The 121,309-nt window shown below is 27.8% G+C and overlaps 6 protein-coding genes and 2 long non-coding RNA genes across 9 annotated transcripts; 4 read left to right on the top strand and 4 right to left on the bottom strand.

Annotated features, from left to right (window-relative positions):
• Window positions 1-40,860: 40,860 nt before the first annotated feature.
• On the top strand, window positions 40,861-48,306 carry LOC122721137. The gene is made up of 10 exons (XM_043948448.1): window positions 40,861-41,356; window positions 41,467-41,831; window positions 41,991-42,210; window positions 42,285-42,504; window positions 42,910-43,195; window positions 44,965-45,457; window positions 46,003-46,373; window positions 46,934-47,153; window positions 47,242-47,461; window positions 47,989-48,306. Exons 1-10 carry the CDS (start codon window positions 40,876-40,878, stop codon window positions 48,272-48,274), a joined length of 3,162 nt encoding a protein of 1,053 aa, XP_043804383.1. The 5' UTR covers window positions 40,861-40,875; the 3' UTR covers window positions 48,275-48,306.
• A 2,963-nt stretch (window positions 48,307-51,269) lies between these two features.
• LOC122721143 (myrosinase 1) lies at window positions 51,270-56,051 on the bottom strand. Its single transcript, XM_043948453.1, has 7 exons — window positions 55,870-56,051; window positions 55,260-55,378; window positions 55,047-55,180; window positions 53,323-53,999; window positions 52,581-52,731; window positions 51,854-52,095; window positions 51,270-51,536 (listed from the first exon to the last, which is right to left on the bottom strand). The coding sequence occupies exons 1-7, from the start codon at window positions 55,917-55,919 to the stop codon at window positions 51,419-51,421; spliced, it is 1,491 nt and encodes a 496-aa protein (XP_043804388.1). The 5' UTR covers window positions 55,920-56,051; the 3' UTR covers window positions 51,270-51,418.
• A 14,458-nt stretch (window positions 56,052-70,509) lies between these two features.
• Window positions 70,510-77,160, bottom strand: LOC122721150 (UDP-glycosyltransferase UGT5-like). The gene is made up of 6 exons (XM_043948468.1): window positions 77,029-77,160; window positions 73,266-73,793; window positions 72,809-73,176; window positions 72,104-72,323; window positions 71,796-72,015; window positions 70,510-71,102 (listed from the first exon to the last, which is right to left on the bottom strand). The coding sequence occupies exons 2-6, from the start codon at window positions 73,744-73,746 to the stop codon at window positions 70,808-70,810; spliced, it is 1,584 nt and encodes a 527-aa protein (XP_043804403.1). The 5' UTR covers window positions 73,747-73,793; window positions 77,029-77,160; the 3' UTR covers window positions 70,510-70,807.
• Window positions 77,161-77,172: 12 nt separating this feature from the next.
• LOC122721151 lies at window positions 77,173-79,233 on the top strand. Of its 2 annotated transcripts, none has more exons than XR_006347873.1 (3): window positions 77,173-77,307; window positions 78,317-78,597; window positions 78,698-79,231. It is a non-coding gene; the product is annotated as an uncharacterized LOC122721151 (long non-coding RNA). The 2 variants fall into 2 exon arrangements; XR_006347872.1 differs by having other exon boundaries at window positions 77,216-77,354; window positions 78,698-79,233.
• Window positions 79,234-86,534: 7,301 nt separating this feature from the next.
• Window positions 86,535-88,453, bottom strand: LOC122721133 (charged multivesicular body protein 7). Its single transcript, XM_043948444.1, has 5 exons — window positions 88,315-88,453; window positions 87,851-88,194; window positions 86,991-87,762; window positions 86,713-86,908; window positions 86,535-86,608 (listed from the first exon to the last, which is right to left on the bottom strand). The coding sequence occupies exons 2-5, from the start codon at window positions 88,138-88,140 to the stop codon at window positions 86,535-86,537; spliced, it is 1,332 nt and encodes a 443-aa protein (XP_043804379.1). The 5' UTR covers window positions 88,141-88,194; window positions 88,315-88,453.
• Window positions 88,454-88,968: 515 nt separating this feature from the next.
• Window positions 88,969-89,950, top strand: LOC122721127 (protein LLP homolog). The gene is made up of 3 exons (XM_043948434.1): window positions 88,969-89,144; window positions 89,370-89,541; window positions 89,637-89,950. Exons 2-3 carry the CDS (start codon window positions 89,385-89,387, stop codon window positions 89,900-89,902), a joined length of 423 nt encoding a protein of 140 aa, XP_043804369.1. The 5' UTR covers window positions 88,969-89,144; window positions 89,370-89,384; the 3' UTR covers window positions 89,903-89,950.
• Window positions 89,951-90,087: 137 nt separating this feature from the next.
• LOC122721126 lies at window positions 90,088-115,904 on the bottom strand. The gene is made up of 9 exons (XM_043948433.1): window positions 115,307-115,904; window positions 94,592-94,651; window positions 94,192-94,286; window positions 93,902-93,997; window positions 91,946-92,071; window positions 90,991-91,080; window positions 90,823-90,902; window positions 90,398-90,505; window positions 90,088-90,323 (listed from the first exon to the last, which is right to left on the bottom strand). The coding sequence occupies exons 1-9, from the start codon at window positions 115,783-115,785 to the stop codon at window positions 90,162-90,164; spliced, it is 1,296 nt and encodes a 431-aa protein (XP_043804368.1). The 5' UTR covers window positions 115,786-115,904; the 3' UTR covers window positions 90,088-90,161.
• Window positions 93,604-97,226, top strand: LOC122721128. Its single transcript, XR_006347866.1, has 3 exons — window positions 93,604-94,004; window positions 96,177-96,619; window positions 96,939-97,226. It is a non-coding gene; the product is annotated as an uncharacterized LOC122721128 (long non-coding RNA).
• Window positions 115,905-121,309: the final 5,405 nt, after the last annotated feature.

Here is a 121,309-nt window from a genome sequence, read left to right as displayed (position 1 = left end):
CTACGTAATTGGTATTCTTGACGCAGAAATTCATTTACGGAGTCAACGAGCGTGAAAGGGAGTACGGAAAGATATTTTTAATAAAAGAATCCCTGCTCGGCGCTGTGCAAACGATAAATTTCTCGTCGCCCCTTTTTCCTCCCATTTCATCCCCTTTCTTCTTCGTTTTTTTTCCCCTTTCCTCCCCTCCCTTTGTTTTTATTTTAAATACTCCGCCAACACGTTCGTTCCACATTCGCATCCCGCGAATTTCACCGATCGTGAAAGAGTAATTCAACCGAACGTGCAGAAATTTGCACGCGCGGGAAATCTGCCCGGTTCTTCGCGTAATTACGTTATTCGAAAAGTTCGTATCCGAGTGAAATAAGGATCCACTGCAAATTTGCCCACCGCTCGAGGGTTCCGCTTCACTTTCCCAGTTTGCTTTCCCGCTGGTTGCACTCAAAATAATTTTTAGAAGTGAGGAAAATAAGTGAGGAGGGAGAAGGAGAGGAATACGGTTACCGCTCTCCGGGAATCAAATTGTTTCCTTTGTTCTGCTTTCCACGTAATATGGAAGCAGCAGAATGGAAGAAGGATATTTTTATAGGCGGGGTGTGATCGTTATTGCGAAATTAATTGAAATTTCGAGATGATTGTTTGCGGCTGGAAAATAATTGATTTAGAAGAGTATAAAAAATACTAATGTTTCTCATGGATATCCGTTTATATATTATATAAAATAGTGAAATGGTAGTGATATGGTGAAGAGGATCTGCGGATCTATTGTATCTATAGATCAGTATTAATTTTATTGATCGCTTCTAAGCTGTTCTCTAACGTGTCATCTGTCTGTACGTTAATAGGTTTAAAAATTTCTGATAACACTATTTCTAAAACTAAACGAACTAACGCACACGATATAGGTAGCTATAACTCATCAACCACGTCAGATTAGATAAACTGAACTGAATTTATTCAAAGTTTCTTCGTGACGTTTATGCATGGCTGTCATTCTAAATCTTTCGTTATACGTATAAAACTCGGATATAATGTTAGAATAAAAATCTGTATCTATTTGTCACAAAAGTTTTATAAAGTACGCACTATTTTTTTAACTATATAAATAAACGATATCGAATTGTTGTAAGGATTACAGATTTTTTAAACACTTTAACAATTTATATTCAAACAGAAAAATAGTTGAACATCATTTGACAAATGTTCAATGACTAAATTAATTCAAAACCGCCATTTTTTTTTTATCAGGCGATTAAAAAATTATTCAAAAAATGAAACGTAGCTCTAGTTTATATATATTCATCATAGATCAAAGAATAATTAAAACAAAAATTTCAGCAAGAAATTTGGTAGAATCTTAAATGATATGTTCTCCAATTTTGGAACGTAAGGAAATCCAAAGTGGTTGAACTAATGACTAATGACGAATTTGCTCACCACTTCAACGAGATGGAGCCTGGGTTTCCCGCCATTTTTCCGCTCGAGTTCACTCTCGGATCGGCGGAATGCGCCGACAAATGGGTATAATTACAGTTGATATGGGATTTATCTTTGCCTACGCTAATGTAACGGCAAATATTTACGAGTCGTCGGGATTTAGGATGAATGTTCTTCCGTGGAAGATGCAGAGGGTCTGTCTACGCTTTCTCAAGGCCTATTTATGCACCTTCTCGTTACAGTAGTATATTTTAATGAAAATTCCCTGAACTTGTTCGCCCGCCGCAAAAACCGCACTCCATTTATTTTCGCGGCTTTTCCACATCTATTTTTATTCGTTCCTTTGCTTTTGTGTTTGTGCCTCTTCTCGTTCGCATCACCCCGCGAAAAGAGTGAAGGAAAACCGGGGAAGAAACGCGAAGGTTTATTTATCTTTTTCATCCCCTACCATATTTGCCTTCTTCTCTTCATTTTGATCTCCAAACCTTCGCCTTGAATTTGTTCAAGGATAATAACACCGCACTGTGTATTTATATAAGGTGTTTCACTTAAATCGACTCACCTAAGTATCTAAACTATTGATGATATTAAATCGTTTAGAGATACAGTTTATTTATAGAAAAGAATAGATAATATCTTTGTCTTTTTTTTTTAAACATCGTATACATATCATATGAATCACTTTTCCTAAAAACTGTCAGTTTACAAATTATTTTAATATTTTAATTTTGTAAAAATCCATTTCCAATCATTCATGCACAAAGATAAATTTCACAAAGTAAAAATACCCATGAATATTTCTCCAGATATTCATACATATATATATTTGAATAGAACATTCTGGCGGATAATTCTACTCACTGTTGCCTACGTGGAATCGCAATTGTTCGTGCTACACAGGGCAGAAGCGTTTGCGTCTTGGAAATAAGTTGGAATAAATCACGTAGGGAGGATGGAAGGGTATAGGGGAGGGAAGATACGAGGGTTGGGTTAAAAATCTCGCGATCTCGCTTCGCCGACTTGCAAAGGGTGCTTTATAGTCGGCGGAAGGTAAGGGTAAATTTATAGCGCTGTCTACGTAAACCGGCGCGCCACGTTGCTGTAACACGTGTCGAATTTTCAGGGAGGTCACGGGTGTCGGCGCGTTGATAACGGGCGCCGGCTGGTCCCGTAATTTTCAACAGGTCGCCGATAATGCTGCTATTTAGAACGGTGCGATGTACGTACCCGTTTTAATTTTAAATTCGACGCGGTGCGAAAGCTATTAATCTGGCTTTTTCATTATCTGGATAAATTCTTTCGATTTAATGAAAATTATTAATGAGTAGATAAGCACGAGAATATCCAAATTCACTTCTGTTCTTCTTCCATTCTTATCTCATCGTTATTCATTGAACGAATTCGAATATTCAATCATTTTCACTTGTGTTCTCTCCCTCTATATTCATATTCTATTTCTTTCTTTTCTTGTACAACGCGATAATGATTACGCGGTAGAGATTCATCTGACTGATTGGAAAGTTTGGCGTTCATCCTCTTCGCTGAATAGTATGCGAACGCGTAATCAAGAATCCTTTCACGTGAATTGATATAGAGTACTAGGTATTCGATGTTCGTGTTGTATGCAAATCCACCATTGATTATTTCAATTCATCGATTCATGGATTCTCCTTTGCTCGATGACAAATAGAATCTGGGAAGAAGCTCGTAATTTATACACGAGCGTGTTCCTCGAATCGAATTATTTGTTATAGATTTCGTAGAAAGTCCATAGAGCGTACAGAATTGACAGAATTGCTTGTATAATCTCTGATAATTGGCCTAATCTAATTACAATCACATTTCCAAAAGAATATATGTATATTCCAAATCGATCGTGCGAAACAAAAATTGTAACAATTCCACAATATTGGTAGAAATTACGGGATATATACCTATTAATCTTGACGGGGTTAAATTAGCTCCTAAACCTGATTGCTTGTTATCAAGGGAGCATCAAACGGACGATCGTGGAGGTATCGTGATTCGAGTCGTCCTGTTTATCCATGGAAATTGTAAATTGCACCGTTCCGGGAGAATACGGCGCAGATTGGCCGAAGAAGATGGTAATGCACCCGGTGAATTTCCATCGTAGAAGATGAACGTGGATATCTGCGCTAGGAGTGGTCCGTGTGCGTTTCCAACTGGACGTCCATTTCAATTTGACGGCATATTCAGCGAGCTAGTGCTGGGCAAATGGATCGTTTCCTTTATAGTATCACGCGACTCCGATTCCGCAATTTTCAGTCGGTTTAGCAGAATCTCGTCTCTAACTGCAAATAGATTCTACATGATTTGTCTCGACGTGTTGTTGGATTCGATGTCTTGTAAATTTTTTTAAAGGATTTAACGAAACTGTCAAAGAATTGGAAATTTATTGAACAACGAAGGAGGGATATCTGTATTTTCTTTTCAATTTTTATTGGATTGATAATTATGTTGTTTAACTTTATTAAGCGTTTATTAAGAGGAACGAGTATTGCTTGTTGAAAATTGTTATGAAACATTTAAGTTCGAAGATACGAATATGAAAAAAAAAAGTAAAGCTAGAAAGTTACCAGCAACGGTTATCTAAATAATCATCTTTGATCAATATTATTTTAATCGAAACTTCGAAGATCCCAAGTTTCCATTAAGAAATCAGCAGCCATTTCACTTGCAACAATCTAATAAACTTCAAACAAAGTATAGAAGAACTTTCGAATAAAAAATTTTACTAACTCTTAAGTTAACACGAACAACTTTCCAATATTAAAATCCACAAAGATAGAACAAAAGGTTAAGAGCAACTACACAACTTAACAGTTAAACGTTTCCAAAGTTTCCATCCCGTAGTCTTCGTATCCCAAGAAAAATCAACCTCGCCACTCGCTAGTTTCCCCTAGGTTTTACATTACCATAGATCCGTAGTGAAGGCAAGTGATTTTAAATCAACCGGTATATACTCGGTCGGTAATACACCGGTTGCAGCCTCTCCTGGCGTGCACTTTATCAAATTCTATAGCGTTATAAGCCACGCGGTACACAGCTATGCGTCCTTGGGGAAATAAACTTGGCTCCCCATGAAAGTTCTGCTTTCGGTGGAGAAGAATCTCGAGTTTTAAATAAATTAAGCCTTCGTTTCCAAGGGTTGGACGAGACCGGGACTCGGTTGTTTCAGCCGAGAACCAAGAACCGGACTGAATAATATATGCCGCGAGGCAGCCGAAGGGAGGAAAGCTGGATTGCCAGTAGTGGAATATCATGACGGGCGAACATCGAACGAAAAGAAAAAGAAAGAAGAAAAAAAAAAGAGCAGTTAAATGCACTCTTGATAAACGTGCACCGTTCCTCTACTGCCCTTTCATCACTCTCGAACGTCACGAATCAGACGTTTAGACAAGTTGAGTGGCGGAGAGAAAGCCTCACGGGCGGCAAGAAGAAGGAAAAAGGGCGTACGAAACGGAAGAGAAAGCGGACAAGAAGCAAGGATCCAAGCTGTGACGAGGAGGAGAACTCTCTGAACTTTCTCAATTAAAAGTTAATTACCTTTCGGCTAAGACCACAGAATTTCAATCGGTAGGAGAATAATTGTTCCCCGCGTTTGAACTACTACCGAAGTAATTAACAATGTAAACATTTACTTTTGATTCGCGTCCCTTTTTCGTTTTCTTCTTTTTATTTTATTAATTCTTTTCGTTTCTTTCTTCTCTGTCTCTCTCTCTCTCTCTCAAGAGAAAGCCGTGTCCTTAGAAAAGAAAAAATTTTGATGGACGATTTGTACCAAAGATATTTATATCATCTCTGACATTTCAATCAATATTTAATTCGATATTCGTTTCTTCGAATAATTTCGCTGAATTATTGAAAAATCGAAATCAATCAGAAGCATATTTTTAATGGAATAAAAGTACAGAAGATCTCGCAATGATCATAATATGAAATTCTCTATGAAAAAATTTAAATCGGAGCACATACACAGATAAATTGACCATTCCACATTGGTCGTCTACGGTCGACCACAAAGCCTCTTTTGGATTGAACGCGGTGTACGGGATGTAATTCGGGGACAGACGGTTCTACCAGCGATCATTTTGATGGGGGACATTTAATTAATAGCCACGGGATTCTGAACACCTTAATTATAACGCGATTAATTATGTAATCGTTGGAAAGCGAGGCTGATTCACGCTGGAATTAATCTCCCGTGTAACCCGACCTTGCCTTCTTCGTCTCCCCTTTTATCCTCTTCCACCTCTATTCGTCTCGATTCCCTTTCCCTTCTTTTTCTTTTTTTCTTTGCTTTCTTCTTCTTTTTTTTTTTTTTTTTTTTTTTCGTCAGACGAAAATGGGTCTCTCGAGGGGAAACGAGCCCTTTACATTTCTCATTCGACGAGATTTTTCGACCACGGCCCAAGTTTGTGCCAGGGGATGACTGGTCGGACATAAAAAAAAAAAAGATTGGAAAGATTGCGAAATCACGAGGTGCCAGCCGCCACGTTGGTTAGATTCCGCGTTCGTATACTTTTCTATGCTTTTCTATATATCCCATCCCTTATTCTTCCACCCCATTTCTGTCACTTGCATCGCGATTCGATGTTGAACGAATATTTGCAAAGCTTCGCCAAGTGAAATTCTATCTGGGCGAGGACGGGTTTAAGGACACGTCTCGTCTGTAATTTTCTGAGAACCGTGTGTGTACGGAATTCCGTATGAGAGTGTAACGCGTGCCACGCTCGTTCCCTTCCGCGATATCCATCCCTCTTTACATCGCCAAGATTTAAGATCTATGGATTCTATGCTACGTTTTCAAAGCGGTTCCGTGTTCTGCATCGTTATTTGCGAAAGGCTCTCGCGAATGACACGAGTCATTTTTGTGAACCGTCATGAAAAAGTAGTAAAATCGAAGTTTGTTTCTAATTCTAAGCGAGAATTTTATTGTATATTATGGATAACATGGAATAGATGTTATAATTATGAAATCTGATTCTAGGATGGGTTATAAAGCAAATTTCCATCGATCCAATGACAACTAAAACCGGTATGGACACACGGTGCTGCTCTAACGAACCGCATGAATCATAAAAAAAAATCTTGGTAAAAAGCAAAATTGTTGAGGCGTAAGTTTTATAAGTCACCATTTCCTGTCAAGATTCCAAATCGAACAGTGAGGGTGGCGAAGAAAGTTCGATACAGACGGGGAGGGTGAGGCGCCAACAATGGAAAGCTGGGTACACAGACGAGGAAGAAACTGGGTAGGGGAGGTGGAGGAAAAGGGGGAACAGGGGGGAAAAGTCGTAGAGGAAGGCGAGAACGAAGGTTTAAGTAGGATTCTTACGTCAGTCGGATTCCACTTGAAGTAGCAAAGAGAAAAGGTCGAATGGAATCGAGCGGATCGGTGCGGGGAACGACAGAGGGGTGGTTCAGATCCGGTGGGCGGTTAGAGGAAGAGCAAACAAATCGACGTGCAACTGCGTTTCTTGATTTCATCCCGGCTCTTCTCATTGTTGCCCGTCATTCTGTCATCCTCCTTGTCCGCACTGGTTTCAAGACTGGATTCATAATACGTTCTTATTACAGATTTTTTCCCAAGGAATGTCGTGATCGCGTTCTTATATAACGTAGGCCTTCATTAATGTTGGTAGTAATGGTGTACGAAGAACCATTTATGAATTATAAATTTTGCATAAAATTGGAAGAAAATTCAGGATTCAAATATAAAAAAAAAAATTGAAATCCAATAAGTTAAATTATAAATATAAAAGAATATAATTTATTATTGTTTATCTGATTCTGGATATATTAATATTTAAACTTCTTATGAATGAAGATTAATAAAGATTCTTTTTTATAAAGAATTATCAAAATGGATTAAGATAATACATGATTTTATTTTAAAATACTTGATCTTCATATATTCTCATTCAATTACGGAATTGTTTTATGTCAAATTATTATCACTTTGAAACTAATTAATATTTATTATTTTCTTTTATATTTATAATTTAAATCATAAAGGAAAATATATTCTTTCATCAAATTTTATTCACATCAATATTTATTTTAATTATTACAAAAAGAATCTTTAGAGTGTGATATGTAATTAAATATAAAGATACATTTATCAATGAAAATTAAAAATATTAAAAACTCAGGAATTAAAAATTTGTTTTAAAATTCACAAGTAAATTTTCCTAAATTAAACTTTTAAAGCAAAGAGTACCAATGAAGATTTAATTTTCTCATAAATTGTCAAGCTTCAAATAAAACAGTTAAAAGAGTGACTGCTCATCTGGTGCACTGATTGTTTCCAAATTATTCGTCAACATGATTAAATGCAAGGTTGTCGTGTACTTGCGCATTATCAATTCGTCAGCGTCTCCAGCATTTTGATCCACACATGTATATCACATATGTACACATGTGTATCGTAAAAATTGACCTTTCACCTGTCGCTTAAAAATTTCAACCTGCAGAAGCGTGAACATTGAAAGAGGAAAGTTTAATTTTGGAACAATTTACAGGTAGAAAGAGAGAAGGTTCTGACATTTTTTTTTTTTTTATTTATTATTTTTTCTGTTGCAAGTTCTCCATCTGGAAAATTTACCGGATTTGATGTACAATCGACTTTTATTTAAAAAAGGAATCAATGTTTGATATATATTCCGTGCTAGCAAAATTTTAATTAACAAATTTAATAATGATTTTCAAAAAAAGAATTGATTTTCAAGGAGAAATTAAATTCATGAATTTAATTAAAAATATTTGATCGCTAAAATGAAATAAGAATGCAAAATAAGAAATTTTAAGTATTGAATGACAATCTTATAATTAAAACAACTGAAATTATTTAAATATCGATTAATACACGTGTAAATTATATTTAATTAAATTGGATATTAAATATCTATATAATAATATTAATAATTGATTATTAAAATAACTATTAAACTATTAACTATTTAAAACTAGAAACAATCTTTTATATTTACATAATAGTTTAATAGTATTATTATTTGTTCTATTGTTTTTAAAATTATTTTCCCATGTAATATTTTAGCATCATCATTATTATTATACATAATGTATGAATAGAATAAAAAAGTTGCTTAATCTCGTTTCAATGTCAATCACATTTTGTAATTGGAATTACATAAATGATCATAAACAAATATTGATTTTCGAGGCATTATCTAAAAATTACACGTGGAAAAACTTATCATCTAATACATGATCTAGAGAAAATATTTAATTTCTTTCAACTTATTTATCAATTTCATTATCTCTTAAACATAATACAGATAAACATAATCGTTATCTTGAAGTAATACAAATAATTTCAGTCGATTGTCATTCCATACGAAATCAATAATTGATAATACTTATAGTTATAAATCTCATTAACAAATACTTTTTTTCTTAACATTCCCAGCCCCAAAATTATAATCTTTATTTCTCACGAACAAGCAAAATTTTAATTATCACGGATTAACGATCGAAGACTGTAATAATATAGATATTCAACGAGCGCCGTTCCAAGAGCAATGAACGTTCGAGATTAGCCATAGAAAAATATGTCGGAGTATGAAAAACAAAATGGAAATAATAAAAGACAAAAAAAAATCGGTAGAAGGCAAATCTAGAGAGACTACTCGTAGGTACTATATTCTCACAATTATTCTCCGGTGGTCGGTGAAAATGAGAAAGAAAAAAGGTAAAAATAAGGCAGGTGGGTGGAGAGTAGGGATAAAACTCTATAGGAGAATTCGAAGAGAAACTCCCACTCCCAAGGGGGTGGCCGGTGAATTGGGGTGGCGGCGCGGCTCATGGTGAGCACTTTTGTTAATTAAATGCCGTTGTTCGGTTCAGACCGGCTCTTTTAATCGAGTTATCGTTTAAACAGCGCTCACCGGGCAAAAGAGTCCCTTAAGCGGGTCGTGTTTAAAAAGCAGCCCTTGCGTAAACATATCAAGCTACTGCCGTCTACTCTTAATTAGAGCCAATTCCTTCCGCTATGAAACATCGTTGTTTCGCGTTCGAGGAATTTATATGTTTGTGTTAGAGGTGTACCAATAGAAAACGTCAGTATTTGAGGAAATAAATGATTGAAATAAGGAATATTGTATCAGCGATAAATGTGTTTGAACGAAAATTCTTTTTACATTTGATATGCCTTATTTACGCTTCAAAAATATCCGTCAAACACGAATATCGAGTTATCTTTAGATATTGTATTTCTTGCACTTTGAGATTGGTTTTTTAACGTTATATCAATATTAATTTTTACGTATTATGAAATAAGTAAAAATATTTTAATAGATTAAAATAAAATGAAATGTAAATATATCTTATTCTTTTTTATCTCAATTGTTTAAAAAAAAATTAAATTAAAATCAAATAATATTATATCATTAATCAAATATTACAAATCTAAATATGAATTCTTAATTAACAGTGAGTATAATTAGTTTGTAGATGGCTGCAACGGTAGAATTGGGATGAATCATTGATCAATGTTACTGATTTTATAATGACCATCAGGAACAAATATCATAAACGAATATCAGAAACTTTCCATGATATGTAATCACTTGTTAATTAGTTTTCTATAAATTAAAATTTGTTGTAGGAAATTAATTTCATGGTCTAGAGGAAGATAAATTATTATTGCAATCTGTCCATTCATATCGAAAGAGTATGTATTATAATTTGAAAATTTATATTTTATTTGCAGTAATTATTTGACAATATTTTGAGAATATTCTGTTACAAATATTTTAAATTAATCTGTCATTTCATTACTTCTCCAATCATTTATTTTTCAAAAATTCAAGCTTTATATCTTTCCTTTCTTTTTTAATATTCCAGCTTATAATCTGTAGATTACGAATATAAATCTCAATAACCAATGCTTAATCAAAATTGTTTCACAAAGTTTCGTAAGTCATTTTCCTCGGTTTATTCTTTTAAATTAAAAATAATATTGTTTTTCTCTTTTTATCTTTTTATCTATCACATTGTTTTTTCATGAACGATAACGATCGAGAGAAATATAATGATTCTTAATCAGTAGCAATAAATTATGCTGAAACAACAGAAATATTATCTGAGTCTAATTATTATTATTCAGTGAAAAAAAACAAAGTACATTGTTTAATAATTAAAATAAAATATATCATGCTATTGGAATAATATTATAGAATGTTATAGTATACACAATATTGTCAATCAAAATTAATAATAATATTAAAAACACTCTATTTTTCTATATAAATCTCCAAACAGAAAAATTAATCGAACTTTTCTTACTTTTATTTAATATGGTGAACATTAAAATCAAAATTCACAAAAATAATAAACATTTCTCATATTTTCCGATAACAAATCGAATTAATCTGCATTAAAGTTTCTCTTACTTCTTGAAACAACGAAGAAATATCAAGCTGCGAAAATTTTATCTTCTCAATTGGAACGATTATCACGTGGAATTTTAATTAATAATTACAAACCGTTCGCGTGCTTCGAGGCCGCGTTTCTCTTCTAACTATCCCGCCAAGTATTTAGCGATAGAGAGATGTACACCGGTGAATCGCGAACTTCGTGTTTGGAATTTAATTCCGCGACGATTCATTGTGTTTGCTCGAAACGTGTCGCATTATTTATGATATAAAGATGACTCTGCGAAAACCATGAATATACGATGTGAAATTTATGAACACTAAAATAATAACACGAGATAATATCGTTAATTTATGCAGCTTTTAGTAGATTCGAGGATAATCCTTTTTATAGGAAATACGAGTGTATGATAATTAATTTTATTTTTCAAATATTTGTGATTATATAACACAATCTTTTTCTTAGATAATACAGTAATAACAAATAAATATAGGAAAAAAAAATATAAGAACGAACGATAATAATCTTCTTCTTCGAATGTGTTTAAAAAAAAATATAAAGAAATTCACAAATTTATTTCCTAATTATTATTAATAAATCATAAATTCTGACATCCCACATTTTATCCATTACTTTATACTTAACTGATCTTAAGCTACACCGTTGTCCATATTTTCTAACAGTTTCTATCTTCTGTTACAGATGGAATCTCAAAACTTTTCTCATTAGGATGTATATACCGACGAAACTGCGAATTACACGTAGAATCGAATCTCGTGTCAGGTTATCACCGCTAACCTGATTCGACGCTCGGATTAATACCCCCTGTCGCTCGATGAATTTCGACTTCCGAACAAAAACAGAGGGACGATGCCTCGAACGTCGTCCAACATCCCGCTCTCCCTTTAGTCGTGTCGTAACTAACACGGGAACATCTTGGAAGATGGAAACCGATGCGCTATACAACCTCGGCGAGACCAATGCTGTCCCACGTGCGAACTAGGTCAGTACCGACACCTTGAAAGCATTTAAACTTGCTCCTAACAAGGTCTCTCGAGGATCGCCTCCCTCCTCCAACCCACTTGTCCTATATGTCTGATTCGAGAAACTTCGGCCAAGGTGGATACAGGATACCAGACAACGGAACGATGTTTCGAACTGATTGCAAACTAATATCCCGTTCGATTCTGGCAGGGCGTGCGCTACATTGATACGAGGTAACGGACCTGGTGCTATCTAATTTCAACGGCGGCACGCCTGGTCATGCTGAAATATCGAGTATTGGAGTTGTATTGCATTGGAGTTGTTCCTCCCTTTATTCCGTCTGTTTTTCCTTTATCGAACCGTGTCTTCGTGGCGATTTAAAGGACAGAATATTGTAAACTATTTGTCTTTGATTCTTTTCTTTTCTTCTCTTTTTATTTATATAATTTCAGGTAGGGAAGAGGCGATTTGTATTGTCTTCTTGAATTTGATAATTCTTCTTACAATTCTGCTTTTGATGAGAGGGAAGGGGCATCGAAAGGATTAATTTAAAATTATTTGAAGAATAGTCATAATACTCTAGTTGTTTTTATAGTATGATATATTTTCAACTTGCTGCAAAAAGAGTTTAAGATTTCGCGTATTATTAACTGTTTAAAAGTATATATTTGAGAAATATTTTACAAAATTCTCTAATACGCAACGTGTTAACAAGAAATATTTTTACAGAATTGATTCTAGATTTCAAAACAAAAAATATTGATATACAAAAATGTTCTTCAATTGCTTATAACTCGATAAATAAGCCTCATTCGACAATTTTCGTGTACCAACTTTTGTGTTTTCTCTAAAATCTCTAGAATCCACTTCCCATAGCTAATAAATTAACATTAACACCCCTGTTAATTAACACGAACACGACTATCGAGTGAAAGAAAAAGTCAGAAAATAAATGAAACTCCTACTATACGAATAATATAATTACTTGTCTCCCAATTTCTCAACGGATTTCAATTTCCACCGTATCCATCGATAACTTATTGAAGAAAATTCCTCCACTTTAACACAATTCAACTCGATTCTCACCAGGGCGGAAAGTTGGCACTCGACGAGCTCGAAAAATCGGCGGGCCGCTCCCGTTACCGTTAAAAACCAGGCTTTTCTCATTCGGCCACTCGAAGTGAACAATTTGGACGGTTGTAAACGGGCCGCATTCATCGAAAGAAGAACGAAACTCCGTTAACTCGAGCGAATCAACTCGAGCCTCTTAAACTTTGCGCCGGTTTGCCGCGAGATCTCCGTGAAATTACCAGGCCACCGATATTTCTCCCAGGAGAATTTTCCTCAGTGGCTGAAATTGAAGGACCGAGCCAGAGAATCGACCAACCGGTTATGGAGACTGTTCGTCCGTTGATAATCCATATTTATCGGTCTGCGCCGGATCGGACATTGTTACCGCGATACTTGATCGAGAGGCTAATTATGGTTTCCTCTATGAGGGAGATAAACCTTTTAAATCTTGCGATGTCGTTTGACAAAAAACGCGAAGGAGAGAATTAAAGAGGAAATATTCATGCAGGATAAAAAAGATATTCCTTATGTAATTTTTTCCGAATTAATATACTTAAACAATAGGATTATTACGTTGATTGAAAAATTTTAAAAAATTAATTTATAATAATGATATAGAGCAAGTAAAAATAATAAATATGAATAGTTTAGTCTTTTGTAAATAGAATATTATTTGTTTATGTAATATGAAAGATAGTGATTTCAGTATATTACTTGGTAAAATAAGATTAGAAAATAAAATTAAGAAAAAAGTATAAGGATAAATCTGTAACATTTAATAGCATTATAGATAATATTCTTTTATAGAAAGAAAATAATAGAAAATAATATATCTCTCAATCTATTGAGAGATAATATCTTAAAAGTTACATTTCTTCATTCCATTTAATTTTTTTCTTGAATCAAGCTCAAAATATAATCCATTTAAGTGATTCACCGTATACAATTTTCTAAATATTTCATTATAGCTATCCAACAGGGAGCACAAGTATAATTATTAAGCTTGCAAAATAACATTTGCAAGAGGCAGAAAGAAATAGAAGGAGGATTCTATCCTTGAATTGTATCGCAAGTCTTGGCACGACCTCCCTCTCATCCCTTTTTTATCTCGTTTACGTTACTTTCTATTCCAGAGGAAGGCAGAAACCTCGAGTTTTCATTTCTCTTCTCTCGACTTTTTGCTCTTTCTTTTAAGACCTATCCCACGCGCAGTCTTTCGCGTTTAATAGCGCGCACACAGTCACAAAATTCCTAGCTAGATCCATAACATGTGTGTATGTGTATGTGTGCGTGTCTGTGCACTACTAGATCACAGAAGCCGGCCGAGGCTATTAATTCGATTGCCAATCGACTCGGTCTTGCTTGCCTCTACGAAGAGGGGGGCACACGTCCGGTTCGAGTGGATTTTTCATTTACCAGCACTACTTGCTGGCCACGATGCACCTGCATAATTAATCACCCTGACCGAAGAAGAAACGTCCCCCCCCCCTGCCCTGAAGGAAACCACGTGCACAGATGTTACGACGAGATTCTGACGTCGTGACATATCGATCCCGGTTAATTACATTCTTCCGAGCTAAGGTAACCAATGAATCCGAGAAATTTGTTTTTTGGTCGTACCATGTAGGAGGATACATCTGCAGATTGAAATTCTAAGAGTGGATTTCAATAGATGCTTTTTGTTCGTAGAAAAGAGGATAGATTGGATGGTTTTCGAAGACTTATCGTTTTTCAATTAATTTGTACAAAGGGATATAAACTTTTATGTTATATTGTCTATTTGGCCTATAATTGTATCATTAAAGATCGGAAGTAATTTTTTAAGAATTTTTATCAGATTGAGAAAGTTACACAAAAATTAATCAAAAAGTTTTTAGTTAACGATAAATTATTAAAATAATGGAAATTAACAAAAGATTCTGTATTCGATGAAGAATCAAGGTTCATTTAATTTTTTAAAATTGTAGATATTCTTTTTAAAAAACAATATGAAAAATCTTATGTGAAAAATTAATTAAGGAATAAAAAGTTCCCAAATACTCTTTCTTTAGATCTCTAGATAGATAGATTGAATAAATCTATATTTAATAAAACAAATAAAGTAAATTTCAAAAGAAAATTGGATATGGATATATTCGTGCCTTTATTAATAAAATTTAAATCGAATTCTGACTAATGAAAACGTTTTCACATGTAAGGCTATACATGGAAAAATATCAGTCGTTAATATTACAGAAGGGAATACGTTCGAACACAAGGCAATAAAGAATCATGTGTTATAGCGGGCCAGTGTTACTTACTTAATGGGTTGTGTGTTAACGAACGTGCCTTCTGTCCAGTGCAAAACCGAATCCGCTTTTCCAGATAATAAATCACCAGAATCGCGGACTGTGGCCGCTACTTGCGCCAACAACGCTAAAACGAATGGCGTCCTTTAATAAAGGGAACAACGCTAACATTCAGGGAAGGCAAATGATAACGTTCTGCATGATTTGTATCCAGACCTTCTAAACTTTCGCCCTTTGGCGCAATTGTTTGAAATCGAGTCCACCAGAAAACTCCACCGTTCTATAGATCATGCACTATCGCTGGAAAAAAAAAAAGTGGAAAAATACGGAAATATTATTCAAAAATACGAATTTCAGAATATAGGGATTACAAATTATAGTTCTCTTAAGATCTTTTTTATTATGATTGTAAATTTTATAGCCATTTTAAAAATTCAAACGAAATATTGCAATGAATTTTTCAAAATCAATTTTTGAAAATTTATAAAAATGTGAAAAATCTGTACATTTTTTATTCAATATACAAAGTATTCCAAATTTTTTTCTACATCAGTTTTAATTAAAAATACATTTTTAATAAATCAAAATAAATTGTACGATTGATTTTCGAATTGTTTGAATATAAATATTTTATTTATAAAAATACAATAGTGAATCTAAAATAATATAAAAAAAGATGTATTAAAATATTTATATTAATATGTAATTATTTTTTAGTTTTCACAGCTTAATCGAAATTCACAATATAAGTATCTATCAAGAAGCAAAAAAGATTTCAATTTCTCTTAAAGCTTAAAGCAAATGTTTAAATAATGAAAAATAATAAGATATTGATAAAATGATTTCACACCTCTTTAACACAAATAACTTAACATACTATAATAATAACTGCTCGAGTTAAATAATTCGATTAATCTAAACAAGGCTTTATGATCAAGAGTTACTTGTTTAATCAACAACAAAACAACATTCAATGAACAGTATTAATTTGTTCCAAACACTCTCTACACGCATACACATCAACTTAATCACACACAATCGAATTTCACGAAGCACAAACACGTACCCCCCCCGAGAGAATGGCAACTCTCAGTAGCATTGAAACGGATGCAAATGAGAAAGTTCGTATCTTTAATTATTAAGAACTTTAGGATAAGCGTGGACAAATACTCGTGCACGGATTTTTTTCTTCCGGAAATTTCTTTCCACGCGAACGTTTCCGCGAACTTTCATAATCAGATCGGGGAACTTTGCCGAGAAGTTGAAAACGGCATAGACGGACGAGCTTCTTGTCGAACTCCCTTTATCGTCGTGGATGGAAAACGAATTCGTGGATTCTTCTCTACGATGATTCTTCACCTTTCCACCGTTCTATCCCTTCATTTCCTACACACCCGCTACGTGTACACACGTGTGTATATATTTCGTATACCGTTGCTCGTTTCAATACCAGCACGCAGCGCACGCAGAGGAACTAATGCCGGCAGCGAAACGCATACTTCCTCCCGCTTTGAAGTTAGATTACGCGTTGCTCGTGGCAAGGTTAACCCGTTTGATCTCGCGAGAACGTAGAATTGCAGCTAATATACAAAAGAGGCAGAAACGATTCCCCGGTAACCATTGCGAGAGGTTCTCTCACCGGTGCCCATACCCTTTTCCTCTTTTATTACGTATTCACCGATGCGTTTCGTAATTTTTCGAACACTGGGTACCATGCTGTCGAATGACGTGATATCCACAGTGGCTTTAAAATGTATTGGCCCATTCTTTAAAGCGCGGTAACTTTTTCGAGCCCTCTCGAAAAGATTTGAGTCGTTAAATCCAATTTCGAAAAAAAGTTATCGTGTTTTTTATATGGATACGCCGATATCTTTTTGGAGCCATTGTATTTGTATTCTCATACAGATTGTGAGACGGAGACAAAGAAAAAATGGTGAATGAGAAATAAATGTGTGGAAATATTATCATATAAATATGGAAGGAGTTGATACGTTCTTTAATAAAAATACGTAAATATTTTTAAGATATACTTAATTGAATTTCTTATGGATTGTAATGAAAAAGAATCTGTTATTCTTTTTTCCAACTGTCTCCTTGTGCACGTATTTACGGTATAAAATATAATTTTTTTATCAAAATAGACGAAAGTGACTTTACGAAATCTTTTGAAATTCTTGAAAATCGACTTATAGGAATTTTATTTGTAACGGATTTTTAATACAAATGTATATATTTTTTAAGAAATGGAACATGAAAAATTTCAACGCAAAAAAGAAGAAAAATATACGTTAAATGAATAATACATAAATATATAACTTGTACAAAGTTTGTTCGACGAATCGTAAAATAACGAGTTTCGAAAGTACATCAAAGGAACACGGAAATCGGTCTTTTCGAATGACCTTTAAATTGCATTTCTTCCTAGGTAACTCACATAAAAGGTAGCTTCGAAACTTTGCGACTTCTTTGCTTGGCCTTTTTATCCAGGCATTTCGAAAGAACTATCCCTTTGCAATTTCTACGCACGACTTTCGCATTAATTCTGGCTGTGTCGAAGTTTATACCGTTGGCCATTCATTTTGTAGATCGATAATCGGCACATAAATGTTCATCAAGTAACCATCGGCCATTTTTCATTTACAAAATGGCTTCTTTTTTAATTCGAAAAAATATGTACAAATATTCCATAAGTATTCATGAAAAAATTAATTAAAATTATTTCATTAAATATTATCTTTATTTTTCTCAGTCTACAAGTAAAGTATCTTTATTTTGAGATAATGTACCACCAAGCTGTTTGAACGCTATTTATATAAAAATTCATCTAATCTGAAAATTTTAATTTTAATAATTCTTCTTTTAAAAGAGTATTTCTTTTTCGACAGAAAAATCTCTTTAACAGGATGAAACTCTTAAAGTTTCAGTAACTTTTTAAAAGTTTGAATGCAATTCCTTCTGAAAATATTTTGTACAACAGGATTATAGTAAAATTTGTTTTATATTTCATATTTTTTAAATAATTTTACGCTGCACTTGTTTATATTTTCAAGTAGAAAAGTAATAGTTAATTTCAACTTCTCAAACTGATATTTTATTAAAGAAATTAAACATTTCTGTATACTATAATCTCGATATATTATATATTATGATACGTATATCTACCGCAATAATATTTTCATAAATTTCGCGATCCACTGCAATTATTTCGTAATCTCTCCTCATCGTTTCGAATTTCTTATCACTCCTTATGCAACAATTACAAAGACATTACGACGCCACTCTCTCTAAATTTCAACAACAGGTTTAATCCACGCTAACTTCCTTAGAATTATTTAAAAAAAAAAATACGAAACGATGCTGTCACTCGAGAAAAATAGGAGATTAAATTAAACCGGAGAACAAATAAGAGCAGGGGGAGGGAGAATGAGAGAAAGAAGCTCGAGAAAATTTCACAGAGAAATGAAGACTTGAATCCTGACGTTACAACCCCGTTCCAAGAAACGAATTAAACTCGAAGATTTACCCGGTCGACACTCTTTACCCTTCGCGACCACCTTAACTCCGAGACTCTAGGACCCCCTCTTCTTCTTTTTCTCGAGCGGAAACATCAGTTGGGGAGGCGAAACGTGACAGAAAGGGGCGTTTTATGCGTTCATTAGTCACACGGGGCCAGATTGAATTCCTCGTCAGCCTTTCTTACGAGCTTGAATCGTGGTGCACGCTTAAGGGAAGTTTTTCCATCTGGCGAATTTTTACGACAGGATATCCTTAACGTCTGATATTCTACTCGAAGAGGATTTCAGATCGGTTAGGCTGACCGTGGAGGATCGAACAATGACGAGGTTATCGCGGACAACGCTCGGAGATCATCCATTATCCCGGTCGAGGGTGTGCAACGGCCAGGTTAGAATGAACGAGCGCCGATGGAGAGATAATTTGTCAGTTTAAAGATCTAATTTGTAGCTGGGGTTGGTTTATGAGCTGATTCGGTTCGTGCTGCGCTCAACGTGGCTGACACGAACGTTTTCATTGACGTGGGTGGTGAGGGAATGTTTTCATTCAACATTCCCCGTTTTGAGAATGAAAATTGAAAAGAATTTTGAACGATGGATATTTGTTTTCGAGCAATGGTAAATTAGAGAAAAGTAAGTGGTTTTTAGATATATTAAATTTGGTGATTTAATTCTCAAATAAGACATTTACTATTTGAAAATTGATGTAAATTCAATTTTTTTGTGTCCAGATATTTATACATTCATATTTCTGATTTTCAAGTATATCGATAATAGTAATTATCCATGTTTCTATGAATTTAAATACACGCAAATTCATTATACAAATGAATGAGAATTAATTATATTTATAAAACTGGCTTTGTATCGATCAAACAATATGATCATTTACAAATAAAAACCGATTTCATTATTGAATTACGTTTACCTTTACCATCGCAATAAACAATTCGAATATACAAAATGTATGAAAACAACAAAAAAAAAACGGTATTTTCACGAGAACTCGGTTTAACATCAGTATAACGTTTCATCGCGGTATAACTTTTTAACACGAGGAGGGGGGAAAAAAGAACGCGTAGCTTCAATTTTCTCTAGAATTCGTAAATATCAAGTTTCGAAGCTGTGTAGCCGAGCGGTGCATGCGAAACGAATCGCGTGCGCCGGGTGATTTTTTTTTAATTAAATTCGTTACAAGGCCAGCACGCGGCTACCAGCGTGCGAGGGAAAATTTTTCATCGCGTCACGACGTTCATAAATCATCGGCCGGACGCGTCGACGTGCGATTGTGAAAGGTTAAAATATGTATCGGTGCATACACAGGAATCTTAAATTGTTCCATACGCAATGACGTCCCCGACTGAATTCTCTGTCGGTGCTGTACCGCGGCCATGATTTATTATCAAAGCGTACTCCGGGTACTCCGCGTAATTTATGCACGCTGTCCAACCACCACCACTGCCACAGCCCATTCGTTTCACAAATCTACCCAGCAATTTCACGGAACAGTTCGACGCCGACTTGCAAAACGATCGCCCTCTGGGCCTAAAGGAAGCATTCAACTTTCAATCCGCGCGGTTCCGGAAACCACGTGCTCCGCTAATTGATTCGTACATCTCTAGTGGATGCATTTTGATCGTTGTTACTTCTACATATATATATATATATATATATTAGATGTGGACTATTCATTTATCATACTTCATTATTTGATACTTCATTATTGGATATTTAACGGAGAGCATTTTCATGGTTGATAAGATTGTAATACTGTATAATATGGATCGTTCATAAGTGCGAAATGAAAATTTATTATACGTATTCTGTTTATATTTATTATCTTTTTGTTTACAAGATTTGGCGATTAATAATGGAGGTAATCAAGGTGTAATCAAGGTAAGTTTGATTGCAAAACTTCTATATACTGTAGAATTCAGTGTACAAATATCAATAATAATTACAAGAGATACAAATATTTGATTGTTCGAAATATAAGAGATATGAATCTTTGGATAAAGGAATTTTCACATAATAATTTTTAACATTTTTTAACATTAAATAAAAAATTGAATCTTTAAATCATTAATGATTTTTTTAATGTTTGTATTAAAGAATTATATTGCTTTTTCTTATCTTGTATTCTCTTTAATTAATTAAAAGAAAGAAAATAAGGCAGAAAAAATACATATATGAGTTTTATATAAATTAGTATTGGTTTTAAACTATTTTTAAAATAGAGAAAAAATAGAGAAAATTACAAAAGTTAAAAAAAAAATCAAAGTAAATAATAGAAGTGACATAATTGTCATAACAAATATTTGCATATTTTATACATTCCATGTATCTAAATATTTCATTTTTTTTCTTATATTTTGACATATCTTTGACACATTTACATTTCTAATTACTCATTAATATGTAATCATGCGTCAAATTATTTCTTTTAATATTCATAAATCTAAGAGAGACTGAGATTAAACAAATAATTTAAGGTTTTTAAAAATTTATATCCGATTTTATTAAACATTTGATATTATTAATTACGAATCTAATCTTATAAGAATAAAAAAAATCAGTTAAACTAGAATATCAAAGAAAGCGAGGAAGACATATATATATAAATATCTCTTTCACTTTTTTTTTTCATTTATCCCATTATCAATTTCGTTATCAACTTTAATTTCTCGATATAACTCTTTCAATTCTTCATTCATTCCACTAATCTTCGAGAGAAAAACAATATTGCGCAGCATCTTCTCAAATCTCTTTAATTCAAGGCAAACATTCTTAAAACTCTTCACAGATAACAAATCGCCCCTCCCCCCTCCTGCCCCGCTCTGCGAAGCACAAAACTAAGAATCAACTCCGAAGAGAGGGGACATTTCGCCTCTTTGCAAATTACCATTCCCCCTTGTGTGCCGTGGGGGAAGCTGGTCCGCCCTTTTGTTAAGGATTACAAGCTTTTTGTCCGCGAAAGGAATCCTCTTTCCCAAATTAACTTCTTCGTCTGGGAGGGCCATTATCGTCGCGGGACTCTGTCTCCTTTATGTCTGCGCGCTCCCTTTCTTTCACCCGGTGGTTTTGGCAACAACCTCGCCGTAAATTCACCGTATAATTCTTCCAGACTCGGCGTTAACCTATATAACGCACGATTTATTATGGCGTGTAACGGAGTGTCCTCCGACATTTCGCATGAATTCACCAGTGTGCGTTCTCCAAGGAATCTATTCTCTTGCCAAGTGCGAATTCGGGCTGGAAATTCCAGCAGAGTAGGGGTGGGTAAAAGGTTGGTGCACGCAATGATTCGTAATGGTGTAATGGAAGGTATTATCCTTTGTGATCGGCTATTCGTTATTAGCCGCAGTTTGGCGTTCAATGTATACGCATCTATTCCACTGGATAGATTTGTATCGACTTGTTATCGAAAGGAAGTTCGAGAATAAGAAATAAATTTCTGCTTCGTATGTTATAATTAATTTTAAAAATGTCAAAGCTGATTGTGTGTCTAAATTAATTATGTATATTGGATTTTGGGATTTTTGAATGTTAAAAATAAAAATTTAAACATATCGCTGATAAAAGAAAGCGGTAATGTTATTATAATGTTGTTTGGAATATCAGAGAAACAGATTGGAATAAATATTTCAATATATTACATAAATGGACACGATCAATTTTAATATATATATACCTGTCACGTATAAATTAAAATGAAATATATGATTGAAATATTTTCTATATAACCGTAATATGTATTAAAATTTAATAAAGCGCCATGAACCACTCAAAAAACTATTTTTACGAATTTTTCAATAAATATTTTAATACAGAGATATTACAGTATTCAAATATAAAACGCATCCAGCATCACATGACGAACGTAAAGTTAACATCCATGACACAAATTTCGAAATATCAAATGATTAAAAAAAAAGAACCGCAATTTATTTCCTGCCCATTAATAATAATACAATTTATCTTAGCTTTTGGGGCTTAATATTTGCGCAATATTCACCGCATGATGATGATTATTTATCCGCGTACATAATTTGAGCACGGTAATGAAATTTTTTTAAAAACGGTCAAGGATAGAGGGGCACGGTCATCGCAACGTTCACACGGCGAAATATAAATCGCGTGAAATTATCACGAATTCCCTGCCCTGTGTAAATTTCGGCCGGCCAAATAACAGGAAACATTAACGGAAATTTATCCATTCATTTACACTCGACGTAACTCATCGACAATTTAAGAGGTCGTTACGGTTTCACCCTCTTTCGGCCCCGACACCGGTGGAAATAAACTAAATGTAGCTTAAACAAACGAACGTGGCCGCGATAAAGCTTGCCGCCCTGTAAAAGCGCGATGTGAAACGAGAAGTTGTCGGTTTTTTCCCTTAATTCTGTCTACCAGAGGGGAGAGGTTTTCGCGTATTTATCGCGGTTCACCCTCGTTCACCGTCAAATGCACACACGGGCGGATAGCCGACGACGAGCGACGAGAAACGGCCGACGACGATATATTTTTGACACTGTCGGCCATTTACCAGTTGTACCACCCCGTATCTCGATTAACAACGGCCGCACACCCCTCGAAAAAGCACCGTGTTCCTTCTGCGTGGGTGTCGCGAAATTTATCGCGTTAGCTGGTGTTAATTTTGACCCGTGTTTCGTTAGATTTTGTTTTTTTTTTTTTTTCTTCCTTCGATTTGGGAAGAATAAAAGGGTGGGGCGTGGATCGATTGGAACGGTGATCACTTTGGAACGAAACGATTGGATAGGAGGTGAATCGAGATACGTGAATTGGAATACAGATAGAATGAGTATTTTGCTTATAGTGTGTGGCCAATGGAAGAATGGAAAAAAGTAGCAGTGGAGATCTGTAGTTATTATATTATTACTTTCTCTCGTTATTTCAAGTTATTATCAGAGTTTTCGTGGCAAGTTCTTGGATAAGTTGAAACGAATGTAGTCATTTTTAATAAAATAGTAGATAAAATTGATTGGAAGTTTCGTTTTTAAAAAGAATATGATAACGTTATTCTGTGACAATATAAAGATTTATCAAGAAGCAAGATGTTACTTTTATATTCTATAAATGATCCATCTCGATCATCTATGATTATATTACTGATAAGAGGACGAATATTATTTTTTAGTTGTTTTATAAAAATTTATAGGTATAAATTATTACGGAAAACATTGTTCCATAATACTTGAATATGTTAATTATTTTTGTCCGAGGAATTCAATGTGCTCTTTGTTATTTCTTGTGCAAAAAATTTGTATATAAGATTAATGTTTCTATTCAGAATTGGAACAAAATTTTCTTTGTATTCCTCGTATAAATTACTAAAACCGTTGATAAGAATACGTTGCAGTGAATTTGTCGACATTCGGTGGAAACTTGAAGATTCTGGTCAGGTTCGTTTCCCTGATTTGATTTGAAATGCAAATGACAGTAAAACGACGGGTCTCTCATTAGAAGCCTGTACTTTTTTCTTCTTGCCGTGGCAGCGTTTTTCTCAACATGCAGAGGCCACGTTTTCAAGCAAAGGAAAATAGTATACATTGAGTTTTCTCAAATTTCGCTGACGAAGGATGTCTCATTAAGGTTGATCGGTAAAATCAAAGTGCGCCATGCATATATCAGCGAGAATAAATATACGCGGGGTAAATATTGAAATCACGATGAATTAATAAAAAGTCGAATTAAAAGCATATGAAAAAAAAAAATAGAACATTTTAAATGTTTTTTTCTATCAGAAATCGAAAAATATTTTAATCGTTGCTGTATTTTAAACATTAAAAGAGGTTGTGGCAAAATAATATGTTATATCTTCTCTCTCTTTTTTTTTTAATAATTTAATTCAAATAAATTAATTTCATTTCATAATAAAAATTTATACATCTGATTATAAATTACTTTCTATACATAATTCGTAAATTGAAAGTTCTTCTGCAAATTTAAAATTTCATCATTCAATTACATTAATTCGATAATTATTATTTCATACCGATGTTATTATTAATTATTAGAATAATCTATTGTCAAAATACAGAGAGTTTTTATTTTTAACGGGTGATTCGATTAAAGTTTCATTAATTAGCGTTGCTATTCGACCAAGAGTTCGTTCCTCTCTTGATTTACGTATAATTCAATTTTACAATGAGACATGGACGAGGAATTCGCGAACACGTTCCTCATTAGGCGATCTCCGACCGAATTCTTTGAAGGATTTTTCTTTCTCCCACGAAAATTCGCGAAATTAATTCTTTTTCGTATCTATCGATGTAATTTTCTCACAAATGGATAGATTGCACAAACATTCCATTAATTCCATATTTTTCGTGCAATGGAATGATTAGCATAATAAAAAATATCCATTATTATAAGATTTAAAAGGTTTAAAATAAAAATTTTACAATTTTCTTACATATTATTCGACTGAAGAAATTTTATGAAGCTTAAAAATATGTTGAATTGCGAATATTCTAACATTCAAGTTCTGATGAATATTGACAAAAAATTAATTCGATAAATTATAAAATATGTCTTACTCTTAAATCTTGCATCAATATCTTTTCTACAAGATCATCGAATCAAGATGAAAGTTCAAAAATTTGATATATCGAAAATTGAGGAACAAACTTATCCATGAAAATGCGAACATACACAGTGTCTAAAATTCATGAAGTCCTCTTGATACAAGTCCCTCGCAACATCATAGACTATCCAGACTTGTGCCTTAATACGTTCGATCGTGCTTTTCGCGTGAATTTCAACGAAAATCAATCTCGAAGAACACTCGACGTAGATGGGAGAAGATCGAATTCAGTCCCGGGATGATCGCTTTTGTTCCGAGCACCGAAATCCTATTTGAGTACGATCTCCTTAATCCGGAATCTCTCGAAAGAGATTACAGGGATAATTTTGTCGAATTGATCTTAATCAGCTTTTCCTCCGTTGCAAACCGATGTCGAGAAACTCGAGGAACCGTCTAACCCCTTCTGGTACGCGTGTCAAGAGATAGACACATTCCTAATAAAACGTTCCATCTCGTTCGTGGTTTCGCAACCGATCGTTTCTTCTCCAACTTTCGTCCAGAGGGCACCAGTTTCGAGCTTCTGTTTGAACAACAGTAGATAAAAGTAAATCGGAGATTCGTGAAATAGGTAAAAATAGATCGCGTCGATTCTCTGATCTTGAAATTTTCTCGAAATCCCATTCTCGCGATGTTTAACGATGAAAAATCGTAGGGATATGTTAAAAAATCGAGTCGTGTTCAGAATGTGATAGTTTGACGGCAATGGTGGATAATATGCTGCGATTTAATATTTATACAAGTGAAATTAATCAAAAATGAAATGATTAAATCTTTAATGAAAGAATTTTTAATATTTTTAGATTAATTGAAAATATTATTGATATTAATCAATATAGATGAAAATATGATTTATTACATTTGATATTCTGTAATAGTTGTAAGAAAAAAAAAGAAAGTAAGATGAGAGGATAAAAAGAACGTTTATCATTAGAATTTAAGTGGACAATCATATAAAAATGATTATTTTATTTGATTATTTTTGAATAAAAATTTATTAATATTCTGTTCATTACGTTCATTGCAAAAATAATATTTGAATTAAGTATCGCCATAACTTTTATAGTGGCATAACTCTTAAATTCCCTTGATAACTAAATTTTACCAGGTTTTCAAACTTCCTTGGCCTTTCATCCGTAATCTACATTCCTCTTAAAATATATTTCATTTAGAAAATATTTTACAAAGACAAGATTTCCGTTTCACAAACGAGATTTCTCGTTCATGAAATCATGGTTATACTGAATTATTTCAATTTCTTTAAATTCAATGATAAATTAAGAAAAATTGATTATATTCATCTTTTTCATTTCATTTTTCTCTATTTTTCATACAATTTTATCGATTATTTATCTAAAAAAACTTAAGAAAACAAAGCTGACTTATATTCTCTCTATATCAATAATATCAAACTACATTCGTCTACATATCTTGCAATTATTATTATTCATTTCTTTTTTCACAGAAAATATATAATTTATATATATATTTTGAACCATCTAAATTGACACGAAAATTTTTATTAAAATTATAAATAGTCTTCGAAAATTCTATTATCTATGAATCATTATTACAATTACAATTAGATAAAATTTATTTAAATATTGTTTAGTTATCAAAATAATGAAAATTTCTCATAATATTCTCGAATTCCACCTAATCGAAATGATTCTCTCCAAAAAGGTATCGATTTTTGCGTTTTTCTTTTCAACTCTACGATCAATCACTATCGCATAGTCCACTGAAAACAGTATCCACAAACGATACTGTTCCTGAAACCAACTCAATTCTACGTTTCGGCGAATCATCGATTCCGTTCGTTCACGGTAGACGAGCTGATCGAGATTAATCGTATCCCACCGATCTGGATAACCATTCCTTCTCTGATTGACGATACCGATTAATGCAGAAGATCGTCAAATGCTTACAATAAATTGGCTTCGATGCATTCGTATATATGCATCCACGTTCTCGTTCATATTCTTATTAATTGATAAAATGATATATTGACATATCGTTCTCTTATCGGTCCTGTGTATCGTCTAATTTGAAATTATGTCGAAAATCTTTGGAATTTCTCAAAAGATCTTCTGGAATAGTGTTATTAATTATAAAATTTCACATAACGATTCAATGCAATAATGATCGATTTAAAAATAATTGGAAAACTGTTCTAAAGCGAATAGTATCTCTATTATGGATTACGTTTTTCTGAATTTTCTTTTGTGGCCATCTGTCACAAAAGTACATGAGCAAGCACCGTGAAACGTACAAATGTCCAGCGTATTATTTTAATTACATCCATAGTATTAATAATAGCCAGACCGGATAAAAGAATATTTCACACGGTAATGGTCCAACTACGCGTTTACAGATATCATTAAATTTTCATTAACGATTAATGATTCGTGGCACATCTCGTCGTATTCAATTACAAGGGAGTTTTATTCGCGGGATATTATATATCTTTTGGACGCTGACATCGCGGACGAACATTCGACGACGATGCTCCTCACTTAAACGTCCCTGTAATGTCTCGATATTTTCCAGACCAGGGAATTTCCCTCGTGAATTTTATTAAAAAACGTTCGTTACGCGAGTGGAAGGTAAACGTTCCTCGTGGAATTCTACGTGGAATGCGATGGAAAATTCTATACTTTTAAAGAGCAAAAGCTGATGCTGGCGACTCCACTATGGATAATTTCTGAATCCTTGTAACGAGATGATACAAATACGAGGAATATTGTATGTGTTTGTTATTTCGATAATTTCATTCCTGGAGAACGAATGAATATTTAAAATTTAAAACATGATATTAATATTTAAAAATGCACATGATATATAAAAAAATATTCAGAGTACGATTCGCTTTATATAAAAAATGAAACAAATTTCTATTTAAACTGCATTTTTTTATCATGTTTATTATAAATTTTATTTTGTATAAATATCTATAATCTATTAAAAATCACAGTTTATTAAAAAACTTTTTTCCAATCCTTAAAAAATATCATCAAAAAAGAATCATGTTGAAACAAAATTTTTATAGGATTGAAATTTTATTTATTAGTTTTGAAAAAATTTTAAAAACTAAAAAAATATGTTATTATTATTATTTGTTCAAAATCATATTTAGATTTCAGTTGCTTTAGTTAATAAATAATGTTGATTTTTAATTTTTAAAATATTTCGATTTTTATTATCAAAGTATACTTATAATTATGATATTAATATTTTTAATTTCGAACACAAAATTTGCAATATTTCTTTAAATATTTAGTAATATTAATTTACTTATATAAAGGATTATTCCTGTTTTTGTAGAATTTTTCTTTCTCTCTCTTTGTCTTTTTCACTCACATTCTCCACATCCTTATTTCATCTTCTAATTCTCTTCTTTACAATGCTTTAAATTTAATCATACGATTATGTAGGATGTACCACCAGATCTCAGTTATTTGTAACGATGCAGAAAGAAAAAAATATTATAAAAAAGAAAGACAGAAATATTGCGCAAAAAGGATATATTTATTAGCATTATTCTTTCTGAAATATTTAAAATAATTGTTACTTTTTTTGTAAAAAATTTTTTCTATTATTCCCTATAATAAATATTAAAATGTAATTAAATATATTATATTTAAATTATTTAATAAAGTGGTTTATTTATTTATTTTTAAAATACAATAATAAACAAAAGTTAACACTTGTTTTATAAAAAATACAATTATAATTAATAATTTCAATTATTTTTATAAAAATTTTGATCAGTATTTTGATTTTTATTTGATTATTAATATAATTATAAATTAAATCTATAAAAATAAATTGTCATAATATTATATATAAATTATCATATATATATAAAATAATATTTTATTGTAAAATGTTTTTATTGTAAAATTATTGTAAAACATATTTTCTCAATTTTTCAAGTTAGAAAATTAAAATAAAATCTCAAAGAAACGCAAAAAAAAAAAAAAAAAAAATCGAAGAAAAAAGAAACGATTATTTTTTTTGTTTAATAATATATATCATTACATGAAATTGCAAGTGTAATATGAGTCACTAGTGAAGATAAGGAAAATTTACAAACATCGAACTTTTAAAAAGAATGATCGCTAATTATTTCTGATAAGGAAAAAATATATTTTTCGTATATTTTATTTACATATTCATTTATAAAGTTCATAATGCGAAATTTTACATCAAAAATAGAAATAAAAATAAGAATTGATAAATTTATGATTATTTAAAAAAATATAAAACTAAAAAAAAATGTATATATTTGAAATAATATTTTACTGTTATTTTTAAAAATATTCTAGATTTGGCTTGTAATTATAAAATATATTATATTTTAATAATTATAATTATAATTAATTGTAATTATTATAATTATAATTATAATATAATTAAAATTTTTATAATTAAAATAACTAAAATTATTAATTATTATCTTTAGTTTTCTTAAGATAAGCGCTAGATTACATTTAAGTTTACACTTACTAGTTTACATTTCTACTTATCATTGTAATTAATTCTTAAGTTTCATAATATTCTATTTCATTCAACATGTTCTGGTTGTATGAGTATTTATCGCTTATTATAATTATTAATAAATATTTAATATTTTTCAATATTTATTGGTTACGAAATTAATTATTTTTACTTTTAATTATTTTTTTCACATTCATTTTTTTCACATCATTTTATGATTATCTTTAAAAAAAGATTATACATTTAAAAAAAAATTCATAATTTTCATTAATAAATATTTAATAAAAAATTGATAAAATTGACTTTATAAATCATATTAAATTTTTAAATATCGATACAACGATGATTATTATATTTATACATTCGTTACTTTATCTATCTGTATCTCTCGTGAAAACATATTACAGAAGCTCGCATTTTACCATGAAAATATTATTATTTTTCTACGTCTCGCGACGACGCGACGGTTTTACATAACTTCCCAGAATTGCCATCAACTCTGCCACGAACGAGTGTCTCGTTTTTACGTTCTTCGTGTACATTTTATGGAGCGACATACCAAGCAAATTAAATTTTTCGGATGCTCCTCGGCATTTTACATTCGACAGTTCTTGACTTCTTATCTTATTTTTTTTGCTACGGTTTTTCTTATAATGAGGGAAATAATAATTGCTAAAGTCATTGTAAAAATTATATTTTTACACACAGAATTAAAATATTTTATAAACATGAATATTAATAATTTATTTTAAAGTATGTTCTTTTCCATGAAATCTTTATATACGTTAAAATATTGTATCATCATGCTCTCTTTATGAGAAATGTTAATACCATGATAATGAGAGATACTAAAATTTTTGTCAGCTTTTTTCTTTTTATATATAAAAATTCCTATTAAATTTTATATTTTTTCTGATATTAATATTCCTCTCAAATTGTACATTTTTTCTTGTATTAACATTTCTGTCAAATTATAAAAATTTTGATGGATTTAAAATGTGTTATAAAAGACTATATCTTCAACTACTTTTTACTATTTATTTTACATATAATATATGTAAAATAATCGTTAGTTTTCGAGATATTTGTAAAAAACTTTTAATATTATTGTTATTGAAATCTATCTATACAAGCAAAAACCATTATTGTCACTTATCAACAATCTAAATATCAGAATAGCTCATAATATAAGAATGAACTGAACAACGGAGAAAATTGTATTATAATTTCGCTCGGCCAAGAGTCGCTTTATATTTTATTCTCTCATTTCATTTCACAGAATCCACATCGATATATTTTTCCATAAGATATTTCAAGCCCATCGAATCAACGAAAGTAGCGTATCGACAAAGAAAAAAAGACAATGGAGAAAGAAAAGGACATAAGACAAAGATAGAAAAGGAAACAAGAATGGAAAAAAATTTTAACTCCATTGAATTGTTTTCAGAAATCGTTGCGTCAGCTATCTGAATGTCCGATTTTAATCCGTTAGATGCCATTTCCTTGTACTCACGTCAACTGTGGACCAATGAGCTTTGGATAAATGTTCGCCACTCGGGGCGCCATTCACCGCCACCGGCTAGGCATCTTCAAGGGCCGTCTTAGCCCTATTCCGGATTCCATCGAGATTCCTGGTGTGCGTATATACATAGTGACGCGTGTTCCATCCGCGTATTCGATAAACGACACGCCAGAAGCGGTCGATCCGCCGGCCAGATTGCAGTGAATTCCGGCTTCGCGTGATTCGCATTGATTTATATTCCGTCCTCGTAGATCTCGAAGTTTATCCCTGAAAAAAAAAAAAGAAAAATAGAAATAGAGTGGAAGAGGCGAGGAGAAGATGAGAGAAGAAAGGGATAAAGTGGAAATTCTCAGGGGGGCTGACGGCTCCGTGAAAATGGTGGCCGTTCGAGTGTGCATACAACGTGTACATGGGTTCCAACGGCAAGTCGCGCATGAAAATTTCAACGGCGACAATCACCAAGCAAAGCGGCGAAGCACGCTGTCCCCGATCCCCGATAATACACACTTCCGTGCGTATCTCATTAAAGTTGGCGGTGTGAAACACGCGCAGCAGAAAGGAAAAACAGGAATCGAGGCGGGCAACCGTGAAACGCACCGTTGTTGGTCCGACGACGATGCGTAATCGAATTTTTTCTACGCTCTTCTCTTATTTTATTATTTTCTTTCTCTCTTTCTCTCTTTCTTTTGTAATTTTCGTATTTTCTTTCTTTCATTTCTGGATACCGTTGTCCTTGGTAATATTTCTTTTGTTCAAAGGTCGAGACTATCTTATAAAGAATTGGCTTCTAATGGGTTGAAAATTAAAATTTGTGAGTTATATTAAATAATAACTTCGTTTAAAATGCTCGAATAACATTTATTCGTGATTATTATAGTTGGCTCGGAATAATCTTGGCTTTAAATTATTAATGAATTATTCGAGTAGCTTATTGAAGTAATTTTATTCCTAGATTCAACCATTAAAATTTTGTCCATCTCTGCTCTATTATCCTCGATCCTCATTAAAAGATTAAAAATTTCGTTGAAGAAATTTTGATTCTGATCAATTTTGGATTTAATAAACGATGTATTATAAAGATGGAAAGAAATTATAAATCAAAATGAAGAAGGCATAACAAAATCTTCATAAAATACTTCATTTTTTAAAAAAAGAAATGGTTTTTATTGATCAAAATTATATTATATAAAGATGAACTATGATTTATTCTATTATGTTTCAGAATTCATTTTTGCTCATGAAATTATTGCAATTTAATTTATTGTAATTAATTTTTTTGAATGAATTGTAGAAAATTTGTATAAGAAAATATAAACGATACTCAATGCAAATAGTTGATAACAATGTATAAAGCCTTAATAAATATTCGCTTGAACTTCTCATTTTCATAATTTTTTCAAATAAATGTAAATTAATGTATAAGATTAGGATAATCGAGACTGTAATTTATTCCGCGTCATTGCTATGTCTTCCATTCGTTCAAAAATTATTCATTCATCGCACAAAATATCTTTTCGTGTTGGAAACACAGATCGACAAATCGACGTACATCTGATCCCTCTCGAATAATTTCGTATTCAACTCTCATATATCGATTTTAACCTTGTACAACGCGAAACAAACGCAATCGAACTTCGCGTATCGGGACAACCAAATTTCAATACGAGTTGCACGAAATCACGTTTGATATAGGACGAGAAAGTTTTTACACGGGCACACAGTTTGTCAATACAAATCGCAGTGTAAATTTGACATACGATTTATGACAAACAGAGAAACGTGAATACATTGTTTCACCGTAGCAAATTTGCGATGGATTACCGTCACAGACTATTGTTCCCTTTGTTATAAACTCGATACAATATATCGAATCGTTTTAAACCTTCGATTTTCTATCTAGTATCTTGATATATCGATTAATCAGTAGCTAAGCAATTATAATCAATTTTTGGTCTCGATTTAATTCAACGTATAGACTTTATGTTATTAAAATCATTATATGATAAATGTTTTTTATTGTTATTATATGACAAGAGGATTAATAGAACTAAATTGATATTTGGAAAAAATTATTTACAATTAAATGAATATATCATTAGTAAATATTTCAGAAAGGTTTTGCATTTTTTATTTTATATTTCCTCAATTTTTTTCCCCTTAAATTTAAAAAGAGATGATAATTACGTTCATTTTTATATTTGATTAATTAAACTTAATTAATTAAACTTGATTAACTGGAAAATTTAAGTCTTTAAAAAAAATTAATAATTATATAGATATAAATGTCTTAAAAAACTTTAAAAGTTAAAACTTCTAAGAGATAAACTCGTAAATAATCTAAATAGTAAAATTTAATTTACAATAACTTTTTTTCATAAAATTTATTTTATTTTAAATTGTTTTAACGTTGAAAAATATTATAAAATAAATATTATAGCATGTAATAAAATAATAAAATTAATTTATATTGATATTAGTTATAAATTTTGTATAATCCTAGAAAAATTCAGTTCTTAAAAATTTGTTTAGAAAGTGCTAATTTTATAATAAACATTCATTTGTATTATTTTATTTTTACGTTTATTGACAAAAACTTTTATCATTTTATCAATTTGTCTAATTTTAATTTTATGTATTTAATTGATTTACGTAATTCTTTTCGGTTGTCAATTAACAAGTGATATTGATTTTTTATATGTTTTGACATGACTCTTCGATATTTCATCAATCTGTGCAATTTTATTTTCGCGTTTTATATGTTTTCATATATAAATATAAATTTTCTAAATATTGTTGATGATTAACTGACTATCTAATATAATTTGAACATATATGAAATATGAAATATGAAACTGTTACTATTTGGTAATTGTGATGAATGGTTTATCGAAATATTAAAGAAATAATATTGAGATTGATAATTAAAAATGAAAATGTTGAATATACCATCATCATTCTATCTAAATAATCGATAAAATCTAACATAATCATATCTAATACATGATTTTGAAATGAAAATATTTTATAATGTTATTTTTATCGGATTTATATCATTTTATTTCAATTGAATAATAATTGTAATGAAGAGAAGATAAAAACATATATAATTTATAATTAAATTTAATATTTAAATTTATCACAATAATCTTTCTCAGTAAATGTCATTTTATTTAAATAAATACAAATATCAATATGATATGAGTTAATTTCATAACAATTGAATTAATTATATTAATATGTATAATAAATATGTGCCAATGTATTTTACAACAATTAAATTATAAATTGATGATATAATGTACGGTAATATATAATTGATCTTATTTATTCTCTTATTTTTCGTTTTTACACTCGAGTCACACACTATTGATCACCAATCAAATACCCTTTCCAATTAAACATGATCTATCAGATATGTTTTGTAATACTAAAAATAAAAAATAAAAAAAATCAATCATCAAACTATTTATATTAATTCCTTTTATTTAGTATTATATAATTCATATTTCAAGCAATACAGTGATTACGATATCTTATTTCTATTTGTATAACGATGATTATGTAACCAAAAGTGTTGTGAATATTATGACTGGCTTATTAATTGATAATGTCAATATTTAATTGATACACACACACACACACACACACACACACACACACACACACACACACACACATCCAAATATTTATTAAAATGAAATTTAAAATTTATTACTTTTCAATTAAAAGATTTTCAAATTCATTAGATAAGAAAATTGCATTGCATTTAATGATAAAATTAGAATTATTTTATTTCTCATTTAATATAAGAAGATTATTGAAATCAAAAATCGAATGATGATGAAAATTCAGATATAAGGATTAACTTGATTGTACAAGAGAAAAAAATCTTCACGACTATCGATGTCGATAATATTTATACAAAGATAGTTTGCATGTCTGGAAATAAGAGTACCAGGCAGTACCGTGATCGAAGCATGTTTAAGTCAACAGAGTCGAATGTTTTTCTTAATTATGGTATCTGCACGAGACAACATGACGGTTATCAGCTCAAGAACAAGTTATGAATTTGTAAAAGAATTCCATTCATGATATATTCTCCTTGAATTCGCATATCTCTAGATTTAATATTCCTTGATATTATTTATTTTTTTCATTTAGATATTGGAGATAACACATATATATTGTGAGAATTCAAAAATACGAAAATTTATGTTTCAATAATGATATAAATAAAATATAACAAATAATTTTATTATTTTTGTGAAAAAATTATTGTTATTATCTTCTTATTTTCATATTATCATGCACCTTGAGCTGAGAATATTGACGTTAAAAATTTTTAATTACCAAATCATATTTTATGAATGAATTATTGAATATTTTACATAACTAAATAAAAATAGTTCATTTGATTTGGTAATTATTTGAGATAAAAATGACCTTACTCGATATCTATGAAATAATCATTGATTTTTAAATAGTTGCAAGGAAAAATAATTAAAAAAAATGAAACTTTAATTACAATTGTTTATTTCTCTTATTATATAATTCTTTTTTTTTTGTAAGGCAATTTGAACTTTGTTTTTAAAATTTAAAAAAAATTTATAATTAATGATTAAGTTGTAATGAAATTTATGCTATATATAATTATCAAGACATCAATATAAATATTATGTCATTTATTTTTTTTTTATAATTTTATCCTAAATATTTCAAATATCCAGAAATATAAATATCTCTATGCAATATATCTACAAAATAATACACAATTTATTAAAAACATTTGTTTAAAATTACAGATAATATTACAAAAAAATATTAGCATGAGATTTGAAGAAATTTCACGGATAATTCATTAATTTATCCGATGAAAGAGGAATCATGTTGTGCCAATCGAGAAAATATCTTTGACAGAATAGCTTTCATACATATTTGAATTGTAATTTCGTGTCGTTTCGTGTTGAAGATACCGAAGATAAAGTCTATACGTCCATCTGGTCGCGTTTACCAATTGTTCCTGTTGATTCGTGAGAGTCACGCAGCTGGCAGTGCCGTCGTGGTACTATCATTTTTATTGCAACGACTGATAACTTCACCGATATACACTTTAATAAGAAAAGGATTAGAGAGTTCAAGCAATTTCAGAAAACTTTCCTCCAATATTCGACAAGTACAACAATGATAATATCCTTTGCATAACTAAGAAGAAAATAACATTTTATTAAAATCTTCCTCCAAATCTTTCTCAAAAAATTTCAAGTCTGAGAATTAAAATCCCGCTTTCCAGGAATAATTATCTAAGAACTGTTTACTTTTTATTACGAAACTTTGTATGATCGTAAAATTATTCGCCACAAAATTAAACGTATCCGTGTTCATTTCGTGTTCTCGATTTTATTTTCGTGACAAGCTTCTTATTCCTTAGGGAGGATTTACCCAAGAACAACAAAGACACAAGAAATATCGAACGCGTACGATTTCTCGTAGCAGAGCATCGTATGCATCGTTCGTGTGTACTTCACAGTATACGCGCAAACGTGCAATTTCTTCGACGAGATGGAAGAAATCGATGGCACTTTGGCAACCCAGTCGAGCATTGTGCGATCGTGCAAGACAGGCTTAGCGATCCATTGCACATCTCACGTGTTCACGGATGTATGTGCGTACATAGGAAACGTATACGCAATTTCCTAGCCCTGAATTCAGCCAACTGTTTAACAATTCCGCCAAGCGAAAAGAGGTCGTATCAGTTTGAGTTCATTGTTATTAAATGTTTATCTTCGAAGGATTCGTTCCACTCGATTGTACGACTATGCATTTCTGATACAAATTTGCTGATTGACGTGTTCCTTTTCCTAAATCATTATCTTTGGATTAATTTATATTTTGTTTTAATATTTCTATATATATATTTATACATATACATGTTATTTCTATAAGAAATAATATTAAATAGATTTATAAAGTTTCTTTTTCCTTTTATTTTATTATACGTGCATTAAATGTTTCTGAGTCTTTTCTTTAAAGTATTCAAAAAGCAAGCAAATAGGAAAGTAATTGAATAGAATCACAGACGAGATATCTTTTTTTGAATAGAATCTGTTCATGAATTGAATCTGAAACGAGATATAAACCTCAATAGCTGCGATCATTAAGAGATATTAAATGATTGATGTCGTTCGTCACGCATATACAGGATATCCGTTTCAACCACAATTTTTCAAAGTTTTCCATTAATCTTATAAGAAAGTTTGTCCCAAAAAAAAAAATGTCAATTTGCAACAATCTTAAATTATAAAAACGTGAAAAAATCAACAACAAACGATATATGTATCGGTAAAAGTAACCAAACCTTTCATTTCTTTCATTTCGCAACGATAGTTAACGATAACCATCGAGGTCCAAGCTAAGAATCGTCGTGGAACTTTCTAGAAACTTGCCGATCGCGAATCGTTTTGCTAAAAAGAATCCAATTTTGGTGTTCCCGCGTGAAAAGCTGTCGAGGTTTCTCGGTCTCTTTCGCGAACTTTGAAGGAAATTGAATTCCAATCCGTGATAGCCCGGCTGCTGGGCAATTATCGATGATTTAACCAGAGGCGAGCTGTGCGCCCATGGGGCCGATTAAAGAAACTTGACAAACGTGGACGCAGAAAATTGTTCCGCTTCGAGTTACGTTGCGACAGGCCGTCGTGGGATTTCACACTTTCCTGGTTTTGCGGTGAAACGAAAACCGCCGTTCTGCGGCCTCGTGACCGAGGAAACGGAGGAGAACCGCGTTGAAAAAATAGTAATCGGTGGTTATTTGCCGTTGATGAACGTTTTTCGTCCGAAACGGTTCATTGCTTGCCACGCGACATTGGTGACTCTTACTTTCGAACGAATTTCACTGTTCCATTGATGGAAAACGACGAAGAAGATAAAATCGAGTAAAATTTATTATTTAGTCTCGAGGGGAATGTCTTATGATGAATATGAATTTGATTTAGATAGACTACGTAATTAGATTACGTGACTACGTAATTTCAATGTGATCTTTATAAAATTATATGCAAAGTATATTTAAATGTAATATATGTCTTAAGCTAATTTAACTTAATCCAATTAGAATCGAACAAACGTAAAAATTTATATCGATGAGTAAATTAGAATGAATTTATAAAAGGAATGTTGTAGTTTTATTTATTGTTTGTACCTCTTGGATATAAATATTCATATAATTTCAGAGCAATATTGGATTATATTTTATTTTAATTGTGTTTCAATTTAAAGTCAAATAAAAATTCAATTGTTAGATATCGAATTAAAGTAACACATGTGTGTCTCATTCTATCTAAATTTATTTCAAACTCAAGACAATCTAAATCTAATTCTTTATTTTAGACATAGATCTAGATTCTATTCTCTACAACTATCTTAAACAAAAGTATCCAAATCTTAAATTTTAAAAATACGAAATATAATGTTGAAAATATTTTTTGTGATATCTATAAAATTATCTTCACGTACTATAATTCCTTGTAATTTTTTTTAAAAATTTCGTATGTTTTATGTTAAAAACAAAGGTCATATATATTATAATAATTATTGTCATTATTTTATAATAATTATTTACGCCCATGATAAGTTGAATTTCATTTTCTCAACAACCTCGACATTCTTAGTAGTTTTTTTTAATGGATTTTCAATAATTTATGAACAAATATTGATAACACTTTCCAATAATGAACTAAGTAAAATAATTACATATAAATAATTATATCAATTTAAATCTTAAATATGAATCAATATCGTTTCGTTATCAATATTTCACGTAAATTAGTGATAAAATTATGATATTCTGTATATAATTTCTTCGGGAAGCGATTTTATTTAATTAATATTTTCGATATCAATGATAAATATATTTATATTTATAATAGATAAATATGCATATCTCATAAATATTTCTATATACAAGAATATTTTTGAATAATTAATTTTACAGGACAAATAAAAAATGACAATTGATTCTTATTTATTAAAATATAAATGATTTATATTTGTTTTAGATGAAACGAGATGAAAACAGAGCAAAATAACAATGGTATGACAAAAATAAAATTCACAAACTTTAAATTTCAATTGTTCATAATTTAATTGATAATCTAATCAATTTTGTTCACTAATTTTTATTTGTAATCTATCCATTATAAACATATTCCATATCTTTTTTTTTTTAGACAATTATTCAGAATAATGCAACTCTTACCTATGATTTTTGGATTTATTGTAAAAATTTTTTATAAAATATTCGAAAAATATTCTCAAATATTTAAATTAATATATGAAATATTTTACATTATGATTCATCAAAAAAAACAGAATTCAATAACTTAACCTTTATATCATTCTTTTTAAGTGTTGCTATTAGGTGATTACATTAAAAAAACGATAAGCACTAATCGCATGCTTTAACGCAGATATTTAAGCGGATATATATATGTACATATACATATATATATAAGAGAAATTCTATATATAAGAATTATTTTTTTGAAATATCTCGAAAAGTAAGACAATAGCATGCAAAGAATAATATTATTCTTATTATCCTTTATAATAAATTTAAAAATTATCAAAATGAGAATTATTCTGAATAATTACTGGAAAAAAAAAAAGGAAGATACATATATAATAGATAGATATATTCGAGGTATCTACATACCAGTGCCAATGAATGCTATTTTTTCTTGCAACTGATCGAAGAATGTAAATAAATAATAAAAAAAATTTGAAAATTAATGGAACTTTAATAATTACAAATGTTGATAATTACAGTATGAAATTCATGACCAGAAAGTGACGACGATCATTTTATAAATATAAATATATTTATAGAATATTATACATATTATAAATATTAAATTATTATATTTATAATAAGAATGTGCGAAATATATATAATAAAATCAATTAAAAAAGACGATAGAATTAATAGTAAGATCAAGAAAAAATGAGTAATATTTAGTTTTCTAATATCTGTTAAAACATATAAAATTTTTCATTCAAAGTTTAATTTTATTTAATTTAATTTTAATTTACTATTATCTACTAGATTATTATCAAATATATATCAATTGATATTGTATTTGTCACATTAACATATTCGTTCGCTTTATATAAATTTTCAGAAACCGTAAATATTTATTATATATCTTCATTAAAAACAATGTAGATGAAATTTTATTACATAGAATGAATTAATATATTAATAAATGCAGTATATTAATAAACTGAAATGAAAATATTTATTTACTTATTTATTTTTTTAGTTTTTCTTCACGTATATAAATAAAATAGTTAAATATATTAATAAATAATAAATGATAATTTTATCCTATAATGTAATTAACGATAATAAGTATGATTTTAACTGTAAAACCAGTAATGCATATCAATGTTATCAACAATTAGTATTAGTAGATATATGCTTTAATATGCTTTGTAATATATAGTCCATATCCAATACTTGAGACAGTTTACCTCAAAACAAAAAGCATGATACGTAACAACGTAAGTCTGTTTTTCGTTCTATGCATTTTGTGTATAGTAAATCATTCGCAATGTTACAAAATTTTGGCCCTCATTTCGACATCATCCTACAGCCATCAGATTCCATATCGACCATTATGGCTTGAATTGCATGCGCGAGGTCACGAGATTGTATTGGTCACCACGAATCCTATACCGAATATCAACTTACCAAATTTTACTCAGATCGATATAAGTCAAATTCATACTAATTTAAAAGTCATAGATTTCGTCAAGTTACGAATTGAAAAATTGGATTGGATAAAAGTTGTGAACGATTATTTAATGCCTATATTCGATAACCAGATATTTGAGATATTCGAATCCTCAGAAATGAAAAAGCTATATGCTCCGAATAGTAATGTAACATTCGATGTCTTTTTAACAGAGTTTATTTATGTGTCACCCATGTATGCTTTTGCGCATAGATTTAACGCTTCTCTAATAGGTATTTATTTAATATCTTAATTATTTATAATAAATATAAAAATAATTCGAAAGCTAAAAATAAAACAATGGTATAACGATTTCGATTGATCACGTCTTGCATGATTGTAGGATTATGTTCGTTAGGATTACATAGCTTTAATGAAATAATACTTGGAGGACTGATTTTTCCTTCTCATGAATATACTTGGGAAATGGAAGAAGACACGGGAATAAATTTGCCGTTCTTCAAACGATTGTACAATTTTGTAAAAATGTGGTATTTCCAGTATTATATAACTACCAAAATATCTAAATATCAAAAAATAGCGGAGAAATATCTTGGACCATTACCACCTTTGTTGGACATTATGAGCAACACTAGTATGATTTTTATTAATCAGGCTGATGTTATAACACCAGGACGACCGAAACTTCCAAATATGATCACTTTCAATTCTTTTCACATAATTAAGGATCTACCTCCTTTGTCAAAGGTACGTCTTCAATAGAAATTTTATTTTATTATATTTGTATAATTAATAGGTTTAGAGGATTCATGAAATATATAGATTGGAAATATCAAAATTATAGAATTATCGTATATTACATATTCTGTGCTAAACAAATGTGCTAAAACTTACTTATTTTTGTAGGATATACAAAAATTTCTAGACGAAGCGAAACAAGGATTCATCTATTTTAGTCTCGGTTCCAACATAAACAGTTCAATATTGCCAGAAGAAATTAAATGCATATTTCTCGACGTTTTTCGTAAACTGCCGTACAAAATTATATGGAAGCATGAACAGAATTTAAACGAGAAATTCAAAAACATTTACACAGGGGAGTGGTTACCTCAGCAAACGATTCTTGGTATAATCCTATCTTTATTAAATAAAAAATATTTCTTAGACGTATCTAATATAATTGTACATATTATTTCGCAGCTCATCCGAATATTAAATTGTTCATTTATCAAGGAGGTGTACAAAGTACTGAGGAAGCTATTGAATACGGAGTGCCAGTTATTGGTTTCCCAATATTGGCGGATCAAATTTATCAAATAAAAAGAATGGAAACTCTTGGCATTGGAAAATATTTAAAAATTGCAACTTTCACGAGAGAACAACTTGAAAACACTATTAATGAAATCATAATTAATAAAGAGTAAGTATACATTAAATTTATGCAAATATATTTGCAAAAGTGATTTGAAAAACTTGAGAGATGATATTAATCGAAAAGGAAGTCGATTAATAATGACATAGTTCAATGATGAAATTACAATTTAGCTAGACGTAACACATGTTGTGGTGAAATAATAATGTCAATGATGGAATGATGAAGATGATAAAGAGATAAAAAAAATCTTAGAGCAAGTGTCGAAAATTTTACTTTTAAATGTATAATATTCGTAGCCTAAGATCAAGCTACATCTAAATCATCAGAAAAGTTTAAACTACAAGATAATTATTATATTGAATATCATTTAGTTATGTAAAAATCCATTGAAATTATTTCCTGTGATATAAAATAATTCCGCTTTCATAACGTTGTTATATTTCTTTCCAGATATAAAGAGAGAATACTTAATATTCGAAATCAAATTAGGGATATACCTTATGATGGTGTGAAACATCTCGCTTGGTGGACAGAATATGTAGTAAGAACGAAAGGCGCCCCACATCTTCGTTCTACATTAATTCTAGAACCTTGGTATCAACGATTTGACATAGATGTTATAATATTTTTGACAATAATAACATTTATTATCGTTTTAAACGTTTTTTATATAATTGTTAAGTGTTTTATATATTTGTGCAAAATGCTGCAAATTTCTATAAATCAAAAACAGAAAATTAATTAATCAAATATAAAATATTTGTTAAATAAATTAATTTTATTATTAGTTCAATCATTATGAATTATTATAAATCATTTTGATGATGAGATTTTTCTTCTAATTCTAATTTATAAATTACAAATAAATTTATTAATTTATCTCTGAAAAAAGGCAACTCATCAAGCGATTCGTAATAATATTATCTATATCATCTATAATATATTATCTATATCATCAAAGATTAAAGATTTTTAGTTATTTTAATCATAAACATCTAATGTATTAAAAATATATTAAAAATATATTAAAAATGTATTGAATCGATGATATTAATTCAATAACATATGAAATGTTATTTTTTTCTTTGAGATTTATCTTTGATTGATCTATTATTTTGTCATATAAAAGATATATCGGATAATATTATATTCAAAACATGAAAAAATGAAATTTCGGAAATTGATTTCATCTCTTCGAAAAGATTTCCAATCACTGAAGAAATGTTTTATGTAATAATATATAACTCATTATACTCTATATGCAAACAAACTTTCATTAAAATCAGAATTATCAGATTAAATTAAATTTAACTGATTTTAATAAAAGTTTGTGTGCATATAGAGTATAATGGGTGATACATATATTATTAAATTTCTTTGTAATATAATATATAATTAATTTCATGAATTATGTATTGTTTATTTCTTGCAACAATGATATAATTTAAAAAGCACAATGTTAGAAAAAACAATTTTAAATTATAATAAATATAATAATTTTAAGATAATATAAAAACATTACATCAAAATATTAGATTGAAATTTTACAATTTGTAAACTCATTTATAAAATTTTTGCTTTTTTTTTAGTTAAAAGTTAAAATTATTATTTAGAAACTTAAATTCTTAAATTATATCGTGCAGCAAATAAATTATTATGCTATATTATTATGCTACATATTATGCTAGAAATAAATGATTATGCTAGATATTTAATTGGATAAATAAAAAAATATTAATTCAAAATAAATTAATAAATTGATAAATAATAAAAAATAAATCTTTAGAAAACTAACCATAAATCTAAATATTTATTTATAAGTGAAGAAATAACAATGAAAGTAAGAAAAATCCAACAATAAATTTTCTAATAAAGAAATTTCTTACAAAATATATAAAATATGTTAAAGTTTAATAATTTCCTAGAATTGGGTAAACAATAGATATACTTATCAAATGACATACGTTCTATTTGCAGAATTGTTGATAAAAACATCTACGAACGATAACATAGTTTTAGTTTAATTTTTAAATTTGAAAGCGAATAATGTACATACATCACATTGTATTTTAATAATTTTTAACTTTAAGTTTAAGTGTATTGTGTATATATGTTTTGTACATTATTATTTGTCGATTATATCTATTTTATAATTTTTTATTTGTAAATAAAATTTTGATCAAATTATATGTGCAACATAATAAACAAATAAAAAATCAATTTTTTCAACAAAAGAAAACTTTTGTTGAAATATGCTGAATATGTAGCAAGTTATATAAATTCTGTACGATTTTGTACATGAAACTAACTGCTCATAGCATGTAGATTTAAAAATTAAAATTCATATTGAATTTATGCAGCTAATTATATAAATGAATCCATTTTTAAATAAATTTTAAAATGGTTAGATAACATATCTAAATAGTCGTTATGTTATTTTAAACCTATTTTAAATCTATTTTAAATTTAAATATAATGTAATGCTTAATTTTTTTCTTTATGTAGTTAGTTTGTTTTAAATCGTCCAACATGAAGTACGGGATCATAATATTCACGTTGTGTTTCATAAATATTATAGATCAGTTAAGTGGTGCCAGAATCTTAGCTATATTACATGTACCATTATACAGTCATCATGTTCCATTTCAACCATTATGGAAAGAATTGATCAAACGTGGCCACGAATTGGTGCTTGTAACGAGTAAACCTATTTCCACTATAAACTCAACGAATTTTAAACAGATTAAATTTAATTTCGATCTCAAAAACCTACCAAATTATGCCGAACTACGTTTGAATCGCAAATCTTTTATATCATTTATGAAAGATGATGTGTTTACCACATTTTTACATATATCAAATAGAATATTTGAAGATGCAGAAGTTAAAAAACTTTACGCTCCAGATAGTAAAGAAAAGTTCGATTTAATAATGATACAGATGCTTTGCGCGCCAGCTTTATATGCGTTTGCTGAGAGATTTAATGCTCCTATTATAGGTAATTCTTTTACATATTATTATTTATTAAGGTTATTATTAATGAATTGTCTAATAAGATTTGATAAATTTCATTTAATATAATTATTATAGGAAAATTTAAAAAATAAACGCAAAAATTAATATATAAAAATGTCACATTTACAAATAAAATCATATAATTCTTATCGGTATATCGGTGAACAAAAGTATTTCTTTGACAAATAAATTGTTATCGGTAAATAATACATAGTTTTTATATGTATAAAAAATTTATGAAAATAAAGCTTGTTTTAATGCTTGTTTAAATGAAACCCAATCTAATTACAAAAAAAAAACTGTTCATCTAATTTCAATCATATCTCGCTTCAACTGCTATTTGAAATATTTTCCATTAAAATTATTATTTAATCGAAGTGGTTTCATTTTTTTTTTCTTATTTTATATCTCGAATTTGCTGTCTTTAATTAATAAATCTTTAATCATAATTAATAATAATCTTTTTAAATTTGATAAGTAATATTAAAGAATATAATATCAAAGAACATAAATTTCGCATAATTGTAGGATTAAGCGCATTTAGATTGATGACGATTGAGAGTTATATGTTAGGAAATTTTGTGTTACCCTCTCATGAGAACACATGGGAAATGGAATCGAACACAGGAACTAATTTGTCATTTTGGCAGAGATTGAACAATTTTTATATCATGTGGAATTTTATTTACACAGTGAATTATAAATTTTTCCCTTATCATCAACAATTAGCCGAAAAGTACTTTGGCTCATCTTTATCTCCGATTAAAGACATTATGAGAAACATCAGTCTCGTGTTTGTTAACGAAAATCAAATTATATCGTATGCACGACCAGAACTACCGAACATAATCAAGTTTCACTCAATCCATGTTGCTGATTGTTCGGAACCTTTGCCACAGGTATGATCAATTATTCATTATGATTTCTTATAACTTGAAATTGGAAATATATTTATAAAAATTACAATTAAAATGTATAATTAGTTAAAAGAGTATTCAATCATTCCTATTTCTTTATAATTGATTGATTCCTATTTCTAAAAACGAAATTATTATGCATTATTATTATTTGTATTTTATCTAAAATATCAGTATAAATATGTATTAAAAACAGAATTTGCAACCAAATTATTTAGATAGTAATAAAAAAATTAAAAATTTTAATAATAGGTATAATGTAGTATTTTATACTTTTTTTATATCATGTTCATAATATTCATATGTAATGTTATATATCATTTTTACAATAATTATAATGCATTTGATTTCCAATTTTTTTTATTGTATTCACATTACTGAATTTTATTTTAAATAATTTCAAAAATCTTCTTGCGTCTTCTTTAAGTCGATATCATTTAAATATGTTATTTCATGGTTCTTTAATGATTTATCAATGCCACATTGATTTATATTATTACATTCATTTATTTTATTACAAACAGTTGATCTTTTGTGTACAGGATCTAAAAGAATTTGTGGATAATGCAACAAATGGCTTCATTTATTTTTCAATGGGTCACACTGTGAATTTTTCAATTATTTCAAACAATATTCAAGAAATCTTTTACGATGTATTTGAAAAATTGCCTTACAAGATCGTATGGAAATATGAGAAAGAACCATTACGAAAAATTAAAAATGCTTATATTACAAAATGGTTGCCTCAAAAAAGTGTACTCGGTATAATATCCTTTATCCATCGAAGAATATCTTATGATCTGAAAAATTTTGAATGATCCATATTCATATAATATTCGTTTTTTCACAGCTCATCCAAATCTCAAGCTTTATATTTACCAAGGAGGATTGCAAAGTACTCAAGAAGCTATACATCATGGAGTACCACTTCTCGGTATGCCAATATTTTCCGATCAAGAAAATCAAATAAAAATAGCAATAAATCATGGTATTGCAAAACGTTTAAACATTGAAACTTTGACGAGAGATGAATTGAAATCTGCTATTCAAGAAATGATTAATAATAAACAGTAAGTATTAAAAGCAAAAAATATTTGAAGAATTAATAATAGATAAAAAATGATTGACAGAAATTGTTTCATCAAATTAGAAATTTAAATAATTCAAAATCAACATTTCTAAGACTTATGCATATATAATGGATTTGTATTGTATTTGCATTATATATGTAAAAAAAACTACGAAAAACTATAAAAAAACTTACTTAAATGTAATTAAGTAGATATCCTAATCTATTTTAATATATAATATAGTATATTTTTCTAATATTTAATATTTATATATTCTATTTTAATATTTTTAATGATTTTTTAACTTTTGCAATTAGCAAAAAAAAATGCAAAAATATTTCAGTTTTACAGAATACATATGAATAGCATATAAATATTTATCGATATTATTCATAATTTTTCTATTTTAAATTCAAATTTATTTATTTATAAATTAATAAATTTGTTAAAATTTGTAATGGACATTTTCAATTTTATTTTATATTTAGTATATAACTTATAATTAATTCTTCAATTTTATGTTTCAGATATAAGAAAAATGTAATAAATCTTCGAAAGCTTATAAATGATTTGCCATACGATTCATTGAGTACTCTTATTTGGTGGACAGAGTACGTGATTCGACACAAAGGTGCTCCGTATTTTCGAAGCAACTTGGCTTGGCAATCGTGGTATCAATATTGCGATAACGATATTATAGTATTTTTAAGTTTCACAGTATTTTTAATTGTTTATTTTATAATTAAAATCATTAGAAAGCTTGTTTTATACATGCATAAACTTTCTATTGATCAGAAGAAGAAGAGAAATTAATTTTCCATTTGATATAAAATATTAAAAATGAATGTTCGTGATATAAATTTTTTTTTTAGATTAAGAGTATTTATTTAATGATCACAAATAATATACATAATCATAATGTCGATATATTGATAAATTCTCAAAGTTTCAAAATGTGAAACAATATATATATATATATTTCAAATATATATATTTCGAAAATAGTGAATAAAAAAATGAAATGTAAAAAAGAAAATAATTTTGATTTTTTATTTTAAAATATTACAAAAGTTAAAAGTAAAAATAAAAAATAAAAAAAAAATCATTTAATTTCGAATATTAACATCAATGTATAACATGTATAATATTTTGTATTATAAATGAAATCGAGTAAGAAATTCCATTTGAATTCCAATGAATTGATGATTGAAATGAAAAAGAATAATAAAAATCTAAAATTTGCCATTTCTAAAACCATTTCATAATCTGAAAATATAAAATATAATATCGAATTCTTGACAAGATTTATAATTTCATTGAAAATAATATTAAAGTAAATTAATGAAATTTCTTTTTCCACTGGGTTTTATATTCTTTAAATTTTTCCACTAAAAAATCTAAAAGAGAAAAAATATTAACATGAAATATTTTTGTATTTTATCGCTATCGAACAAAATGAAAGAAACCTTTTTATCGTGGAAAAAAATAATAATCAGAAATCTATGGAGAAGAACATTTTCCTTCCTCTTCGAGTGCCATCCGCTCATGAAACCTACCTACTTCAAAGAACTTCCTTATTTCTGCGTTTGATAACGCGCTTTTCGAATTTCTCGAAAGGCTGAAAGTAAAGGCAAACGTTAAGAATCGCGATATTGTCGAACAAATGGCTCGAGACCGTTTGTCAGAAAAATGTATCGAAATCAACTCGAGTAACTGTGAAAAAGAGAAAAAAAAAAAGAAAGAAATGAAAGGAGAAACGTGCAAGCTGCTTCGCTATTGTTTCATACGATTTTCTCTCGTTTATTGTTTCGCTTGTCGCCTCCACGAAATTTTTACAATTACACAACGTCGTCATCTTCCTGATATTTCTCGATTATCGCATGTAGTTTAGATACGATATGAAAAGGAGTTTAGTTTCATCTTTCGTTTATCGAATCGTCGAGTATTGCTATCGATTTTTATTACGAGGATTTCTTTCTTCTTAGAATTGTCAATTCCAAGTAATACTGCATCGAAGCATGAAATATTTTAAAATTTATTAAAAAGCATATATTAGGAAGGATGATTAAATTTTTTAGCCAACTGAATTGTTTTAAGAGATTTTAATTTTGATTTTGATTTTGAAGAAATTAATATAATAAAATAATTTTGATTTTAAGAAAAATTTACAGAATATAATATATAATTTTAAAAGATTTTGATAAAAAACGAAGCTATGAAAAAATAATAAAACTTTACAAAAAATATGTATTATTTATGCATTTATCTATTGTAATATCAATCATTTTACTACTACTAGAATTAGGATATAATATATATAATATAGTAATATTTATTTATAATAATAATCATCATTTCTAAAATGATAATATAAATATAATTGAAAAAAATGATACAATTATTTTTAAAAAATTTAAATATAGTATATAAAAATTAAATGTAATATATCATAATGATTAAATTAAAATCAATTTATGATAATAAACTCTCTGCATAATTAAGTTAATGATATGAAATCATAAATATATCTATTTTTTTCTATTTTTTTTATTTATCTTATATATAATAACACAATAAAATTTATCTATGTTATTTTTCTTCGTTTATTTCATAATTGTATTGATACAATAAAACAATTAACAATTGTATTATACAATAAAACAAATAACACAAAAATCTAATGTATACTAAGTATTAATTAATTATATATATAAGAATATTATTCGAATACATAACTAAACCTGCATCAAAAAAATTAATAGTGTATATCAGAATTTTTTTCAATAATCTATCTTTCTTCTAATTACACAATACAATAAAAATAAAAATAGAATTATATAATCAATAAATTCTATGAGTCTCAAGAAAGTTCTAAAATAATATATTTTCATAACTCAGCAACAATATGTTTGTTATTTGAATATTTAAAATTCGATTTACAAAAATAAAAATATATTATCATCTTGATTGTTAAATCTAATGTATCTAAATAATTATTGTTAAATAATATCTCTAATCATTGTGTCTCTATTATATATTATATTCATTGTTATTAATGAACAAAAGATCTTCGTTATTATTTTAAAAAGCATAATTGTTTACATCGTTAAAAACTAGGAAAAACTCACTTCACGAATATTACGAAAAGGATTAATGTAGACGTGTGGAATATTTAACGCCAGCAATCTCTCTTTTCATCTTCCTACCCACCGTATTTCTTTTATTTTTTTCCTCGCTAATTTCTCTTTATTTTCGTCGGTCCACGCTTCCGTCACTCTCTTTTCGAATCGTTTACCAATTCTTTTTTCTCTTCCTCGTTGATATAATTAACCGGATATAGCACCACTCGTCCCGAGTGCTCTAAATTTTCTCAGTTCCGAATAGACTACGAATAGCTAATCCCTCACGTGGGGATTCAAAAGCACAGATTTCCAGTCTCTCTGCATATATTACACACATACTATCTGCTTAATATTTACTCGGGGAATAAGGATTTTCTTGAAGATCCGACTTTAGGCTCGACTGATTTTATCCTGTCCAATTTTTAAAGTAAAGCAAGTATAAAAATGTGCAATGATAAAATAAGAATAAAGTATAAATATTATTTGAAGGATTATTTTCTTTCAGAAACTTTAACATTTTTTTTTCAGATAATCGCTATTTTTAAATGGAGTCATATATAATCCGCTCAAAAATCTTAGAATTTTTATACATTATAATTTTATATTATAAGTGCTGGAAGAAAAAAAGAAAATTGAAAAAATTAAATAATCATAAATAGATAATAATTTTACACAAGAAAAATATATTAAATATTGACATATTAATAATTTTATTAAGAATCAATTAAAATTCATGATTCACAACAACATGATTCACGACAAGAAAAATTGTATAAGTTGTGTTATTAACAGTAAAGTTAATTTTATTATTTTTTTGTAGATAAATCAAGATGATTTAGGACGTGTCAATTTTTCCAGCAGCTATAACTTTTTCCCACCAGGAAGCAGACTTTTTCAATATACGTGTCCTGTTAGAATCATTATAATCGACATATACAATACCAAAACGTTCCCTAAAAATTAAAATATTATTAATTCCTGTAATTAATTTAATATTTTCTAATAGAACAACATTTACGTATTAATTTTATTTCTAAATAAAGTATCTTAAAATTAAAAAACTACTAACTAATCTCTGTTTTAATATCTTCATAAGAAAAAGAACTATCAAAACTTTAATAAAATTCTAACTAAATAATTATTAATTTAATTTTATAATATAAAGTTAATTCTAATAATTCTAAGATATCTTATAATAAAATAAGATATTTTATAATAAAAAAATTCAAATAAGACATAATTAATATAAAATTAATGTATAATTACTTACCGATATCCTTTGGCCCATTCAAAATTGTCTAGAAGGGACCACAAGAAATATCCTTGTACATTCACGTCATCATCATAAATGGCAAGAAGCATCTGTTTTAAATATTCTCGATAGTAATAGATTCTATCATCATCGTTGAGTGTTCCAAAATCAGAAACACCATTCTCAGTGATATACATTGGAGGATTTCCATAATATGTTGCCAAATATTTCAGAGCAATTCGAAAACCTTCAGGTACAACCTATGAACCAATGATTATTCATTATGTTTGATCAATATGGAGATCTTTCCATATCTTTCTTGCTTGTCATCACAAATATTTTTAAATTTAAATATTATAACTCGAATTGGATAAATTTTTCTTCCACTAATTCGTTTGATTTCTTTTTTAGTATCGATATCATACATGAATCTCTATTACTCGGGGAACAAGGATTTTCTTGAAGATCTGACTTTAGGCTCAATTGATTTTCCTGTCCGATTTTTAAAATAACGCAAGTATAAAAATGTGCAATGATAAAATAAGAATAAAGTATAAATATTATTTGAAGGATTATTTTCTTTTACTTTACATTTTTTTTTTTCAGATAATCGCTATTTTTAAATGGAGTCATATATAATCCGCTCAAAAATCTTAGAATTTTGTGAACGATTCAAGTTTCAAATATAAAATCTATAAGAATTTATTTATAATGTAATAATGTATAATATTTATAATGTAATTACTTTTAACCAATTTGATGCTGAGGATTTCCAAAAACTATCCGTGAACATTTTCACTCCTTGATCATTTTGTTGAGATGGTAACTGTCCCATAGAACCAAATGTTACTAGCCTTGAAGTATAATGATTCACAGCCAAGAAGTCAGAGCTTCCTCTGTATAAAAAGAATTAATACACGATTTAAAATATTTTCTCGCATCAAATATCGTATTCCTTGCATGATTATAACTCGAATTTGATAAATTTTTCTTCCACTAATTCGTTTGATTTCTTTTTTAGTATCGATATCATACATGAATCTCTATTACTCGGGGAACAAGGATTTTCTTGAAGATCCGACTTTAGGCTCAATTGATTTTCCTGTCCGATTTTTAAAGTAACGCAAGTATAAAAATGTGCAATGATAAAATAAGAATAAAAATCTAAATAGCACATAAAAATATCTTAATATAGTGCAAATATCTTAAAAATATTATCTTATGTATCTTCTAGATCAGAAATTTAAAAGATTTTATTATATAATTATATTATTGATATAATTAAAATATTTAATAATTTAAATTAAATTATGAAATTATTGAGTTATTTATAATTATGTATGATATATATTGATCGTATTTTTAACGATAAATTATGAAACCAAGATACAATTAGTCAATAGTGTATCGTAAGATATTCTGTATCGTAAAATAAAATCATCATTTTTAAGAAAACTTTAACTTTAATGAAATAAATTATCCAATACCGTATATATTCAATCCAATCTGACTCAAACGTAGGTAAACGAGATTTCACGAAGCCTTGCTCCAAGCTTTTGTTATTCACCATGTTCTTCATCAATTCTGGGTAATCACCTTCGTTCGAATAAATTGGATGCAGACACCAGCCAACATTGAACTGGAAAGCAACTTCCGCAGCATGCAAATCTGTCAAATTCCTAGGTATGTAGGCCATTATATTGATCAAAAAACCAACTTGGCCATTATAATTGTTTTTAAATTCTTTCTCATAAATTCTGTAGGCTCTTGCATGCGCCTTGATCATATTATGTATACACAAGTATTCACCGATACCATGCAATTTTTTGCCAGGCGCATTTATGCCGGACGAATAGCCATCCAGACACATGGACTTTGGCTCGTTTATCGTAATGAATCGTTTCACTTTCCAACCGAATTCATAAAACACAATTCTGGCATAATCACCGAACCAATCTACCATATTTGAGTTCAACCAGCCACCTGCATCTTCCAAATTTTGCGGATGATCCCAATGATAAAGCGTTATCATAGGCTCGATATCGTTTGCCAACAATTCATCGATGAGATTATGATAATATCGAACACCATCTTTACTGATATTGTTCACGAAGCCAGTTGGTAGAATTCGTGGCCAGCTAACGGAGAAACGGTAAGATTTAAACTGTAAGGAAATAAGAGGATTTGATTTGTTATTGACTTTTATTAATATTTAATAAATTTTATTAATGTTTAATAGTAATGGACGAGTTTTAAATAATCAATGATTTTTTTACTAGATTTTCAATGATCAAGATAATTCTTTTAAAATTGCATCGTGCAATTCTTAATATTATTAATGATATTGTATATACGAAAATAGTGTTATTCTTATAAATTTAATTCTTCTATTTGAACAGTTCTGCCATTCAATTATGTGGGATTACATTGGAAATTGTAATATGTAATTAAGAGATAGAAATATTTAAATCAATCTCTCGATATATTTCAGAAAATTTCGTTATGTATGTCTGTCTAATATTCTAATATGTCAAGCAGGTAAGGAATGACATTTTGATACATATAATTCTGTGAATTGTTAAATTATTTAAATTCTCCTGTATTTGTAGAGATAAAAATCATTTTTCTATATAATATTTAGAAATTAAGAATTAATTAAGTATTTCTATATTATATATAGTTATAATTAATCACAAGAAGAAAGGAGAATTAAGTATAAAATATATTTTTCTAGTAAAAGTTCAAACGAGAAAAATTATAACAATAAAAATTTTAAGTTGAGATTTTTTTTTAAAATTAAACTACCAAAAAGAAATAAAATAATTAATAAATGAAATAAAATTATTTAACCGATATATATAGTTTCGAAGTGATTGGATTTAAAAATAATTTTAATCAATAAAAATATCAACATGTGAAATTCTAGATCATATTAAAATTATTTTCCAGATAATGATTTTTTATAAAACTATGAATTGTTTTGTTAGTCATTTCAAGTTAATAATAGCAACAAAATATTCTCTCATTTTGAATTTTAATTCTCCGTAATAAATATTATCTTTCAATATATTATCTCATAAGGAAGAATTGAATGAAAATCAAATAAACTTATTATAGTAAAGCTATAATATCTAATATTAAATTCTATAACTATTTAAATATTTAGATATTGTTACAGTATGTAAATAATAATATATTAAAATATATTTACTCCAATTTTCTTCAAAAGAGCGACATCTTCCTTGTATTTATAATAAGAGTTCGCGGCAATATCTCCCGTATCATTATTATAAATGCGATGATCCTTATAATGAACGAATCGATCCCAAATACTTTCTCCTTTATCTACATTTTCAAGACAAAATAAGAAATATTAGAAAAATTAACAAATTTAAAGATGAAAATTAAAATTAGAATTGCATACCGCTCACATTCCAAGCTCCTTCTATTTGATATGCGGCTGTTGCAGCTCCCAAAAGAAAATTAGGTGGAAATCGTAAATAATCCACACTAGTATTATAAGCAACTTTACCACTTGCAGATCTAAAAAAAATCTATCTTTGAAAAATCATTATCATACATTCAACATATAGAATAATTAAGTTTAATTAAGTTTGCTTTAAGTTTCATATTTTAAGGAAATATACAAAGAAGAAGATTATTTTAAGAAAACAGGAATTAATTCTTTTAACATAAGTATTTATATTCTATAACAATTAATACAATTAGAAATTATAAATATTCATTATTTATATTTATATATTATATAATTGGAATAAAAAATAATCGTAATAATGAATTAAAATAAAAATAATCTATTGTAAAATAAAATAAATAAAATAAAATTATTGAGATATCCATTATTGCAAATATGTAATAAAAAAGATATTTATACATCTTTTAATTCTACTTTATTTTATAATAATTATCAAAAAAAAAAAAAAAATTAATCACTTATAGTATTAGAAATACAATAATGTATCGAAAAATTTGTATGTAAATCATATCATAAAAAAAAAATAGAAAGTACTCACATTACAAGTAGAAAAAGTATACTGATTCCCAGTGAAGATGTAGCGAACATATTTGCTTCGAAACTATGATATAAATACTGACTATAAAATTGTCATATATATATATAATTTTTATATGTTATCAATGTTGATAATATAATACATGAAATATTTTTGTCCTCGAATTTTTATCAACATATTGTCTAAAATTTTAAAAGTAATTAAAAGCTTACTAATTATCGCTATTACGATATTATCAAAATCACTTGTTATCAATTTATTGATTACAACTTCAAAACTTTTTATAATATTCTACATACACTATAGTACACTAGTATACTAGTATACTAGTAATACAGTATTCTAAATGTACAAATATTTTCAAACAGAGAAAGTTGAATAAAACAAACAAGCATAAGAATGACATACAAGGATGATTTTCCTTATTGAAAAAAATAAAAAAAAAAAAAATAGACTAAAATTTTTTAAAATCTTATTTCAGAATTATTTTTCATTGTATATACGTTTTATTACTGATATTAGAACTACAATCTTACTTCTTTTCCAAGGATAACGAAACAAAACTTTCTCAATATCCATACCGAACAAGGATCACAAACTTGAAACTATTCATCTATTCCACATCTTCATTATTGCTATGCCCTCTGTCGAATAAATTAAAGGTGGAACAATCATGATAAGGACAAATGAAAAGTAGCGATAGATACAAATAAGACGAATACATTTAAGAAGCCTTCCACCGAGGCTCGTCGTTTCCGTGTTCAAAATACCTCGGTAAAATCTTTCCAGCGGGAAATACGTATCCTGACAGGTAATCTCCGCGAAACATTCGGCTCTAAGGTTATATAAGCCGGATAGAAAAATACGCAGAGAGGTACGAAAACTTTGTTGCACCTACCGCCCCTTTTCTCCATTTTGTTTCTTCGATAACCCGATACGAAATACGCTGGTACGCTAGACGTAGCATGGCATACTGGTAAGACGCAGTTTTACGACAGTTTGCGAAGAAAGTGGATCAAAAAGTATTCGCCCTTACAGGATAGGGAACATTATACGACTGAGAGTCGAGATCGAGTCAGATATAATGCTATCATGCGAATGTAATTTTTAGCGAATGTTGCATGTTACATATTAAACTGTATATCTTATATATTCAACTAACGTTTTTCAGATCTTTAATTTAAACAAAGATACCGAGATAAAGATAAAGAGCAACTTTATATGCCACACTTATACGCCATAGACAATTCTGGAAGCGAGCGCAAAGGTCCTAACCCTGCGACGCGAGGACTCATCCTCTTCGAAACTGTCCTCCAACGCGATCATTGGTCTCTCCAATCCCCTCTGAGTGTGTATTTTCAAAAAACAAAAATTGAAAGAAAAACTAAAGCTCGCGACAGTCTTGGAGTTAAATTAGAATAGAAATAGAAGACTAAATAGATAGAATTGAGCGACAGTTTATATCAAAAAATAGTTAGAATTATTATAATTAGCTACATAAATTTATAGCTTAATAAATTTATCATTATTCGTTCACTCAGAGCTCATAATATAAATTTTAATTGTTTAATTGACAATTTATTAAAACAATGCATAAGTCCTCCACAAGTATGAGAAGAAAACGATCAATTGAAGAAGAGCATTGCACTTTTCAAGAAAATTGGGAATTATAATACTTTTTTATTTATTATTTCGAAATTGAACGCAGATATTGTGAAGATTTTTCTCTTTTTTCACAAGAAATATTCTAACAAATTAATTAGTCAGTTATTAGTTGCAAATATAATCAAACAGTTACAATATAGAAGATGATAAAATACATAAAACGATAAATAAATTGTTGTTGAGACTGCATTCTAAAAATAAAATATTGTGGTTGAATGATTAAAAGTAAAATGAATATTTCAATATCACGTTACAGCCGCAAACACGTTCACTGAATATTACGACGATGAATATTTGAAATAACTTTTAAAGTGTAACACAGCTTCCGCGTTACTTTCAGTAGAATTCGTAAGACGCAACATTTTTAGGAAGAAAAATTATTAATGCTCTGGTAAGTTTGTCTAAAGTTAGTAAAACGTGAAGTTTTCGAAGTTACGTGAGTTTTTAAAAGGAAATTTCACCGTTAAAACGATTCAAAAGATGCTCTCCTTTTTCATTTGTAAAGATATTTTCAAATATTGTAAAAAAAAAAAATTGAATTGGATTTTGATCGATGTATCTTATGTCTAATTCCTTTTTTTTTTTTGATATATTTATTAATTATTTATAATTTGATGTATTTATCATATATCATAAATGATAAATGTAATAACGTTAACCAATCATTAAAAGTATTTTTAATATTTTTGAATAAAGTATGCAAAAGTATCTTCTCAAATATATAATGATATTTTCAATTTATGTTAAAAACAAATTTAAATTTGATAATATCGTATTTTTTGGGGGGGAATCTTTTAGATTTCACAACACGATTCATATAAAAAAAATGAATCAATACCATTATTGATTAATCTTTATAAATCACAAATGGTAAGAAATTTTTTTAATATCTTATTTAAATATATTTGCGAATAAAACTCTTAAGAGTTCGTATTGAATTTTATAGAGATAATTTATGAATATCAAGTTTATAGAATAATTTTATTCTCGATTTATTAATAATTGTTGACATCTCACAGTCATGATTGCTTTATCTTTTGAGAATAAAATTATTCTACATGAATATGAATTTAAATAAATACGATTAGTTTGATACAATTAAATATATATTTACAAGCATTTTATCTAATAATTGCATTTAAATTGATAAAGTAAGTGATAAAAATCTAACATATACATAAAAAATTTAATTTTAACATTTAATTTCTATTTTAAAATGAGAAATATTTTTCGTTTGAAATATCTTTTTATGGTTTCTTTTAACATTTGATGGCAATCAAAAGAAAAACATATTCATTACACTTGTAATTTGAAATCAAAAAATTTTATTATTAGAAATTAATTTTAAATTATTTGTAATTTAAATATCTTAATACACTTACAATTAGTTATATTATAGTAACTGTTGATGATTGGCAATAGAACTAGAACTGATTGACCTCATCTCGATGATTCACTTTATATCTGTTCTGATATGTATATATTAGTAGATATATTTCTCGAATAATTTTTTATTCAAATACATTCTTAAATTGAATTGTTTTTTATTTCTGCATGAAAACAAATTATGCTGTGTTTTCTTTATCGTAAAGAATTCACTCTGAAAATAATATATTCATAAATTATTTTAAGATTATTTTATTTAATTATCAATTAAACATAGAGTGATACTTATAATAATGATTTAAAAACAAAAAAAGTTTACTAAATTTTTATCATCACATCTTATCACTGTTTTATACTAACATGCTCAATTAAGTTTGGAATAGGAATCTTCTTTATATCAAATATTATATTCAATAACTGTATATATATGTGTATCAAGATGTAAATTGAATTGATAATTTTTCTTTGTCATTTTTAAGTATTTGATATGTTATTTTATCAATCGAAAGATATAACAAGATATAACTTTATCAATTTGATTTCTAATATCTCAAATTTCGCATACCATCTATTCTTTTTCTTTTTTTATTAATAAATCCGTAACAATATTTTATTATGACATTCATTAAAAAAAAAATCCATTTCAAAAGAGTCAACAACAATATCTAACACCTATTTCCCTGATTTTCATCGAGGGAAATCGAAATCCGTTTGAAAAACTCCTACCAACCTAAGAATCAAAGGACTCGTAACTGGTCCTCCGATCGTGACCGGAAGAAACGAGCTGTGGAAAAGAGACGAAGGAAGCATACATCAAAAAGTATATATTCCCCTCGACACAACTTTTCACCGTTCTTTGTCCGCGCCCAACCCAATAGAGAGGGAGGGGGGATACTTATTGGTGTACCAGAGAGTCAAGGATGTGCGTCAGAGGGTGGACAGCAGCACCATGTTACGACGAAAGGGCGGAAAGGCGGGGGCGATGGAACGGAGCGAGAATCTGGTATAACGTGGCCACCTCCTTTATCAAAGAGGTCTTGGCAGTTTGCCACGTCGCACCGCATAATGAAGCAGCACGTTGGGCTTTGGTTATAGCGGCGCCGTGGCTTGTGTTTTGCCTTCCGTGGAATGGTTTATTGTGTCGCGGGGACCTAAACCCACCCCAACCAGACTATTCCTCCTCGAGACTGCTCCACGTCCACGATACACTCGCACTGGCATTCGTTGGCCGTTGCTTACCAGCCACGTCGAACAAAGGAGGCACGTGTAAACGGTAATAGGCGTTATTACGTTTCTACGAGCATTCGTTCCAATTGAAATCCTATCAAACGGCGATGTTAATCGCAAGAATACCGTCTCGTTAATTGAAAGGGACCAAATTGTAATTTTTCATGATGACATGTACGTATTTAATACGTCTATTGAATCGAGAATTAAAGTTAACCTGTCCGGCTATATAAATCTATTTCTCTTTATATATTTTTTTTTTCATTTTTAGAGTGAGTAATTAATCTTTTTGTATAATGAATTGAAAGAAATGAGTGATATTTTTATGGGAGTATTTTTATGATAATTCTTGAATGATTATGATAATATATATATCTATTGATAAATATTAATTATTGATCATAAAATTTATATTGCTTCGAAATAGAAGCCTATCATAAATTCAATAAATTTTATAAAGTTACGGTTCATAAAAAAATTAATTTAATATAATAAATTTGTCTCGAGCTTCATAAAATTATTCTTTTATATCAATTATTATGAGTAAAATGTTATCTTAATAAAGCATTTCCACGATATTTCACAATGCTCCGTTCCAGGAAATAAATGGATGTATTTTAATGCTTCGCGTTACATTCTTAATTTTTTAATTCTCCCATAAAACATTGTCTGTTTCTTTACTTCTTTGATAATCCGATTGGCCACGACATCGTTAGCGAAAGATACATACGATTATTATAACAAGATGTTTTTATAAGGACGAGAAAAAAGGAATATATTTTAATTCAACGGGTTTGCTTTAATCATACCTTGTTAGTGAACTACTAACTGCACACGCACGCTTTTCCCAGTACGTTCAATTTAACCAGGGAAATCTGCAATGTCCGCTGAAACTTAACGACTTTTGTTCGGGGGTATACTCTCGTATCATCTTTACGGAAATTTCAATTTTTAACTTGTTACACTCTCTTGGCTTTCTGTTCGTGACAATTCCATTTTATCCGTGCTGTTCGAACATTGTCAAGCATGTCGATTAATCGACATACTTGAAAAATCGAACCGAATATACATGGTGCAACATTTGCAATAATGGAAATATAATGGAATTTTACATTATCACTGTTTTTCGACATTTATAGAATCTTTTATATACAGCCAAATAAACTAGGACTTCGCTCTTTTCTCATAATAATATAAAAATATATTTATATGTTTTTATTTTTAGGAAAAAAAAAAAGAAAAAAAATATTAATATTTACATTAAGAAATATTAGAAAAATTTATCATGCAAAATAGTTGATATTCAATTTAAATTATAGAATATTTTTTTGTATTTTTACAAAGTTATATTGAAAGAAATAATTATTAAAGAATTTTCTATATAAATAAAAATAAAATTGTAAATAAAAAATTTAAATCTTTTCTAATCTAATTTTCTTATAATTTTTTATTATAGATCAAAGATAAGGAAGCATTGATTTATACGAATCAATCATATAAGTAGATTTTTCATAATATTTTTGATTTAATGAATTTCTTTTATATTTTCTTATTATGTTCTTTGTCTGATAAAAATTTAATTTTATTTCTTTTAATTTCTTCTCTTTTATAATGGATATTAAGAACCGTGTTTATTAAAACGAAGAATGCGTCTACAATGTTTGGCAACTTTAATTACATCTATAAAAGAAAAGATATTCTAGCTAAAGTCAATGATAAAATGACTGTCTCCTTCAAGGTGTCTGAGAGTGAAATTCAACTTCTTCATTGAAATTCGCACGATGTAGCACGTTATTGAAATTCGACCAACAAAAAATAATTTATTCTGAAAATCTAAATTATTTTTCTTGCAATCTTTTCTTCTATTACTTCAAGAATTAAATTAATTAATAAAATTAATTAAAAGTAGTTATCTTCTATTTTATCATTGAAAAATATTCGTTTTATTTTTTTTAGAACATTTTATTAAAATATAATATATGAATAAAATGAATATTATATTATCATTAGACACAAGAAAAAATTCCACGTTTTAGATTAATGTTTTAGATAATCTTATATCTCAATCGAAATCGATAACGATTGTTTTGAAGATTCATGTTCAAAGATTTCATTAATTTTAATGATTATTTAGATTTTATATATATATATCTATTTTATTATATAATAATAACAAATATCAATTATTGTGTTTGTTTTGGTCTTTTAGAATCGATAAATCAAGATATATATTGATATATCTTATAATCTTGTATCTCTTATAATTAAATTATACTTCATATAAAATTTTTTAAATTTTCGTGATTCTCGTTATCGGAGAAAAAGTTTAAGAATAAAAATTTGAAATCAAAGTAGTCGTAGTCAAATAGTAATAGTAGTAGTAGTCAAGTTGTTTATTGGCGCTATTGAATAATTTTTGATTAATTTATTACGCTTATTTATAAATTGTGGCTAAGAGTATCAATATTGATTGTAAAATATATTATTATTTAGAATAATCTCAAAAATAATGAAATAATAAGCTTATCGGAAATATGCCCAATATTAATGATGAGATTATTAATTATACAATGAGTCAATATTTCATAAGTGTGTAATATTCAATATTCAAAAAAATATTTCAAATATATATTAAAAATAAATATATATTGAAAATAAATTTATATCACAAATAAAGGCCACAGATGTTTAATGACTTGATTCATGATTTTTTCTCAATCGAACGAACATTTTTCTTTATCGCGTTGATCACATGAATTTAGAATATCGTGTTTCGGTATATTACAAATTGGAATATAGTAACAAACTTTTTAATGAGAATCTACATTTAAACAGCTTGCAATGCAAGTACAATATAAATTAACACGGTGAAATTTCGTTCTAGATAATCTAGAAATAGAATTTTAACTATATTTTCCACGTTCCAATTAGTTTATAACTTCCTTCAACCTAATACGATCGTAATTTCAGATAGTCTTAATCTCTTTACCCTTATCATTTTTTATTAAAAAACGTGTCCTCCTTACGAAAAGTGATTAAAGTCGCGAACACCACAATAAATTTAAGAAAATAAAATTTCAAACAACGTGTATTACCTTCTACTCTCTTCTACTGCCACATAATATTCATTTCATACATTTTTTTCACATAAATAACTTACTATAGATACACTTTATTATTTCACATTTGCATCTCTCCAACAATTCACTCGAAACTCTATTCGAAAGATTATCCCAATTTATTAAATCTAGCTAATCAATAACAAAACGTTACACTTAAACGTGACTTTTCATCCATCGCATATAACATTAATACTTTCTCGGTTGGCATAAATAAAAGCAGAATTCATATTCTTGGCTCACATGTTTCGCGTTGGCTGTTCGGTTATTAGGTTTGCAGTACCGCTACCGGTACTTGTTTAATGGCAGTGTGCAATATGTGAATACCAAATAGGAGGCGTGTAACATAGATCAGCACGCAGCATGCTAATAAATTTAACGATACCAGTTCTACGTACTACCATGCTTGACGTAATTAAACGACGGATATTGCCCACCCGCAATTGATATCGGTTTCCAACCTGATCATCAATTGAAATTTCTGGAGCCTCGTCAAATGTGACGTCCCAAAATAACGAGATTAAAAAATGTACCAATTGTGAATTGAATTTTGTTTAGAATTACGCATATTTCAAATATATCAATTTACAGAGAAAATTAAACGCCTCTCCATCGAACAATTATTATTAGTCTTGTTATCTATTATTTATCAATTTAGTTACATTTTTTATTCCAATCGATTCGTCAAACACTCGCTCACGAGAGAATAACTGGAATCGAAATTTCCGATTACAAAATTAGGAAGGAATATATTCATACTCTTTCTGTCTTTTCCAAATGGCAAATCGAGCGAGAATTTCGAGAAATTCTTGACGAAATTCTTGTCTCGCATCGCCAACATCTGATCGAACGAACTAGACTTTTTTACAAGTTTCTTTTCGTTCCACGAATTTCCTAGTTTTCAACGAAAGCACATGCTGGGGATAAAATCGCGGCTCTCAATGAGAATTTGATTACAAGCGATGAATTATTGATGATCGATAGGGCCGTGGAAAATAAGAACACGGGTTGTTGTTATCGAACTTTCATTCTTTTCTTTGTTGTTGTTTTGCGTTCGGGAAAAAACTTCTGCGTTTTTGTGTTTTTTTTTTTCGTTTCTATTCCATCCTTTTTTTTTGAAACCTGCTCGTTTTTTGCTTGCGGTAAAATTTTATCGAAGTTTTAAAAAATTGAATCTTATAAAAATAAAATGATCACCGTTTGAAATAATCAAAGAATTATGCATTTCAATGAGATGTATAAAATTTTTATAAATTATTAGAAATTAAATCGTTTAATTTTTGGTAGATTTGATAATTTAACTTTTAAAGAATCAAAAAATAATATATAATTGTTACAAAAATGCAATATTAAAAAATAAAACAAATAAATTACAAATAAATTAGATACAAATAAATTATTGATTATTTTAAAACCACAAAAATTATAATACAAAATTATAAGTTCGTTATATTTTTATATATTTATATACTTAAAAGATATCTATTATTTTATCAAAAATAATTTATCATAAATATTCCAATTTCGTAGAATTTAAAAAAAATTATAAAATCTAATTGAAAAAAGAAATAATAAATCTTTAGAATTTTCTTTTACAATAATAATGTTGAAAATTCAATAATGAAAGGAAAAAAAAATTAGAAATGGTTCTTATTATTAAAAGGTTATTATTAATATTAATTATTATTTTTATTTCTAATTTATATATTAATAATAATTATTATATGCGCACATTATATTTGAAATTACATTTTCTTTTAATCTTTGTTTATATTTGATATCTGTTTAATTTATTAACTCGAATAAATTATATTATTATTATTATATTATTATATTATTATATTATTATATTATTGCTAATTACAATTATATTTATATTTTCAAACAAATTGAATCAAATAATAGGAATAAACGAAAAATTTGAAATGTAAATATTTTATCATTTTGTATGATCAAATTTGTATTAAGGATTCATTAATGTTTATTTATACATTGTTTTTCCATTACTATTTACATTATAATTATGCAGATGATCAATCATCGATAAGACATAATTTTTTTAATGTACTTGATTAAATATATACATTTATGTCAATTTAAAATAGATAAACAAATAAAATTTACAATTTATTATATAATGTCATTATAAGTAATTTTAATGAATGAACGATTTTTTTTATAACGAAATTTGATTTAAATGATCTGGAATTTACCAATAATCTTTGTGATGTAATTGATAATCACTATACTTTTTTTTTTAAATGAAAATATTCGATTAATCCGATTTTAAAAACATTTGTTTTTAATCTTCAATAAATAATAATAAAAACTAAAACAAATGAAAAATAATAAGACCATTTGTTGTATTTTGATTAAAAGATCATGAAAAATAGTTTTTTCAAGCGTTTTCTGTATAATGCACTGCAATCAGTTTAAATAATGAAATATATTTTTACAAATAAATATTATAGAGACATTGCAACTAAATCAAAATCGCTTTATATATAGCAATTCCAATATCAACTATTGTTGTAGATCATTGAAATTTTAATTAATTATCATTGTATCTCCTATATTGTCTTGATTTCAAAATTCAAAGTGAAATTTATATTTTTTAATTTCAAATAATTGATAGTATTTATTATAAATGATATCAAATTATTAAATTATATTATATTAAATTATATTAAATTTTTAATATTATATTTATATATTATAAAATTTAAGAAATGATAAATCAAGTTTGTGATAATAAAGAATAGACATCCGTATATGTTCGAATAAGAGAATTTTTTTATTGTCTTTTGCAAAATCTTCCCAGAAATGGATTAGAAACGTCTGCCAATTTGTGTTGAAACATGATAACAATTACTTAAGTATTGTTCCATAATACATCGAGTACATAATTGAATTTTCAAATCTTTCTAATAATCTATATAACGACGTATCGTAGAGATTTCATATCTTGAGGGGCATCGACTTTGTTTTCAATCAAACGTTGAATATTATTTTTAATTATCATGTCATAAAAATAAATCGATGTATAAACGAATGAATTAAAAAAATGAATTAATTTTTTTTTTAATGTTGATATAATATTGATTTTTTTATATTAAATATATTATATTTAATATATATATTTAATATATTTTAGCATATATATGAAAAATATCTAATTTGTCAAATTGTGTTCAATTCTTATGTAAAAATCTCATCATAATTTGATTTTTATTGGATAGAAAATTTATTCAAAAAGTTATTTCTCATAAATATATTTGAATTCAGCATTAAAAATAATATAAAAATATATATTTTTAGAATGTTTTTTTTAAAATAATTACTGATTGATTTTCATTTGAACATTCTTTTTAAAAACAATATATTATAGAAATAACTTTACTTATTGATTATTTTTCAAAATTATAAAAAAATATTCTCAATCTTTATCTAAAAGAAATTTACGTAGAAGCAAATTTGAGAAGCATCGATAATACTATTCTTAGAAAAGAATGATCCATATTTTATATATTTACAATATATTTGTACATTTTTATCATTGTATATTGTTTCCCTAGAAAAGAAATTCTGAAACGACAATTCTAAGTAGATAAAAATAGATTAAATCTTTCATAGTTGACGTGGATTTCGCTAAAGAGAGCTTCTTACTGGTTGGAAATAAGAACAGGATTTGGACGTAGATTATCTTGAAACGTGACTCGAGTTTTTCGAAACGAGTTTGTAGCAGAAAGAAATAAAGTTCAAAATGGAGCATGGATATTTCTAAAGTAACTTCACGTTAAAAATATAAAACAGATCAAAATAGAGATTTCTATATAAATAAAAACACTTCCATTGAATATTCTTAAGAATTGCATAAAGTTAATTCGAAATTATTAGGCAAAGAAATTAAAAATTTTTGTTCTTGTTTTTCCAGTAATAAATATTGAAAAATTTTATCTCTATTTGAAATTTTCAAATAAGATAACAGCGAAAATACGTCATATACAAAATCTTATTTGAAGAGAAACAAATTATTCTTATTATTATTATTTGAAAATTATTCAAATAAAAACCTATTCGAATAGCATCCAACTCTGATTACAACGAGACGTTCGAATTCGATCGATATTTCTTTGTTCCATCGTATCAGAATTTATTAAAATGCAAAAAGATTTCAGTAGATAGTATGCGTTCAATGAATACACGAACGTATTTTATCCATTTTCCACCACTTCCACTTTCCGCCATCTCATCCCGCCCCGGGTCCGAATTGAGGTTGGTTCGCTTTAAGTTTCACAGAGGTAAGTAAGTATACACTGATGGGAATAAAAGTGGAAAACTCTTCCCCTTTCAAAAGCACAAGAGATTATATCAAGAAAGATGTCGATACTTTATTTTTCTAGCGATATTGCGATATCCAGCTTGAGCAACAAAGGAACCTGGGTCCCACTGGACCGAGAATCCTCAGGGATTTCTACACCAGGAACAAAGAACGATCGATCGGCCGGTTTCGCCCTGAGTTTCCGTTTTAGATATAGGAGAGGCCAATATGGAAGACCAATAAGATGGCAGTTACCGTTGCTCTTGGCCACAAATTAAAACGATCCGGTTTCCCTTGATTTTTTTTCTCTTTTCCCTTCATTTACTAGGATTGAGGCTCGTTGGTCACACGTGCCTTTTTCAATTTTCGATCATCCAACGAGATTTTTCTCGTTTTCGACCAACGAATTCAGAAAAAGAATCAACGACAATTAATCGAAAATCGATAAAATTAACAATATGTGAGCAATACGTATTTCAAAAGAAAGAGAAATTGAACGCATGCACGTGATGTATGCATGCACGAGATGTACGCATGTAGAAATGTTTGATAAGCTCGTGTCTTTAAATAGTTGACTTTACGATAATAAAATGAAATTCAAACAAGATACGTAATTTAAAGCTGTTTGCTAGATATGCAATATCATGAAAATAGAAAGAATCAACATTCAAATATTTTAACAAATTTCTTGTCATTATTACGTTGCAAGAAAATGATAAATCATGATTCTAGAAATTGACTATATCACATGATATGTTACACGGGATAATTGCTTGATAAAAAAATAAAATTATCATAAATTAAATTCTAAGTTACTAAATGAATACACATATATTTATGTAATGCAATATTATTTGCATTTATTTGTATGTACAATATTCTATTTTGTAATATATTCTTTTCTTTTGAATATTATCATCATTTATGATCTTTACACTATTAACTTTGTATTTATAAAAGTTTTATAATTTTATAATTTATAATTTTTTAATATAAAATTAAAATAAATTTTGTGCAATACAATATTTAATTATTTAATTTAAATTTAAAGTAAAAAAATTTCTTTCGTAAATTAATATTAATTTTTTTCATTATGTTCTCAAATTATGCAAATATTTTATTATTTCATCATTTTTTTCTTTGAACCACTCGATTAAGGCATATTCTGTCACTAAAACTTATCGCAAGAATCTACCAGTTAAACTAATTTCCTACGATACAATCATGTTCCCAATTCTAAAATTCAATATTACCTTTACAACGGAAAATAACCGTAAATACGCGACGCGTCTGTCAAATTTTCGCCAAACGAAAATTCACTCACGTCTCTCGTCGCAATTCCAACCGCGACATACTCAAAATTTACATTTCAAACTTCAATACCGTATAACCCATCCACCGTTGATAATAAGATAAACCAGTCGTCTGACTCGCAGCCATTCACGGCAGACCATCGATTTTCGCAGACTTTCCGGCAAAATGATTAAGTTTCGTGCTTTTGATCGACCATTTGCTGATAGGTTTTTCAAATTTGCCACGTATATACGTGTGCGCCAAAATGGCCAACCCGCGGGGCAATAAATCTCAACGCACCATTCATCGATCTAACTTTCTTCGTATAAAAGGAATTAACTTCCCTAACCGCTAGCGATTTTTTTAATTTCGCAAAAAAAAATGCAGGCCATTATAAATTTCTACATATCATTAATGTAACGATTTTAATTTTTTCAAAGAAGAATCTTTAATATTTTTTTATTGTTTAAAATTTAATAATATATATTAATAATATGTAAAAGAAAAATAATAATAATAATAAAAGCTTCAATAAAAATGAGAATTCTTTTGGAAAATATCTTCTAACATAATATAAAACAAACGCAATTTAACAGAGTCAAGGACTAGATTACTAAAAGGATTTTATTTACTAAAAGATTACTAAAAGGATTTTTTTAATAAAAAAGCGATTTAATTAACTTTATTATATGTTATAGATAAAAAGAAATAGGAATATGAGATAGAATAGAAATATGAGACATCAAAATTTTGAACAGCATATAGCATTGCTATTTTTGATAATTGAATATTAGAAATAATAATTGTACTTCAATAATTTTAATAGTTGTACTTCAAATATTATGAATAAAACACTTTCCCATAGCAAATATTGTTGATAGTTATCTTTTTTTTATTTAATAGTCGTTCGTTTCGATTACAATAGAAAATTTCGGTGTATTCTGATTAAAGTTAATTTAATATGTGATTTTTTGAACAGAAACAGAAAAAAATAAATTATAATATAATAATTATAATATATGTTTTAATATATTAATGAAGATTTGAAATGTTCGTATATTTTATGATGATATAATAAGTGAAAATGAAATGGCAAATTGATAGAAATTGACTGATAAATTGAGATCATTGACTGATAACAATATAATTAAAATCTTTGAAAAGATTTTGAAGATAAATTATGTATCTATTATGTTATGAATGTATCTATTATGATTGTGTAAGTCCAAAAAGTACAATTTATATATGTCTTAATTATTGCGAACAAAATAAGTTGTTTGTTTTTTTATATTTATCGCTATCTATTATGCTTGTACATTAATAAAATCTTTTTATTAATTTCTTAAACATAATTTTATAACTTATTTTTTTCAAAAATTCTTACAACTCACATTATTCAAGAATTGTAAGTTACATTCGTGACCTTGATTTAAATAATATAAATGCTATGGACAAAGAAATCATTTGAAGTATCATTTATCCATTATATAATCATTGAGCAAATTGCACAAAAACCTCTCGTAATAAACTATCTAAATTGAAAGATGTATAATATTCATCATCATTCATTCAGAAAAAAAATTCTCTCAGAGGATCAATTCTAATTTAAATATTGAAACAAACATAAAATATGATAAAAATGTCAGTTATGATTTATTTGTCAAATTATAAATAGCAAAATATTAACTTAGTTGTTAGTAGTATTATTATCGTAGTGTTGTAACTTTTGCATAATACACAAAAGCCTGTCAATAATAATAATTATTAAATAAAAAGCATTATTATCATCGAGAACATAATAATTTCAATAATTCGACAACGAAACGATTAACGATATAATAATTCTAACGCTTTTTATTTAGATTAGAATTATTTGTTTTTTGATATTGACGCTAATTTGGTATTGTGAAGATAACTTGATGTTAACTTAAGTTATCTTTTGTTTTTTATCCGTAGAAATTTGTAACATCTTATAAAGATACACAAGAAGCTTAACTATTATATTAAACAAACTTGAAGCAATAATAAATATCACTATCGCCAAGAATACTACAATGTCCATATCAAAACGTTGATACCAAGGTTCTAAAGCTAATGTAGAGCGAAGATGTGGGGCGCCTTTTGTTCGTACTACATATTCCGTCCACCAAGCGAGATGTTTCACTGTATCGTAAGGTGTATCCTTAATTTGATCTCGAACAATAAGTATTCTTTCTTTATATCTAAAAAGAAAACATCAAAAATATCAAAATTATAATTTATACATTTATAATATTTATATCTAAAAAAATATTCTAAATTTTTTTACAACTTTTATTAATTTAAAATATTTTCCTTAACCTTTTAACCGGACAAGTACTTTAAATCTGCAGATCAAAAATGAAATGAGATTATAAATTAAAGAATAAATATTAAATATTAAAATTAAAGAAGAATATGTATTTTCTATTATTAGTAAATTTAATTATTAGTAACTGGATATCGTTATTTAATTTAATTTAATCTCATTTAATTATAACTTTAATGTCTCATTCGTTTAAAAAGTTAATTAATTTAAGTTCGCAAAAAAAGTTAATTTGTTCAACAATTTCTCATAATATTAATAATTTACTTTTTGAATGAATTAATAAAAAACTCAAAAATATTGTGTATAATATTTCTGTAATTGATAGGATAAATAATTAAAAAAGAAAGATTAGATAAATATTTGCTAAAATAAAACTTGAGGAAACTAATATTAAAAATTCTTCGTTATTAATAATATCTAAAATTGGACAATATCATATAATGTAAAAATTAAATTCTTAATTTCTTAATTTTTAATCTAAAATTTACATTTATAAATAATAAGAATAAAAAATTTTAAGCTAAATTCTATTGTTCAGACCTATAATTTAATGTTAATATATACTTACTTCTTATTATTTATTATTTCATAAATAGCATTTTCAAGTTGTTCCTCCGTAAATGACGTAATTTCTAAATATTTTCCAATACCAAGAGCTTCCATTCTTCTTACTTGGTAATCTTGATCTGCCAATATTGGAAAACCAAGAACTGGTACTGCGAAGCGAATAGTTTCTTCGCTACTTTGTACGCCTCCTTGATAAATAAATAACTTAATTTTCGGATGAGCTGTGAGGATGAACAGAGAGAGATAAATATTTTCTGTGTAGAAATAATATTTAAGGAATAAATATTTTGTACTAAATAAAGATTATACCAAGAATACTTTGTTGAGGCAACCAATTTCCGATGTAAATATTTTCTGATTTCTCAGGTAAATCTTCTTCGTATTTCCATACAATTTTGTACGGTAATTTTGCGAAAACATTACAAAATATACGTTTAATTTCTTTTGGTATAGTAGAACTTCTTGCGTTGCTACCGAGACTGAAATAGATGAAGCCTTCTTTTGCATCGTCTAAAAATTTTTGTAAATTCTGCAATAAAAATAATTTAAATAAAAAATTATACATATTTGTGCAAAAATCTAGATTTTCGATCAATGATAACAATTAACTTTTTTGTAGTTCTATATCTATATGTATATATTGTTAATAATAAGTTGTTAATAATTTATGGTACAAATAAGATCTTAGGCTTTAATAAATAATTTTTGAAATTTTGTTTTCAAATAAATCAAGTTTGAAAATTTTTCAAATAAAAGTAAAATTAACCAACTTTCCAATTTCTTCCCTCGTTATTCTTGATTTTCGTTTTATTTCATAGAGAGCCATATCTCTTTAATCCTATTTGTATCATAAATTATCTTATATAAATGTTTATGATCTTCTATATATTTCTATATAAATTATGCTAATTGTAATTTTATAACTTATCTCATCTATAAATTGTATAATATTCTTATATATTTTTCAAACATACAAATTCAATAATAATCAAATTTCTATTAAATAAAATCTACCTTCGGCAAAGGATCTGGATTTTCAGATACGTGAAAAGAACTGAATCTAATTATATTTGGAAGTATTGGTCTTCCCGGTGTTAAAACATCGGCTTCATTAATAAAAATCATGCTAACATTCTTCATAATATCTATCAAAGGCGGCAAAGGCCCAAAATATTGCTCTGCCAATTTTTGCTCCTTGGGAAATACATTGAAATTCAGATGTAACAGTAAACGCCATGTTTTCACAAAATTGTGCAATCTTTTATAAAATGGTAAATTTATGCCTGTATTTCCTTCATTTTCCCATAAATATTCATGAGAAGGAAGCACTGCTCCTCCAAGTACAAAATCATTTATACTAAGCAATCCTAACGAACTTAATCCTACGATCATGCAAAACATGATTATTGTTCTTAGTTTCAAACCATTCACAATTGTAAAAAATATTAAATAAATCATATTGAATAAATACCTATTAACGAAGCGTTAAACCTGTAGGCAAAGGCGTACATAGCTGGCATGTAGAGCAACTCCGTTAAGAAGACATCGAATTTTACATTGCTATCCGGTGCATACAGCTTTTGCATTTCTGTGGAATTGAATACTTGAATCTCGAAGGAAGAACACAAAGATAATAAATATTTCTCCAGTGCTTCTATCCAATTAACTTTTTCGAATCGTAGCTTGACAAAGTCTATGGCCCTTAAAGAATTGTAACTTTTACTTATATCGATTTGAGTGAAATTCGGCGAGTTGATATTCTTTATGGGATTCGTAGTAACCAACACAATTTCGTGACCACGTGCGTGCAATTCTAGCCATAACGGTTGATACGGAATTTGATGGCTGTAAGATGGTGTCGAAATAATGGCCAAGATCTTGTAGCACTTTGATTGATTCACAATGCATAAGATGCACGAAATGAAAAATAGTTTTGTAACGTTCCGTTTCATGCTTCTCGTGTTCGAAGAACAAACTGACTCGTTCAACGGTTACGTGCCTATTAAAACGGATATCACAATATTACCATCAATTTATATAATAGGAACGACAATCATATATCTGTATATATTACATTTTGAAACAAAAAAAGTGTTATCGTTTAATTATAGTTATCGTTTAATTATAGTTTAAATTTATTATCACATTCATTATCTCAAATAATATGTATATGATAAGTTTATTTGAATATGAATTTGGATATAAAGCATATTTCTATATTTTTTACAGGTATAAATATATTTCGTGATCAAATACTAATAGAGATCGATTCAGTGAATATTGTGAATTTTATAGTGAAAAATAGTAATTTTGAAAATAGAAAACACAGTGGTTAAAAATATTTTTATTATGGGTTTTTTAGAATCACTATTATTTTCGGGTATTTTTATGTTTCTGCGTGAAAATACTAAATTTTTTGATTGATTGATACGAAAAAGAATAACAGAAATTAGATGTTTGATTAAAGATTATGAATTTAAGAGAGAATTAAAGAGATCAGTTAAGAAGCTATTTACTTGTTATAAAGAAAAATATTTTCATGTATTGCATATATAATGACTTGCATTTTTGTTTTATAATTAATTCTTGAAATAGGATTTGAAATAAAATATATTATAAATTTATATTATAACTTATATTATTATATCTTCGTATTTAATTATTCTTTTTTATCAATCAAAATATTTATTTTTTTTATAATTCTTAGACATTTTTTCATTCAATTTTTTTCGTAAATATTGACGATGAAATGGCAATATCGAGAAATATGATAGTGCAAGAAATGATTATGAAATGCGAATATAATATTAAAAAATTAATTACAGATTATTATAAAGATAATCATTGTCAATATCTATTATATAATATATGTAATATCTATAGTTATATAATTTTCTTTATTTAATTTTTAAGTCATAATCAAAAATTATTTTATTTGTTCATTTTCACTAATAGATATCATAACATAATGATACATATTATAAATAACAAAAAAACATAATAGATAATATGAAGTTTTATTACAATTTTAAAATATTAACATGAGTCATCTTTTTGACATATATTTTTTTTGACACGAAATATCTCATTCATTCATTTCTAAAAAGAAAATAATTATTTTTCATTATTTGATGATTTAAATATATATAATTATTAATATTATTAAATATATAATTATAATATTAATAAATATTATAATTATAATTCATTTTGTATCGAAAAATAATTAATTACATTGTATTTAAAATTTAATTTTTCAAAATAGCTTCGAAAACAAAGAAATAAGAAAATTTTATTTTTTATTTTTGATTTATTTTTTTTATATGGAATCATTTTCTATACGCTTGCACCATCATTTACAGAACATATATATTCTTAATAAAAAATCTTCCAATATATCTTAATAAAATGTTATATTTAATTTATATTTAATTAATTTGATATTATAATAAAATTTTTATATTTACCAATTTATTATATTAGTATTAAATTAATGTCTATTCATATTTATTATAATACTATCATTTATTTAATACTATCATTTTTGAGCAAGTACAATAAATATGTATTTTTTTATATTTTAAATTGTTAGCTATAAAATATTTTCTCCAGTTATTTTGATTGGAAATAGTAACAGAAATGATGGAAATGGAGGATGACAACAGGATGAAAATTTTCAACCCAGAAAAACTGAATTATAATTTTGTCCAGATTTAAAAGTGAAAATTTGTTCATATCTGTTCGATATATGATCATTTATATTCCCGTTAAAACATATTTGTCACTAAAAAGTTCTAACTTTACGACCTTCATGTAATTTAAATATAATTTAAACAATAAGAGATAAATATAATAATTAGCAATAATTATAATAACATAAGTTTGCAACAGTCGTTTTTTAAAAAAAAATTTATTCATTCTTTGTTACATTATAATTCTAAATATATAAATATATATATTATTATTCCAAGTACAAAAAAAATTGAATAATAATGATAGTATAATTAAATTTCTTATAAAATAAGTATGATAGTATAAAATAAATATTTTTAATTTAATAAAATATAATTTATGATTATAATGATAATAAATTTATGATAATTTATGATAAAAAGTGAATATTAATAAAAAATAAATAATCATTCTCGATATATGTATATCCGAATAAATTATTTTCATGAGAAAAATGTATGATTCAGATTTATCCGCTGCACTATCTTGTTCTTATTCTTATCTAAATATAAAATTCTTCTTATGTAAATATAAAATTATCCTTATCTAAAAGTATCGTTTCCATTTGTGAAAAGAAAAAAAGTATATAGATAATTTATATCTATATACTTCTATAAATCTATATAAATTTTTGCTATAAAAATTCGAGATTTATAAATGCAATAGAATGACATTGCTAAAATATTATACATTGCTAACATATTAACGTTATTTTTTATCACAGATATTACTTTTACAATTTGTATTATTATCTCTTTTTCAAAATATTCTCAAATAATAATTTCTATATAATAAATAAATATAAGAAATAAATATAGGATAATTTCCAATTTTTTTAATAATATATTTTATTTTATTAGTATTAATGACAAATTAATTTTGATAAAAAAAAAGTACAGTACAAAATTAAGATCTCTGTTAATATTTTTTTGAAATTGCCATTCAAAATTATATTGAAAAAAAATTAAAAAAAATATTAAAACTTTGATTTCGTTGCTTTAAAAAGATTTTTCATCGACAAATAAATTACTCATTATATTCATTATTCATTCATATAACTCATTATGCATTACATATATAAAAAACTTTTATTAAAATCAATTTTCGAATTAGATGAATTTCCTTGTGAGATTCATGAGCAATTATAAATCGAATATCGTGTTTCATCATAATTGAATTTCAAATAAAAATTAAAATCAAATTAAATCATCTCTAAAATTATAATTACATCTCTTTTTTTTTGAACAACAGAAACAATTGAATGGAAATTTTTTATGTTACATAAAATATTTATTCCATTAAAACAGAAAATCACAATTGTTCTGCATGGCGGCATGGCGTTAAAAGAGAAAGATTATTGGCAAAACCGCGATGAAGGCGAAGACTTTTTATAAGTTGGCGTATTACAAACGAAAGGAGGTAAGAGTTAGGAGTTAAAGGAAGATTTATGTCAATCCAGATACGCGGCAACAAACAACGGGGGACAAGTAATCAAATTTTACCGTAAGATGACGGCAAACACGTCGGATATTTGTCGAACACTTGACAGAACCTCTCCGGCACGATGGTTTTCCGCAGTTGTATGTCTGTGATACGCGCGTCTCTGATTGTGCCTCGGTTAAAAGTGAGTGACAGTAATCGCCACCCAACTGCACTGACGAGTCTAAACTTTTATAAGATCGACGCAATGAAAACATTCGATACTACCTTTAGACAGTGAAGGATTCCTGGTGCAAAGGCGAGACGACGAATGTTTCATTCGGACCGAGTTATTCAACATGGTTTGTGAATTTATGATAGTGAAATGGAATAAGAAATGATGATTCACGTAAGAAACGTTAAAATGATATTGTCAGAGTAATAGAATTTTATCGAACGAGTGAATATTTGAGAATAAAAAATATTATTGATAGATATATTTAGATTAGAACTAGTTAGGAAATCTATTGCAAAAAGTTAATATATTATATTATGTTTTTATTCTTATTTTATTATTTTTTTTTTCTTTGTCTTTAAAAAAAAGACATGTCTAGAAGATTTCAATAACTTTTTATATAATAAATAAAAGAATAAAAATCGATCTTACATAATAGATATCATCAAAGTGATTGTTTGCATCAACGCATCATTGGAATTATTGAATTGATTGAATCAATGAAGCTCATGCACTTGTTAGTATTTTTAGAAAACCGAAACTCGTGTATTTATTTGCTATTTTATTTTATTATTTTATTTTTATTTTAATTTTTATTATTTTATTATTATTCTTCATATACTACAAGTTTTTGTTTCATATTTTGTAACGATTTTTCTATATTAATCATTGAACAATATATGTAGATATGTTATAACACGAAGTCTAATGTAGTATGAAATGTTAATATCATTAAATGATAAAGAACCTCAAGTGAAAGAATAAAATAGTGGAAAATGTAAATAAGTGTAGATAAATGATGTAAATGTTAAAAAAGAATATATTAAGAAATTTTAGATTCTGTTAGATTTTTTATAAACAATTCAATAAATCATATTATAATTTTGAATGAAAAGTTAGTTTATGAGTTTAATGAATTGAGTTTATTGAATTTAGCAAATTATTTATATAGTAGAATATTATATATAATTTGTGTGTATGAAGAATCTCGGCTAACAATTTTAAATATTGCATACATTTTATATTTGCATATCATTTTTTTACACTTTTTTTACACTTATCTTTCTATTATTATTAATATTATTCTATTATTATCATTTTACATAAGTATACATAAGTCTCTACTTATTTTTCAGATGTTTTTGTATCAAATACAAAAAACTTCTTCTTTATCATCACATCTATTAATAAATTTACCAGACATTTCGTATCCGGATCAGAGACAAAAATTCCAAAGTATGCATAATCACTGGATCAAGTTTGAAAGTAACGCGTGCCATCAATTGATATTCTCATAAACTAAAATCCACTCGGATGATCATCATTCCAGTGGCAAATTCACGCGTGGAAAGTACGTCGTTATGTGGATAACGTTATTCAGAACAAGGGTAGGGAGGAGGAGAGAAGCAAGTCGATCGTAAGTTTCAAGCCGGTTCGGCAGTTTTGTATCTGGAATGGATGGTTAATCGCTCATTTTCATAATTTTCATTTGCATTTATATCCCCTTATTATTCCAGAACTGAAGTTTCAACCGCGCGTAATGAGATTATTCTGTTCTGCCGGGATGTCAACGCACGCCTAGCTACCGTTGGGCTGACGTGAAACCTGCGCTGAACTTCCGGTTGAAACTTTTACGGTTAATATTCAGTAAAAGGGGGAAGAAAGAGAGAGAACGAAAAGAATTATGCGCGACAATATGACGCGTGATAAAAATATTAACGGAAACGGGAAACAATTCCTTCCTCTATAATTTTATCCCCCATTTTTTTCACCATTTTGTTCCTTTTGCTCCTCTCGCAAAATAATTTTCCAATTGAATATTTTTAAACGTCAAACTATTATAATATATAAATTTTATTTATTTATATTATTTTGTTCTCTTTGTTTGTTTCGTCAATATTTTTTTAATGTTTCGTGTTCTCAAATCTTATTTTTATTCACTTTATTGCTTTTGTTCAATCTAGTAATACGTATTATTGTTTTAATTAGAATGAAACGTCTAAGCAATCGTAGAAATTTCATTAAAAGAAATTTTTCGAAACATTTGAACTTATGACTTATTTGAACTTATTTGATATTTTATACTTATATCTTCTTCCTTTTTTTCTTTTTTTTTTTAATCTAATATATATCTTCAATAAAACTCTATATATGTATGCAAATATATTATATGCCTATGCAAAAAATGTGAAAAAATTGTAAAAAAACAATATTATCTAAATTGTGGTAAAGGATAAAAATAATATGAACTATTGTTGATATTAATTATATAAAAACAAGATATATATATATATATATATATATATAGAATTACCAAAGACGCCGAATTAATAATAATAAGTTAGTAAAATAAAAAAAAAAGGAGTTTTATTGCGAGATTGATTAAGCGTTATCAACGTTTCCGTATCATCATGATGCTAACGACAATGCTTTGACTTTTGACACCGTTCTACAACTCATGTCTCGTCCAATAAAAAAGATTCAATGAAAAAGAAACACGAACCGATACAAAAGCAGAAAACTGTTTGAAGTCAGAGCGCCCTCTACCTATCGTTCTCTCTCTCTCTCTCTCTCTCTCTCTCTCTCTCTCTCTCTCTCGATGAACTAGGAGCCGGCCGACAAAGCGCAAAGATAGAAGACGAGTTTTTTCAGCCTTCTTCGCGTGTCGCACGAATCTCTTCCGCCTGTCGTCGATTCGTTTTCCTTTTAACACACCGGGCTGTTTATGTTTTCGCAACAGCGCGTTCAACATAGACTACGTCCTCATTTACTTTGGAAATGAAGGCGTTACACAAAGAGAGGACAAGAAGAGACGTGGAAGAGGGCGCGCGAGTGGTTTTTTATTGGAACGTTCTATAAAGCCATTTTGCATTCTTCTTCCAAGAGCAGCTACCGATTTTCCTTCCCTCCGTTCTCGCGTCTACGCAATATACCACTCTCTTTGTCTCTCCCACTCCCCTTTCTCGCCTCCATCTCTTTCCCCCATCTTCTATCTCAGCTCCAATCTTTCTATCCCCCTTCGCAGCTGCTGTTTCCTTCTTTTTCTTCATCTATGAACGTATCCTGACTGCTTCTACTTATATGGTCCCCCCTGTTCGCCCAGGCATTGAGCAAATTACTTCCCGAGTGGCTTCTCCGACTTGGTTGCAGGCTTCCCCTCCGCGGGAACCGGCACGCCGTTCTTCTTCTCGCTCGACACCCCGCCATCTATTGTTCCAACACGGCGGAAAAACTTCCTCCTTGGAAATCTGGATATATATCGGCCCGTTATTAATCTTGACATCTCGACGAGAAAAATTTTCTCGAAGTTTTCATCAACCGGTTATTACCGTGGAGGTTCTTAATAAAATCTTGGCCAGCCAGGAATATCGGAAATGTATTTATTCTTGTCGACGTGAGGGAACGAATATTCGATTCAAGCTCAATGTACAGGTTCCTTCTATTTCCTCGTGTGCCGAAGGAAACGCGAAGGAATGTCTTGGGGGGATTGATCGCACGACTGTCGAGCTAATTTTATCAAACGTGAGACTCGTGAGAAGTTGAGGAACATGGAGGAAGAATAAATTTAAATTCTGAATCGTTATCTATCGTTATAGATCGTTCCGGAAATATATTAAAGTAATGAATGATTTTTTTTCTAATGATAGATAAAAATTAAATGGAGAATTAAAAGTTAAAGATGGAACTTTGCGTAGGAATTGAAATGTTTCATACGTTGACAATGTGATTCGTTTTATGGAAAAAGAACCGGAAAAATTAAAAAGAAAAATAGAAAGGTAGTTTTGATGAGTTTATTAAAGAGATCGAAGCAAAAAATAATAAAAATGTCAGGATTAGAATTATTTATTGAGATTAAATATACGCAATAGAAATAAATGTATATTATGTAATATATTTTTTTTTAATTTTTAGTAAAGTTGAAATTTTTTCCCTAATACTTTTTATTTTACTGTCAATATTCTATATATTAAGTAACATAGCTTTCTTCAGCTGTTTTTATTGAACGTCAATCATTAGTCAAAGTGTGAAAAGTTCATACGTCGGTAGTCGTTCGAGAAATACTATATTAATATACGTTGAAACGAAATTAGAAAAAAAGAATGATGTTATACGGTAACAGATACTTTCGTGAGACTAGGCCAATTTAATTTAATAATCAATTACATTTTTATGTATAAATGTAAAAATATGTAAAAATAGTAGAAATTTAAAAAAAGATAATATTACAATTCATCCAAAATTTTTATAAAATATGAAAAATAAAATTGAAGATAGAAATTTAAACTGTTATACCAATAACTGTTTGATTAAATAACTAATTAAAATTGTCGAAACAAGAAATTTCTAAAAAAATTCAAAATTAATTGTTTTCAATAAAAGATATCTCTTTTATTTGTTTCAATATGAAAAATGCAATATTAATTTCAAAAAAAAAGAAAGAAACAAACAATTAAAATAACTCCTAAATATAAAAATTCACGTATAACTTTATATTACGTTCAATAGATTTGATTTTTGTTATTATGAAAGTTTATAGTGAATCCATCGAGTCAATTATGTACAACCTACTAGTAATAATTTCGTTTCCTGAAAGGAAGTCGAACATTATCTAGAAGAATTTGCTGCTCTCACGCAATGTACATACATATATATACATGGATATGAAACTCTTTTTACGTAAGCAGATATGAATATCGATTTTATTATAAGTCATTAAGAACAATCGTAACAATATCAAATGTACTTGGAAGATCGATCGTTTCATTCAATCTCTATTCATCTCATAAATAAATATGTATCTGTTAGTTGTATAAAGATTTGTCTACTTCAAGAGCTAAACGAAGAATGTCCCTATTCCATCAATTTTTAATGATAGTTTTCCTTTCCCTAACTACGTTGAATGCACGTTCGAATTCTAATTCTTGATAATACTTAAGTTATAGCATTTTCTTTATTACTAATGGTTCAATGAAATTCTTTTATCGTTATCTTTATTAAATTAAATTTTAAATTTTCAATTAAATTAATTTAATCAATTACATTCTTTATCCTTATATTTATACATTCAATGAAATATGTATATATATAAATAAATAATACATTATCCATATACTTATATGAACTTTGATAATTTGGAACTTTGATCTTTAATTCTTTAAAATAAATATTATTTATTCTTTATCTTTTTTATTTATTAATTAAATTAGAATTAGAAAGCTACGTTTTTCACGATTTCAAGGAACCATGTAATAAATGTTCGTTGAAAACGCACATCACCATGTCATAATGGGCTGCTATAAATCTTGTCTTGGAAAAAGGCAACAGACGAACACAATATTGAACGTCGCATAAATATTTGATTTGACAAAGTGGCGTGTATCAAGGAATTCTTTCTATTCCTTCTAAGAACGTATTGTTTCGAAAGAGGTGGTCTCTTCGAAGGACTCGACCACAACCTATACTTCATGTAAATATAACTTTGTCAGTCAAATCGTTTTCTATTGAATTAACGATAACGATTTCCCTTTATATGACACCAAAAACGATTTTATCCATTTGACTTTCGTTTGATTAACGATACGTATCATCAACTCAGTCGCTTTTCGCGGAATTTTATTTCTCTTTAATTATGAATTATATAATATATTTATGAAGAAAAAAAATGAATTCATCGTGAAAATTTAAAATGAAATATTTAGATATGGAAAATATATAATTTTTTACAAATAAATTTAAAAAAAAATATTTTAATAATTTTTTAAATTTTGTATGTACATATATATGTATATAACTTTATACATGTATGTCTATTTTCTATATTTGTATATATATATGTCCATATACATACATCCATACATTTGTGTCCATTATTTCATATTTAAAAGATATCATCATTGATTCATGATAAAAAATTAAAGTTTATTGAAATAATATTGTCTACAATAAAAAAGATATTTCTTGTATACTTTATAAACAAAATTATATATATATTAATTTAAATGCAGATTAATATTTTAACCGCGTCATAGATAAATAAATTTTATAAAACATAGATTTTCAAATAAATATAGATTAATATAATATGTGTTGATAAAATATTATTAATCATGAATGCACAAAAATTATTTAAAAATTAACAAAAAAGAATTTAAAATTTTTAATTTTTGAAAGAAATAAATTAATAAATTTGATTTCTGCAAAAATTTAAATTTTTTTTTTTTGTTCTCTTTTAAAATGAATTCAAGAGTATAATAACTCTTCTTCAATTATATAATATCTAATATAATAACTTATATAAAATGATTCATTCGAATCTATTTTTATTATATCATTCATGATAAAAAATCATCGTGAATTTAATTAAAAAATTTTTCAAAAGTTATTAATCTTATTGCTTTAATGAAAGTTAATATAATAATAAAATAGAAATAAAAATATAAAATAATAATAAAGTAATAAAGTTGTAATTTTAAAAGTTGTAATTTAGAAATTTTTATATAGTCGAAATTGTACATGTATAGTATAATAAAGGTAAATTAATATTGATGATATATAAAATTGTTTTACAAACAATAACGAAATATGAATGAAAACAATATTACGTTATAAATGATTACATGCTTTTATCATTCTATATAAATTACAAATATAATAAAAATATATTAATCTATAACTATGAAAATATATATTTTTTTTTTAATTCTCTGTATGTAAATTTACTGAAATAAAACAATTCCAACTAGCAGTAATCATAAAGCAGTGTCATTTTCGAGATGCCATACATATGAAATAATGGTATGCATTTTCATTCATAATTGTTAAATATTGTTATTTTCTGGCAAATGAAACAGAAAGACCGTAATGACCAACAGAATAACTCTTCCAAACCAATACAAGGTAATTTTTAAGCTTCTAACGATTTATTGTTTGTTATTTTATTTTGTAATATATTTTTATACGATTATAAAAGAAAATTTCTATGACTATTTATTTATTTTATTATCAAACGAACTTTATAGTAATTTACAAACATTATTTATAATAATACACAAGTATTCGTAAAAAAATAAACAATTTTTATAGTCAATTAAACAACAAATAACTAATCATTATAAAAATGGAATTAAAAATTTTGGCGTTATTTCCAACTTGTTATTAAACTATTTTATTTTAAAAATTGAACTTAAAGTAAATTAAAATATATATTTTTTTTTTTAATAATAAACATTCTATTTTTTGAAATATAATTTTTGAAATATAAAAATAAAGTGTATATAATTTAAATATTTACTAAATATTTGAAGAAAAATTAAAGATTAGCTAATGAAATAATTTGAGATATTCTCCACATCAAATTTTTAATTCATATTAATACAAAATTTCTAATTTTCTTCCCACCTATATATATTATCATATATTATCAAAACGTATACATTCATAGTATAAATTATTCAATTTTTTTTTATTGAAAACATATGCTTCATCTTCAAATATTAACACTTGCTTGTTCGTTTTTCAATTCATTATGTGAAATTAATCAAATGGTAAACATTAAACTCATAGAATATTAAACAAAATACATAATATTAGTTCTCCAATCATGTAAATGGACTATATCACGAAAACGTAATAAATATTTTACTATGAAAAATTTATTTAAAATTGAACGGGAAATGCATAATAAATTATCAAAAATAATATCTTGCAATATTAAAAATTTTTTAAATATTTCTATAAAAAAAAATAGCAAATAGTATTTTGCTATTAATTAATTGATTTATTCTGTTTGTTATATTATTAGAGTAATAAATTGTATTATTAGAATAAATGATTTAAAAAAAAAAATTCCTTAATAAATATTGTAAAAATATATCAATTATATTATACTTACTTATTATAATAAATTGTTAGATGCATAAATTAATAATAAAAATTTAAAAATTATATAAATTATAATGCATATTATTATATTAAATTAATTTGTGGTATTAGTATGTATGATTTATATCATTCTGATATTTCTTAAAAAAGACAAGGCAAAATAAAGTAAAAAATTGACAAACTAGCGCCATCTCTTAATATTAATTTGAATTCTAAAGACATATTGTCAAAAATACTCAAAAGATAGCGCTGATATTTAATTCTCATTCTTTTATTTTACCTACTTTTTAAGAAATGTTTTTTGTATTCAACAGATGACATTATATTGTTTCAATTCTTATTCTATCTTTATTTTTTTCTTTTTATTTACTTTCTTTATTATTTCCTTATGATTTCCTTTGCTTTTTTTGCTTTCCTTATTTATATTAGTTTCATTTGTAGCTCAGAGATGGCGATAGTTGTTCAATTTTTATTCTATTTCTATCTTCCTTCTTGTAGTTGCTTTCTTTATTTATATTAGTTTCATTTGAGGCACAGAGATGGCTCTAGTTGTTCAATTCTTATATTATTTCTATCTTTCTCCTTTTATTTGCTTTCCTTATTTATATTAGTTTCATTTATGACTCAGAGATGGCGATAGTTGTTCAATTTTTATTCTATTTCTATCTTTTTTCTTTTAGTTGCTTTCTTTATTTATATTAGTTTCATTTGAAGCACAGAGATGGCTCTAGTTGTTCAATTTTTATCCTATTCTATTTCTATCTTTCTTCTTGTAGTTGCTTTCTTTATTTATATTAGTTTCATTGGCAATACAGAGATGTCACTAGTTGTTCAATTTTTATTCTATTTTTGTCCTTTTCTCATTATTTGCTTTCTTTGTTTATATATAATTTTTACATAACCATAATCGAGAATGGATCGATTATCGAATAAGGACTTGTCATAATTTTTATAAAAGGTTATAAAGTATTAATTCGTAAATTATTTTTATTTAGAGTGTTTTAATAAAATATATTTAGTGATAGTATTTAGTGATACTATTTAGTGATTCTATTTATATTTCATTTTATTTAATTTTTTAATTTGTAATGACTTCATATATAAATAATAATATCTTTAAATATAAGACAAAAAAAATACATTGAACATTAAATTCTTTCTGTACTTTGTCTATCTTATTTAACAAATATTTTATCCAATATTTTTTTGTTATTAAAAATCCAGGGGGAATTTTATATTTCATTATATTTAACGTATATTTTACTATATTTCATATTCAATCATCAATTAAAATTTTCATTTTCAATTTAATAATAATAGGTTAATATTGTTATATATTTTGATTATATTTATTCATTTATTTTATTATAACATTTTATTTTAAAAATAACAATACATTATATAAATGTTATACTTATTATAAATAGAAAAATAGTGTATACATACAATGTTTTATTTATATTTTATTTATATTTATATACACTGTTTTATTACTTTTTTATTATGAATTTTTTTTGGTAATTGACTTGATTCATTAGTAATATTTTCTATAAAAATAAAATTTTAATATTAGTTATATAAATAATATAATATAAATTCTTAATATTTTATATTTAATATTTTATTTTGTAACGAAATATAAATATTTTACCTTCAACACTTAAGTTTTGAAATTCCTTTGGAAGTTCATCGACATTAAAACTTAGCTCTGTATTTGGTACAGGAGGGAAAATATTTTCATCAAATTTCATTAATTCTGCCAATTCCTCTTCTAAGTCAACATTTGAATCATCATTTACCAAAGATTCTGATAACATAACTTGTACATCTTTTTGATCTTCTATAGCCTGTAGTTTACAATAATATATATATTTCATATATATAATTATTTATAAAATAAATAATTGTTTAGTTATGATATTGACTTACTTCTGCAAGATCATCCATAATATTTTTAACATTAGATTCTGATAAACCACTTTCATTAAGTTTTTTTAATACATGTGACCCTGTTTTGTAAGCTGATAATACAGCATTATTTGTATGAGTAGTTTGAATACTTGTTATAAGACTTTGAATGTTATCAAGAGTTTGTATTCGATTTTCAATAGTTTTTTCTAATTCTTTTTTTTTTCTTAAATATGTTTTTGCTACCTGTCGTAATCCTTTAATTAAATATGATTTAGCTTCATTAATAATATTAATTTTTTCTTTTTCCATAAATTCTATTTCTTTTATAAGTTCATTTTCTTGTTTAATTAACTTGTATAATCCTTCCTCAATTTCAGTTACACCATCTGATGAATGTGTAGCAATTTTAATCAATAATTCACTTTCATTTTCATTACTTTTAAGTACAATTTTTTTTTCACGTCTTAACCACATCAAGATTAACATTACTGTATTATCTGATATATTTTGGTCTATTTCAGATCTGTAACATTTTATTAACTCAGAAAATGATATAAGAATATTATCTTTTCTTTTTTCTAAAATAGAAAACAAAATATCTCCAAATTCTTTAATAATTTGTAAGTTTATGTATCTAGTTTCTTTGTTAATTTCATTGTTAACAACATAACTTTTAACTTTTGAAAATGACCATGTAAGTGGTTTTTTCACAAGTATGTCAATTGACCATGCTGTCCATGATTCACAAGGTTCTTTCAAAAATTCAGTTTCTAAAATTATTTCATTATTCCTACAATATATATGTTACAATATTAGAATAATTTTTTATTTATCTTTTTATTATTTATAAGAGTGATATTATAATAAGAATAATATACCGAAGAAGTTCTTCAACAACAGTTATTAAACAAAGAGGTGTACAACCTTTTCTTTTAAAGGCATTATTTAAGTCTGCAATAGAAAAACTACTTTTCCTAGTATATTTTAACCATTCATATATTAAATTTTGCCAAAATTTATATTTTGATATCCAATCTTGTGAATTTACTGATTTATTTCGAAAAGGAGAAAATAAAGCACTGATTCTTTCTTCTTCATTCCAACATTTAGGCATTTTTTCAGAAGGAAGTGGTAAATTATTATCTACATGTTTAATCTCCATAGTCATTTTTTAAAAATATTTTTGTTATATTTTTATGTTAGATTATATTTTTACATATCACTGAAAACATAATAATTAAATAATACTATATCTGTTATATAACACTAAAATACTTTTTAGATTTGTTAAATATTTATATTTTTTTAATAAAAGATGTTTTTTTCAAAGAAATGTCATTACCTTGTTACAAAAATAGCACAAGTAAAATCATTTGCAATTATAGATTTACTCATGTCTATCAAATTAAATTTAAAATATATTTATATTTTTAAATTATGAAATAAATTCGTTTTAACTTCATTTAAAATAAATCAAAAATAAATATAATGTAATTGTATTTTTATGTCAAAGAAATCGAGCTTATGCTGTATACGTAATTATAAATATATAATATACTATAAATATATATATGTAATTATAATTTGTGCAAGATAAATCAAATTTATTCTTTAAATTGATATAAAACTATTTTTTTAAATATTAATTTTTTGTCAAAATATATAAAAAATATATATATATATATCAAACTTATTAAATTAAAGTAAAAAAAATTCAATTGATAATTTCTAATATAAAAATTCATAAGTTTCATGAAAATAGACAATTATCGTTAAGTGCTGTCTTATTTAAAACGATTTCTTCAGAATATCAATAATTATTTAAAAATTATCAATCAATATCTAAAAAATAATTTAATTTTAAATTATTTGTTAAATTAATACATAACTGAGATTTGCAAATTGATATTTATTATTATTTGTTAAAATTAAAATTATATAAATTTATATAACTAGCGACACTTTATAATATCGACTTGTAGAGATCGCTTTAATAAGAATACTTAAGTCAGGTTTTTGAGATCTTGAACGTTTAAGGTTAAGTTTTCCATTTTTAAATATTTATAACACGTGTTTTATAGACTTAAAACGTAAAGAATAATATTTACAAATATTTTTACAAAATATAATATATATATATATATATACTTAATATATATATATAAACTTAATGTAAGTATTATTTGAAAAATTAATTACGTAAAATTTTATCTTTTCTAATATCGTATATTTTTGGATCCTAACCTTTAACGTGATACAAAATTATATTATTATCAAATAATATATATATATTTTTTAAATTCTATTTATCAAATAGTTTAATAATTCTATCTTTAAGACTTAAATTATATATTTCTACATTTATATCTTAATATATATATATATATATATGTATAGTTATACGAAGATAAGATGGCAAAATCAATCCGAAGTAAATGGAAAAGAAAATGTAGAGCAATTAAAAGGGAACGTTATGGAGCAAAAGAATTAGAAAGATTAAAAAAAACGTTGGGTATTAATGAAAATACACAAGATGTTGAAATGCCAGATATATCAAATATTGCTACAAGTAAGATATTTTTTTTCTTAATGTATTAATATATTATTATATTATTAATATATTATTTTTTAATGTATTATTTTATTGTTGTTATTATTTTTAAGTTGTTGATGCTAAAACAATAAAAGAAAATACAAAAACAAATGATAATATAACAAATGTTGAAGAAATGGATATCGACAATGGTAGTAGAGTATATAATAAGAAAACAATGCTAGATCAATATGGAAATTACCCAATATGGATGAGTAAACGAAAAATTGCAAAACACAAAAAAGGTAGAGCAAAATCACAGAAAGCAAACTCAAGATCACACAAAAGATTAACTAGGAAACAAAAAAAAGCAGCAAAACAAAAATCTTCCATGTGAAATTAATTAATTATACCAATCAATATAATTTTTTTATATAAATCATAATTTGGGTTTTTCATTTTATTATAAAGCTGAATACAAATGATCACAAAAGTTGTTTAAGTTACACTTTCGTAAAGTCAACTACATTTTAAAATATTATATAAGCTAAAAAAATGGCAGTGATAATACAATTTTATTTTCTTACATAAATATTACATCTATGGGCAATGCCCAATATTTTTAACACTCTTCTGTTTCGTTATATTTCGTGACATTAAAAATTCAATAAACCATTGTTCATTGCTGATTTGCAATGTAATCTTAAACGATTTTCCAGTTCCATTACTTTATTCGTTAAGTGCTGCATTTTCCTTGTCTCTAATTCATATTCTCTTAATTTGCTTCTCATTTCATATATTTCTTGTTGCATAATTTGCTGTAAAATGTTATAGCTTTAAACAATATTTTATATTTTATAAATTATTTTACAAGTATATTTTACATACTAACCACATTTTCAATGGCTCTTTTCATCTCATTGATACTTTCAACAACTGATGCAACTTTGACACTCATTTCTGTTGTTTCAGTATCTCTTTTTCTTCCTGTTGCAAATTGCTAAAAATATAATATAAATTTTATTTATTGTAAATTTTTAAAATTAATTTCAATATATTAGAAAATCTATGAATACATAGAATTATCCGTGCATCTTCCTATTCAAAACTATTGAACTGTTCAAGAATTTACATAGTCAATTTATATTCACAACAATTAAAACAAACAATTAAAATAAAATAAAATTAAAGATAAGAAAAAAATTAACTCACTGCATCCGTTTTTTTTATCATCGAATGAAAATGCTTCTTTTTTACAAGTCAAATAATACATATATATATATATTATATATGTAATACGATTATTATTCGACATACCTTTTCGAGCTTGGTGAGCCTTTTTAAAATAAACTCATATTCCTGATCAAGATCACCATCAACTACTTCATTTTCTGTATCTGCAATAAAACATTATTATATTATTGTTCAATGAAATATAAAATATTCTTGTATTTATGTCAAATAATAATAAAAATAATTATGAACCATGTGGTGAGATTAATGGACGTCTTGTTGTTGTTATTCGCGGAAAATCATTCTCCAAGTCTCGAGCTTCGAATGCAGTGTCTTCTGTGTCTAAAAAAAATATATTTGTAATTAAAGTAAAAACAATCTGATCCAAGAGCAAACTATTCTTAAAGATAGTTCTTTCAAGTTTCTGTGCAAAATATTTATTATTATATTGAGTGAGGACATGATGCATCATTATGATAAATAGGATTTTATTTGATTTTTCAAAAATTTAAAAAAAAAATTCTAATAAATTTACTTAATGATTGCTTTGTTGTAAAAGCATTCTTCTATTATAGTTTTGATTTTATTATTATTTTATTATTTTATGAAATTAAATGTTTTATTTTAATTTTCCATATTTTACATTTTTTATTATCAATAAAAAAAAATTATTATTTTCTTATACAGATTTTTAGAATGTTCATTAAGTTTAATTTCTGATATATATTCATCACAGTCGACATTCTGAATTTCGCAATATCCTGATCATAATTTAAACCAGAACTCACTCAAGCTTAAAATTCATGTCACTGTACCATGTTTCATTCTGTTTTCCAAGACAATTTTAACCGATGTTGAACTTGAATACCATTTTAAATATATCTCACAGAGTCGAACTTCGTGTAAATGGCATTGAAACTCAAGATTAATGAGAATAGATGCAACGAAATATTGTCGTTTCTTCGATAAAAATAACATGATTTTTACCTTATCTAAAATTCCAAAAGCTAGAATTGAGCAAAACAATAAGAAGCTATTTAAAAATTTATTCACTGGTGTTACCAACATGTGTTTCGTGAATAGCATTTAAATAGCTTTAAAATTGATAATTCTTGTTTTTTTGAGTACTCTATTAGTCACTGTCGAGATCTCAAAAACGAATTTGTCTTTGGGAAAGTAGAATAAAACTTCTTCAACAATTACTCACCGTTCTTTCGACAGGATTGGCCGTCTTTTTGTAATTGAAAACCAGGTCTGCAATAGCACTCATAAATTCCAGGTAGGTTTCTGCAAAGTTGATCACAGGGCTTCTCTGTCACGCATTCGTCGATATCTGTAATGTTGGTGGACAAGTTATGTTAATTCATGCAAAAATTAATTGCATAAACGTGACAGCTGCATGATAGTAGCTGATCCATCGCGAAATCTTTCTGTTTCCAATCAAGAATATTACGCAAATTCATCACAATGTAACGTTTCATTAATCAAATGTTTCAAAATTCATTCGATAATTTTATTGTAAAAATTACTGTAAGAAATTTAGTCATTGAGTTAGTGAATGACAAAAGATAAAGATTAGTGATATTATTTAAATTTTGTGATATTATTTAAAGTTATTTATTGATTAACATAATAAGGTAATTATATGAGAAACTCAAAGATTTGCTTTTTTATGAAGCAAGAAGTTTAAAACTTAATATAAATGACTTTTATTTCATTACATATTTTAATTATAATTTAAATATATTTTGGAAAGTGAAATAGAAAAAAATTTTTTTTTATTTATTATGTTTAATGTTTCATTTAATCATTGTTTAATTGATATTTATAATTGGTAGTTTAAATAAATTTCATATGTATTAAATATTCCATATGTTTATAACAAAAAAAAATATTTTTTTAAAAAGAAATTAATCACGCATCAAATTTCTAATTCTTTAAATCATTCTATTTCTTCTTTCCTTTTTTTTTCGATGTAAAAAAAAATATTTTTTAAAGTAGAATATTTCTTAAAGAAATACATAATTAGCTCGTAAAACCCAGGAAGATCTTATCATAATTGAACAACGCGCTGTAGCTATTGTAAATTTCAAGGATATCTTCTTGGGAGGGTTAAAACTTCTCGTAAAGGATTTTTTTATTGAATCAAAAGCGGTTTACTAACACAACTTACCTCGCCCCGGTAATTAGAACATCCGCATAGCTTAATGAAATCGCTCGTAAATCTATCGAAAGCAACCCAGCTGCCGGATACCACAATACGTTCGGCATGGTATTCGCACAATGCTATCGACCTGCGTATCGGTCTACGTCAATTTAATTACGCTTAACGATCTCGGCTACGAGGACGTGCTTCTACCTCAAATATCGATCACATATATTTTACGATTTAACGGCGCTCGTTGTTTGTCTCGTTAACTTTGCGGAGGTTCATTTGTTTCTATGGTATTTCGAGCCTAGCCTAGATAAGGAGCATTGTTGATCACTATTTAAAATTTGGAATTTGAATTTGAGACTGAAATGAATAGAAAATATTTTATGTTAACGAATTTTAAATTTACAGTGCATAGATTTCTACGCATGATATGCATGATTTGAATAACAATAAATAAATACAGTCAATAATTATACTTTTTCTCTAAAAAAAAAAGTGAATGAAGAGAAAAAAATACTTTTCATTGCTAATAGAAATATATTTAAGTATGGATTACTTAACATGATTACTTAACATTCTGCGCTTCAAATTTGTCGTAACGAAGATTTAATTATATATTATCTTTAAAAAATTTATATTTTTCATTTTGTTATTCATAAAAAACGATTTCTAATTATATTTTTTTTCATTTCAGATATATTTATAATAAAAGCATAATAAAATAATTTTTTGGGAATTTTCAAGAATTTTTATGTAATATGTACTTCTTGCAAATTGAATGCATTATTATTTGACATTCTATATCGCTGCACATGATTGAATGATATAATTGAGTTGATATTTACATGAAATTAATGTGTACATTGTTACATGAAATTTAATAAAACATGATTGTTAAAAAGTCAATGAAGTCGTTAACAATATTGAAAAGCATTAAAATAGCTTTGATTAACTGTAAAATTCGAATCGATAATTTAGAATTGACTTATCTTTTTTTATTACATGTACCTGTCTGACACTGGTTGCCTGTAAATCCTTTGGGACACGTACACTTGCCAGGAGAAGTACACACACCTCTGTTCAAGCATGGAGAAGGGCAAATAGCTAAAAGGTAATTAAATTTAGATTACATAGATATATAATTATATATAATATTTATTATTTAATAAATAGATATTTATTATTACATCAGCCTTTAAAATGTATATATAATAATATTTTAATAATTATATATATAATAAATGAACTTTATTAATAATAAAAAGAAATTATTATGATAATTATGACAATTTACTTACGTTTATTGCATCCAAAACTCAAGTGAGTTGCCTGTGTCCATCCAGGGCAGCATAAGAAAATGGAAGGTGTCTCAATATTAAATATATTAAGATATCTAAAAACAATTGAGTACAATTTCATGGTACATTATTATAATAAATAATATTTTTCTTATATCTTAAAGTTATAAATTTAATTCTTAAAAAGAAGTAACATTCTTGTAATTAAATTTACTGGAATAAGTTCTGTTTTGTAAAATTTTTTTCTATTAAATTTAAATGTTTTAGTTATCTCAAAATTAAAATAGTAGTTAATGATTTTAATATAGTTTTAATTATTTTGAGTATACGCAAAATATTAAATTTAAAAAAAAATTGGAGTTTTAAAGATAAATATTTCATTTTAAAAAATTCACGTTACCTAACTTTTCGATGATGATGAGTAACAGAACTGGGAATCGATCTGGTGCAAACTCGTCTTCTAAAACACAAAGAAATGAACAATCTATTAATACGAAAACATATTTTACATACAAAAAAGAAATGATATCTCATGCACATGTATTACTCAACAAAAATCCTCTTCGATGTATTTTAGAGCAGGTAAATATTCTCAGCTTTACATTTGTTATTAAAATTTATGCCATCTATATACACTCATTGTTAAACGGTGATAAGATAAAATTAAATTAATGAATCGATTGTTTTGATAGCGATCACAGTCTGAAATCCGAAACTTTATTTACATCGCGTCGAAACGATATGGAATACAAAGAGGATAATTTTGACAATTACGTTTAAATTTTGATTCGATACGAATGACAGAGTTTAAAAACAAATTTTTAATTATAAAAAGAAATTCAAGATGGTTATCATGTCAAAAAATTATTCGACTGCTTCTTGTAACTGATCTTTTTTGATAATCGAATTCGATTAATCAATAAATATTCATAATTTTATTTGAAATAATTTCGAATCAATTTTTGTTTTGCTTGTTTTAAATCAATTATATAAAATATAAATTTCTTCCTTTATTTGTATTTTTATTAATTTTTTGATAGCAATTGATAAAAAGACATGATTTCCATTTGATTTTTAAAAATTCGTGAAAATCAATTTTTCAAATGCTATTGCATGTGCTTATTCAAATTGATGTAAAAAATAATATTATGATGATAGATATATTGAAATCATTCCTTTCTCTTTATACTTGAATATTTCCTGTTACATAAAATTACATAAACGAAAGAAGCTTAGATTTATATAAACGCCCGAGGATCATCGTAATTGAACATTTTCCAAAGGTATCATTTACACTCTAAAACATTGATTAGTTTTAATTATAACTTATTTCAATTAAATTTCTTTAATTACAGTTAATTACAGTTAATTTAGCTAATTTAGTTAATGGTTTAATAACATTATTCTTGTTTTCAATTTAATATATTTTTTTAATTCTAAAAGGAATTAACACTTTTCCTTTAATGACAATAATTATTATTATTTTAATAAGAAAATTAGTCAAAATAAGATATAGATATTTCATAATCAGAAATGAGAATTAGAAATCAGAAATGAATGGGAATTTCTTCAAAAATGAGAAATACATACAGAATATCTATATCCTAATCCTTAGTATTTATCCTATTTATTTTTTTTAAAGATACAAAACATATTCCATTACATTAAATTTAATGGAAATATATCAACATGTATAGATTAATTATCACATATATTAATTATACATATAATTATAATTAATATCTTAATTTCTCTGATTGTTTTTCTTCCCATTCTTTTATTTATTTCAAATTTTTCATCTATATTAACTTCAAAAACATAATATTAAAAATTTTCATTAATTTATATTTCTCGTTACTTTTATCTTCGTCTTTAATCTTCTCGAAACATTGAAGACAAATGTTACAACATCGAACCTCTATGAGAAGAAGACGATCCCAGACGATCCTGTCCATTGAAATCGTTGTTTTCTCTTGGCTATTCAGTGTCTTGGGTAGAAATTGCACAAATGAGAGAAGACGGGTCGATTCATTGCGCATGGACGCGCAAGGATCTCGCATAATTGGGCGACGAGAGGTGATTCCACGCGGTGAAACCACTTCGTCATCGTTGGACTCGCAAGAAAATTGCATCTCGGCCTGTCCCTGTCATGTACGTTGAAACGCGACACGACATTTACTGTCGCAACATCGACCACTTGCTTCTCATCGTGAGACGTTTGCTTTTCTTGCCCTGTGCGCCATTTTGTTCATGGAGAACACATGCCAAGGGCGTGAAGGAATCGTACGAACATAGGTTACTTATTGATATATGTTAAAATTGTCTTGAAGTGATAAGAAGTCTTAATTCAGAAATGAATATCTTGACTACATATTAATTTTCGCTTTTTAATGGCGATAAATTATGCATTATTTAATTACAGAAAGAAGTAAGTTATACATATGCTGTATTTGAGGTATTTATATTGTTAATCAAAAGTTAAAAAGTTAAATTAATTAGTTTCATTTGTTATTTGAAAATGAAATAAAAAAAATGATTAATGAGATGCTATTTTAAGTAAAAGAGAAAATAAACTATATTTTTGTTAACATAGCTGCAGTTTCTTAGAAAGAATAAAGTATAAAAAAATTTTTAATAATGAATTTTAACAAAGAATATCTAGATTCAGATAGATATTGGTAAAATCTAAAATATAATTATAAAAAAACAATTGTTTTCTTCTTCTAATTCTTATATTCTTCCGACAGGTATGCAGAACAAAATGAGGTCTTTAACAAGGACAAGGATAAATCGTCTATTAAAGATGAGTGCCTTATTTGCCTACAAATTATCTGTGCCTGTAAAGATTAAAGGGATTAGCGCGACAAGTGATTCAGATTAGTGAATCGTGTGGGTTCCGTCAGACAGGTAGTGTGTCTGACATTATCTCATTCCCCTTGAATCTATTTCATGGGTAGTAATAGAATAGAATTTGCACTTGACATATATTATTTCTGTTAAAAATTTCTTCGAAGAATCCATGAAATTCATATATGATTTTACAAAAATGATTCTAATTTACGTAGCAAAAAGCATAAAGAAAAATTAAAAATTTAAAGGAAAAGAAAATAAAAGTTCTTTTATTTTTTAAACTCAATTTAAATTATAAAAAAAATAAAAAAATAAGAAATAATTTCTATCATAAAAAAGATATAAAAGTACTTTTATTAAATTCTTAGATTTCTCAAGGAAGAAGAAATAGAAATTTCTTCTTCGATATAAATATAAAAATAAACGAATAGAAGTACTTTTATATTTTTTTTAAGCTCCTTGAGTTCTTAAAGTATTCGATATTCCAAGATCAAGCTAATAAATTATGGATGCCTTCGAACGCCCACGTGGATAATACTCTATTTAACTTTGGACGACGCGATAAGTTTCCGAGCAACGGTCGATGATCGCGATGTATTCGCGACAGTACAGATCATTGTAATTCGCAAAAATGTATGTTTTCGCTGTCGAGACGAGGTACACATCAAATCGTTTCCATTCCCAGAAAAATACTTTGGAACACGTAGAGACGGAGATTCAGATACGGTTCGGAGGACATTCGCGTGGGAATACTGGTTCGTGTGCTTCGGGTGGCCATACTGAACGTCGTACTGATAACGTCCAACATGGTCGATCCACGACATTGAACGAGAGAAACAAACAAGTTGGATGCACATTCGCGAACGATTTCTGAAAATAACATGTAGTAAATGTACAGTTTACGGATTACGTTGATTTTCAACTAATGAAATGATTGGTACTACTACTTTCTGAAAATGTCACTTCTCTATCCAGTAACATATTATATGAATTATTTTCTAAAAACTTGTTCAGAACGAAAAAAAAAAGAAAGAAAGAAATGCAACTATGAAGTTTTTCTACTGTAAGTTATATCAACATGATATCATGATGATATCAGTATCACTTTTGTGCATAATAATCGCTGTAGTTTAAAATATCTTTAAAAAATAAATTTAAATTAATATTCCTATGAAATGAATCCAGAATCAAGATCATTTTATGATCATAATAAATTATTAAATTCTTCTTGATATTATTCTCTGAAATCAAAAATACATGATGATTTAGTGCAATTATTTAGTGAAATAATTAATTTTCGTTCAAAATATTTCCTCATAAAATTAGTGAAAAAATTTGAAAAATCGTGACACCCTATATAACTCTGTAACTCCAAAGCATTTCGCTTTTCATCGCGCAGGTCTTAAGTTCATTTAGTGTGAGTAGTTCTAACGTGTTCTAGGAACTTTCTCCGTTAGCGAAGAACCAGCCAAGGAAGAGAAAAATGGTGAAGAAATATAGGAAGGAGTCGCGTGTAATAAAATTAACGTCGATTAGCGATGTCGAGCGGACGAAGGCGCCGTCGCGTGATACTGCTCGAAAGCTTCTTCGAGGTGATAAATTTTCAATGAATTACCACATATCGATGGCTCGCGTGTCTGTGACTCTCTCTTTTAGATACACTTCCGAAACCTTAACGATGATCTCGCATGTTTTCTGCATCTAGTTGCGCCACAGGAGAATAGAGTTATGGTAGTCATTCGTTATTATCCTTGTTCGATTGATTATCTATTGCTCACGATCGATATTTTCGAGGAATAGGTAAATATATGATTTTTGAAGATTTAGAACATTAAACTTTAAAATAGATAAAATAAATTTAATGATATTAAAAATAACTATTATATGGTATATATTAAAAATAAATTAAATATTAGGTATTAAATATGATACTAAAAAATACAAGATAGATTGCTAATTAAGTTAGTTAATTTACACGTTGTCTTTATAAAACTAATCATAGATATACCATAGATACAATATAACATATTGTTAATTTCGAGAATACAACAAACAAAATTTATTACATTGATTTTATATATATACCAAATTAGTATCAATTACTTTCGTATCTTCGATCGATTTCTAATTGAATCATGAATATTCAGTCCCACTTTCCCCTAGTAATACTCGTAAACTGCGCGCATAATCACAGATATACAAAGTAAATTTTCAGAGCAAAAAGCGTTATCACCACATGCCAGTAAAATGTCTCGTTGTCGCGCGATGTCGTGATCGTGATGACACGCTTTGCACGTTCATTGTGATGTCACCAACAGTGATAAGCATCAGCATTTTATTATACGATCTTATGAACTTTACACTATTCTTGTCGACGGAAGTGTATGACTCACGTTTCACGGTTTCAATTTTCAATGAGTGCAATAATTGCAACAAGTATATAAACATCCAAGAAAGATTCATTTGTTTGTTTCAAATAAATAGATTTAAAATCAATTCAATCGATATTTTTAATTAATTGTAAATTTGTACATAATGAAAGAATATTCGTACATAATGAGTTACATACAATTCGAAAAAAATTCGTTTGAAACAATTTGTTTTTAAAACAATTTTTCTACAGAATGATAGCCGGTCATTGCCATTTCAAACAGTAACGATCGATCAAGCAAGTATCACAATCTCCAAGTTCGCGACACTTTATATTTCATCGTTACTTGCATACGTCATTCACATTATCCAGCCAAGTCTCGTCAATTAATCACGAGGAAATCTGTTCTTGATAGCTTTCTAAAGACTAAAAGACTCGTTATCGTCACTCCTTAATGAATACTCGACGATTACGTGATTTATTCAGCTTGTTAAATTATTGTTTTACAAAAACGAAATAAAAAAAGAGAATTCTTAATCAAAGTTACTTTTATTTTGATTCAATTTATAAACTTACAGCATGGATGTCTATTCAGATTGAATAGCATGATCGACACATTCCTTCGATGTTGATTTATACATTGATAACAGACATTATACGCTTGATTTATAAAAGATTTCATCACAACGATGCAATTTTATCGACAGTTATTTTAAAATGATCGGTTTCTCAAAAATTCAAATTCTTCCTTAATAGATGAGTGGATAATTGTACACGATGCAATAATTCCGTTTTTCCGTTTCTTTTGTCTCTTTTTGATGGAACACGCGCGCGCAAATCGGAAAAATAAAGCAATATGGAACGTATGTCGTGCCCTGACCAGCATGCAAATGCGATAATAATTCCACGGTGTCAATTAACATCGTGCGAGAAGTGAATCGTAACATACAGATGCCATAGGAAAGGTTACTCGTTGAAGGGGCTCACTTGGCAAACGACGAGTAATGTTACGACTATCCAGTTAACGATTTGCAGTATATATATATATATACTTATGATGGCTCTCGCGTAGTCAATTCAGTATACATGGCTTCTTGAATTAGATTTTGATTGGTAGATTCATAAATAAATTGAATATCTTTGCACAATTGGATTAATATTCTATTATTTATAAGTTTCAAGTTACTTTGATAAATGTACTTGTGTGTAAAAGCAACAAGTTTGACAGTAAAAAAAATGAAGTTTCAAAAACATTTTATAAACTAAATTATTGATTAATTGTAAAAATATAAAATTGTGATAACTTGTAATTTGTCAATAATATTAAATATTAGTTGTTAAATATTTTTTATACGATAAATAATTATATTATTAATTATTGATTATTCAAATAATATATTTAATTATTATCCTGTCAAAATATAAATTTACATATAAGTATATGTATAGCTTACCAATATTCATCTATTGTTAGATATCTTTTTCAAAATTCATTACATATTGATTCTCAACACCCTTGTATGCATCTGTAATAACGTCATCCTTGTATTTGCAAATGATGAAGAGAAAGTAATACTGTCGAGCAACGTCATCAGAAAATAATTTCTATTGGATGTGCACATGTGGCCGAAATATTCTTAACAGCTTCTTCTCATCCTCTTTGCTGCGCACTCTCGTTGCAGCGTGGAGACGACGATATTTTTTCTCTCGGTTAACTACACCCGCGATGCATAGCGATGGTTTATCATAAAAGCAAAGGAGTTATTTTCGAGGCTGACAAATGGGTTCAATGTCCTCTCGTTGAATATTTTTCCCTGGTCCCCTTCGACGCCGCAGAAAGAAAAGAGAGTAGTCTTTTTATCGGGCAGTCAAATTTTAAGGATATTGAGCGTGGTGCTCGTTAGTAACGGAGTCGTGCCAACCGTTTCTTTTTCCTCTACCATCCGCCATCGGCTAAACAATCTCACTCCCTTGTATATATTAACGAGAGTTTGCGAAGCGTCAATGTTGAGCCTCATCCAAACAATCTTGTTTGATTTATTCACAATGGTTTCGAAAATTTACTTTCTCGGAATTGTTCAAAAAATAATTTTTGCAATTTTTTATTTTTTCCTTTCAATTACTTACTATTAATTATATTATTATAATTTTTTTTTTCATTTCTATAAGTAGTTTATGTTTAAGAATATTTTCTTAAATAGATTGTTTGTTCTTCATCAATTCTTATTTCCTATTTCAGAAAAAAGACTTTAAAGTAATATAAAATTTGAACCAGCAATTATGCATAATAATTCTTTTATATTTTTGTAAATTTAAAATATTTTTAAAATATTTTTTAAATATAGATAGAAAAACATGATTAAATTGAATTGGCTTAATTAAAATAAATTATTTATTTTTCAAAAAGTGAATCATTAGTCATAAATTTTCTATTAAAATTTAAAAATTTACAAAAATAAATGTTTTTTTTTAAATTTTATATTCTATATAAATATATACATATAACAAAAAAAAAATAAATATATTCATATAACATATGAAAAAACAGTAAAAAGAAAAGAAAATATATTATTCTTTAAGTATTATTGATAATTCAATAATATTTTACTATAATGCATTTCTAAACTAACATAGATATTTCATTTTAACATCATAGCACGTTATATAATCTTCATAAAATTTGTAATGTTTGCAAAATCGAATCGAAAAATTGTATGGTTTGTAACGTGCTAAATTTTCCGCGAAATTCAAGATCACATAGCACTTCGTGGCTTCTTGAGCTATGCTTTACATAAATTAGCAATGTCTTCGATCGTATCGACATTGCCTTCTTCTAGTAAAACGATTTTATCCTCGGCATATGATATAAAATTATCCTAATCGGTCAATCGCCTGTCGTTGTTTGCGATCGATTCCTCCAATTTTTCAACACAGAATACACAATATTGTGACGGAAGCCGCAGGCTGATAGTGCGAACCAACGAGACTTCCAAACTACAAAATTACTTGATGACAGGTTACCGGTTCCCGAAGAAGTAATTACGCGCCTACGCGGTGCCAATAAGTGCCATGCTACCGCTCATCATTCTGCACGTGTATCTCCATCGTTATGCATCGTCTGCAACTTATCATTTTACCACAATGATAAATCTTTCCAAATATAATATTAAAATTATTCAGTTTTGATATTATATTTCATTCAACTTTTCGTTTTAAATATTAAAAGTTTAAAAAATTAAAAAGATTCAGAGAAATTAAAATAAATTGATATTTTTGAATCTAGCAATTATAAAGAAAAATAATTATAAATTAAAGCCTTATCTTTAATATGAAATACATATATATTAGTAATAAGTAGCAAATAATAATATTATTAGAAATATTGAAAAATTATGATATGAATTTAGATTGCAATAATATTATTAAACATTTTAGGAAAAGAAAATGCAATAAAAATCGGCTTGCAATCTATTTTTGATTGTGATGAAATCGAATATTTTAATATTTATTGTTAACATGTGATTTAAATAGAGAAGTTAAGTATTTAAAAATTTTTTATTTAAATATTTCAAATATTCTTTTAAATTTCTTTTCTCAGATATTCTAAATAAATATCAGATTTAAATTTATAGAAATTGAAAACATAATCTATACTTTATAAATAATTTTACAAATATTTCCAGAATATCGTATAATTTTTTTAGCAAATCATTTTCATTTACGGTAGATTACGTAATTGTTACATCGAGCTTTCACTTATTCGATTAGAAAACCCGTATTCGCACATCGAATACTATAAGGTTTTCTTATGTTATGAATTATCGTCTTACGCTTTCGAGATACAATGATATATCACTGGAACTGTCATACGTGCATAGAATACAAGTACTCTTACTTCGTGATACATTTCCTCTGACTTTACACAACATTACAAATTTTTCATCGTTATTCACCCATTATCAAATAAAATCTAAATATCTCTATCGTTCGTTAGAATTGTTACTTACATTATGACATATCCTACCATTGCTTGTTTTCAATCTATTACCATTTCCTCAATAATATTTTAGAAAACTGGGATAAATTATTCGGTGTAGAAAGTCTTGATTATTTATTGATTTCTAAGTCATTTTATTGCTTTAACTTTCGAAAATAATATTTGATGCTATTTGCATGTGATAGTCATCTTATAACGAATATAAAATATTTAAAAAGTTCATCAAATTTATCATCGTTAAGTAATAGATACAATAATACAATAATATAATAAGATTAAATTCAATCTATAAAAATTCAATTAATCGAATATTAATAAAAATTTCTTTCCAATAAACGGACATTAGACTCTTCTCTCCATGACTTTTTCTCAACGAATAAAATAAGGGGCACCGTTACACCATCGCGCTGCTATCAATTTCTGCGAACGCGCCGATTGCAAATCGTCAGGCACACACCGCGGAATTATCATTTAATGGGACCCCGCAATAACGCGAACCGTACAGGAAGGAAAGAAAAGGAATCATCATGAATTATTCAAGCAATCGCAGGAACGTGGAGCAATAGCGCGGTATCGTGCGATCGATACCGCATCGTTCGAACACTTGGCAACGATAAGTCCATTTATGCTGGCTATAAACCGACTCCGGGAATTTTCAAGAAGATCCATCCAAGAAACGACCTTACGGGGCCACGAATTCCTATCGTGCCACCAAACTGCCCAAGCTGCTTTTTTTTTTTTATTTTTTTTTTTTGTTTTTTTCTTTTTTTTTTATTTTCGTAATGCCATTTATGGTGGAATAACCATCAGCTTCGACCACCTAGGGATCAAAGAACACTATTGGCCTTAACCTTGCTACTCGCGCCATCCACGCCCACCATTTCTGCTCATAGTTTTCACTTCTTCGCTGTGAACAACAACGAGCGAAAAAAGTCATCGCTAATGGATTTAAGCGGAGCGCCTACCATCCTTCTTCCCGATCGACCCTTCATTCTTTACCTTCTTACAGGAACTTGTTGGGCCTGGTTCATCGGTCACTTTTTATTGGGTATCTTTATCGAGGAATCTTGTACTTTTTGTGACAGGATATAAATCTAAAAAGCGTATTAGAGAAGATCAGGTTTTAGAAGAAGAATTAGAAGTGATATTTAATCTTGAATGGGAATTGATAAGTGTATTTTAGTGTTGGTTGGATTTATGATTGGACATTGAGACCTATTATCTATTTTTTCTATATTTTATTTTATTTATATTGTTTCGAATATTTTTTAAACAAGAGACAATATAATTTGCAGTGATTGTAATAAAGGTTATAATCGAAATTATAATAGGGATTTAAAAGAAGTTTTTATCAATATTTATTTACATTTTAAAATTATATAATTATACATATATTATAGCAAAGATAAAAATAGTGTAAATTATTGAATTTTAAAAAATTTATAAAATAAAAAAAATATATTATCATTCCATAAATGTCGATTATGTTTCATTTTCTATTAATGAATTTTGTGCTATAATATTGAATGCATCTTGGTTATTTCTTTTACATACCATCTGTCGTTGATCTCTGATAGATCATACAATCGCCATAGAAATTGATGCGAAATGCCAGCACGTTCGCGAAATTGTATGTTCGTGATTGCCCTTTGATCGATGAGCATGTAACGTTCACGATGCACGTACTCTTCTAACTACCGATTATATAATTTTATCATGATAAATTTAAAGGCTTATGAGCTTATTAAACGTTGTAAATTTATTCAAGCATTGAATTTTAATATTAGTAATCGTGCGAATTTTATTTTTTCTTCAATAATCAAAATATATGTTATTTCGTAAAGCAAAATCGATCGTTCCATAAACATTTTTGTATTTAATATTTATTTAATAATATAGTATAGTATTCAAATCTTTTCATAATATTGCTCTAATAATAGTATAAATTACTAAAGAAATTGCTATTTTAAATAAGGCTATGAAATAAAATAAATATTGATAATAATATTATCGTTATATCTTCAAGTGGTTTCAAATTTAATAAAATTTAATAAAATTCTATATAGCTTTTATAAAGCTTCTCATACAAAGTATATAATTGTACTTTTATCATCTTGGCGCTAAAAGAAGTTATATTAGTTCTCCCGATCGAGAATCATAATTCTTAGTCTTTTTAGTTCTTTAAAACATAATTATTTATCTATCTATCTTTGAAACATAATAATTGTGTCAATTATCTATACATTATATTATATTCATACAAAAATAAATGCAAAAAAAATCAAATTTTAATATAAAAGAATATTCTTATTCGCATAATTTTAAAAATATTCATTATAATTTTACACAGATATTTAATATAATTTAAGATAATTTTATATTAATTCATATAATATCTTCAATATTATATCATTAAATTCTATACATGCTATAAATAAACAATTAAATGATCTAAGCTTTGTTAAACAATTTGGAATAACATCAAAGCCTAGTCAGAATCCCTTCGCATGAGTTGAATGGCCGGCGTTGTTATGTTTATCTCAGTTCAGTACGCGCTAACAGAAACGAAAAGAAAATAAAAGGAGATCCCGCCAGAACGTACGTGTAAAAGACGTGCTCTATTTGCATCCGTGGAATGTCATTTCGCGTTGTTCCTTCTTTCTACTTGTTTTGTGGTGAGTCGCGACACGAAACCCTCCCTGGAGGCATTTAAGAGTCTTGCGATGTTCCATTAAGAGGAATGACTGAATCATTTACGAATTCTTTTTGAAAGAAGGACTTGGACATCTTATAGATGAACATGTGAAGCTACTTGAAAAAAACAGGATATTTAAATCTAGATAGTTTATTAAGCATTTTGTTACATATTATAAATATCTGATTTTTAAAGATTCGTGCTTCAATAATGATACAACTTAAAAATTGTGATTATAGTGAAAAAAAATTTAAATGCTTTTGGTTTGATCATAAGAATATCGCATTAAAATATTAAATTGGTATACTATTATTTCAATATTTCAATACTTTACATGTTTCTAATGTTTTAATATTTTACTATTTTAAAAATTTAACAATGTGAAAATGATTTGAATTTATTCAATTATCATATTATTCCAATATCTAATGAGTAGATTAGATTCTTCAATATTGTTCAATATCTTAATATCTCAATATTTATAATCTTTAATATTTTAATGCTTTTTTTAAAAGATTAAACCAATGTTTTCTTTTTGTTTTAATATTTTAGAATTCTAATATACCAAAACTTTAATATTTAAGAATTTCAAGACTCTATTATCGTGAAAATTTTTGTTGTAGAATTGTTTCGTTTATGAGAAACAAAGATTCAAAGAGGAGAAAATGAACCGTGTATTCATCCATAAAAAAAATGAAATCTCGCTCAAGAGGAAGGTACATGACAAAATATGGAACATGGAATCGATAAGAACAATGTACTCTGCTTATTTTGACCTTGATTTGAATTCTCTCAAATGGGCCATGCTAAAAGAAGACATTGTTGCTCTCGGGCAGAATGCCACGCAGCTCGGCGACTTCCTTGAGATTAGAAGCTGAATCGCTGGAGGAGCGGTATTTGACATTTCGCTCGGCTTCCTAACCATCAAGTAAGAAAGAAAATACCTTCGGGACGTTTCATTTTTAAACCTCGAGGAATAGTTTTCACGCACGTACGGGGCTTGATATTTTTTCGAGAACCAGATCAACTTGGTAATTGAATATGAATTACGTGCAATGCGTGACCATGTGCGAATGTTTCTACTCTCACGTATGATAGATAGTTTTTTCCAATCGAACTTATAATTCTGAATTAAAACTTTCGTGTAAGTATATGTAATTTTATGTGAAAAATTTTATGGAATATATAAAATAATATGAGAAAAATATCGAAGAATATAGAAATAAATAATTATTAAATTTAATAAATTATAATACATATGTATCTTATGATATTTATATGTATTATTTAATTTATAAAACCATAAATAAGAGAAAATAAAAGAGATTAAAATGAGAACATAAAGAATAAATAGAAATTAGGATATATCATTTAAGATACGTCGCCAACTAAAATTCCATCCGAGAGATCTGATTCAAAACTTTTGTCCAATTGCATCGGGATTAAATCGAATACAATTGCGCTGTAAATCCAATCTAATGTGTTTAGAAAACATTGCAACGTAAGGATGAAAAACAGGAGAGGAAGTGGACGGAATCGGATACTATCACCTCGTGAATCGCTAGCTGGTAGAATTTATTTCGCGTATGGCGCCGTAAAGCAAGTGAAAATAGTGGCGAAATTCAATAGATAAAGAAGTATTATCGTCGTATGCTATTTATTCTTTCTGATCATTCCTCGGTAAATGACCGTACAGAAAACTTATCGCGTTAAAGTGCCGCATGATTTTGATACATATAGTATCTTTTATAATTATTTTAAGAGAGACTCTAACTATAGATTGTAAATAGCAATATTTTAAATCTTTAATTAAAGAAGGTATTTCTTTAATTAATTTAGAATTGTATCAAAAAATCAATACTTTTAAAATCTTATTCCTAAAATATTTTGCATTTTAATTAATTCTTCCAAGAAGTAAAAAATAAAGTTAAATGTTACTTTAAAGAAATTAAAGAATTAATTGTTTGAATCTCTTTTCTTTTTTTTAAAATTTCTTTATAGATATACATCCAATGAAATACACCCAATTTATTATAAATTATCTCCAAAACAAAAAGATACTGTCACTTTATTCTTAAATAATTAAAGCATTATAAGTTCAATGACCAGCCATTTCTATATTAATATATTTTCTATTTTATTCATAGTAACATGTAAAAAGAAAAGTTGCTGTATCGCAGTCGTGTTGCGAATTTATCTTCCGGCTGACGTTCCATTAACTTTTACCACTGCTCTGATTTCCCTGGCACGCGCCAACCCACGATCTTGTTAAGAATAGAGCCGATTAATTACCAAATATTCGAAATACTAAAGTCAGTTAATCCAGTTAACAAATGCGTCCGGCAGATCGCCAAATGGAACCAAACAACCGAGCTTTTGAAACGAAAATCCTCGTCGTTATTCGATGTACTGGTAACATGAGAAAAAAAGAAAAGAATTCAAATAGATTGAAATAGATATACCATTTTTAATTATTTAAATAGTTTCGTGTAAGAAATAATAAATGAAGAAGTATTTGAAATAGAAAGAAAAATAATATAAAATTTTTTTTAGAAGGAACTTAAATATTTTTTATTATATTGAAAATTTTAACTTGTTTCAAATAGATAATATTGTATTACTTTTGATTTGGAAAAAATTATATTCTCAGTTTTTATCTTTATTTTTTTCATAAAATTCAGACATCTGTATGAAACGAATTTTGAATTAATATATAACTAAAATAATACAATATTTATCTATATTATTTTATATTTTATTCAAAGCAATTGCTGGAAAGTTTATTCAATTAATTTCATATAACATGTAATATTTTTTTTTCACCTTTTCTTATAAAATGAAAAATTTAATGTTCGCTATTTTCATATATCAAAGTAATATGTTTTTAAAACCTCTTACGTCCTCAGGAGAAAATACAGTATAAAAATAATTATATATTTATATTAGTATCTATAAAAATTTATTAAAATATATTCAAGATTAAAAAAAATTTGATGTATAAATTTTTAAATAGCTGATTAGATACGTGTGTCAAAAGTGATTAACCAGCCAGTTTGGTTCACATATTTGTTTGTTTAGTTGCGGTTCAATAACCATGCCAACTATTAATCTCTTCGCCACGAAAGTATCCACAGGGGGAATGTTGCTACGCCGATTGCAGAGTAACGATTATGAAACTGCAAAAGCGGATACGTGACGAATGCAAGCAGTCGTGCATTAACGTTGTAGTCTAGTATATTAGATGCTTTTCTTTTAAAGAAATTTGCACTAAATTACATTTGAAATATGATTATAATGATTGTACGACTAGATATGGGATTAGGATTAAAGTGTCTCTTTAACATACAATGTTTTAATCTTGATATATCGATAAATAAACATATTAACTTTTGCTTAATAATTTATGTCAATTTATGTCAACATGATAATTTTCTAAGCTATTATTCTTCTAATTTAAAATATTTGATTTTTTGGCAAATAAGAATTGAAGAATAATAATAAAAATATAAAGAAAAATCAAAAAGAAATATTAATAATATTAATATTATTAATTAATAATATTATGATTAAAATTATATTATATGATTGATTATTAATGCATCTTAAATAATATTTTTATTTATATTTGTTATATATTTTCTATAATCATCATTCTTCTTAATTTCACAAAAATTTCTATCAAAAATGAACTAAAACTAAATCCCTTTGAAATATGACATAACATGACTATGAACAACAATGACTTAACAAACTTTCGGAAGATTCTTTTTAAACCATCCGCTGTTTTTTCTCTGTCATAGTATTGGAAAATGGTAATTGCGTTGCAGAAGAACAGTGTCGATTCGAGGGACAAAACAAATGCTTCTCTTGTTTGACAACGTGTATAACAGTTGCATCTATTTCCACGCGGCTCCATCCATTTGTCAATCGATCAATCTGTACGTCGTAAACCAACGTAAGAGACGATGGATAATATAGGCAATGTAAACTGTGCAATCATTCCAAGATGTGACATAGCAGGATTATTATCTGGGGTACTTGGAACTGCTCATACATTCATTATTCATATTTCCTCTTATCGATGCCCATCGATCACTCGTGTAAAATGATCAATGCGGGGATAGTTTTACAAAGAGTTAGTGGACCTATTCGTGGAAGATGTTCTAACAAATGACGTTTTCTTTAAAAATATTTCAATCAATTATTCAATGAAGCAATACTTTTGAAAAGAAAATTCGATTGTGAATAAACGATAATTCAACGCTTGATACACGCATTTGCTTATCGATGAATATTTTATTAAATACAATATCTAGTTATAGAGATTGTGTGCTTTTTTAGATTTATATCTATTTAACAAGATTTTAATTTAAAACAATAAAAATAAAAGAAGAAAAAAATAATACTAGGAAATTTATGAAATAAAATCAATAACTCTTACTGATATACAATCGTTTTCTGTATCCTTAATTCCATTGATTTTAACTTGTATCGTCAATCCAATAAGAAGTCCATCAAAACAATAGCTCTTCGAAATCGATTCAAGTTTGTTCACTCACCAGATTAATGTATCTGACCTCGAATTTTGCTTCTATATTCTTGATCGAATCACACCGTCGATTTTCGTTGTCTGAATCGCGTTTTAAGTATTACTATAGCAACGGAAATGAAAAAATTTCGCTCGATGATGGCCGATTGATCGATTTGGTAGACAAGTTTTTCGTTCTTCTGGTTTTGTGTCTACATAGATAAAATTCATTTATTTAAACGTTTAGTTAATTAATCATTTATTAAAACATTATTTATAACATTAAGCATTTGTAGCAAAAGAATATTTTAATATCCTTTAATAATCTTTAAATACAACAATTAAATAAATATTTCGTCCAAATAATAGGACTTTATATTTTATTGAATGAATTCAATCGATGAGAGTTGATGTAATCGAGTATGAATTAAAATTTCGTTCCGATAAATGATCTTCAGGTAAATGGAGTTCCACTGTAATTCGATTGAGAGAATGGAAGATACAGAAGACAAAAGGAAAAAAATGAAGGAGCATTGAATAGTAAGCGCGTGCTAAATTATCACATTCAGGCTAAATAGTAATGAGGGAACCGGTATACCATTTCTTTTAGCGTACGTGCAAGGAAGGAGCTTTGTTTCGTACGGACAAAGATAGTCGCATTTATGTGAAACTGATGGATCATAAATATTTTCATAGATTTTTGCTTTATTTAAAAATTTTTTTAAATAAATTTTAAACAAATTTATAAAATCAGATTTACGTAAAGATATAAATGTTAAAAATAAATTGTGAACTTAAAATATAAATGTAAATAATAAATGAAAATAGTGATATAATATATCTTTAAGAATAGATTCCAGATCAATCTCTTCTCTAAATCGTGACTTTTAAGAGTAAGAGTTTTATTAATAATTATAGAAATATTATATTGAAATTAACTAATTTTATAATTTTAATTTATATAAAGTAATTTATAAGTTAATATACAAAATATAAAAGATTAATTTTTAAATAATACCTTAATTTTTAAATAATACCTTTTAAATTAATTTTTTTATAGTTTCTTTATGCGTTTCAATCATATTAATTACAATAATTTATTTATTAATTAGAGTAACATTATTGGTATTTTAAGACTTTGTACTCGTTTAAAGAATCTTCTTCTCCAAATCAAGGATACAAAAAGACAATTACTCGCATATATAGCAAAAATATTGTGTTAATATTTTAGTATCATATATATTTCTCTTTAAATTTCCAAAATCAATATTTAACAAATACCATCAAACTCTATTCATATCTAACGGATATATACAACTTTTCTCCTACCTAAACTAAATTCTAAACTTTCCATATTACCATTAAACACACCAAAAACTGAAATGTAAGTTAGTTTCAGTCAGTGCAGCTTCGAAAATTCATTTATGTCATTTTGAAGGCTAATTCAATTAACAAAGTTACACCAGTTCCCTTGCAAATTCACCCATACGTTAAACCACTTTCGCGTCCACCTCAAAAAGAACCACCGAGATCGTAGCCAGTAAATCACCGAAGTGCAACGCGCGTTCCGCCATTAACTGCTTCTTAATTTACCAAAAAGTCGAGTTGACGCAACGTTAGTGACGTTAATGACCGCGTTACCGACATTACGACCAATCTTTCTCCGTGTTTTCTACACGAAACACATAACTGGCATCGATTATTGTTCACGATAAAGGTTTCCACAGATGATCGATACGATGATCGTTTTCTTCTAGGGAATATCGTCGTTATGCACGAGTAATCACGCGATTTAATTGGCGTTCTTCAATTTCGCTTGAAGCGGCGCGAAACTAATATTATCATGCGGAAACCTTTAAGGCTAGCTGAAGGGGAGCCGCCATCGTCGTGTACCAACAATTCCAATAATTGCACGTGACAGAGGAACGCGTTACGCGCGAGATAATTAATCGGCCGATTAATTAAAACCGGTCAACGAGATTGCCGATTCTTTTGATGAAAGATTAGTATCGATGTATGTGTTAGAAATAAATTTAGTAGAGAAAGTAGATCTAGAATTATCTAAGCGGACTTGCAAATATTACTTTAGAAACATGAGTTTTCGATTGTGATGAAATTTGGTATATTGATAGATCTATATGTAAATAGAATAATCGTAATTTAAATTTTTGTCATAGAAAATCAGCCAATTGTAAATAAAATGCATTATTTACAATAAAATTGTAAATAAATGTTTGATATAGTTGAATAGAAAAGTATAAGTTAGGTTACATTCTTCTAATAATAAAATCTTTGGCAATATTGGATTCTCTAATGTTCATAAATTATCGTAATTTTTATAATTTTAGAAAATACTTCTTTTGTGAAATTTATCTTTAAAATTGTCGCGTTACATCAATATATTTGAATTCATGAATTTACAATTTATGTATAACACGATTAGGGTGAGAGAATTAACATTAGTGGAGAAAATTGGAATTCTGGTAATTACGAATCGATAGCAATTTAGCAATCAAATTGCATTTAATTAACGATTCTATTAGTTTGGTTGCTTAATATCAATATTTTATTATGCATTTATTATGCATTTTATCTTGTTTATCTCAATAATTTGTTAATAAGACAAGAAGTTATTCGAAACTCTTGTAGAAAAGATATCGTATCTAGACAGGTACTATAAAATAATTATTAAAATATGTTAAATTTCAATGCAAATTAAAGTACTACTGGTTTTTATCTCGTAATAGTAGTTTTTTTATAAAATGCTGACTATAAATTTATTTGATTTCATATAAATTCATACTTCTGTTTTTCTGTCATCTATGAAAAATGTTTGCTCCATTTTCTGCTATCTCGAATATTCATACGAAAAGCATTTTTTATTTTCAATTTTGAAGAAATTTAGCAAAAAATAATAATAATTAAATATCTTTCAATGATAATTTCAAATCAATATTTATTGTTTCTCTAACTATTAATATCTTAATATTATCATTTCTAAATATTTTATTCATGTGTATTTTGTACTTAGTAAATTATTTATTTTTCAGAAACTGCAACAATATTTCCAGCAAGGAAACGTACGTTATCCTGATATTCCTACTAAATAGATAAGCGCAATAAAAAATCGCCCACTCTCTACGAGCGAATGTACAAAACCGTGTAACCTTCAGCCGAAGAAATAATCTCCTGGATGAATCATGGGGAAGATATTTAAGGTGAAAACTGTAGATAAAATACTTGGTATTTTATTTTGTACCAAACACAACATCGTAAAAGTAATTTCTGACTTCTCCTTCTGAAATTTTAGGTTCTATTATAAATTAAAACTACATATATCGTATGCTATCATATTCTCTTATCATCAACGATACGATTAAAATCCTACGACTAAAACGATTTGGCAAATAAAAGGATTATATAATTCATAAATTAATTAATCTTTCATTCACCATTTCACAGTTTTAACGTCAAAAATAATCACAAATCTTGAAATTACACGTTCGAAAATCCGAAGTAAAGAAAAAGAAGAACATTTTTTTTAATTGATAAGCAATTAAAGCGATTAAAAATCGAGTATGGATCACAAATCGATAATAACCGGACGATAAAATTCTGAGAAAGATTATGGACTGGCACTATAAATTATCGTTCTGCGCGCGTCCACTCATTTAAACGCGTGAGTTGCGCTTTGTCCGCCGGATCGTAAAGTTTTCCGCTCGAATTTAGCTCCGATTCTTCTCGCTGATTCGATGCCGGACACCTACGTCCGCGGACTCGAGGGTGGCGATACACCGTTTTATGCAAAGAGGTGAGTGAAGTCAACTTCTCTCGGAGCAGGAAGTAGGTGGATCGAGCGAGAAAATTGATCTCCTTCGATCGATTAAGGGAAAATTTAGCGAGTCGTTTTACGTGTGACTTTCGTTTCGTCCGACACAATGGGAAATACAGACCCATTTTATTGCGCAATCCGGTGAAACGTACTTCTTGACCTGCTTCATATTCGCAATACAAAGTACATTTGCTTATGATCGATGCTGACTTCGCATCCATATGCTGATTTTATTATATATATTTTAAAACGGAAGCTAAAGAAAGGCTTTTTTTTTCCTTGCGTCGGAGAAGAATAAATTGTGAGTATATATTTTTTATGATTATAAGAATGAATCATTTTTAGATTTTAATTAATTTATTCGACTTCTCGTTTAACTCGTTATATTGTACGATTGTTAACTCTATTATAATTTTAGAACGTTCATATTTTTGTAACGAAGATTTGGGCGAAGCTTCCATTTATTGCAAGAATAAGTATGATTATGAATTAACATATAATAAATTATTAAATAAAGATAAATTATATAATATTATATAATAAAAATAATGATTTGAAGTAAGTCGTTTTAACGAACGAAGAATATTGGAGCGCTAATTATGATTTAAAATTATACAAAATAATTATCTATTATCTCAAATCAATCCCTATAATAACATTATCAATTACAAATCAATCTATCTCAATAAATCTACAATTTTAATACATTCTTCCAGAATTTTTAGCATCAATTCACAGTTTACAACACTTTTCTTATTTAAAATAATGAATGAATCGTAAACAGTAATACAAAACTATTAAAAACTCATCGAATCACGAATAAATTTCTAAAAAAAACTCACCCAGGATGATGCTTGGTATAAGTAGCCGCAGTGGTCGTGCGATGCTGATAGCCCTGAGTGACCGCTTCCCTCTGCTGGTGACGATGATTGTTGTGATAACCGGCGTAAACGATGGCCCTGCTGCCGCTGTACTCCCCAACCGCGCTAAATTTCTCCGGTTTCGAGATTCGTTGCTCGTGAATGCGCTGTTCCACGCGATTCCTGGATCCACCGATTATCGACGGTGCGATCGTCGAGCTGCTTCTCATGGGGAACATATCGTTCCTGCTCCAATTTCTCGCCGCGCTCTGTTGAAAACTCCTATCATCATGACGATCATGACGAGCTCGAACAAATTTTTCGTGGAACCAGACCGGCCAGATGAGTCTATGATCGGTGAGATCTCGATGATCATTGTTGGACGAGTGCTCGATCGAAGAGATCGCCACGGGTAGAACGAGAAACGCGCACATCAGAAGGTTTTTCGATACGAAAGCCATCTCTGGGCCAGCCTCTGATTATTTTGACGATATCTGATGGTTACAGGTTACAGCCGCGACAAATGGATCACATTCTCGATTATTTTGATCGAGGCTAGGTTCGACAGAACGTGCCGCAATGGATACGTCGAACAGGCACGATGGACATCCGGTGCGAAATCGTTCGAAGGCAACCGAGAGCACTACTGAACGAGACACACGGAGTAGGCCCCACGTGCTTGAACAACTCGTACCAACCCCACCATCCTTCTTTCTTTCTCTCTTTCTCCTCGTATCCTCGTTCCGCCCCTCGTCCTCTCTCGCACCCATTTCTCGTTCCTTTCTTGTACTGCTCGGTAAGGCCTCTTTCTTCGTCCCGCTTTGTCCGTTTCCTTTCTACCTGTCTGCTCTCCTGATACACCGCCAACCGCTCGACTAACCACCTACATATCCTTGCACGCGTTCGACAAGAAGGCTTAGGATAGAGAGACAACGGGCCTGTGTTGTTTGTTCCTCAGGATAGATGGGACAACCGGGCGAACCGATTGCGAAACTCGAAGGGTACGCTTGTTGCGATAGTATTTTTCATTTTTTTCTTTACTCTTTGTTGATTCATGCCATTGAGTTTTGCGCTAAGACGCTTATTGTAATAATAAAATACGAGATGAGAGGATGATAGCCATGGATGTCAGGATGGATTATACTTACAATTAGAAGAGGATTTTCTAAATATTGACTTAGAAACTAGATTGATCAACTTCATATTTTCTTTGAAAATTTCTTAAATTTAATACTACGTTAAATTTCTCTAAAAAATCAAACAATTGATAGAGATAATAAATTTGGTTTTTTTCATTGTTTTGGAATATCTCGAATAATACGTGTGTAAACATGTGTAAATTATTCGCAGATATTGTAGGCGAATTGTTATATCTTGTTTTATTATTCCAGATATATTCCTGCACATTATTGTCTCTAAGTCTGTTACGTAGATATCTTATATCAATATTTTTATTTTACAATAAGTATACGATAAAAATAAGATTTTATAAGAAGACAAAAAAATTGATTTCAATTTAATTTTATATTTTATATCTTGAATATTTTTAAATATTCAAATATTTTTTAATATTTTTATGCAACTTGATATTTGTAAAAATACTATGCAAAAGTAAATGAAGAAACACATTCAAAATCCAAATTTATATAAAAATGTTAATACGGATGGAATTGGAATGAAGGTAGCAATATACTTTTATATATATACATATATATATAAGCAGAGTTTTCAAATGCTTTCAGGTTCATGCTGAAAATTGCACGAAATGTTTGCAACATCTACATACTTTGACGAATCTTAACAATACTATGTTTGTCTTCTTTACAAAATATCAAAAATTGTACAAATAATTGTGAAATTCAGAACTTTGTATATTATTATTCAACGAAGAAATTTTAATTTTAATTTTATGAAGTCATAAAAGTTTAATGCGTTAGAATAAAATATAAGTCTTTCAAATATTGTTTATTTTCAATCCAGTAATTTACCAATTATTGAAGGAATATTTCTCATCATTTTCATTGAGAAGATTCATTTTCTATAATATTTTTTCTCAACTGTAAGATTTTTATGTGAAATTGTTAATTGAATTTATTTTCTTTCAATACATCCTTATTTAGCATAGCAAAAGCATCAATAACTCCTCTCTCCTTCCTTCCTCGTAAAAACTCAGTAGACTAAATAAAAGCCAGAGGAAAGGTTTACCAAGCATTCAAATCGAATACCAACATATCTTCCTTTGTTCCAGAAGTAGGCGAGCTTCTGCATAGCGTGCAATCAACGCCGCATCGAGCAACGCTGCTAAACCGTTCCCAGCTTGGAACTCATCCGCACAACCGTGTTATTTCAACCGTCCAATAAATCAACAATTTCCTCCAACGCCAATTTCCTGAAAACGAAAAATCAAAAGGGTACGATGAACTGAACGATCGTGTTTCACAAGCGTTTATTGCATCCTTCCACTATTGACTCGCGATCGATTTCGAGATCCTAAGAAACTAGAAGTTTTCCTTATTTACGATGTAATAAACGTTAGCTTTCTTGTTTAAAAGGTGTCATAGATTCTTCCGAGACGAATGTAGGTCGTGAGTCGCTAATCACGAATAGTTGAAAATTATGAGGCGAGGAAAAGCGCGAATTCAGCTGTGATCGTGTATTCAATTTGTCAGCCCAATCGATTTTGTATCCGGATAATAAAGGAACTGAAAGTAATAATACTAAAGTTGATGCAGTCTTGTACCGCGTTTACACGCATAATTACATGGTAATGAATAGATGCTCGATTATCTGGCGCATATAGAAAAGACAATGGTTATAAAGATAGTCGTAATTACTTATGATTTAATGTCAAGCACATTAAACCGGTCTATTTCTTGATCTTTTATTTGTTAATCTTTTCTACCTGCTTCTCTGATCCCGGTATCTAATTGTGCCATGTTGAAAGGATACAGGTTTTTTATCTTTTTTGATACTTGGAAATTAATTTTTTTTTGTGTGATGTTTGATGTTTAGATTTTTTTATATTTGTTCAGTGTAATATTTGCAAATATTTTTGGAAATTAGATCATTGATTATGAATCGTTTTTGCTCTCTGTGATAAATAAGTTTTAATAACATGAATTTCATTCTTTCTTCATTAAAATAGACGTAACATGGTATTATTATTGTTTAATTTTTTAAAAATGTTATTCTTAGCAAGTCATTCTAAATATATTTGATTCAATATTGAATATTATAATAAAAACTTTTATTTCTTTTTAATCTTAATAATTTATTAATGAATTATACATTTCCACGTTTAGGAATGCTATAATATATAAAGACAAGTTTAAGAACGATGATTAATATTGGAAAAAAATACGACATTGAAACTCTTAAAGACATGCATAAACATATGAAATCATCATAACCAAAAATGGATGATCTCGATAAAAACAACTTCAACGTGATATTCTTGTAATTAAAGTTTGTACAAAAAAGAGCAACAGATTATCGACAGAATACAGTGTGTGAATACAGGTAGTTAAATCGTCCTTTCTCTATTTGATCGCAATCAAATCTTTATTCCATCGATCAAACTTTTCTCGTAAACTTGATTTAAATTAGACTCACAGTACTGTATGTCTTTCAACGAAATTGAAATCGGAGATTAGAGACAAAGTACTCGAAACTGCTGTGATTCATGATCGTCCTTGGAAAATCAGTTTTATTCCTCAATTCAAGAATTCAATTTCATTTCACTTTATTACGAGATTTTCCACGGATATATCTATTCTATCTAATTTGCAGATATGTATAATTCTCTTCAATATTTTCTCTTTAATTATTTGAAATTTCTGAAGATCTAAATGGAGCAGAACTTTAATTTATCTATTTTTTTTTTTAATATTCTATAAATTTAAAATAAAAAATAAATCAATAATATATTTATATTCATATTATTTTCATGAAAATTATTGATTTTATTTATTTCAGAATAATTCTTAAGCAATATTTTATAATTAAATATTTTTCCCATATATCTTTATTAATATCTTTATTATTTTTAATCACTATATATAATTATGTATACTTTTAATATATATGCTTAAGATGAAGATATAAATAAAGTTATCGACAATTGTTAATATTTAAATATAATATAATATTTAGGAGTTATTTTGACAAAAAAAAGCAAACATGATCTTATAATCGTTCAATGGCAAAAAATATTTAAATAATATTTTAACAATTTATTATACGATAATATCAAAAAAATGTTATGTTTTGAGATAACAGTAGTACTAGAAATTATGCTTAAGATTATGATAAATTCATAAGTACATAAAGAATATAAAAAAACAATTAGTATTTACTCAAATTATAAAAATTCCTGTATAAAAGTCAGTCTAGAATATAATCATTTGTTAAACAATCATTTCTTAAACACATTATTCCAAATCAAAAAATCAATCGTGATTTGAATTATGATTACGAGAAAAAATCCAATCAGTTTATCATAAACATTTGCCACCAGAATAAATTTTAAATAATCATGTCCAAAGAGGGCATAAGCTAGTATTAATATCGAACACGTGCTCCTACGATCCTCTGATACGATACAAAGCTCTCGAATTGATACGTTAGAAAAAGCGGATTAGAAAATCGAGCAAAACGATCAGCCTGAACCGGTCGTGTACCAGTTTCCATTTGTCACAATGAATTATTCACGGTTCCAGAAAAATATTCGAACGCAAGGGCATCCGGCATTCACGGAACAAAGGGTTGTGAAACGACGTGTTCTCCTTCTATCCCCAGGCCTCTCTATATTCTCGTTGTCCTGGTGACACTCGGGCCCAGCCCGCTTCTTCTTCTTCTTCTTCTTCGTCTCCTCCTATTCCATGTGAGCGAGATGATTTCTTGCGAGTTGGCTCGCAATCGCGTTGTTAAAGGGAGATAGAATCGCTGGGTATCTTGCGGTAAAGATAACATCTGCGGGAGCCGCGAGAGATTTGCGGTAGACAGTGGCTTCAGCCTCCAACTGCCTACGCATCTTCCAGCTGCACCGGCTGGTCCACCTGCATTGCAGCATTGCACTGGTTCAATGTCGGTGCACGTTGACCGCGTGTAACGATTGGAATGTTACTTGTCGAAAATTTGTGTCCAAGGAATCGTGTGATGGATGCAACAAATGATGAGAGAAGTATTCTCAAACGTGTTGTATCGGATTTGCAATTTTATCGAATCTCGTAGTTTTGAGAGAATTATTATATTTAGGAGTGAAAAACAATTCCAATTTCACCGAATTGAAATTTTATATCTCTTTTTTAAATGAAATATTTGAATTTAAAGGAGAATAATTTATCGCATTATATGTTTAATTTTGAGATTGCCAAGGTTAAAGTTGAGTGATATGCTATAAGAAGTTAGACTTAGAAGAAGAATAGAACGAAGCTTTTTAATATCGTAGCAGGGTATGTGTTCTTGGAAGTATTAAGTCGAAAAGTTTTCAGACGAGTTGAAACTTTCTTAATTGTAAACCTATTAAGTCAATCTCGTTTAAGTTACTTTTTAAGTTTTATCCTTATTGGCGAGGTTAAAGGTCAAATAAAATCGTTAAAACTGTTACAATAACGGAAGTTCCAAGTGATTCCCTACATGGATAGATAAACTTCATGAAAAATCTTCTCTACAATTCTATCTAATAAATTTTAAAATCAAAATTGCAATAATAAGTACTTGAATAAACTTGAAGAATCAAATTTAAGAAATAAAATAATTGTAAAAATTTAATGATACAATTTTGCAAAATATTTTTCTTATAAACCACTTAACAAATTTAGAATCAAATAATGATTCTTTACAACGATAAATATAATTAATATATAATTAATTAATATAATTTTTATATTTCATATTCATATCATAATTCTTCAACAAGTTTCATACACAAGAATAGGTCATTTCCTCAAAAATAAATCGTTTCGTTTTAAGCCAAACGATTCA

This window comes from Apis laboriosa, unplaced genomic scaffold (genome assembly GCF_014066325.1).
Source record: "Apis laboriosa isolate Shangri-la unplaced genomic scaffold, ASM1406632v1 scaffold14452_cov158, whole genome shotgun sequence".
Classification (NCBI taxonomy): domain Eukaryota; kingdom Metazoa; phylum Arthropoda; class Insecta; order Hymenoptera; family Apidae; genus Apis; species Apis laboriosa.
This window is presented reverse-complemented; position numbering and strand designations above follow the sequence as displayed.

Coding starts and splice junctions, on each gene's coding strand:
- LOC122721126 (XM_043948433.1), bottom strand. CDS start 115,785: ATGGCTTTCGTATCGAAAAACCTTCTGATGTGCGCGTTTCTCGTTCTA. Junction 90,506..90,822: donor GGCTCACCAAGCTCGAAAAG/GTATGTCGAATA, acceptor TTATATTTTTAG/CAATTTGCAACAGGAAGAAA. Junction 90,324..90,397: donor AAAGAGCCATTGAAAATGTG/GTTAGTATGTAA, acceptor AACATTTTACAG/CAAATTATGCAACAAGAAAT.
- LOC122721137 (XM_043948448.1), top strand. CDS start 40,876: ATGATACGTAACAACGTAAGTCTGTTTTTCGTTCTATGCATTTTGTGT. Junction 42,211..42,284: donor ACCTCAGCAAACGATTCTTG/GTATAATCCTAT, acceptor ATTATTTCGCAG/CTCATCCGAATATTAAATTG. Junction 45,458..46,002: donor ATTTAATGCTCCTATTATAG/GTAATTCTTTTA, acceptor GCATAATTGTAG/GATTAAGCGCATTTAGATTG.
- LOC122721133 (XM_043948444.1), bottom strand. CDS start 88,140: ATGACTATGGAGATTAAACATGTAGATAATAATTTACCACTTCCTTCT. Junction 87,763..87,850: donor GTTGTTGAAGAACTTCTTCG/GTATATTATTCT, acceptor TATATATTGTAG/GAATAATGAAATAATTTTAG. Junction 86,609..86,712: donor TCAAAACTTAAGTGTTGAAG/GTAAAATATTTA, acceptor TTATTTTTATAG/AAAATATTACTAATGAATCA.
- LOC122721150 (XM_043948468.1), bottom strand. CDS start 73,746: ATGAAACGGAACGTTACAAAACTATTTTTCATTTCGTGCATCTTATGC. Junction 72,324..72,808: donor ATCCAGATCCTTTGCCGAAG/GTAGATTTTATT, acceptor TTTTTATTGCAG/AATTTACAAAAATTTTTAGA. Junction 72,016..72,103: donor GCCTCAACAAAGTATTCTTG/GTATAATCTTTA, acceptor TCATCCTCACAG/CTCATCCGAAAATTAAGTTA.
- LOC122721127 (XM_043948434.1), top strand. CDS start 89,385: ATGGCAAAATCAATCCGAAGTAAATGGAAAAGAAAATGTAGAGCAATT. Junction 89,542..89,636: donor TATATCAAATATTGCTACAA/GTAAGATATTTT, acceptor ATTATTTTTAAG/TTGTTGATGCTAAAACAATA.
- LOC122721143 (XM_043948453.1), bottom strand. CDS start 55,919: ATGTTCGCTACATCTTCACTGGGAATCAGTATACTTTTTCTACTTGTA. Junction 52,096..52,580: donor CAGCATCAAATTGGTTAAAA/GTAATTACATTA, acceptor ATTGGTTCATAG/GTTGTACCTGAAGGTTTTCG. Junction 51,537..51,853: donor GAATGGGCCAAAGGATATCG/GTAAGTAATTAT, acceptor TTTAATTTTTAG/GGAACGTTTTGGTATTGTAT.